General features: G+C 37.0%; 8 protein-coding genes, 1 long non-coding RNA gene and 1 pseudogene across 24 annotated transcripts in view; 5 read left to right on the top strand and 5 right to left on the bottom strand.

The window, feature by feature from the left end:
• Positions 1-9,624: 9,624 nt before the first annotated feature.
• LOC147518374 (uncharacterized) lies at positions 9,625-10,962 on the top strand. Its single transcript, XM_086590233.1, has 2 exons — positions 9,625-9,886; positions 10,726-10,962. The coding sequence occupies exons 1-2, from the start codon at positions 9,650-9,652 to the stop codon at positions 10,960-10,962; spliced, it is 474 nt and encodes a 157-aa protein (XP_086446359.1). The 5' UTR covers positions 9,625-9,649.
• A 144-nt stretch (positions 10,963-11,106) lies between these two features.
• LOC147518373 (ABC transporter G family member 39-like) lies at positions 11,107-15,757 on the top strand (annotated as a pseudogene).
• A 60,361-nt stretch (positions 15,758-76,118) lies between these two features.
• LOC147518372 (uncharacterized) lies at positions 76,119-78,269 on the bottom strand. The gene is made up of 4 exons (XR_015214050.1): positions 77,913-78,269; positions 77,588-77,638; positions 76,241-76,383; positions 76,119-76,147 (listed from the first exon to the last, which is right to left on the bottom strand). It is a non-coding gene; the product is annotated as an uncharacterized LOC147518372 (long non-coding RNA).
• Positions 78,270-83,344: 5,075 nt separating this feature from the next.
• On the bottom strand, positions 83,345-89,140 carry LOC147518371 (uncharacterized). Its single transcript, XM_086593898.1, has 10 exons — positions 88,958-89,140; positions 86,849-87,344; positions 86,199-86,599; positions 85,992-86,060; positions 85,470-85,710; positions 84,948-85,158; positions 84,308-84,683; positions 84,064-84,135; positions 83,687-83,911; positions 83,345-83,593 (listed from the first exon to the last, which is right to left on the bottom strand). The coding sequence occupies exons 1-10, from the start codon at positions 89,138-89,140 to the stop codon at positions 83,345-83,347; spliced, it is 2,523 nt and encodes an 840-aa protein (XP_086450024.1).
• Positions 89,141-102,613: 13,473 nt separating this feature from the next.
• LOC147518370 (DUF4228 domain protein) lies at positions 102,614-103,596 on the top strand. Its single transcript, XM_086590232.1, has one exon. The coding sequence runs from the start codon at positions 103,025-103,027 to the stop codon at positions 103,511-103,513; it is 489 nt and encodes a 162-aa protein (XP_086446358.1). The 5' UTR covers positions 102,614-103,024; the 3' UTR covers positions 103,514-103,596.
• Positions 103,597-103,808: 212 nt separating this feature from the next.
• On the top strand, positions 103,809-112,761 carry LOC147518369 (2-oxoglutarate (2OG) and Fe(II)-dependent oxygenase superfamily protein). 6 transcript variants are annotated; one of them, XR_015211779.1, is made up of 17 exons: positions 103,809-103,967; positions 104,062-104,139; positions 104,222-104,305; positions 104,391-104,516; positions 104,782-104,850; positions 105,015-105,141; positions 106,393-106,465; positions 106,646-106,762; positions 108,083-108,202; positions 108,359-108,377; positions 108,611-108,692; positions 108,924-109,252; positions 110,002-110,117; positions 110,206-110,299; positions 111,075-111,187; positions 111,354-111,415; positions 112,473-112,761. XR_015211779.1 is itself a non-coding variant. In XM_086590228.1 (15 exons), the coding sequence occupies exons 1-15, from the start codon at positions 103,875-103,877 to the stop codon at positions 111,132-111,134; spliced, it is 1,587 nt and encodes a 528-aa protein (XP_086446354.1). In that variant the 5' UTR covers positions 103,809-103,874; the 3' UTR covers positions 111,135-111,575. The 6 variants fall into 6 exon arrangements, 1 of the variants encoding a protein (XP_086446354.1); XR_015211777.1 differs by lacking the exon at positions 111,354-111,415; XR_015211778.1 differs by lacking the exon at positions 112,473-112,761 and having other exon boundaries at positions 111,354-111,575.
• Positions 112,762-114,662: 1,901 nt separating this feature from the next.
• On the top strand, positions 114,663-121,265 carry LOC147518368 (protein indeterminate-domain 12-like). 2 transcript variants are annotated; one of them, XM_086590230.1, is made up of 4 exons: positions 114,663-114,696; positions 119,326-119,491; positions 119,619-120,018; positions 120,176-121,265. In XM_086590230.1, the coding sequence occupies exons 2-4, from the start codon at positions 119,335-119,337 to the stop codon at positions 120,762-120,764; spliced, it is 1,146 nt and encodes a 381-aa protein (XP_086446356.1). In that variant the 5' UTR covers positions 114,663-114,696; positions 119,326-119,334; the 3' UTR covers positions 120,765-121,265. The 2 variants fall into 2 exon arrangements, with proteins under 2 accessions (XP_086446356.1, XP_086446355.1); XM_086590229.1 differs by lacking the exon at positions 114,663-114,696 and adding an exon at positions 117,867-118,773 and having other exon boundaries at positions 119,321-119,491.
• Positions 121,266-122,125: 860 nt separating this feature from the next.
• Positions 122,126-129,971, bottom strand: LOC147518367 (dyggve-melchior-clausen syndrome protein). Of its 3 annotated transcripts, none has more exons than XM_086590226.1 (18): positions 129,618-129,962; positions 129,299-129,538; positions 128,965-129,028; positions 128,745-128,874; positions 128,520-128,664; positions 127,711-127,959; positions 127,536-127,620; positions 127,250-127,352; positions 126,124-126,249; positions 125,897-126,010; positions 125,231-125,349; positions 124,975-125,056; positions 124,775-124,867; positions 124,605-124,694; positions 124,244-124,363; positions 124,003-124,094; positions 123,128-123,185; positions 122,126-122,370 (listed from the first exon to the last, which is right to left on the bottom strand). In XM_086590226.1, the coding sequence occupies exons 1-18, from the start codon at positions 129,787-129,789 to the stop codon at positions 122,326-122,328; spliced, it is 2,127 nt and encodes a 708-aa protein (XP_086446352.1). In that variant the 5' UTR covers positions 129,790-129,962; the 3' UTR covers positions 122,126-122,325. The 3 variants fall into 3 exon arrangements, with proteins under 3 accessions (XP_086446352.1, XP_086446353.1, XP_086446351.1); XM_086590227.1 differs by lacking the exon at positions 122,126-122,370 and adding an exon at positions 122,380-122,778 and having other exon boundaries at positions 128,745-128,810; positions 129,618-129,971; XM_086590225.1 differs by lacking the exon at positions 122,126-122,370 and adding an exon at positions 122,381-122,778 and having other exon boundaries at positions 129,618-129,963.
• Positions 129,972-138,659: 8,688 nt separating this feature from the next.
• LOC147518366 (heat stress transcription factor A-7a-like) lies at positions 138,660-141,540 on the bottom strand. Of its 2 annotated transcripts, none has more exons than XM_086590223.1 (4): positions 140,705-141,540; positions 139,672-140,531; positions 139,392-139,581; positions 138,660-139,300 (listed from the first exon to the last, which is right to left on the bottom strand). In XM_086590223.1, the coding sequence occupies exons 1-2, from the start codon at positions 140,987-140,989 to the stop codon at positions 139,782-139,784; spliced, it is 1,035 nt and encodes a 344-aa protein (XP_086446349.1). In that variant the 5' UTR covers positions 140,990-141,540; the 3' UTR covers positions 138,660-139,300; positions 139,392-139,581; positions 139,672-139,781. The 2 variants fall into 2 exon arrangements, with proteins under 2 accessions (XP_086446349.1, XP_086446348.1); XM_086590222.1 differs by having other exon boundaries at positions 139,672-140,582; positions 140,705-141,462.
• A 693-nt stretch (positions 141,541-142,233) lies between these two features.
• LOC147518365 (uncharacterized) overlaps positions 142,234-144,179 on the bottom strand; it is a 14,864-nt gene continuing 12,918 nt past the window's right edge. For 2 of the 7 annotated variants that reach the window (XM_086590215.1, XM_086590217.1), the window contains 4 exons: positions 143,827-143,909; positions 143,638-143,692; positions 143,308-143,425; positions 142,234-143,114 (listed from right to left, as the gene is read on the bottom strand). In XM_086590215.1, the coding sequence (XP_086446341.1) occupies positions 143,360-143,425; positions 143,638-143,692; positions 143,827-143,909 (204 nt within the window). In that variant the 3' untranslated portion in view covers positions 142,234-143,114; positions 143,308-143,359. The remainder of the gene's footprint in view (positions 143,115-143,307; positions 143,426-143,637; positions 143,693-143,826; positions 143,910-144,179) is intronic. The other 5 variants (XM_086590216.1, XM_086590221.1, XM_086590219.1 and 2 more) reach the window with 5 other exon arrangements.

The raw sequence follows: 144,179 nt of genomic DNA, 5'->3' as shown, positions 1-144,179 counted from the left end.
AATAAACGTGCGTGTTTGCATATTATGGAATAAACTTTCAAATATAAGGCATGAAAATACCAACAGCATCTTTAGCAGAGCAACCAAAAAAATACTAAAATTTTGAACAAAAAAAAAAACCAAACTAAAAAAACACCAAGCAATTTTAGGAACAACATCAAAAAAACACCAAGTAATTATGCGGTTTCGCCAAAACCGTGCCATATAGCTCACGTGGTTTTGTCAAAACTGCTCCATAGAAGCCCATCTTACAGGTCCAAGCCCACGCGGTTTTGCCAAAACCACGCGGTTTTCCAGAAACCGCATGCTATAACCATTTAACTCTCGTTTTTGCGATGTTCTCTTCATTTTTCATGTTCCCTCTCATCTAAACTCATCTCCTTGAGCCAAAAAAAAAACTACCAAAACTCTTGAAGGTTTTTTCAATGGATCATTCATCTTCCTCTGATTCTTCATCGAGCTCGAGTTCGAGCTTGAGCTCTTCAAATGTTAACACTGCAGTTAAAACTCGTAAATTAGTGGCTATTGCTCTACCTTTGGTTCGACATCGTCTGAGTTTATTGCGTCAGCAAGAAGCGGAGTCTTCTTATAGACCACATGGTGGTTCGAAGAAAGGAAGAAAATATAAACCTCGTCAGTACGAGGCAACACTGGCTCGTGTAAACGCTAACTACTTCGGCGCAAATCCTATATTTCGTGACCACGACTTTCGACGCCAATTTCGTATGGGTCAGTCATTATTTACTTATATTTTCAATCATCTTAATCATAATGTACCATATTTTCAACAAAAAGTTAATTGTGCGGATAAGTTTGAGATTAACCCAAAAATAAAAGTAATTGCTGCTATACGAATGTTTGCTTATGGGACTACCGCTGATCTAGTAGATGATATGTTACATGTTGTTGAGCCAACTGTTCATGAATGCATGCGCTATTTCTGTGATGGAATTATTAGAATTTTTGGAGGTGAATACTTGCGCAAACCAAATGCTGCAGATATTCAACGTTTGCTTAAAGAGTCTGAGGAACGCGGATGGCCTGGAATGCTAGGAAGCATTGATTGCATGCACTGGCAATGGAAGAATTGCCCATCCGCGTGGCAAGGGTCTCACACCGCCATAAGCATAAACCAACAAAGATTTTGGAGGCAAATGCCCGATCGTGGACGCATGGATTTGGCATGCTTTTTTTGGAATGGCGGGTTCTCACAATGATCTTAATGTGCTTGACCGCTCACCAATATTTGATGATATAGTCAATGATGAAGCTATTCCTCGTAACTACACTGTGAATGACCATCATTATGATATGGGCTATTACTTGGCTGACGGTATTTATCCTAATTATGCCACCTTGATTTTAACGATTGCTAAACCGACTATTACACAAGACAAACATTTTGCAAAGAAGCAAGAAGCTGCTAGAAAAGACATAGAGCGGGCGTTTGGTATATTACAGTCGCGTTGGGCTATTTTAGCGAATTCGTGCAGGTTATGGTATTTGAAGAACATGGATACTGTTATGAGGGCTTGCATTATTTTACAAATATGATTGTGGAAGATGAACGCGAAACGGATATCCCGCAGTATATTCCTGATTTGGAAATACCAAGTAGAGAAGGTGCTCCTGAAGATGAACGCCACTTTGTTCTATCTCGTTAAGATCCTGGGCGTCGAGAGGGTTCGTTCAAAAGTTGTTCATGATAGATTGAAGAATGACTTGGTCGAGCATTTGTGGAGTAGGCGTGGGCGGACTTGATTTCTATTTTTATTTGCACTTCATTTAGACTTTGTGTTTATTTATCATTTCAATTTCTATGTATTTGTGTTCCAAGTTTATTTCTATGTATTTGTGGTTTTATGAAAGGATTTCTGTATATGAGAATTTTGAAAATACAAATTTTTTTTAGAATGATAAAAAGTATCAACTTTAAATTAAAAGAAAATATTCAATTAAAGTACATTCTAATTAAAATTAAAATACAAACTTAAATTAAAGTACGTCATTAATTAAAAGACATAAATTAAAAGACAAATTAAAATACTCAAATTAAAAAACATACAAACTCAAATTAAAAGATATATAAACTCAAATTTATACTATGTACTACTTTGACTACTACCAGTGATATTGCCAAGTCGATTCTTCATTTTTTGTAAAAATTTTGCCCTTTTGAGTTGCCAAATTTCACGCTCGTCTTCGGGTAATCCTTCTAATTTCATTCCTCATATTTTCGCATCATTTTCATCTTCTCGAACTCGGAGCACATCTTTCTTCAATTAAAGTTTTTCTTTTTGGATTTGAAGCTTCCAATCCATCGAACTTTTCTTCAATTGAAGTTTTTCGAATTCCATCTCATCTTTCTTCAACTGTCTTTGAACTTCCAATTCATAGCCTTCTTTGGTGGTTTTAGAAAATTCCATCAGAAAAGCATCAAGTTTCTTAGCGGATTCCTCCACTTTAGAATCACCTTCTTCTTTCTCTTTTTGCCTTCTTTTTTTGTCTTCTTTCTTTCCAAGAGGTCTATCCTCAAGCCCATGAACTTGGTGTGGATCATAATCCATTGATTCAGTTGTCGCAGTTGATATTGGAATTAATGAACCTCCTTCCCCACTGTTTGACTTCGACTTTTTGGTGGGATGCAAATCATTTCTCAACTGTAGCCTCTTCCATTTGGGTGAGTCTTTCACCATATTATAGCATTGCATCCACTTCCAAACCCCATTATGCATCGCATATGCACTTATTGCTTTCTCAACCTACCAATTAAGCAAAAACTAAATTAGAATTGAAAAATGTATTTGTTAATCAAAATAACAAATAAAAAGTAAATACATACCATCATATTGTCATTATAGCCACTTGGAGGAGATCCTTGAATTTTAGAAAGAATAACATGAAACTTGTTGATATTAGCTTGAATAGTAGACCAACGGTGTTTCATACCCGTCAAGTTGCGTTCGGTCATTCTTCCTAAATTTGCATGAAATGCATTTAGAATTCTAGCCCAAAAATCGTTCGACTTTTGCTCATTTCCTACTACACCATCTTGACTAACTTGTAGCCAACTAATGGTGAGAGCAACATCTTCTTCTTGTATCCATGAAGTCCCTCTTGATTTTGATTTTGGTTCTTGACTCATTGTTGTTTTAAGAATAGAGAGTAAAGAGTAGAGAATAAAGAGTAGAGAGTAGAGAAAAGAAGTGAGTGTAAAAATATGGGGTGAGTGTTTCAATTTATAGGGTTAGAAAGATATAGCCGTTTTTGGCCATTTTTTGCCCGTTGTTGTAATTGAGAGCACACTGTAACGCCCATATTTAAAATACGTATTTTTCTATTTATTAATTAATTAAATTATTTATTTAAAAATTGGTTGGATTGGATTTGGGATACGCGGGCCTAGTTTCTGAGCCCGAGTCTGTGTTGGGCTTGGGTTTCAAACCCAAGTATATATTCGTATTGTTCTGGAGAATAGGGTTCTAAGAAAAATAAAATAATAAAAATGGAGGCAGAGCTAGAAACTCGTTTGCTGAAGGGTGGAGCGCGACAATTCGGACGAGGAGGGATTCGTCGAGTTGAGTTTTAATACAGGTGAGTAGATATTTTATGGATTTTTATTTTATAAAATCCTTGTTACTGTCGATTTCTTTTCTGTTGAAATATGTCGTGTTGTTAAAACTTAAAACTCTGAAATTTGATATTTAACTGTCGAACTGTGTTACTTGCTGAAAACTAACTCTGTAATGTGGTGTGAGCTCAAGATTTAAGGTTTTCACTTACAAATTGATTTAGGAATCAATGCTTACTCAAGTCAGGCCTTGGTAAAACCGAATGTAAGCATGTAACCCTGAAGTCTGCATTTAAAGGGAACTTGAATGATTTAGTCCATGAAAGCTATTGAAAATTCGTTTTTCTTGATATATATCCAAAACAAAGATAAGGACGAATGCTTTCAGTGGTGGCTGGTGGCCGGACTTGAGCAGCGGGAGGTAGCTGTGGAGGAAGGGTCGATACAATTTCAATTGGAAGTTGTCTCGATGTTGGTTGAGAATTGATTGTTGGTGATGGGGCGCGACTGTTGGTTTATTGGGCTGTTGGAAGCTCCCAATACTTGTTAATGGCGGCCAGAGAATCGCCAGTAAAAGTATGGGAACTGGGATTGTTGTGTTTTTTGTATTGATTGAAGATTGGGGTAGAAAGGGGTTGAGGTTTGGGTATTGATGGTTGAATGGGTGCTGGAAAGAGGTATGATTGAAGCTTGAAGAAGCTTTAATGGCGGCGAAAATTTATAGATCTAGTTTTGAAGAAGTATAGGGATTGAATGATTTGGGTTTTTTGTTTTCATTAATGTTGTTTGGTTTTTTATGGGGATTGAAACCGATATGATGAAGAGGAGAGTGGGTGGCCGGCGCGATTTGGTGGCTAGTGGTGGAGGAGAGAACTGATGGAGAAGATGACCGATTTGGGCTTTGGGCCTTGGGCCAAAGCCTTTAGGTTTGTTAGTTGGACCGGAATTAAGTTAGTTGAGTTTGGGCCGATTCTATTTATTAGTGTTGGGCCAGTTTCTCTGTTGGGTTTAGTCTGTGGGCCAATATTCTTTTATTTCTTTGGGCCGACCCAAATTTAAAGTTTTGGGCCAGTTCTAGATTAAGTTCTATGAGCCAGTTTCATTTGTTTTGATTGGGCCCGATTTTGTTTTAAGTTGTTTGGGCTAAAACTAATTGCTTTTCTTTGGACCAGTTTCAAGTTTGTTTTGGAGCCGGTCCATATAACTTAAAATATATCTAATTGGGTCTTTAAATGTTTAAACTTTTGGGGCCGGGTTTTTAGGTTTGGGCTTGGCCAGTTGGGTCTGAACCATTACCTTGGTCATGAGCCCATGAGCCATGCACCTTGACCTTAGCCATGAACCATGGCTATGACCACGCACCTGTTGAACATATGACGACAGTTTGACTTCGACCATGATGCGTTGACTTTGACCATTGACTTTGACCGTTGACTTTGACCGTTGACCATTGACTGTGGAATGTTGACTTTTTCCATTTTTCACATATTTAAGAATATGGACAAATATAGTAATAAAATTTTGTCGAAAATTATATAACATTGTTTGTCATTATCTAATTAAGATTTGACGTGAGTAGTGTGTAAAACATATATATATTGGGCTTTGGGATTTGTGGATTTTTTAATTGTGCTACATTTTATGTTGTAAATTGTATGGACAAATCAAATGCTAAAATGCTGTGGAAGCTTGTATAAATTTGGTGGTCATTATCTAATTAAGATTTGATGTTGATATTGTGACATTATATAATATGTTGGGATATATATATTAAATGCAATAGTCTTGGAGGAATAAATATATAAACACTCCATTATTTTATCTGTGAGATGCTACTAGAAGGTAGTAGAGTATTTGTGGATATTTTCCACGGGAGTGTGGCGTAGTGCAATAATATATTGGCACGTGAAAGAATGAAAGTGGTTATGAGATATAATTGAGATATTTCTAAATATTGTGGCTTAGTGCAATAAGGTAATTGACCTGCACGTGATATAGTGGAATGATTATGAGTAATAAATGTATGACACCTGAATAAATTACGTAACGAAAATCCTAGAACCTGACTACCACAACTCATGTGATTTGCCATGTGTGGGCGTATTTGATATGATTGGCCCTTGTGTAGGGTGTATATATAAGATGTTGATTGACCCATGTGTTGGGCAATCGTAGCCAAATGGTGGCTTGATTATTCCGTTTGCAAAATAGAACGAAACGCGCGATATTTTATGCCGAATAGTGGCAGTACTTACATAATGGCTTCCGTGTGAGGGTTACGGTGTCTTGACATCCCGCCGAGGTAGTTACGCACGGAGTGGTTCATTATGTAAGGGGAGGCATGTGGATATACATGTTCGGCGTTGGGAAGCGATTGTGGTAGCCAGGGAAACTAGATAAGACATAGATACGACGTGAATTTTAGGGACACACAAAGAAAGCCTTAATTAATATAATTATGGTAATATGTTGGTTAATGACATATCTTTAGATAGATGATTGTATATGTTTGGCTGGTTAGTAGTTTAGTTAGAACCTAAGGCGCCTCGTGGATCGACGAACTAAATGCCTTTTTATTATGCGTATGGTATGTTGTATTAGTTGTTGGAAGTTAAGGCGCCTCAATGGAGAAACTACCTGCCTTACCTATTGTAGTTAAGAATGTCGTACTATTTGTTGGGAGTTAAGGCGCCTCGGGGAAGGAACTAACGGCCTTATGGATTGTGTATATATATGTATAATTATATGTTGTATTTTAGGGCTACTCACACCAGCATTTTTATAATGCTGACCCGATTTGCATGTTTGCTTATCGGATGTGTTCATTAAATGAACATAGTTGATAAGTCTTGACAGGTTTAGTGTTTAAGAAGAATGGTTGCTGCTGGTAGTTTGCGTTAGCGTCGCATTTCAAGATAGGCTTTGTTTTCCTTTGAGGTGATATAGATTTTCAGTTGAGATAAGGTTATTTGTATTTTCATTTGTTAATTTTTGTAATGAAGAGGACTTTTGTTTAAGTTAAAATTTTTATGGGTTTTTAATTATCCGCATATTTAAACTGTTTATGGATTTTTGGAAGTGGAGAGTGCGTCACAACTCGGAGATCGAAGAGTCGGGAACAAATAATGTTTTTCCGAATTCTGTCGAAATTCGGGGTGTGACAACGCGGTTTTGGCAAAACCGCGTCATAGAAGCCCATTTAGCAGCCTAAGCCCACGCGGTTTTGCCAAAACCGCGCAGTGTTCCTACAACCGCGTTAGTGATTTGATACAGCATCAAACCTGGAACCAAATATTGGTCAATTTGGTGTTTGGTTTGGTATTTTTTTGGTGTTTTCATCAACATGTAGCTCTCCTGAAGTTGAAAAAACACCAAATTCTTAAGAATTCTTAAGAATTCTTAAGAATTTGGTGTTTGATGCTAGGTTGATATCACTGCTAAAGATGCTCTAAGACATGCAAATCGTCTCATGTGCCATTTAATACCTATAGTTATCTACTTATCTCTACCATTTAATACCTATACCATGTCCTAGAATATATGATCCAGTTTGTACCTACTGTATTCGATATTTTTCACTTAATTTGTAATCCCATATCTTTTGCAAAACAACGAATCTTCTTAAATCGAATCATAGGTAGATTTTCCTCTGGGAGATATTTTGCTCCAGTAACCAGCCAAATTCTTTAGCAAATTGGGCCACAATCCATAAGCCACAGAGTACAAAAAGTAAACCCACAGCGGTGGAACAATTGTGGCCCATTGGTTTCATGTGTTGCATTAAGTAAACCTATGTCTTGAATCTACATCCCCTGTGGCACGCGCACGCGTATTAACGTGGACCATTAAGCATCCCAAGCAAACTCACTTCACCCAAAGCCTGAAACTAGATCGAAAGGGTCTATATACAAGGTGGCAATGGGTCGTGTTGGGTTAGATTCGTGTCGTGTTATATTCAGGTCACGTGTTAGGAGAGCAAACCCAAACTCGACCCAATTACTAATTGTGTCGAGTTTGTCAAATCTAAACTCAACCGATTTATATAACGGGTGATCAGCTAAGCCAGCGGGTCAATTTCGGATTGGATTCACAAATAACATGTATGCAAAATATTTAATATTTAATAATAAAAAAATTAGGTTTGAATTTATTTTTTAGGTGAAGTTTTACTTATATATTTTAAGTTAACTTAAGTAGCTATTTTTTTAGAGAATGACTATATATACTCAGCATATCATATCCACAAAAAATTATGATTTAATTCATTTTGTATGTGAAATTGTGGGTTGTTTTAGATTTGGTATTTAGTATGATACTTATTTTAAGCTTCTTTTAGGAGCCAGGCACACACACACATATGTGTGTGTATTAATTCTCAAAAACCATACATTATTCAATTACATATCAATGAAAGTTAAAAAATGAAACATATATTTATCAAATGAATCAATATGACGACTAATCATTATCCTTTTAGTTGTTTATTTTAGGTAGTAGGTAAAAGTGTAGAACTTTTGGGTGATGATACCATAGGTATGGGAGCTTGAATCTCGTCAGCATCAAAGAGTTACTGATCCCATTTAAAACATGTTTGCCAATATATATACATTTTCTAGGTGAAGTAATATATGTATAGTGAGTATATCATATCCACAAAACATTGGGGTTAAATTCATTTTCTAAGTGAAGTTTTACCTACGTACTTTTTTTTAAGTTAACTTAAGTAGCTACTTTTTAAAGAATTACCACTATACCATAATAGGATATTTGCAACACGCACTTTTTTTGCTTTGCAACGGTTATTTACCGTTAGCAAGTTACCAACGCTACATAAGCGTTGGTAATATTGTAAAGCGTTGGTTTATTTAAGTGAATTTCAGGAATTAATTGTTAACGCTTAAAAAGCATTTGTGAAGTGTTACAAATTAAAAAGTTGAAATATAAAACACAACTTTATTTTCTCTCCTCTATCTCTCTCTCTCACCGCCTCTACACTCTCCAGCCTCCTCCCCTTGTCTCTCTCACAACCGCTACACTCTTCTGTCGCTCTCCCTCTCTCTATTCAATTCAAGAAGCACCTTCTCGTACGCATTTCAAAATCCCTAAAATTGAAATTCTTTTTCCTCAAAATCATCATCTCGATCCAGATCCAGTTTATATCATCATCTCGTACGCCTTTTCTTTCTATCTCTCCCCCATTAAGTGTAGCCAACAATCTAGCAAACACAAAATATGCTACCTTTCCAAGAGTTTGTGGGAGGCTAGATGAAATTCAGCAATTTTTTATTGACTATCAGTTCACGGAGGTAAGTTTCTTTTGCATCCTATAATCCTATATGTTTGTCTTCATACAATTTAGTTCCCGACTTTAGTGACTTTTGTTTTCTCTGTTGGTTTCCAGCTTTCCCCAATTAATCTTGCAAGAGAGGGATTACAAGGAACTTATAGTCACCTCAAATCCGTCACATTGTGTGTCAACTTCGAAGACTCCAAACAAATTCTTGCTGTTCTTTGCCTATGTAGAAGCGCACCATATCTAAAGGAATTAGATATTTTTGTGAGTATTTTGTAGTATGTTCTTTTGTGTAATAACTTAAAGTTTGACTAGCAGTAGGTGCAAAGTTTAGTTATTTGTTCACATACTTTCACTTGCGTTTTCAGGCTGCTCATAATAGAAAGAATGCTCTTTTGTACAAAGAAGACTTTTGGAAAGAGCGCTCATAGGAAGCAAAAAATATCTTTACTCACCTAAAATTTGTGAGCTAGATTTAAGGGAGCTAGATTTTGCAGTTTATTTTACGACTTGTGTTTGTACTTTCAGTTTAGGTACTTATAATACCATTTATTACATTTTGGATTTGGAGGTTGTCATTTGTCAGGAGTTTTAGTGAGGCACATAGATTGTTTTTGAGTCATGTATCTTACTTTCTGCTAGTATTGTTTTTATATTTCTTGGAGCTACTTCTTTGAGGGATTATTTTAGACATTTAAGGGAGATTGGTGGTGGTGGTCGGGATGTTGTTGAGAGATGACGGTGCTTTCGTCTTTGCTAGAAGACCACCTGTTGTGGCAAATAGAATGGATGATGTTGAGAATGTTGGTGGTGGTCAAGGTATTGTTGGGGCTGGTGAAATGATTAGAAGAAATGCAGAGAATGTCACTGCCAGGTTGGAAATGCAAGCAGCACGTCTTGAGGCACAAGTTGAACAGATGTTTGATGGTTTGGATGATGTTGATGGTGCTGAAGATGTGCCCTTTGATGAGCTTGTTGGTATGCAAGGGCCTGTATTTCATTTGGTGGAAAATGCATTCACTGTGAGTCTCTCTTTCCTTCTTTTTTTTTTGGTTTGGTTTAGTGAAATATCTGATTGTCTTTTTTGTTTTTTGTTAATTTTGTTTAGGCTTCTCTCATTAACTTGTGCCCTTATCCAGTTTTTTGTTGTAGATTTTCACTGAATATTTGGAAATATATATATATATTCTTAAAATGCAGTTCTAGAATAAGTCTAATCATGCAAGTTTTGGAATGATCCCATTGGAAGACACTAAATTTTGTTATGCTGTCGAGTGTTGGTGCATGTGTTTGAGCAGTGAAATATTTTTGTTTTTGTATGTTCTTGGATAAGCTTTAAGCTTTCCTTCTTCCTTGAAATGAGATGGTATCGCCTAGCTTCAAACAAGACCCACATAAGAACTTTCTCACATGCCTTGCTAGATTGTTGGCTACACTTAATGGAGTTTCCAAATGAAACACTCACCACTTCGTCCCCGTCTCCCTCACTTTCCTTTTGCCCTAGCCACCCTTATCTCTCTCTGACCACACACACTCTCACTGGGAGAAATCACGGCGGAATTGTAGCACTTTTCACCATAATTTTCCATGACAGTTGTAGACTTTTACCAGGTAGCACACAACACATATATTGAATATAATTCTGTAGTGCACATTTTTTAACTCTCTCACTTTCACTCATTATATTCTATTTATTTTGTTCATTAACTATTGTTTCGTGCTGAACTAATAAGTAGTTGAAACTAGAAAGGAGTTGACTCCTCGCAACTGGCTAAAGTATGATAATCAGTTTTCCAAACCATACTACTGGAGTTTTATTGATGTGCTTACTAAAAGGAATTGTGCTTGATTATGTGTTCAGGTATCTCTAAGATTTGTTTATTTGGGTATTGGATCTGCAGCCACAACATTCTATACCTACTCTATCTATGTAAAGAGTTTGCCCTTAAATGCTTCAGTCTCAGAAGTCGAGGAAGAGTTCAAAACTTTTGGGAAAATCAGACCAAATGGTATACAAGTCAAAAGTACTAATATATACTCTCCTCATTCCTTAATTAACATTTGTCAAACATATCATAGGTTGCAATTTTTTTTTTAATGTGGTTTTTGGTTCTCTGTTGGTTGTTACTCAGTAAGGAGGGGGATTCTGTTTTGGATTTGTTGAGTTTGAGTCATTGGAGTCCGTGAAAAGTGCACTAAAGGTAACTTTCTACGTTTAATTTTATTGCCACAATTTGCAAATATGTTGGCAGAATTGTCCAGAAGGGAGGTAGCGGAAAACATCAAACCAGACCTAGATATTGATGTGTACATGAAGGTAACTTCCTTATTTTCCATTTAGGGGATTGAAGCTCTGCATAGCTGCGACTAAATCATTAATGGAGACCCAATTAGTAGTTACAAGATAGAAGATGTAGTCTTATCTTTCCTTTCAATGAAGAATATGAATATAAGACTCTGTTCGGTCCTTGCATCAAATTTCATTGTAACTTTGTTAGTTTGAATCTTCTAAGTGAAAGTACTCTGTTTCTGCATGGGCGGGCATCAAAGACTAGAAGGTCAAAAGGAAAATGTTGTTCTTGAATACATTCTCAAGGTATATCTTTGAAGCAATTTCCTTATCCAATGATTATAGATATTTAGAGTTGGTTGTTTAAAACCAGTAAGAGTTCTGAATAAACTGAAAATCTCAATTTAAATATTCAGATTTTGGGACTAGATATATGTGTTGATACCATGGTGGGGGACTAAATGACAAGGGGTATCTTAGGTGGACAAAGGAAGCGTGTTACAACTGGTAAAATAAAAAAAAAAACAAACTATTTGAATTGACCTATAAGCTTGAGAAAATCCTGGATTTAGTTTAATGTTCTATGTTATAGTTGTCACTTGTAAGTTTAAATGCTTGTTGGACCAAAAAAGGCATTGTTCATGGATGAGATATCTACGGACCGGACCGACACTCAACTACTTTCCGTTATTGTGAACTTAGACAAATCACCCATTCTTGGTGGGACTGCGTTAATTGCTCTTCTTTAGCCAGCACCAGAAACATATGATCACCTCTTTGATGATATATTGCTACTCTCTGATGGACATATCGTGTATCAAGGTCCTCGTGAGAATGTTCTGGAGTTCTTTGAATCAACGGGTTTCAAATGTCCCGAGAGGAAGGGGGTTGCAGATTTCTTGCAGGAAGTAAGACTCGAAAAAATCATATATTTTCTCCTTTTTTTTCAACGGTCTTAAATATCTGTTTCAATGTTTTTCAGTTGGGATTGATGTTACTGGTAAACTTATCGGAAGTTCTTCTTGTACTAGGTTACATCAAGAAAACCACTAGCAGCAGTACTGGTCCCGTAAAGATGAAGCATATTACTACATTTCTGTCCAGGAATTTGCAGATGCATTTCAATCGTTCCATGTTGGCCGCAAGGTAGGGGAAGAGCTCAGCACCCCATTTGACAAGAAAAAGAGCCATCCTGCTCTTTTATCCTTCTTGGGCCTATTCATTTCCTACATGGCTCCTCAAGATACCCATTTCATTGAGTGAAGTTCTCTTCTGGGTGGGCATGACTTACTATGTTATTGGTTATGATCCTAATGTCGAAAGGTGAGATTGATGATGCTTCTTTTCTGTTTTTCTATGATTCTTAAAAGAAATTGTTGTATTCTAGCCATTTTGTATTTGTATGTCTTCAATTTCAACTTTATTGATTTCGATAACTTTGATTTAGAAACCTATCCATCTTGTTCAAGTTATGAAATTTTTATATGGTCTCATTTTCGAGTTCTGTGACATAAGTTTTAGCAGAGGTTAGAGTTCTCTTCTTTCTTAGCTTTCAATGACGTGCTGGATTGCCTTGTTGCAGGTTGTTGAGACATTACTTTCTACTACTGTTAATTGATCAAATGGCTGCGGGCCTATTCCGGGTAGTTGCAGGAGTGTCTAGAGAGATGGTTATAGCTAATACACTTGGATCTTTTGTGTTGCTTGTAGTATTGTCGCTTGGTGGATATATTATGTCGAGAGGTAAATTTTAAAGTCAACTTTCAAGTGATTAAAAATAACTGTGCGGCAACACTTCGTCGATAAGACACCATAGTGTTGTCCGCCATATAACCACTCTGCTTTAAAAGGTCGACGTAAGTTCTTGTACATAATAAATGCCTATATGTTATATTTGCCTCTGCTACATGAACATGTTATCTGTGTTACTACTTACTAGCTATGGCCAATGCACTTCATTATTACCCGCCCTTACTCCTTAGAGTTCTCAACATGCACCGTGGTGCCGTAATATTTGTGTTGTATGTTTCCGTGTGATCTTGATAGACAATGTCTACCAAATAATATGTCCGACATAAATATTCTTTCGCCTAACATTGGATATAAAGAAATGGTGGATTTGGGGCTCTTGGAGCTCACCTTTGACGCACGGGTCGAAATGCAATTGCCGTGAATGAGTTTCTCGGGCATAGTTGGAGTCATGTAAGAATCTCGGGACTAAAATGAATTAAATGTAAGCTACTTTCTAACCGTAACTAAGTCGGGTTTTCTTGATTTTGATAGATTCTTCCCGGTCAAAATAAAACTTTGGGAGTCCCGGTTCGAGTCTCGTGGAGTCTTTACAAGTTCAAACCGGTAATCGGATTGGTGCTAGAGCATTGGTTGGATCGTTGTACTCTTTAACATCATCTTCACTCGTCCTTGCATATCTTAACAATGAGTAGTCTTCTAGTATTGTGAAAGTACTCCACGAAACCTTACTTCCTTGACAATGAACGATCTTCGATTTCTTACCTCGATTAATTGTCAATAGTTGGGACATCACAAGCGATTACGTATGAGGAGGCTGAAAAAGAGAAGCATGTGAATATAACCGTGAAATTGAAGGTGTTGAACTATCATCCAAAGGAAAGAGATCTTTGAAGCAATCAAACAATTACGTAAGTTGAATCTGTTTTGGTATTTACATTGCTATTTCCACTACGTAATTTTCATCTAACCTCTTGGATTGCCATCGGTAATGAAATTACACCAAGCGGTGTTCATTCAGTAGTCCGCTATAACCCATACACAAGTGGTGAAGGTAGTCGAGCAAAGAAAGGAATGGTTCTCCCATTTACACCTCATTCCATCACATTTGAAGATATTAAATATTCTGTAGACATGCCGTTGGTAAGTGAAGTACCAATTATGGTTTAGTAACCTAACCTTCATTCAAGATTCTCTCGTGGTTTGTAAAGTAAAAATTTAATAAAAGTAAGCCTACATGAGATGAAAGTCCAAGGTATAGAAGAAGATCGACTTATGCTTCGGCGGGCATAAGTGGTGCGTTCGAGCCGAGAGTCCTTACAAAGACTAATGGGTGTCGATGGGAGCGTAAGACCATATTGATGGACGTGTTGGTGGAAGGAAAACCGGTGGATATATAGATGGAACAATCACCATATCCGGTTATCGAACCCGGGAAACCTTTTGCTCGTTTTCGTGCATCGCGAAAGCGGACAAATATCCACTCTCGAATGTAACGGTTTACGAGTCCTTAGTATATTCGGCATGGCTTCGCTACCTCACGAAGTTGATTCAAAGAAACTAGAAAGGTTTGTTGCTTTCGAGTTCATTGTGTCTTTTCTTATGCTCTTCGGTATACATGGTATTATCTAACTTCGTAAAATCTAATGTCGCAGATGTTTATTGAGGAAGTCATGGAACTTGTTGAACTGAAATCACTTTCGGGGGGACTAGTAGTAGGGTTGCCCTGGAGTGAATGGGCTCTCAACGAATCAGTAAGCCGCTCACTACTATTGCGGTTGAGCTGGTTGCCAATCCCTCCATAATTTTCATGGATGAACCAACCTCTGGACTTGATGCCGAGAGCAGCGCTATTGTGATGAGGACCGTGAGGAACACATTGGACACGGGAAGAACTGTGGTGTGCACCATTCACCAACCTAGCATTGACATTTTGAGGCGTTTGATGAGGTATGAGATTGTCAATGACAGCAGTGTCGATTACATTTTGACGATAGGGTGGGGTTCCAAGGACTCAAAAAGATTGACATACATATACTAGTTATTATTGACAAATTTGACACACCAAGACAATTGTCCCGGAGTTCCCGGATCCCGACCATACGACACAGTGGTTGAGTCACGCACATATATATCCGTACAACTAAAGGTGGGTAAGTATTAAGTCTTTCTGCATGCTTGCAGCTCTTCCTAATGAAACGAGGAGGAGAAGAAATATATGTTGGACCATTGGGGCGCAATTCTTGCCATCTAATTAAGTACTTTGAGGTGAGGACACATGGAACTTGACTGTTGAGTACTTGATTTTATCACTTGTCACTTCTGTACTGTACTGAACAACTTTATTTTATTTTTCAAGAGTGTTAATGGAGTCCCAAAGATACGAGATGGATACAATCCGGCAACATGGATGTTGGAGGTGACAACTGCTGCACAGGAGGAGACTATCCTGCACAGGAGGAGACTATTGGAGCAAAGATATTGGTGTTAGCTGGAAAGGCATAGCATGAGGAAATTGGTGATGGAGCTAATCTAACGATATCATTTTCTGGGGAACTTTTATAAAATGCTGAGGAGCTTATCAGGTCGGGATTGCACCCGAGTGAAATTATTAGTGGATACACTAAAGCTATTGCTAAGGTTTGTATTTATATTTGGAAAGAACTCATCTTGATAAAGTGTATGAATTGAGACTTTTTTGTATATTTATTTTTCAGGCAATTGAACTTTTAGATGAGTTGGTAGAGGAAGGTTCAGAGATTATGGATGTAAGGAACAAGGATGAAGTTGTTCTCCGCGATGAAAGCTTGTTGTTGCTAGTAAACAATATGGCCAAGAAGATATTTTGTGCCCTCTAATTGCTGATGTAAGTATGGTCATTATTTGTTGACCATCGATGCTGGTATCATAATTGTTATTATTATAACTAATTACTATTTTTAAGGTTTTGTTCCAATTCGGAAGTTTACTTTGCAGACTTGTAAAGTTGTAATTTTGGCCTTGATTAAGCTTGCACATAAAGCAATGTGGCTACAAAATATGAGAAATTAATTTTTTTTTTATTAGCAACCCATCAGCAACGGTTTATAACTGTTACAAATGATTTTTAAATTATTTTTTTTTAAATTAACAAACAACTTTGCAACGGTTAAGAACCGTTGGTAATATTTTTAACATATTACTAACGCTTATTGACCGTTGGAAATTTCTGTTTGCAACGCTTATTAACCGTTGCAAATATTCTCAACGCTTTACCCACGCCATATTTGCAACGCTTAAAAAGCGTTGCGAAAATTATTCGCAACGGTTTTTTGCCGTTGCAAATAGCTTGTTATGGTGTAGTGTACTATATATATATATATCAAAGACCATGAATACTAAGTAGTTGAGAATGCTCCCAGGCACCCACGTCAGCCCCTCTTTTTTCTCTGAGATTGACACATCAGATTTTGCAATAATTCGGCTGAAAAAAGGGAATTCTACGCCCTTTTTTCCCAAAAAATTTCCCCAGTTTCAATTGTTCGTATCCAAACAAACAAAAAGATAAAAAAGAAGAAGAGAGAGAACAATATACGATCATGAAAAAAAAAACATAATCTAAAATGGTCTCCGCACAGATATCTGAGAGGAATCAGGTAAAATCTTAACTTTTCCATTCTCAACAAAACCCTTCCTTAAAACTCCAAATCGCTTCTTTCATCAGAAATAGTATCTATTTGTCATCATCGTTGGTCTCCGAGGCAATTTAATGGATCTAGATCTATGGATTTCAAATGTTGAAGAGGGTCAGCGTCTAATGAAGTCTTTCAAGTAAAATTCCCACAAAAGCATTCAAGGAATACCAAAATCACAACTGAAGTTGGGAATAGAGACTAGAGTTCAGGTTCGTTTTATTACTATGCCTTAGAAATATAATATTTATTGAGTTTTATTATTATATATTGTTTGTTGATAGGGAGTTCATGGTGTTCCTGAGGACTTTGTTTACGAGCAATTGAAGTCGGTGATGTCTGATATGCATGTTGATGTGGTAAGTTTAGATATGCAGCAGTACACATTATACTTTCTAGAAATGGTAATCCATACTTCTGCATTTTGCGTAATGTGTTAGGTAAAAATAGGCATGCTTCCTTCTATTGGTGTGGTGAAGTTGTTATGTAACTGGAGTTCCCAGTTCAAGGTTTGTGCTGTTAACAAGTTGGTTGGTTGTATTGGTTTTTATCTGTTCTGATATGGTCGTGATTTAAAGGCAGCTTTGGTGGATAATCATGTAATGGTATCTACAAGTGGAGATATATTGGCTGATCCATCTATTCTAATTGCGTTTCGGTATGTTATTTAATTATGTGAGTACGCTTTAGTTAGGCTCCTAAGTGTACCGGCTCATTAAGACGACAAACATAAACAACAGAATTTGGCTCCTTTGAATCAAGCCATTTTGAAAGTTCACGGTCATCAATTGACATCCTGTTACCTCTCTCAGCCTTATCTATGTCTTCCTTATTGCATAAACACACTGGACCTATGCACCAAGCTTTATTGCCTTTAATCTTTTGATAGGCCTCAGGCAGCTTTGGTGGTTGATCCTGTAATGGTATCTACAAGTGGAGATATATTGGCTGATCCATCTATTCTAATTGCGTTTCGGTACGTTATTTAATTATGTGAGTACATTTTAGTTTGGCTCCTAAGTGTACCGGCTCATTAAGATGACAAACATAAACAACAGAATTTGGCTCCTTTGAATCAAGCCATTTTGAAAGTTCACGGTCATCAATTGACATCCTGTTACCTCTCTCAGCCTTATCTATGTCTTCCTTATTGCATAAAGACACTGGACCTATGCACCAAGCTTTATTGCCTTTAATCTTTTGATAGGCCTCAACATATTTGGGATCCAAACTGTTGAAACTATTTACAACAACATCATATGCTGTTTCTTCAGCCTCTCTGATTTGGTTGTGGATATCTTGCAAGTCCGACGAGGGATCACTCAACCTTGCTGGTAGATAAGCTTTAGTTAACTCAACTCGATCAGGCAAGCCTGGCACAACAAAAGGCTCAGACTCGGCTTTGGTGGTTGATTCTGTAATGGTATCTATAAGTGGAGATATATTGGCTGATCCATCTATTCTAATTGCGTTTCGGTATGTTATTTAATTATATGAGTACGCTTTAGTTTGGCTCCTAAGTGTACCGGCTCATTTTGCTAATTTTGTTGCACTTACATGACTCTAATTTTTTAGACCTGTATTGCAGGGAGGAGCTTCTCCCAATGGATGATTTTGTTACACTTACACGACTCTAATTTTTTAGACCTGTACTGCAGGGAGGAGCTTCTCCCAATTGAATTTGGAATTCAAGTGTTTTATTACTGGCGTAGTAGTATATTGTATAGTGGACTCAAATTGAAATTTTTGTTTGAACTATTATTTTCTTCAAAAATATGGAGGTGGCAATGGCGAATGTTAGTATAGGTTATGATTGTTAGTAGAATGATATATTTGATTTAAGTTCACAACCATCTTCATTCTCTATTACCGATCACTTCCAAGTTTGTTCATAAAAAATAAGAATAATACTATGTATATGTTGTTGAATCACTTTTTGTGACAGGATTTTAGATATGGCGATGGTGAGCCGATAGATAATGCTGCAAGATTTCATAAGTGGTTTACTCAGGTAAATATTGAACATACTAGATAAAGTTTGTCGTATCTCATGGAATTCTCATAAGTCGTACCTTCTTAAGCACTCTGACAATTTGTGGTAATACTGCATCTAGGAATATGAAAGAGGAGCCTGGCTTTAACAACTCACATTTGGTGTATTTGGTTTGGGTAATCGCCAGTATGAGCATTTCAATAAGGTACATCTCTATCCTGGTAAGGTTCATCAGTTTCATGTATTTTGGGAATTATTGACAAGTACCACTCTGAAACAGATTGCCAAAGATTTGGATTAACAACTTATTGAACAAGGTATTAACCCAATTCACTTGCATATTCTAAATTGCATTCCCTGCATTTGCTTATTTCTCCCTAATCTATTCTTAATTTTCTATGGCCTCCTCAAAATAAAAAAATAATAATAACAAATAAACCTTATTATATTTTTTAATTTTTTAATCTTCTATTCTTAATTTTTCTACACGTGTTTGTCCCTTCATCGACATTTCTAAATAAAATAAAATAAAATAAACCAATTGCCGTCATTGAATGTTGCATCTCCACCACGTCTCGAACTGTTTGTGGCAGTTATCAGGATATCTAACTCCTTCAAAGTTTTGCTGCAGTACAAACATAATAGCAGTAATAAACTTTTAATAACAAAAATTGGTATATTGAAGTAGGTTTAGCTTTGGTTTCTGTTTGTTTGGTTGAAATTGGTGTTTTTTGGTTCGATTTGAGTATTAGAGATTCTATTTTTTACGTGCTGGAATTCCTAACGTTTGCTCAATCTCTTGCACCAATATCGGATGCAGTGACTTGCTGCTACTTCTCTCCTTCGATCTTCAATCGCTCTATTGCAAGGTATGCTTTTCTTGCAATAGTTTTTCTTCAATCGCTCAATTGTTTTTATATGATTTTTCATGAAAGTATTACCACACTGTTGTTCCTATGTTCAAAGAACAAACCGACGTGAAAGTCGCGCCGCTGTCGACCAGATGTTTCGTTGTCGAAAGCACCAACCTGTGGAGTGGTTATTTTGGATGCAGATACAATATTCTGGTCAATCTGTCGTAGAGCATTCACCAGGATGTCATATTCCTCATTATCAACATCTACAACAGTTACACATACTTGCAGGTATGATTTTAATCATCATGAATTATGGACAAATAGTAAGCGTAAAGCCCTAAACAGTTAATATTTTAACATATTCATCCAACCATATGAAAGTTATCCTGAAACAAGGAAAGTGTGAACTATCTCACTCTCTTATGGGTAAAATAGCTTTAATACGCGGGATACTTGCATCTGCACAAGGTCAAACCTTATTAGCACCTCAGTTTGGTAGTCAGTTGCAAGAGTAGTAGCATTGAGTGGTGAATATATATATATATATATTTGGTTATGATTTTCTCTCGGATATGCTTTTTGAATTTAAAGTTGACCTTCTAGAAAACGCTTTTGAACTCAGGGTGCGAATTTGTACTATAGTCAGCTAGAACTCTACAAACACTTATGTTTTCTTATTTTCTTATGAATTTCAGCACTTAAATGCACTCTTGCAGATAAGGATATGAATACAAACAGATCCAATTTATGGTGCCTACGTTTCTCAAAGTTTATTTTCCTATATTAAACGGTACTGGTATTTCCGGTTTCCAAAATCATTGTAATGTATGTTTGTTTTTGCTAAATATATTTTGTTTCAATGAAAGGTGTACTTGATGTCATGGAGGAATGGTTGTGTGCACATCTCACTTTGTAGTGAAGTTTTTTCCCCATGTAGAAGGTATAAATATACTTTTCCACCTTCAAGAGGGAGAAATTTCATAGTGCAAGTGAGCAAACAAAGAGAGTTATCTGTTTCATGGGAATTCTCTTCTACAAAGTAAGCCTACCAATAAATATCCCCCATATGCCTGTACAAAAATGTACAATCAAACACAACGGCCGACGTTGTTTTTTCTCTAAACGCTCTCACATTTACATTGATTTCTGGGTTTTTTTTTGTCTCTGATGTTTTTTTTTCTTTTACTTTATTTATACATAGATTTATATATATTATATTCCCTACACTCATTGACTTATTTACTTGAATATATATATCCTCAATTCTGATGCAAACCTATTGGTTCTTAGAGAGAGAGAGTGAGTTTCTATTGTAACCGAATAAAGAAAACAATAAGAGACAAGGACAGAAGTAACAGGTAATAACCAAGGCACGGATTAGGCTGTCTTTAAGGAAAGATTTTGCCCCTTCCAATGGTGCAGAAAGGCAGCAGTGGCGTCTTCCTCACAGGATTCAATGGTTAACAGCAGTTTGACTTTGCACTAGAACAAACTACCCTCTAGAACGGCAGTATAACTCTCTCTGGCGGCTGACAGTAAGAAGAGAAAAAGAATAGGATGGGGTCGAGTTCTGTTTCTCTGAAGGTGTGAGTTCTGTTTTCTAAGGATTCTCTATATGAACGCAAGGTCCTGTATTTATAGAGGTAAGGTGGTCGGTTCCAGATAGGATAAGGACTCACACTTCCACTTTAAGTCGGTTTCAAACTCTAAGCCAGTTACAAACTCTAAAGAGATAAAGACTCATCCTCAAAAGATAAGTAAGAAGAAACCAACTAGACACCAAAACTAGTATTTAGAAATATTCCTCGAGATTCCAACAGTTTCCTTCGTTGGCTTTATTAGAGTTTTTCTGTTTGACCAAACTCATGACTTGAATTACATGATAACTTTCCACTTTTTTCTCTTGGTCCGTATAAGTACTTTGTTTGAGAGTCCGGCCAGATATATCTATTTGATTGTGTGGTTTTTAATATCCTTATTTCCCCTATACTTCATATTTTTACTGATTTATCTATTTATCCCGGATTATTTGGTTTATGGCTTGTCATTATTAATTTCCTATTCTTTTATCCTTTTCCTCTATTTATTCACGATTTTTTTGGTTTCAAACTCTCTCATACATGGTAGCGACTCACATTTTCCAGGAAATGGAGAAGAAATGTGTCTGATGCAAAGCTTGAGAGGAAGCTTGCAGTGAGAGAGAGGAGCCAGTTGTCTTGCGGTAACTTGCCTTTAGCGGTTGGTGGTATACTATTCACTTTTTCATGCATATCTGTTCACTTTTTCAGTTTACTGGTATCATCTCTTTACTTACATTTATATAAGTTGACCTTTTTAAGGAGGTAGCACGGAGCTACTACCCTAAAAACACCATTTCTGGATGCCCATGCTTTCAAATTTAACAGTGGCATCTATCTTGGAATCTGCAAAAAATCTAATATTTTAAATGGTTGCTCCGAGTCCCTCCCTTAGTTAGTATTCCTCATTTAACATATATGGACCCCCAGACTGTAAAATCTTTAACTTCCATGAATATCCAGTGATCTTTTTATAATATAACATTTAGTAGTGGCTTCTTAAAAATTTAACAGTGGTCCCATGTCGTGTTTATTTAGAAGTAATGTCTCCATTGTATGAACTGAGATTCTATTTACTTATATGAAGTAGGTTAATGAATTCTATAACGTTTACCCTTGGTGAAATCTATGCTTTGCTTTATTTGAAATTTGCAATTCCTCGAAACCTATGAGTGTGTGATACTCGACACTAAGAAAATTGTAACGACTTTGCTTAAGGATTTTGGATGAGCAAACGCCTCCGAAAGTACTTGAGGAGTTTGTATAGCACACACTTGATCAGATTCAGATAAATTCTAGCTCTCATACTCATGGTCCTTGCTTATGTTATCCTATTTTCAATTGTTGTTCTTGACAACCTGCCTGGCTTTCTCGGACCCTTTATACTAAGTAACACAGACAATGTATAAGAGATGTCAAACAAAAGCTTAGTTGTTCTTTTGACGGTTCCAAACATCTGAGGCAGTCTGATGTCCCCAGATATGCCACTGGATTGCTAATACTAAGGTATCATGTTGAAATCAATTAATTTGTTCCATCTCACTACCATAGAGGTATATATGCATGTCTTATTCTCCTTATAAAATAATGAAGTAGATTACTAATGTTTTTATATGTTAATCTCAATTTATTGTTTTCATTGGAAAACTATATAATTTGATCTAGAATAGATCAAACTGCAATTGCCCAACTCATTACAGCTCAACATTGCACGAAAAGAGAACTGCCATGCCCTCTCCTCTTAGCAATTGAGTTTTTCTAATCTAATTTAGGTGAATTATGGGATGGTGGTTTTCTAACTTGAATTTTTCTCTGTCCAAATTATATATATTCCACGTGTTGTCTTCTTAATTAGCCTATTCAGTTGAACTTTTTTTTTTTTTTTTTTTTTTTACTAATTGAGATACACTCCTAATCTTTACCCAATATCATTTATCAGGAAGTGAGACGCTTTCTCAACGGACTAAACTCTAGAAAACAGCTTGAATCAGTTGGTCTCTATGATTCTGCAATCGATCTAATTTCAAATTATGACTGACATGCAGGTAAACTGTGACTCTAAAATACTTCCATTTGTAGCTTAAAGTAGCTTTTGGACCGCATATGATAAAGTAGATGGTAAGACACACATGGTCCAGTTATAGCTTAACCACATTAACGATATAAGAAAGTATCATGTTAGCTAGGGATCAGATTTTTATGAAACTCTGGTAAAAAGAGGTGTCTCACGGGTAAGAAAGTTGGAATTTTTCTGTCTAATAAAAGAGGCTAATATTGGGTCCATACTCCAGTATAAGAAAGTATCCTGTTGTAAGCGCAGATTAAGCGTTTAATCAACCTCCATTAGGTATAATTCAACAACTTTTTTATACTACCTTTAATAAAAAGTAAGGAATAACATGCCCGAAAGAAGTACGTAAAGTTGTAAGCTATGGGGTCTAGCAGTGGGCACTTCATGTGGTTTGTAGCTATTCCGTTATTGTTAAGGTCGTCTACCATATTTTTAAGGGTATAATAACTGTTAGGTAAGGTTTCTTCTATTTTCCTCCACTTCTCATAGAACTTTGTACATTGCCATTTTTAAGTAGGCACATATAACTTTTGTAGTGGGTTGACAGTGGGCATGGATTAACTCTAGAGCCATCGGTGCTACGTGCTTAAACACGGGGATCTATAGTAGGTAAAACTTGATGCATTTTAAGTTGAGCTTAACTTTAAATTGGAATTGGATGGGAATTAAAATATGAAATGGATCCCATTTAGATAGGTATACATAACTCCATGTCTTCTCCCAAATGTCTTTGGCCAAATATCAAGTGTGAGCATGACCAACTATTGCTCATAAAACCAGGTCCCACTCTATTAGCCTACCAAGATGCAAGTTGAATTTCTCCTTTGAATGGTGTACCATGCTAGGAAGGATTTTCTTCACCATCTACTAATAAAAGAACTTGACCATATTAGAACTTTTGGCTTCAAATAATAAAGAGGACCATTAAATCCTACTACTACTAATTTTAGATTTAAATATTGTTGTAGTTGGTTTTTTGTAATCATGACAGTAGTATGTTGACTCATAGTCTATAATACAAAATCTTTAAAGAAAAAATTATTATAAGTACTTGCATACATGACGAGAACTCTTAAATGTAATTTGAGCATTGATAGCGATCTGTCTTTATTGTATATTGTTATGTTTTTTATTATGAAGGGTAATGAAAGAAACAATGGGTTTTACTATTCCTACATGTTCCGCTAAACTCTATAATTAGACCTGAATGGAAATGGAAAAATTGAGAGTCTCAAGACACCATTAATAAGAGTTAGCTAGAATCGAGTCAGAAGAACAACTATTATAGAATTGAGCGGAATTCACTGGCTAAAATTGTTCCATTCTATTAATGTTGGCTATGCCCATGTTCTGTGGATGTATCTTGCTTTTATTGTTACCGTTAATTAGTAATATGAAACTTACATTTAACAAATATGGATTATTTTGCTCAGTATCGTTTTCTTTTGGGATATAGTTGTATGTGGCAGAGACAATATATCATGGATAAAAAAGTGATTATTTGATGCTTTCATTTGCAATATGTTGTTGCAATGGTTCTTAGTTTATTCAATGTGACTACCCAAACTGTTTTTATGGAGTTCTTGGTTTAGTGAGTTTTCTTCTGATTGGACAATCTTTCTTCGGGATTGGTATAACATTTGTGTTGTGTGCCCCATATCAATGCTCGTGCTTTCAACCTAAGAATTATGTTTTGTTCCTCATCGTGGATGACAAATGGATTGGCCTCTTGGAAACATGGACCAGCTCATTGCTCACTTGCTTGCCTGCAACCCATTCCCATATCATCTACATCAAACCTACTAACCATGCCCATCTACCCAGCCATAGTACCAGTAGTCAGTTCATTACTAAGAGCCATTGATTAAAGTAGGATCTCCATTGAGGCGCATGTCTGAACATGGGTTTATGTTCTTCACAAGTACATGCAAGTGATTTTTTTTGGGAATTTATGTTCTTCACAAGAAGTGCTTTGAATATTCATGTGCTTTGTTAAAACCTTAAATTTGTGCTTGCATTATGCCTTCAGTTTTCTCTGTTACTTCATTCTTCTTTAATCTATTATATATTTCATAGCACATGCTCAAATTTGCATTTTTTTGCTCATACCAATGGTTAGTGATATAAACTGAACAAATTAGGCCCGTAGAAATCAAGTATACACCATGGTTTTTGGATGATGATCTACGTGATTTTCCCTAAATGATGTTGAGAGAAGAATTTATTATGAATAAAAATTCAGAAAGGTATTAGCATGACGGCTTTCACACAATGTTTTAGGTGGACAGTCATGAATGTCATCCAACATTGGCGTGCCGAAGGACATAATTTGTTGAAAAATATCCATGAGAAGTGCAATGAAAATCACATAGATCATCATCCAAACAAGTAAGTAAATAGTTACGCTACTCGAAGAGGTTTGTAGTTCCATGTTACATGTATATTCTTTTAGAAATTTCATTTATTTTCTACCAAATTTGTAGTTTCAATGCAGTATGTCTATATTGCTATGGAATTTGAGGCATAATATCTATAGATATCAATATTCTATTGAGTACATCTTTGGATGCGGTGCGGCCGGTGCCCAAGCATTGTGTGTAGTGATTTGTTAATGGTAATCCATGTTTTTGCAGAGTTTTCATATCCCTCAAGGGGTGTCATGAAGATGGACTTGGCCGAACCCAAAAATAAATGAATGTGATTAAATATGAGCATTGGAGCAGTTTATTTGCTGGAACTGTCATTTTTCAATATGTGGTCCAAAGAAATTAAATGGCCTATTTCTTCTATTGTATGAGTAATTCGAAAGAATTCTCTCAAGAAGATTCAAGTTCAAGGTTTTCAAGCTCTGTTGTGGACTCGAATAGTTGAGATTCTTCACTCTTTGATTTGAAGCTGGGGAGGTTGGGTGATAATCAGGACACAGGTTGGTAATTCCTCTAAAGAGATGTCGAGTCCATCATTAATATCTTTGTCTGTGCCAGAAAAGTGAGCTCGCATGACGAGTTTGACCTTTCAGAGAGCCATTTGTCAAGTTCATGGTTGTAGCAAAGACCTCAGCAGCTCAAAGGATTACCACAAAAGACATAAAGTTTGTGAGGTTCGCTCGAAAACTGCCAAAGTAATCGTTAATGGCATCGAGCAAAGGTTATGTCAACAGTGTAGCAGGTTCTTTTTTAGTTTGTAATCTTCGTTCTTGAGAGTGCAACTGACCTCTTAACAAATCCACTACATAGTACAAGAATTCAATTTTAATATAGAGTGATGCAATGATTCATGTGTTAATTCTGCTCTTTCTTATGTTTTACTTTACTTTAATTTTGTGATGGAGTTCTAACCGATAGATTTCATAGATTTTTTTCGTGGAACAAAATTGAAATTTTGACAATAGTTTTTGCTCTAAAATTTTCACTTTTTTTAGGAGTGAAAACAAAGATGAAATCGCACAATTAGTAAAAATAAGTATTTATTTGCCTTCTTTCAGGGACCACATTCTATATTTGTCTTTGATGGTCTTCAAATATTAAACCATGAAGAGGAGTTCTACCATAAAGAGGAGTTCTGAAGTTCTTTGGCAAATGGGTCGTTAGAACAATCTTGATGGATTAAGGTATTGTACAGTATATATATATCATTGCTCATGTTCTTTATGTGCTTAAGATGAATTTGCTATAGAATATACCTGCATCATCATAGTTAAAGTCACTAACACAAAGAATAACTAACAGGAAATCGAAAATTGAATACAAATGTATTGAAATAATCTCAAAGAAAAATTAAAGGGGAAATAGGAAATTGGATGCAAATGTATTGAACTAACCTCAAAGAATAATTAACGGGAAATCGGCAACTAGATACAAAAGTATTGAACTAACCTCAAAGAATAATTAACTGGAAATCGGAAACTAAATACAAGTGCATTGAACTAATCTCAAAGAAAAATTAAATAAGAAATAGGAAATTAGATGCAAATGCATTGAACTAACATCAAAGAATAATTAAGGGAAAATTGAAAACTCGGTGCAAATGCATTGAACTAACCTCAAAGAATAATTAATAGGAAATCAGAAACTCAATTAAAATGCATCGAACTAACCTCAAATCAAATATGTTATTATCGGAAACTGGATCTAACTACATTGAACTAATTTCAAATAATAATTAATGGAAAATTGGAAACTTTGTGCAAATGCATTGAACTAACCTCAAATAATAATTAATAGGAAATTATGGATGCAAATGCATCGAACTAACACCAAAGAATAATTAACAAGGAATCGGAAACTGGATACAAATGTATCGAACTAACCTCAAATAATAATTAATGGAAATCGGAAACTGGATGCAATTGCATAGAACTAACCTCAAATAATAATTAACGCGAAATCAAGAACTAGATGCAATTGCATTGAACTAACCTCAAAGAATAATTAACTAGAAATCGGATAACTATTCTCAAAGAATAACTAACGGAAAATCGGAAACTGGATGCAATTGCATTAAACTAATCTCAAAGAATAATTAACAGTAAATCAGAAACTGGATGCCAATGAACTAACCACAATGAATAAGTAACGGGGAATCATAAACAAATTAACAAAAAATCGGAAACTTGATGCAATTGCATGGAATTAACCTCAATGAATAATTAACGGGAAATTAGAAATTGGATGCAAATGCATCAAACTAACCTCAAAGATTAATTAACGAGAAATCGAAAACTATATGCAACTGCTTTGAATTTACCTCAAAACATAGTTATAGTATATGTAGTGGGAATGTCTTGACAAATATATTTTTGCATTTAAAATGGTGTTTATCTCATCCCTTTTTGTATGATTGGAAATGCCTTGCTATTGACTTTGCAAGAAATTTGGATGAGTGATCAATATAATATTTATATTTTATAGCTCTGTATTGCATAATTGAAAATATTTATTATAATAATTAAATATAATACCACAATATTTTTAAAAAAAATCAAAACTTAAATCATTAAAATATTTTGGAGTTAAATTTTTTTATACATAATAATTTTAAAAAATAGAAATAATAATAATAATAATAATATGAAAACGGTCCCGTTAATATTGGACACATTGAATATTTCTATAAATTTGTGTTTTCAACAAAATTTTTTTTGAATCATTACAATATTCTATAGTTAAAACTTTTTGGTACATAATAATTCAAAAATTAAATTTTAAAAATGTTAAAAAAAAAATCAAATCAATAATACGACACTGGAGGTGGAGGTAAACTCATGATGATAAATTTCTTCTTTCTTTAATATTTATACGAAATCTAGCCTACCTCTTCTCACTTGGTGTCGTACATATTCTAATAACTTGATTCAAAAATCAAAATCCAACAGCACCATACTAAGATTTTTATCGATGAGGATGCCATACTACCATAGGATTAGAGTTTGTAGAATCAATTTATTGAAACCACCAAAAGGGGCTTTGTGGTATGACCTTAACTAAACAAACTATGGTATTTTGCAAAAAGGCTTCACTCAATTGACCCCTAACCTTTGTAACTATAGATTTACCTTGATCTTAAAGTCAAATTTTGCTTCACTCTACAGTGCATCCTTTCTTCCCAAGATTACAAAGTGAAAGTATGATGACTAGAAAGGTACAATATGGTCTCGAAAGTTGTATCTAATTGATTATTTAGGTTTGTATTCCAATTTTCTGACACTTTATTCATTTGAATATCATGGATTATTATTTTTTTAAACAACTTTCATATGTCCATAACCTTGCTACATCAATTAACAAGAAATCGTCAAGATTGGAGAAGAATGCCCTATACATATGCAAACAATCAAACTAATATGGTAAGCAATTTGCGAGGACATCTACTCTATCAAGTTAATTATGTTGTTTTTTTGACATGCTATTTATGAAGTATTAATAGTAGTTTGTTTTTCTTCCCACACATGAGAATCTAGGATTAATAGCGTAATAATATTTTTTGTCCCTTGGTTAATTAAGCGTTATTCTTTTACTTACCATTTTAAAAACTGCATAACCAACAAAGTATTTTACTTGCCATTTTATGTGAAATTTAATATTTTACATAACCAACCAAGTATTTTACATAGATTGGTAACCAATGAGAGGGGAGCTATTTTCCTTGGATTTGAATAGGTTCACAATTCTGTGGGAAACAGTATATATATTATGTCCTCTCTGCGACACAATTTTTTTAGTATTGAGTTTAATGAAATTTAATGCTTAAAATATCCGTTTTCTGGAAAACGGAAAAGAAATTATTTTGGAAAAAAATGTTTGTAGTGTTGAGTTCTTGGTTTGATATATTATGATGGGGGTTTTATGTTAACGTTTGCTTCTAGAGTTCTTCCCACATTAATTAAGTTAAGCTTTCTTTTGTTGAGTCACTATTTTTTTGGTTATAAGATTGCTCTAACATTATGGCTGGATATACTATACTAATTTAATATGGTCATTGCAGAAAAATGTTTAACTATTTTTCATGCTTCTACTCAGTTGCAAGGCAGATTCGGTGCGCACAATTGCACAATAAGTATACTACACCACCAACATATGTCTTGGTGTATTTTGCCATGGAGGGAATCTTAACTACATATGGAAGGCTAAAGGCTAAAAAATTTCCGTAATATTACGTTTTCTGAAATGCTGCATAGGTTGGTTTGTCCATCTTCATGAAATCAAATATGAGCATACGACATAAGACCTATGTTATTAAGTATTAATTTGCACAATTGTTTACTTCATATGTATTTTGTGCATCTTCTACAATCTTATAATATGCAGATTGCATCCTTTTAATAATTGTGAAATTTTATAACACACATGCTTCATTTATGGAAGTTCAATATTTAGTGTTATAGTTGTTCCTTATCAGTTCAGACCACACACGTGAAGATGTATACCTACTGTTGTATGTACTAAAAAATACCTGACCTTGAACAGGGGTGTCTTAGTATTAATTAAAGCCACCAGATAAAGTTGTGATTGTTCAACTTGAAAAACAAACACACAAAGACACAAGTCACTAACTATAACTCGATGAAAAAAAAGGAAAGGAAAGGAAAAAGCAAAAATCATTATATCTTGATCTACACTTTTTACATACCTTCATAGACTTCAATGAAAATGCATAAATATGTCCACGATAATGCTTATCTATCTAACCAATCATAGACATTGTCAAAGATATATCTATTATTTTTCTTCTTTTTTCCCCTTAAATCTGTTATTTCAATGCATTTGTTTTCATGTTGCATTTTGAAAAAGTTAGATCAAACAAAAGTATATCAACTGAGTGTCTGAACTAAAAGAGGGTTTTAGTTAAACATCATGCAGAGCTATTAACTCGGACTCGGCCTTCTGTTCCTTGATACTCTGATTTTCTGCGCAACAACACCTCAATATATTTGCTGAGATTCCCATAAATTATCATTATAGAAATTCTCTTAAAATGATAAATTAAGTCAGTAAGGGAATACAAGTATTTGCTTAAATTAATGATAATGATAATGATAATGATAATGGGGATAGCCTTAATGAGATGGAAACCCCCAAAACTTATCCATGGGAAAAACCAACGAAAAATCATTTTTTCACTTTCATTCTATACAACTATCTTTTGATGATATTGAATATCTCTGTCTTTATTCTTCTCATATGCTGGCTTTGAACACTCTATACATACACAATAGTTTTCTTTTTCTCTCTCTTTTTTTTTTAAATAAGGGAAAAATGAACACTTCTATTACTCAGCCTAGATTAAAACTGATTGCAGCTTCTTATTTGTGAAAATATAATTTTAATGTCGGGTCCAAGTATAAGTGGAAGCAAAAAAGTGGTATAATTAATTGCTTTCTTTATCGGGTTTTCTTTCCATATATTTGTTTAATCAATTTAGATGCATAAGCTCTACTATCTACATATAAGATTTCAACAAAATTTTGTTTTGTGCTTAATTTTATTTGACAATATGAGTATATAGAGGTTAAATACTAAAAAATTAGTATTATAAGGTTGGTTCTCTTTTGTAGTTTTTCGGAATAAGGGAAAAACAAACTTAGATTGAACCCTTAGATTAAAACTAATTGTGACTTTTCATATATGAAAATCTCATTTTAATATGTCATTTACATGTATAAGTGGAAGCAAAGAGGTATAATTAGTTGTTTTCTTTAGTGGGTTCAAATGTTACAGTTATTGGGGCTAGAAGCAACAAGTGCTATAAGGAACCAACCTTCATGCCAATCTTCCCCACACTGATGACCAACAACGCAAGTTTTTACACATGAACTAAAAGTTCTTAATGGCTTTCATAAAATACATACATATTTAGAAAATTTATTCAACCATATATTGGACTATCAAGATAGTAGGCCCGACCATAGGTCGGGCTTAATGGCTAGTGTATATATATATATCAGTTATACATATTACAAGTTGATGCGACCTATTAGATCCGAGAACTAATCAGGTCTATTAACGGGTTACTCCGGTTAACGTATGTGACCCTAACCCAACCTATTTATTTGACGAGTTCGGCAGGTCAACCCTTAAATGACCAAAAAAACCTTTTTTCTCAACCCGAACCCGCTAATTTCGTGTCGGGTTAGCGAGTCGTGTACAAAACTGCCACCTATATTAACACTACGACCCATGTTTCTTTTCATGCACAAACTCACCACCAGAGGCGACTCTAAAGACAATCCACACAGGCGGGGGTCTAGGTCCCCAAATTTTGACCCAAAAATGGCCCCAAACTATAAGTTCATTTGACACACATTTATAATTTTTACACACCATTACCATGTTCAACAGCTCAAGCTTCTTTAATAGCAGCATTACCAGTCGTCCAGCCACAGTAATCCACCTACAAATCTAATTTTTTTTAAGTTTTAATTTATCCAGTATAAAATTAGGCCTATGTTTAGGAATTTGACTATGGCCCCCGTCAACTCAGGGCCGTCCTTGCTCACCACAATGCTTACATATGCTTTACTTGAACTCATTGAACATAAATGCCTGTCTATGTCTAAGGGTGGAGGATAGGAAAAAACTTAATAATATATAGATAGACACAAAGACTAAGGACGAAGCCAAGAATCTGAGTTTGGAGTGGGCAACTCTTGTAAGTAGCAGTAGTTCAGACTTACAAAAAAAATGTGAAGGGGCAGACCCTTGTAAATAAAACATTCCTTATAATATTTTAATTGAATCTAGCGTATAATTATTGTTTTTCCACGATTTCGAGGTGGCGACCGCTTCCCCTTTCCACCCCCTAATCCATCACTGCATACTACTAGCTTGCCCTACCAATATCAATCCAACTTCTTGATAATTTTATCAATCAAATGACTTCAATAACATAAGTGCAATCCATACTATCAAGACCTTTGACACGTGTTGGACAATCAAGCAGGACAATTGTGCTTGTACCTTCAGTGCGTTTCCCACATCGGCAAAGGAATGGTAGCATGCATGTAAAATGCATGGCTAAGGCAAGATCTAGTACTCATTACATTGCACATTAGTACGACATTACAAAATTTGCTACATCACTCTTGAATAAAATTGGGGATTTTTCTTTTGTAGGATATATATACCACACTAACGATTATTTGTTTACCACAAAATTAAGAATCAGGAGAAGCCAACGACTGCACCAAAAACGGTAAAATTATTCTATCATATTGGAATATACATTCACTATTAATTGTAAATGATTAAATATGAATGATTATAGTTTACTAACCAATACACTAACTCTTGTTATTTACTAGATTTCACCCGTGCCGTACGACACTAAAAAGCCCCAGCAGGAGCCTGACGAAAAAAACCCAACTGCCCACCCAAAAAGTCCAGCAGCATTTGTTGACTTCAAACAATGATCTAGTACTCCTATTGTCACTTATTATACTGTCCACGCCCCCATAAACCCTAAAATCCGCCACGTCATAAACATTATTGAGTAGATCCAAAGGTTATGGTTGGTTCTTAGGGCCCCACACCAACCTAATTTGTTATATAGATTTGCGTGCAGGTTAGTGCAAAGCTTACTGACTTATTGGCATTTAGTGGCCCTACACCGGAGAGAATCAAGGGTAGACTAGCAATAATAGGCTTTGTATCAGCAATTGCAGCTGAGGTGGCATTGGGTGATGATGTGGCAGTTCAGTTGCCCAATGGAGGGTGTGAAGGAGTAATATACACTTACAGTAAATATTAAGCACATGGCAAGCACACCAGGACGATCACACTCAGCTACACGTCCAGGTCGTTGAATATCATTTCATACAGGTTAAACGACCTCATCAGCACCCTAAACGCTCTTCTCCCAAGACGTCCGCGTCCAGAACATCAAGCATCTAGAACGCTAACTCTATCCATCACCTCAACAGCTAGTAACGTATGTTACAGCTGGCATCATCAAGACCGGAGCTTCAGCTGCGCATACCATTACTCCACCACAGGATGCCTTCATGGCTCATTGAATGTTATCAAATCTAGAACTTGACCTGACGCGAGAAAGGAGGAGGTGCGGGCACCATTGCCTATATAAAGAAGAGGAAGAACTATGTCTAACCTGATTCAAGTTCCCCCCCCAGAGAGAGAGAGCTTGATACGTAGGCAATTCGTCCATATGAACTCAGTCAATTCAACCCACAAACACCATCTTCCCTCAAACTGCCTACATTTGTAAGGTTTACCAAAAACAACATTTACATTGGCGTCATCTGTGGATCGAATTACTTAAAAATTCATCTACGCAAATTTCAATTTCTTCCAAGCATCTTCTGAAAATCGTCAATTTTCAAGCCCACAAAGTATGGAAAGCCTACAAGAACAAATGAAGGTTATGGTCACTTGATATCCACACTTTGCGGTATAAAGATTTGGATTTTCTACTCCGTTCGGTGTATACTCAAGTCCTTACACACGGTTTTTCGTGCGTTTAGCTCGAGTAGGAATTCGAACCAACCTAAAGTCTAGGACCGCTTACAACTTTATTATGCTCCTTAGGAAACTAGTGAGTAAGTTTTTATTATGGATTTTCTATCTAAGATGTGCTTTGTTTAAATCCTAACGGATGGTTAAAATGCGAAATACCAAAAAAAAATTGGAAAAACTAAGATTTTTAACTTGTAATTTAAAGAGAAAGAAAGAGTAGAGGATCATGATTTTCATGCAAGGACTCGTTATTCTCCCTAAAATTCATATTACTACCATCTTTAAGCCGTTTTGGGTTCATTATCAAACCCGAAACGGATATAACGTCGATCCTTAGTGAGATGAACTCATCTCTAAGTCCATTTCCCTAACATAAGGAGTTGAACTGGGATTTCATCTCTAAAATTCCATCTCAACTCCTGGACTCATACAACATATTCCTATCAACTATGAAAATAAGAGGTTAAAGAAGACCCGCGCGGATGGCTAGCCCAGGCATAAAAAAGGAGGCGTACGTGAGCTTCTTAATTTCTAGGCCTCAAGTTTTGCCGGACACTACCATTTTGGGGTAGTGTGCTATATGTGTCCTTAAGTCCAGGCAGTGAATCCTACTTCTAAGAAATTTATACGAATCTTCACATGAGCATCATTAACCCTCCACCTTGGAGGGTTTTAGCTCATGATCCTTGGATTGTTTGAAAGCTACAAAATATATTTGTTAATGAGAAAGAGAAAAAAGAAAGGAATGCATAAAAAAACTGATTACTTAAATAAAATGTTGAACTTTTATTTATGAACTACTAATGTTCTCCATTAACACTATTACAAGCTTTTTCATAAAAACTAAAACTAAAAACTAAAACAAGACAAGGAATGGAAAAAGGGAATCTAACCAAGAGAAGTTAATGCTCCAAAATCAGCCCCCCTAATACATAAGAGAGCTTTCTCACTTCTCCCACGTGAAACACCCCCCTTCATTCACTCTAATCTTATCCAAAACTAAGCCCCCTTTTGACACCTTGCATTATTTTTCATAATTATCACCTAAATCCAACCAACTTCATTAATTATATGCAAGGTGTCAACTTTGTGCCAATTATTTGCACCTTTGTCTTGACTTGTGATAAAGATAAAATTTGAATAGTCTACCTACGAAATGAACGTTGAACTCAAAACGTAAGTAAACTAAAACTAATCTTAAGTGTCTAATTTATCAAAGATTTCTCTACTCTCAATCCCTTGAGATATAGTGGAGTAAGAGATTCGTTCCACTCCTAGTGATCTAACATGGAATGTTTTCTAGTCTAATTGATCAATCTTAAAGTCAATGAGAGCTTTACGAAGGTGTTAAACTACGATGCAATGTGAAAAACAATATGTTGAATTTAACTACGAATGCTATGGCAATATGATTGTTTTGAATCTAGATAAAAGATTAGAGGGGAATTGAATCCACCTCGAATCCAACTTCATAGCCTAGCATAGATTCTTGTATCTCGATTCTTACGTTCTTACGGCAAGAAATTCGAGTTCTAATCCCTAGTGTTCATGGCATTTCTACCGAGTACTAACTAGCATATGAGGTCGTCCACCCATTCTCATGGCGAATCACGACCTTCTAGATTGGAATAGACTCTACAATGCTTCTACACTATACCACTAAGTTTTCATCAAGGCTTCATCAACCCTTCTAATGGAGGTTTTAGCCTTGAATCATTCTGCAATCATTCCCATATGAATCTAAACTAAACATATTATCAAGATTTGAAATTTACTAATCTAATTAAACAATGATTAAATTCTAATTAACAACTAATAAATCGTAACCAACAATAATTAAAACTAGATCTAATAGATTGAAATAACACAATTTGAAATTGATAAAATAACTATTTTATTTATCTAATTAATCAAGAACAATGATTCAAAGACTTAATCTAAAACAAGAATTGAAAATGGAACTAAACTTAATTTTATTAATTAAACTAGATCTAGAATTATCTATATTGTTTTAGGTCTAACTAGCTACCATTAACAAAGAGCTAAGCTTTTATTTTTATATGTCCAGATCCAAAAATCGTGCATGGGCTTGGAGCCATGTTTTGGGCCAGAGAATCAGGCCCAAAACCCAATATTTTCAGTCCAAAAAGGCCTCTTCAGCTGCAGTTGGCATCAACAGACTTTTCGTCCACTTCTATTCCTCTGATTGGGTCAAGGCTTAGACCATTGGAAATCTCTTTCCGAGCCGGTCTTTTTGACATAAGGTAGGCCCAATTCCGAGGTATGAGTCCAAAGATATGGCTTTTGGAAGTTCTGCTGACTTGTGTGCTGTTTCAGCCCGCGTTGACTTTTCAGCTTTTGACTGGGCTTTAGAAAGGCTTTGTCTTCTTGAATCTTGGCCTTAAATCACGGAACTCCTTAGTAACCGATGTTAGCTCCTTTATCTCGCTAAAGTGGCACATTTCTGCACATAATGGACTTTGAAACCTGAAATGCATAAAAACACGTAATCAGTGTTAACTCTTAATTATTACTCACATAATCGGGTCTAAATGTATGATCAATAGGGTTAAAACTACAGTTTTGGGCTCTTATCAAACCACCCCCTTAAACAGCATTTTGCTTGTCCTCAAGCAAAGATGAAAAATTAGAATAAGTGACCAAAAATGGAGTTCTATCTACTCGCTTTTGTGAGAGTCGATTGCATTGACCATATGCAACAAGGCCTTAAACCACTAGGAATTCTCTAGTGGACGGGTTATAGCCTCGTGAGAGTTTTCCAGTGAAGGTACTCACAAACTTCAACTATACTACAACGACTAAGAAATAAAACTATTGTTTCCTCATTCATGTCTCAATTATCTATACATCTCACTAGCAATGAATACAAAATAATCATGTCGAAACCTAAGCTAATATATGCAAAATAATCAATCATCTACGAATAAACATATTTACAATGAGTAATACTATGAAATGTCTAGCAGGTGCATTTCTGAAACTCGGAATAGCGTCCTTAAGTAGGTCCTCACATAAATGTCAAGACAAAACCACTCGATTTTTCCGCTCAAGTTTTCATTATCTCCGCCAAGCGATGGGCACACTTTTTACCTTACAATCTCAATGACAACAAGGAAGCCGAGTCGATCAAACACATCTGCCACTTACTATCACACTAACCTATTCCTAATTGAGCTAGAGGTCTTTATTAGGTGTTCGGGGGATTAGGAGATGGTTTAAGAAGGAAGGAAATAGATATTCAAAAGGACAAGTCTGAGATAGTAGAGTCTTCATATTATGTAACTTAGAGAAAACCTTATTATTTACTTTTGCTTCTATACTTTGTTTCCATCCTTAGCCATATTTTTTTTCTTTTTCTTTGGCTTTTGACTCCTTTTATTCTATTTTTTTGGAGTTGTTATTTTATTTCTATTTTTATTTTTCTTTTCTTTGGATGGGAACTTCTTTTCTTTATTTTCTGAAGCAATTAACTAACTTTTGTTTACACCGGTTTTTCTCTTCTTCTTTCTTCCTCATTCTATTCTCAGACTTATTCTTGATTGGGTAGGTTGATTTTTTTATTTTGTTTTGTTTTTGTAATAGGGTAAAGGATTTGTGGTTTATGAAAGGCTAAAGAAAGGCTCAGAGGGGCGACTAGCGGAAAATAATTCATAGGTTTGAATTTCTGGCTATATCGATCCAAAGAGGGCATAAATTCTCGCTTAGGATATGGTTTAGTGATCAAGCAAGTGGACGTGTGATTTCTCTATCCGGATTTTAGTTCTCCCTTGTGTCATTTCTCAAATGTTTTGCTCATATAAGGCTTTTAGGCTATATTCTCACAGATTTGTAGAATAAGTACTCTAGCCTAGATTTCGTAAACTTGTCGCTAACAATTATAGATACTCATGTAATATATTTATAGATAGATGCAAAGATTATTACCTACATATTAACCTAAGTTTCTAACAATTATTCTCGATGCAAAACTACGGAGACTTCTAGATTATTAAGAGCATAGAGAAAGAAAACAATACCAATATTCCTAAGTGTATAAAGATAACTTATTTATTTATATTTTTGAAAATTTTTGACATTTTTTTTTTTGAAACTTTAACTAGAAAACAAATGCATATTATACATATCTATATCCTAACAGATGCCTTAATTACACGTTTTCTATACCCCCTCAAACAAGAATCATGCTTTGTCCTCAAAGTATTGTAAATAAAGAGGGTAGGAAAAAATACCATTGAAACGCGTGGAAATTCGTGAACATCCGCAAAACAAAAAGTTATAACGCACTAATATAGAAAATAAAATCCGACGCAACTCTATAAGAGTTCCACCCATTATGGGGTTAACCAAATTAAATTGCTTGGGACATAAGCAGACACTAACAAAACTAAAAACTTACCTTATCTCCCGCTTAAACATCCTCTTCCTCGTCAGTGAGACGAGGTTCCTTCGCATCCCCGCCACCCATTGTAATTTGCCAAGCTTGCCGCCCGCTTATCATCTACTAATGCTAACCTCGTTAAGTTTATCATGTCCGATGGGATGTACGGGCAACCAAATGAGGGTCGCACCGCCATCCCGCCAAGTCATTATTCAGAATCTAGCGAATCACTTTCGATTGGTGGGTCTCATGACTTCAACCCTTTTCCAATCTGTGAATTGTGCACAAAATACGGGTAAACAACTACGCATGATGCGGCTTACTAAAACAGGCATAAGAAGATACTTACGCCTCATGGTTTGGGCTCTCTTAAGACTAGCGACTAATACTCGGGGAATGTCATATCTGCGACGTCCCTCAGCTAGAGCGAGAAAAATGTCACCAGCAGTATTGTTTGCAGAAATGAACTGCCATTCCCCCAAAATATTCATCAGGATGAATAACATGGTGGTGCCTACATTTAGGGAAAGGCTACCAAGGGCAATGCTATATCGCCTCGGTCCATTACTCGAAATACCCCTCCCCATAATACTCATGGAAATATGTATAATCATAAAGATATGCATTATCGGTCATATATATCGCCCATGTGTGAACAGGGATCGGTATTGGTAATCCCAAACTATAGCGACCGCGATTTTTATCGAATTGATGTGTCGCGGTCTCTTACTCTGACGAGAACTCTTTGTTCTCCATTCCGATTACTATAGAATTTAACATGATCGTAGAAATAAGCAAGAAGTCGTGGTGAATATGAATCGCCATCACTTACCGAGATGACGCCATCCTAATTGCGGGGATTCTTTGTCCGGAACCAATGTCCATAGGTCTCGCCCCAACACATCTTTGAAAGACTGCTCGTATGACTATAGGAGATGTCATCACAATAACTCTTTGAATAGCTCCACAAAAATCCCGAAATGAATGACCGTCTGAAAATTGGAATTTCTCGCTAAGCGTAATCGTATATGGAATGGGTGCGCACATAATAAAGCGGTCGCTACGTGTGTTAATGCTTTTACAAGTGTTTTGTGTGCGGTCGCGGCCGACGACAATTTTTTTGAAAATGTAAAGGCAGGCGCAGCGCTTCGTAAGTGCCGAACCGTGAGTTTAGAGCAAAAGAAAGAAAAACTTGGAGTGGAAGGTCCGGATGATGGTGGGGTGTAGTGTGGTTTGTTAGTGTAGAAAGAAGGGAGTTTAAATAGGTTCTCGAAGCTTTCAAAACGAATCGGCAAGTTACCAATTTGTTTGAAGGCAATTTCCGGAAATAGGAAAATTCTAAAACCGAAAACGGAAACAAACCATTTCCATGATTTTCTAAAAATCCTGGTATCTTTCACACTTGATTTAGAATAGTAACTTCTAAACTCTCCTAGATTTCATGCTAGCACCAAACAAATCATAGATATGCCAATATCGGCCAAATTATCAAACTTTCCTCCAAGACAACTTAACAGCAGATGATCATATAACGACTTATGCTCGATATAAATATTACCAACCCCAAACAAGTCGGGAAGGTGGGATTAATGATGAAAACAAGCAGTACTCGAAAATAACCAGTTATATTAAAAAAAAATAAACTTTAAATGCAAACAACGTAAAATAAACACATTACTATTTAAATTTAACTACTGAATTAAAATCCAACTAATAAAATGAAATTAGGAAATAACAGCAAACTCCAACTGGGGGTGAGCACCTAGTTTTGTGATGATGATGGGCCCCGGATGGAGATTGGCTTGAACCATCTGTCTTTTGGCGACGACGACGCCATGCCGGGACTCGGGTGAAGCAGTAGTCTTCCACGAGTGGCATGCGTCGTAGCATCTCTATTCGGAACAAGCGCTGGGCTTCCATCTCAGTACCGAGTACTGCATACTGGGTTTGTTGATTCTGGTGGATAGTCTCCATGTTAGACAAGATATCGCCCGTAACCCCTTCGAAAGCATTTCAAATCTCCTCCTCGGTTCCCTTGCTTCTTTTGAACTACACTCTGTCTATCTCGGATATTTTCACAAATATCATAAACGCACCGCAATGCAGTTTGCAACACTTGCATGCGTTCTAAATTAGAATTACAATTATCTAGAGCATCTTCATCCAGACATGTCATATCCTCCCTTTCATCCTCCGACTCAACCATTTTTTCTTCAGACAACGGCCAAGTCTCTTGGATGCAATCCTTATAGATACTTGCATTAGAATGCAATTTGATCTTAATAGGAGTAGATCTTGCGACAGCTCTAAAGGAGAGCATGATCTTAGTGATCAATACGGGAAGAGGCGCCAAGCTCTTCCCCACTCCTCGAATCACATTAAACATTAAATCAATGATGCAGAAATTATACTTTTTGTTTGCAAAATCCAGAGAACGTCGCGCATATTGCGGCAGGGGCGATATCATCGACTTTGTCTTTCCCGAGGATCGTTCCTACCAATCCACCGAGCTACCCGGTTGATTGGTTCTCGTGGTGGTTTCATGGACGAATGGGATGTCGGATTGTATTCACCCTCCACGACAAGATTCTTCATCAAAGCAGAACTCCAAATCTAATCGATTCCCTGAATTGTCGCTACTAGGTTGCTTTCAAGCCGCAATTCCTAACAGCTCAAATTTAACAACCGCCTCTGTTATTTCTCTCCTCGCTCCTCCTAACTTTATGAAAATCCTATCCCCTTCCAATTCTCGCTTCTTATAAAATTGTTCTACCAAATCATGGTGATAGAACTCCTCACCGAAAGTACCAAAGTCCGCTCCAATGCCTCTTTATCATCTCCGCCAGAAATGGCGCTAAAACCGGCCGTAAACAAATGTGTTCCGCAAAAAAATCTACGTCGTAGCGCCATTGAAATTTTGTTAGACAACTAATGGTTTTGTAGACCGTGGGGAGGCGAAGTTTGAAGAAAACAACTAAAACAACGTGGGTGGCGGTGGTGGAGACTTTTAATTGGTGGCTGTTTTTCGGAGTTGGGTTGGTTGTGGTGATGTTTTAGAGAAGATTTTAGGTGGATTCGATTTTCTTGGTGTAGGTTTAGTTAGGTTTCCTTCTCTCTCTTTTTTTTATTTTGGTTTTCCGTGTTTGATTTAAAATAGGTAACCGGGCGGATTCAAGATGGAAACACTGTAAACCGCGGCGTATTTTTGGAAAGGAAGGAGACGCGACGGGTCGCAGGTCCGGTTTGGGCCAAAGCCCAATGTGAATTCGAATTTTTCGATTTTTTTTCGAAACTTCAAATTCAATTTGCCGCCTTTCATCGGCCCGATTTTTGGCGAATGAGTTATGGAAATGATCAGTAGAGAATTTCCAATCCAATGATCCATAAAATATTCAATTCCAACCATGGGTGACGTATAAGAGGGTGGAAGAATGCCTCGGCGCGTGTGACGTAAGTTATGCTTAACGGAAGGAAATCTAAGTTTAGATTACGCCAACCCAATTTAACTACAAGTAATGGGCCTAAGCAACACAAATGGATAGTTCGAGCAATCCAGATGGAAAGATCGACGCTTCACCCCCAAACAAATTTTTAACAAAAATTTGTTTAAAACGTGGGTCGCTTAAAGTCGATTCCCAAGACTTGTTGGATTGCTATTTCTATGATTTTAGAATTTTTATTTTATTTTTATTTTTATTTTTTTATTTTTATTAGTTTATTATAAGAAACACGAAAAACAATAAATACATAATTCACCCCATAGAGGAACATGACTCAAAACCGGTGAAAACATGCAAAAGTGGAAAACGGAATTATGTTAATCGTGGACTTAGGATCCGGTACTTACATACCACACACTCCATAGGGAGGGCCCGTTACCTGAATGGTGCACTTACCACTATATGGGAGTGAAAGGAAGTACACCAAATGACAAGGTCACCTCATAGACATGTGGTCCTCGAAAAAGGACTTCTTCTACATCGTGACGTAAGTTCGTGAAAAATATTTTAACCGCTGACCATTAACTTGAAAGGTACCATTGTCATTTGGATTTACCAAGGTGATTGCCCCGTAAGGGGTGACTTCAAGAACTGTAAGGGGCCGCACCAACGGGTTTTTAGTTTGCCCGGGAAAACATGTAGACGGAGTTGTAAAGCAAAACCTTTTGACCGACCACAAACTCTTTGGCGCAAGATATGCTTATCATGAACACGCTTCATGTTAGCTTTATAATCCTTCTCATGAGATCGCATTTAATCGCTACGGATTTCTTCAAGCTCATTCAATTGCAACTTGGCGCTTGACACCGCCTCATCAATATTGAAGTTAAGGCTTTTATAGCCCACACAAAGACGGTGCTCTAATTCAACGGGCAAATGACATGGTTTCCCAAATACAAGTCTAAAGGGAGACATACCTATAGGAGTTTTGAAAGCAGTTATATACCATAAGGCATCCGATAGACGCTTTGACCAGTCTTTCCTATCGTGGTTTACAGCTTGTTCTAAAATCTTTTGATTTCCTATTAGAAACTTCTACTTGTCCGCTAGTTTGTGGATGATAAGGAGTTGCTACTTTGTGTGTAACTCCATACTTTTTCACTAGGGATGCAACAACTCTGTTGCAAAAATGTGTTCCACCATCACTAATGATGGCTTTCGAATGCCAAACCGGCATTTAAAATATATTCTTTAATAAAAATACAACGGTCTTATGGTCATTGCTACGCAAGCTAGGGCCTCTATCCATTTAGACACGAGTCCACTTAACTATAATATAAATGAAACCGTGGAAACCGGGAAGGACCCATGAAATCAATGCCCCAAACGCCAAAAATTTCTACTATCAAGATTGGATTTAATGGCATCATATTACGCTGTGGATTCGGATTCAAGTTGTTGGCAACGAATACACATCTTGCAATGCACTTGGGCATCCTTAAAAAGGGTAGGCCAATAAAATCCACATTGAAGAACTTTAGCAGCTGTTTTCATCCGACTAAAATGGCCACCACACTCTCTGTCATGGCAGAACGATAGAACTTCATTGTATTCCCACCGGGAATACAACGATTTAATAATCTGATCCGCACAATACTTAAAAAGATAGGGCTCATCCCAATAGTATAACTTAACTCTGGCCAAGAACTTCTTACGTTCATTTCTTGACCAATTATAAGGCATAACGTCAACCGCTAAATAATTTACAATGTCAGCATACAATGGTGCTGAAAAAATGGCATACGATGCTCATCATGAAAAAAGAGTCCCAGATGACTCGATCTAATCACCTTAATCGCCGCTTATGAAGTCTAGATAGGTGGTCGGCAACTACGCTTTCGACCCTCTTTGTCCTTTTTTCTAATGTGAACTCTTGCGGGAGAAGGATCCATCGGATTAATCTCTCGCTTAGCATCCTTCTTCGCAAGAAGGTACTTAAGCGGTCGCATGGTCCGTGTAAACTAAGGTTTTAGAACCAACCAAATAAGGACTAAACTTATCTAAAGCATAAATGACGGCTAAGAATTCTTTTTTCGGTAGTTGAATAATTCCGTTGAGCATCGTTTCATGTTTTACTAGCATAATAAATAACAAAGGACTTATTATCTAGTTTTTGTCCCAAGATCGCACTAACCGTGATAGTCACTAGCATCACACATGAGTTCGAAAGGTTTAGACCAATCGAGGTCAGATAATTGGTGCAGAGGTTAGGGCGCTTTTAAAGTTTCAAAAGCTTGCTTACGCTTAAAATTAAAATCAAAGATTGCATCTTTCAAAAGCAGATTAGTTAAAGGCCTAGCTATTTTCGAGAAGTCTTTAATAAATCGCCTATAAAACCCTCGCATGGCCTAGAAAGGTTCTAATATCACTGGACAACCCGTGGTTTAGGTAGAGTCGCTATCTTATCTAGTTTGGCCTTATCCACTTCGATGCCATCACTAGATACAATGTGACCTAGTACTATGCCCTTTTTCACCATGAAATGACACTTTTCCCAGCTTTAAAATGAGGCTCTTTTCTTCACACCGTGTCAAAACCTTAGACAAAGTTAGACAAACAAATTGCTGGAAGGAGTCTCCATAGATAGAAAAATCATCCATGAAAACTTCCATAAAGCTTCTACCATGTCACTAAATATATGAAGCATACAATCACCGGAAGGTTCCAGGAGCATTACAAAGGCCAAAAGGCATTTCGCTTATAGGCATACGCTCCAAACGCATATGTGAAGGTAGTCTTTTCTTGGTCATCAATATCAATAATAATCTGAAAATAGCCTAAGTAGCCATCCGTAAAAACAATAAAAAGCATGACCAGCCTAGGCGCTCGAAAGCATTTGATCTATAAAAGGTAAGGGAAAGTGATCCTTTCGTGTCATAGCATTTAACCGTCCCCAGAATCAATACGCATCCTCCATTTCATAGGACCTTGTGTGACAACATAGTCACCTTTCCCATTTCGCACCATGGTAACTCCCGATTTCTTAGGAACTACATGAATGGGGCTTACCCATTCGCTATCGAGATAGGGTATATGATACCCGCGATCGAAAGTAATCGTAAGACTTCTTCCCTAACCACCTCTTTCATGGTCGGGTTCAAGCGACGCCGAGGTTCATGAAAGTCTTCGCTATCCTCCAAATGGATAATGATGAGTGCAAATATTAGGGTCAATTCCCTTTAATGTCGGCTAGGGACCAACCAATCGCAGACCCGATGTTCCTTAATCACCCGGATTAAACTTGTCTCTTCATTCTTAGATAACAGAGAAGATATAATTACCGGATGACTACCATCCGGATCGAGTTGAATATATTTTAACTCGGGGGAAGGGGGTTTAAGCATCGGGTGGGAGGAAAATCAATAGATGTTTCGTCGGGTCCTCATTTTGCATAATGAATACTTGCTTAGGTAGCAAGTCTTCATACTCAATATGTGGAGCAACCGGGTGTCTACAATTGGGGTGGACTCAAGGATGGTGTTGACTTCCTCTAAGTAGGAGTCATTTACAAAATCTGACTTTCCAAAAGAAAGGAATTTGTACATATTGTTTTCAGGAAACGTGTTGTTAAAATAATCTTGAGCTAAGCTCTCGATCATGCTAACCTCCCCATCTATAGACGGATCTGGTAATTGTTTCATCATTTTAAAAACATTTACCTCAACTGTAAGATGGCCAAACGATAAGGACATTTTACCATCGCGGCAATTTATAAGGGCGTTGGCAGTTGCTAAGAAGGGGCGCCCTAAGAAGATCGGTACAGAGTCATTGGCGACTTCCGTATCGAGGATAACAAAATCAGCAGGATAGTAAAAATCCTGAACCTTAACAAGCATGTTTTCCACTACACCCTTAGGATACTTAATTGACCTGTCCGCTAATTGCAATGTTATTTTTGTAGGTTGCATTTCCTGTAGACCTATTTGTTTATACAAATAATATGGGAGTAAGTTAACACTCGCCCCCAGGTCTAATAATGCGGTCGTCGTGGGGGAATCTCCTAGGGTGCATTTTACAAAGAGGGATCGACTAGGGTCCTTGTACTTAACAATTCCATTATTTTCGGATAAAGTTGGAATTGTTCAGCTTAGAAAGGCGCCTTTTAGGTATGTTGGTCTTACGCCTAGTAGTGCACAACTCTTTAAGAAACTTAGCTGATTAGGTAGCTTTTAATAGCTTCGGTGAAAAGGAAGGTTTATCGTTAGATTCTTGAAAACATTCCTAATCTCCTCAAAGTTTGTATCCCCGGTTAGCATGGCTAACTTCTCGAGGAATGGTGGTTTTGCTCTATATTTAGCGTATGGCTCGACTTGATTTGTTACCTTGGCTTTCTGTTTTTAGTTGTGGTTTAACCGGTACCTCTACTATGGTAGGCTCTTCAGTTTCTATTTCGTATCTACTTCGATATCCGTGTAGGAGTATCGACGGGGTAACTATAGGCATAGTTACTTTGTTATCAACCACTCTTCCGTAACGGAGAGTGGTGATGGCATTCAGTCACCTACTATTGTCGCTTCCGCACTAGTATTACCGCTTACCTCAAAGGCCGTGGTTTATTGTTTTAGGGTTTGGTATAGCTTGTCCCGAAACACGCCTTTTGTTGGGCTTTCTCTTGGGCTAATTGTTGTATGCCCCGATTTATGGATTGTAAGATCTGTTGATTTGATTGAGTCATTGATTGAAAAGTTGTTGGGTAACCTCAGATAAAGGCATCGATACGGTCCGGTTGTGTAGGTGTAGTAGTCACGTGGTGCGACCGAACTATCTCACGCTGATTATTTATGGGTGGGTTTGATAGTTACTATTGTTAACCGAACGATACCTCTATTGGTATTATAACTATTATAATTACTCGACCTTGTGCTACACCTTGTCGTGGTTGCACTTGGTTGTTATAATTATTATAATTTCCTTGACCTTGTCCCTGTCCTTGCCTAGTTGGAGCTTGATTATAGTTGTTTGCTTGCCTAACATTTTGGTTATTAAACCCTGGAGGTGTAACTTGTTGATTGTTTCGCCAACTAAAGTTGGGATGTTGTCTCCATGGGGCATTAGGAATAGGATAGTTATTAATGGAGCAAACATTATCTTGCTCTAATTGTTGTTGTTCATAGGCGAGAGGACAATAGGAGTCAGGGTGCTCAGGACTCAAACAGAAATTACATGGAGTTGACATTCATGACGGGAATAGGATTGTGTTGAATAGAAATAGCCTCTACCTTTTAGTTAGAGATTCGATTAAATTTTTAAGTTCGGATCGGTTTCATCTCAAACATACCGGCGCCTTTTAACTGAAGAAGAAGAACTAGCAGAGCGGGGATATCATCACTCCCAATTGTTATTGGCGTTTAGTTTGTTCTTCTAAAAATTTGTAAGCCTCCGAGGCTCCTTTACTTAAGAAACTACCCCATTCATTATGTCAAGGACTTCTTTATAGTGATGTTGAAGTCCTTTGAAAAGGTACCTAACTAACGGTCTTTTGCTAGATTATGGTGTGAACACTCTATAAGCAGATCGGTGAAACGATTCCAAGCCTCGTAAAACGATTCATGAGGATTTTGTCGAAAAAATGAATCTTGGAAAGCATCTCATCCGTTTTAGGGGTGGGTAAAATGTTCCATAAATAGCTGAACAAGTTTAGCCCACGAAGTCCATTGAGTTCGGGCGCCAAGCAGCTTAACCAAGACGCTTTATCGGGCTAAGGTGAAGGGAAATACCCTCGCTTTAATTTGTTCCGCACCAACCGTAGGATGATGAAATGTTGTAAGAACTTGTTCATTCCTACGCGATGTGTTGGTAAGGTTTTTCATGGCCTAAACCATGGAAAACGGGTAACAAATTAAATATGTTTGGGGATTCAAAATCCCCACCGGCTCTGCTAGAACGATGCAAGATTTAGGGCTATCGCCAAAGCTTTGTAGAAGTCGGAGAGAGGAGTCTCTTTTTTCACCCATTTTGTCGTATGGTTGGTGGGATAGTAGTTAGAGGTGTAGTGATTGGTATACTTTCGATATGTTTGTTTGTTGACGGTTAATTACGCTCGGTGTTTTTCTCCCACTGCACCTTAATCTCATGCAAGTCTAAGTCTAAACACGAAAACAATCCAAACAATCTTGATATATTAGTATGAGCCTCTAACCGAGATGCGAGATATGGAAGAAAGGAATACCTGATAGCGTCCTTTGCTTCGCTTATGAATAGCGTCTTGTTTACGAGTGTTCAAAATAAATAATAAGTTAGAACACCAAAAACTTAAAAATCGGGTTTGAAACAAACCCTCGTTGAAATCCGGATTTTTGGCTTAGGCGCAGCGCTTCGGATAGAAGCGTGGTCGCTCCTTGTTCAATGACTTAAGCGCGTCACGCCGGTGAGGGTGGTCGGGTCGCTCGGGGTCCAGTAAAAATAGGGCGGTCGCTTCGGTCTGAGGGGCTGGTCGCTGTTCCGTGACTATAGAGCGCAGTGCGCCTCTTTACAGCGCCGGCGCTCGCTGTAAATTTGTCGAAACTTTTTCAACGCTGAAACGGATAACCACAGTATGAATCAAACAAGGGTGGGTGGGTTTAATGGGACTTTAGAAATGACTAATTCTACTATGAAAACAATGCTAAAGTGCAACTAAGATGGCAGCGGCGCCATTTGATAATAATAAAAATTGGATAGTCTACCTACGAAATGAACGTTGAACTCAAAACGTAAGTAAACTAAAACTAATCTTAAGTGTCTAATTTATCAAAGATTTCTCTACTCTCAATCCCTTGAGATATAGTGGAGTAAGAGGTTCGTTCCACTCCTAGTGATCTAACATGGAATGTTTTCTAGTCTAATTGATCAATCTTAAAGTCAATGATAGTTTTACGAAGGTGTTAAACTACGATGCAATGTGAAAAACAATATGTTGAATTTAACTACGAATGCTATGGCAATATGATTGTTTTGAATCTAGATAAAAGATTAGAGGGGAATTGAATCCACCTCGAATCCAACTTCATAGCCTAGCATAGATTCTTGTATCTCGATTCTTACGTTCTTACGGCAAGAAATTCGAGTTCTAATCCCTAGTGTTCATGGCATTTCTACCGAGTTCACGTCCACCCATTCTCATGGCGAATCACGACCTTCTAGATTAGAATAGACTCTACAATGCTTCTACACTATACCACTAAGTTTTCATCAAGGCTTCATCAACCCCTCTAATGGAGGTTTTAGCCTTGAATCATTCCGCAATCATTCCCATATGAATCTAAACTAAACATATTATCAAGATTCGAAATTTACTAATCTAATTAAACAATGATTAAATTCTAATTAACAACTAATAAATCGTAACCAACAATAATTAAAACTAGATCTAATAGATTGAAATAACACAATTCGAAATTGATAAAATAACTATTTTATTTATCTAATTAATCAAGAACAATGATTCAAAGACTTAATCTAAAACAAGAATTGAAAATAGAACTAAACTTAATTTTATTAATTAAACTAGATCTAGAATTATCTATATTGTTTTAGGTCTAACTAGCTACCATTAACAAAGAGCTAAGCTTTTGTTTTTATATGTCCAGATCCAAAAATCGTGCATGGGCTTGGAGCCATGTTTTGGGCCAGAGAATCAGGCCCAAAACCCAATATTTTTAGTCCAAAAAGGCCTCTTCAGCTGCAGTTGGCTTCAATAGACTTTTCGTCCACTTTTGTTCCTCTGATTGGGTCAAGGCTTAGACCATTGGAAAGCTCTTTCCGAGCCAGTCGTTTTGACATAAGGTAGGCCCAATTCCGAGGTCTGAGTCCAAAGATACGGCTTTTGGAAGTTCTGCTGACTTGTGTGGTTGCTTCAGCAGCGTCGACTTTTCAGCTTTTGACCGGGCTTTAGAAAGGCTTTGTCTTCTTGAATCTTGGCCTTAAATCACGGAACTCCTTAGTAACCGACCTTAGCTCATTTATCTCGCTAAAGTGGCACATTTCTGCACATAATGGACTTTGAAACCTGAAATGCATAAAAACACGTAATCAGTGTTAACTCTTAATTATTACTCACATAATTGGTCTAAAGGTATGACTGTTATAGGGTTAAAACTACATTTTTGGGCTCTTATCAACTTGTATGATGACTTATCAAATTTTTCGAGCCCGCATAGTGGGTCCATGTGTAGTGTCCAGTGGCAGTCCGGTCTTTTGGCATTTTTACAACTTCCCGCCTATGCGTAGAGTTTGTCGCACTGATCGTCTGAGCAGCTCACTTGTCACATTCAGAGTCCTAGTTCAAGAGATATGAGATTCGGAAGTTTGATGCTTCTGTGCACGTAATCCTGTTTCTGACTAGATTATGTATTGTTTAAGTCTTTGGGCTTTAGTCCGGATTTGTTGGGCTTCATATGGGCTTAATTGGAAAGCTTCCCTATTCCATGCTTAAATGCTGGCTTTATCATCATTTTTTTGTTAGTTGCTCCAACCTGCAAAAGCACGAGAATACGATTATTTCATGATTATTAAGCACAAAATTAACTTAAATATTACGTGTCTACAGGGTTTTATAATACAGTTTTGGGTGCTTATCACACCACCCCCAAATAGAATTTTGTTTGTCATCAAGCAAAGAAGAGACATTAAAACAGATAAGTGGCCAAAACTGTGCAGTCCTAAGCTAATTCTCGTTTTGCAGAGTGCCATTGCATTGACCATATGTAACAAGGCCTTAAACCACTAGGAATTCCTTAGTGGACGAGTTATAGCCTCGTGAGAGTTTTCCAGAGAAGATACTCACAAACTTTATTTATACTACAATGACTCAGTAACAAAAACTTGTTTCTTAAATTAATCTCAGATATCTATACATCTCCTTAGCGGGGAACGAGGATTAATTCCTTTGAAACTCAAGTTAATATGCATACAATAATTAAAACATCTACATATGAACATGCATACATTAAACTTTACATTGAAATGCACAAACAGGGCAGTTTCTGGATCCTTTGGAGAGCTTACCTAAATGGGTTCTCATAGGTATGTGTCGAAACACAAATTCGCTCATAATTTTTCCACTCAGGTTTTGCTAACTCCAGTGTGTAGTGGGCACATGTTTCCTCACATACTCGATGACAGTCAGAGGAGCCGAGGTCGATCAATCACATCTACTACTTATTATCACACCATCCTACTCCTAATTGAGCTAGAGGCTTTTATTAGGTATTATGGGGCTTAGGTGATGGTGTAGAAGAAAATGGAAGTGGAATATAAAAAATGACAAGTATGAGATAATAAGGTCTTCAAGATATTTACACTAGAGAAATCCTTGTTTTATTTTCCTTCTTCTACCTGAGTTTTCCTACTTTGCTTTTAAGCCGTATTTCATAATAATAATTTTTTTTTTCAAGGCTAAGAAACATGATTCTATTTTTCTTTCCTGAAGCAGGTAACTAACTTTTATTTGGGACAAATGTTTCTCTTTATTTTTCTACATTTCATCCTATTTCTCATACTCATCATTTAGGTAGGTTCTTTTATTTGGGGTTAATAGATGGATAAGGAATTTTTGGTGAAAGTGAAAGGTTTGATGAAAGGTTTAGCGGAGTGACTAGCGGTGGAATTTGTAATAGGTAAGAATTTTAGCTATGTCGATCCAAAGAAGGCCTAAATTCTCGCCTAGGGTTCGGATGGTAATCAAGTAAGTAGATGTGTGATTTTCTCTATTCGGAAAAACTACTCCTTTGTGTCATTACTCACAAATCACTCATATCGATGCTTTTTTGTTAGATTCTCACAGGATTGATAGTTTAAGTAGACTAACCGTGTGTTTCAGAAACTTACTGCTATGTACAATCGATGATACTCAGTGCATGAATAGTCATAAAAAGATGTAAAAACTATTGTGTACGTATTATCTTAAGTTTCTTAAAAACGAATCCTAATTCGAATGCTAATGTGAGACTTCTAGACAATTTTCATCATTGAAGAGGAAACAAGACTTTGTCACTAAGTACATTTACTAACAACAAAATAGAAACTATATACAGCCTACAAGTTGCCTAATTTTTGCTACTGGTTTAAAACACCCCCAAACTGAATGATGCTTAGCCCTTGAAGTATCAATAGATAAATAAAGAAATTACTTGAGATCCGTGAGTAAAATTAGGGCTGGATTGCTGGAACAAAAAGTTCTATAACATAATATATTATACAGAAATAAACAAAGAAAAACAATAGCACCCGAAACACAATTATTTACAGTTAGATATATGTATAATACCCTACTCAAGTTTACGATCCAGGATGTGGTGATGGTCTGGTGTCTTCTTGAGTGAAATGCATTTCCTTAGCATCGCGCCAAAAGATAATGTCTTGCCAAATGGTGGCCCATTCTTGTTCCCCGGATTCGTTCAAATGTTTCAACATTTTTTCGTCTTTCGGATGACAACGAACATGGGTCAAGTACCGTGCAGGACATCTCCATTGCCTAAACATTAATGAACGAATGATTTTATTTTCTGGGCACATAGAATCTACCTTGACCCAGTCATGAAAAGTAGCTGAAAACTGTGGGAAATGTGTCTTCATAATTCGGCAAGCGGTTACAGGTAAAAGTATATACTGATCCCGAACAGTGCGAGTTCATTTTATATTGGAGATAACACAGTTTAAGATATCAAAGAATGTATGACCTTGAGCAAGTGCATTGAAGACTACACAGGGAACATCATTGGCGGTCGAAAAATGCCAATCTCCCATGATGTTCAGAATGACAAATAACATCGCATTCCTCACGTTCATGGTCATGCTGGCTAAGGGAATGGTGATGTCTGGCCATCTGCTAAGTTCAGCTTCTTCTTCTTTAATTTCAAGACCATCACCGTATGCCGCGTGAAAAGCAGGCCATGAAAAGGAATGAGTAGAGTTATGAAAGATGTATGACCATGTTGCTGCCGGCTCGTGATATGGAAGATCCAAAGTTAGGATAAGCGTTGGCTCAGAAAAGATATGGTGTGTGCCACCAACTTGGATTGTGAACCCGTCTAAGAAGAAGCCGTGAGCAGTGTTGAATGTTGGTGTTTCTCCTATATTGGCATAAAAGTAGGCAACCAAACTTGGAGAATAAGTTTGGTCAGGGTGAAGAACTCCCGATGTTAGTGATGTAATCACGAAAATGAAGGCCATAAACATTGGAATCCATCATAGCCCGGAAGAATTGCTCAGGAATGACTTTCAGAGCTACCATGCTTGATGAAGATGCTACGTGTGATGAAGAAGCCATGTGTGATGGAGTAGAGCGATGGGTAATGTAAAGATTCCTGACAGACTATCAATCAGTGTACGTGAGGAAACATCCAAAATGAAGTAGTCACGTTGTGTATAGCAACATGAGAGTCCTATCAGAAGGAAATCAAGTATGTCGCCCACGCTTAATGGATAAGGATATGTATGAAGAAAAGTGTTCAATAAAGTTTGACTGGATGGGTGACAGAGTATGGAAGAAGATAGACCCCTCTTGTAATCAAATTTAAAATAACATGTTAAAATTTGATTATTGGATATAACAACGTGAATTAATCCTAGTAGGTCTAGCTTACAAAAGAAGACACAAAGATAACAACAATATTCATTAAAGTAGCACATGATGAAAAACTTAATTAATAATAATAATTTTAACTTATTTTATTTTTGGGAAAGTTGAGTTTTGTAAAACAGAAAGCAACCTTTTTTTACTAGGAAGAAAATCATGGATCACGATGATGATGAGGATGGTGATAGGGATGCAGATCGTGGATAACATTGTTCAATTCATCAAATTGATGGCTGAGCTGAAGTTGAATGGCCCTTTAGTTGGCAGAGAGCGTAGTTTGATTCTCTATTAGGAGAGTATGATTTTCAAAGGACTAAGAGTGAGATTCCAAGATTGCCTCCTATTCAACATCGTGCATTGCTTGATGTTCTTGGAAATCCATAAGACTTTTAATGATGATTTCCTGACGTGCGTGTAGTTCCCGCATGCCTTGATGAAGAAACTGAATGCCTTCCATGGGATTAAAAATGTTCTGTATGGCATTTTCATTAAAGAAATGTTCAGAGTTTGAGCTTTGGCCGTCCTGTTCATCTGTCAGAGTGTCTGGAGTCCAAAAACCAGGGGTGCAGTCTGTGTGAAGTACAATAACGACTGCTCTATGAAGAGGTATTTATGGAGTAATTGGTGGATAACCCTAACGCATCATAATTTTCATAACTAAAGCAAGCAAAGGTGCTAACCTTTTTTTAGGTCTGGTGATCACGTTCCAGAGGTGTTAGATTATGCAAAAATCATCCCTTTGATTCTGCATAATCTAGAGTAGGTGGAGTTGAGGTTTTGTCACTTCAGATTGTTGTGATATACCTACCACATTGTTTCCCAACCAGTGGAGCACAGCTCGTTGATTCTATTTCAAAGAGCGTTGAAGAACAACGTGATGTCTATTTCCAACTTTGCCACGAGATACGGTGGCCCGTAGTAAATTTTTGACGGAATCAAATGTTAACTCTAGAAGATGGAACTCCGGGTTAATCATTGGAATTTGAAGTATGTCGGAGTAATATCCTTAGTAAATTCAAATCTTTGTCCATAGGCATGGAAATAGAATTTTCCATTTTCAGGTCCGCTAAATTGGTAGAACATCAAAACCAATTCTCTAGAATAAATATCTTTTGAATGATATAGAAGAGGTATCCATCCTCGACGTACAATTTATGTGTCAAAATAAAAAGAAAATCGGCCGTCATCAAAAAAAATCAAATAGTTTTTTTCTGGCACTATCTTTCTTGATTGATCTATTTGAAAGTGTAAGTGAGGGAAGGATAGTGAAGAATCCGTGAAATGAAAATGGTTGAAAGAAGAGATTTATAGCCAATATATGAGTCTGTACGAATCAGGATGCCAAGTGCCCAAGTGTAGTTAGATCCAGAATTAATATGTGAAAACCCAAGTGAACCATGCAGTGTTGGTACACATAATTATGTAACAACAACTATGGGTATCCATAGTATGTCTTTTCATGTCAGATTTCCAGAAACAATTAATGAGGTATTAAAATGATAGAAAATACAGAAAAAGGTTTCACAGGGTAGTTAGACCTACACATAATTTTAGAATTAATGATCATACCTCAGTAATGGAAGATGGATAGAATAATCGAGTTGCGTGCGCGACAATTGTTTAGGTGTACCGTATAGCGTGCACGATCTTTTATGAACACAATAAGTTGAGATTGAATTATTTTCGTGAGTTATTGATTTTGCTTCTTTGTTATGGGTTTGATAATTTTTTTTATGTTTATGATAAAGTAAAAATACAATTAATACACACAAATATTAAATAGAGGTCTTCTTCATTTAATACGTAACCCGTACAAATGTTTTGAGAATTATTTAACACACCATAGTAATATACAAAGCGACAGAGGAAAAAAGAGATGTAGGTTATGCATGATTAACAGTATCACCATGATAAATACTGTTATCAGGAGGACTATGAATGCCCCATCATGTTGCTCCTTTTCCAATTTCTCGATCGGATCCATTACGTTGAAGAAGATAAAAATATATGAAGATTAAGTTGTGGAGAGTGAGAGAAATAGATGAGTGAAGTTGGATGAGGAGTGTCGGATTTTATAGGCGAAAATTTGACCGTTTGTGGATATCTGACTGTTTGGATTTCTGACCGTTGTGATTAGTGAATCAATGTGATGGAGTTACTATTTGAATCAGTCCATTTGGCCTAAAGAGTAGGCCCAATGCATAAAGGAACAAACTAATATGTTAGGAAGGTAATATCATAACATAAATAATTTCTCATTTAATTCGTCTGGAGATATAAAATTATGAGAAATTAATTGATAAACCGGTTTACATTACTCAAAAAAATAAAATGTAATACATAAGGGAAAGAAATGACATAGTCATTTTCAAACGTAAAGAAAAAAGCTGCTAGTGTGAATCTTCAGGGTTAGTTGAAGATGAACTAGGGTTCTGACGACGACGGGCACTGCGAACTCCTGAGTAAGATAACCGGTCCTGAATGGTGGCTGAGGACTGAACCATTTGGTCTTGAAATTGTTGCAGATTAGCCATCACAATGCGCTGGAACTGGCCCTGACGATTACGCATCTCTTGCTGAAATTCACCCATGGAAGTACGCGTCTCTTCTTGGCGAATAAACATGCTGCACATGCCAGTGTTCATTTGTCTCAAAGCTTCCATTGGAGTGCTGATTCGACGCATGGTATCCTCATTAAAACAATTGGGAGGTGAAGGAGGAGGAGGAGGCACATTATCATGCTCAACATTATCTCTTGCTATAAGTTCCCAGTAATCCATGACACAAGTCTCGAAAATTCTAAATTTTTTGAAGGACCTTGTTTAAATTAATGGAGTGGCAGACTCGAAACCTAAATTAATCATAATTTGTGTAACAAGTACAGCAAGAGGGGCTGACCTGTCAGAAGCAGTCGTAAGGACATGGCCAAGGAAATGGACCGTACAGAATGTATCCTTATTCTCCTGGAGGATCCACAGCAAATGCAAGAAAGTCTTGTTGATGTCGGATGTCTTCGATGTACCAATCACATTGTAGGCCAACCATTAAGTGACCGCTAGTTGGTTCCGTCTGAGGGAGTGTTAGTATATGCATCTCGAGCCATCGTTGTATTCTCCCTTGAGTATCGTGTTGAACATCAATTCCATAGTGTTCGGATACTTGGACATCAGTAGGGTTGCACTATCGGAGTTGATCGGAATATTCGTGATAATAGACAACAACTCCAACGTGAATTCACATTCCATCCCATCCGCCGTAACCCAAAACTCATTCCCCCGGAAACCACCATTGTTATAAAATTTTAACACTAAATCTTCGGAGTAATGAGCCGGAACTTGGTGCAAAAGATACTCCCATTCCCTACTTGCAATTTCCTCATAGAAAAATGGATGAAACATGCCTAAATCATAGAGATTTTTGAAATTTCTCTCGACCGTGATTCGTCGATTTCCGACCATCGAGAGATTGAATTGGTTTTCTGAGAGTGTATAAAGGGTGAACGAAGGGAGGAGACAGTGTTGTACGAATAGATTTGGAGTCGGTGAAGTTTATATCGCGTGCGCGGGTCGAATTTAGCTTATGGGTGCCGCGGTCGCGAGGATTTGTAAAGGGGACAAGATCCAGATTTTAGGGGGGAAGAAAATGAAGGGGCTGACACGTGGAGTGGGACGCGTGAAGGTTTTAGTGTCCGGACACTTGATTTGGATCGGGTTCGAATTTTTGGCCCAAGCCCATATGAAATCCATAAATTTCCATTAAATCCCGAAATGTTCGAAATTTCGAAATTGAAATCTCGATTCGTTTCAACTCCAAATGGAACGAATGAGATGCCAAAATCGGCATTAAAAATGACATCCAATGGAATATGGAAAAGGCACATTCAAACCTTTTATTTTATTTTATTTTGATGAGTTTGAGTTTTGTAAAACAGAACGCAACCAACTATATATATATATATGTGTGTGTGTGTGTGTGTGTGTGTGTGTGTGTGTGTGTGTGTGTGTGTGTGTGTGTGTGTGTGTGGGGTGTGGGTGTACAAATGTACAAGAGGAGATGAACGTGTCAATAACACCGGAAGTCCAGAAGAATCACCACAAACAGTAAAATCAAGCAACTATCATGTCGGCTCTAAAGCGAACCCAATCTAGCCAGACTGTGGCATAACCTTTATGTTTTGGGGGCCTAGGGTTCAGGACGGTACCATCCCTGACCAATGTGCAATGGTATAATAATAATATTACCCTTATTACATATGGTATAGCCTCAAACTGCCCCGCACTGCAATCAAATAGAAAACTGCTAGGGGTTGGCCTGGTGAAATCCATTGCCCGTCCGAATAAGGGAACATCCGATGTTGCACATCATGACTTTCTTTGTGAACAATGCTTAGTGCAAAAGGAAAAATAAAAGACACGAGTATATACATGTTGAGTCTTTTAACGTCCGATCCTCAAGAAAAATGTGAGTCTTTTAACGTCAGATCCTCAAGACGAATGTGAGTCTTTTAACGTCAGATCCTCAAGACGAATGTGAGTCTTTTAACGTCAAATCCTCAAGACGAATCCCAACCTGTGGGAGCAACGGGGCAACGACAAAGTTTATCCTGCTGAGCTGGTGTCAGACAAAAATATACCTTATACCGGCTCATATCGGATAGTAATTCAAAACTTGGACAGAAAGGTGTTTGACAATTCATACACCACCTCATCCTTCGCGCACGTCGCTTTCGAGCGAAAGTACTACGACCATTACCTATTCAAGATGGGTGAGATTTACACCAAATGATGAGTTGGAGTTCGCAAGGAAGAGAATAGAAAAGGGAAGAGAAGGAAGGAGGTGAAATTTTTGGTACCCAGTGTTTACCATAAGGCACGTTTGCTCGATTATCAGAAGACATTTATACTCAGTTCTAAAATAGAGTTTTTGTGGACTAAGGTTTCGGCACTTGCAACCACACACTCTAGGAGATTTGAGAGAAGAAAATAGAAGAGGGCCCGGCTACCCTAATGGCGTACTTCCCCTATTTTAAACACATGGAAGGAAGTACACCAGCGAATCTTTTAGTCTCTGTAGACTGGATCTTTGAGAAGAGTCTTTTTGACATCTGGTGAGCGCAACTCATAAAAATGTTTAAGGCGTTGGCCATTTACTTGAAATTTGCTGTTATCATTTAAATTTTTCAAAGAGATAGCCACATAAGGGGTGACAACAGAGATAGTGAAAGGACTAGACCATCGTGTTTTTAATCTTCCTGGAAAAATGTATAATCTCGAGTTGTACAACAAAACTTTTTGACCAATCTTGAATTTTTTTCTCAATATGTGCTTGTCATGTACTCTTTTCATGTTGGCTTTATAGGATTTCGAGAGATCATAGGCATCACTCCGAATCTCCTCAAGCTCATTTAACTGCAATTTTTGCTTCTCGCCTGCCGCATTGGTATTATACTTTAGGCTTTTGATAGCCCATAGAGCACGATGCTCAAGTTCAACCGACAGATTACAAGGTTTTCCAAAAACGAGGCGGTAAGGGGATATGCCTATAGGTGTCTTAAAAGCCGTTCTATATGCCCACAAGGCATCAGATAATCGAAAGGACCAGTCTTTCCTAAATGGATTAACTGTTTTCTCTAAAATGGACTTAATTTCTCTATTTGATACTTCTACTTAGCCACTGGTATGAGGATGATACAGAGTCGCCACCTTGTGAGTGACTCCATATTTCTTTACTAACAATTCCAAATTTTTATTACAAAAATATTTTTCCCCATCACTAATGATAGCTTTGGGAACACCAAATCGAGAGAAAATATATTCCTTTACGAACAAAACGACAGTTTTGTGATCATTAGCACAACATGCCATTGTCTCAATCCATTTTGACATGTAGTTAACAGTTACCAGTATGTAGAGAAAACCATGAGAATTTAGAAAGGGACCCATGAAGTCGATGCCCCACACAACAAAAATTGGATTTAAGGGCATCATATTGCATTGAGTAATGCATCCTAGCTGCTGGCAACGGGTGCATGCTTTGCAATACTCATGTGCATCTTTAAACAACGTTGGCCAATAAAATCCACATTATAGAACCTTAGCCGCAGATTTCTTACCACTGAAATGACCACCACAAGATTGTTTATGGCAAAAGGATAACACGTCATTGTGTTCCCAATTGGGAATGCAACGGCGTATCAGTTGGTCGGAACAATACTTGAAGAGGTAGGGATCATCCCAGAAATAAAATTTCACAGTGGATAAGAACTTTTTCCAGTCCGTACGAGTCCAAGATGAAGGGACCTCCTCGGTAACTAGGTAGTTTACTATATCAGCGTACCAAGGAGATGAAAAAATGGAATACAAGTGTTCATCTGGAAATGAATCACAGATAGGTTCGACATCATTATCGACATCATTGACGAGTCGTGCTAAATGGTCTATAACCACATTCTCACAACCTTTTTTTATCTCTAATTTCTAGATTAAACTGTTACAAGAGGAGGATCCAACGGATCAACCTCTGTTTTGCATCTTTTTTCGCTAATAGGTAACGAAGCGCCGCATGGTCAGTGTAGACTATTATGGAAGAACCAATTAGGTAAGGACGAAACTTATCCAGGGCATATACAATTGCGAGAAATTCTTTCTCGGTGGTCGTATAGTTAGGTTGAGCTTCATTAAGAGTTTTACTAGCATAGTAAATGACAATTGGCTTGTTCTCTTGACATTGCCCTAAGACGGCTCCAATAGCGTAGTCACTCGCGTCACACATTAATTCAAAAGGTTTAGACCAATCAGGTGGTTGATGAATTATAGGAGCTGTAGTCAGGGCGGATTTTAATGTCTCAAAAGCTTGTTTGCAATTGAAAGTGAAGTCAAATACGGCATCTTTAAGCAGGAGATTTGTTAAAGGTCGAGCAACCTTTGAGAAATCTTGAATAAATCTCCTATAGAACCCTGCGTGTCCTAAAAATGCATGTATATCGTGAACTGTTTTTGGTATAGGAAGGGAAGCAATTTTTTCAATTTTAGCTTTATCGACTTCGATTCCGTCCTTTGAAACGATATGACCTAGAACTATTCCTTTTGTAACAATAAAATAGCATTTTTCCCAATTGAGAATGAGATTTTTCTCTTCACAACGTACTAAAACCTTTTCAAGATTTGATAGACAGCTATCGAAAGAATTACCATATATTGAGAAATTGTCTATGAAGACTTCCATAAAACGTTCAACCATATCACTGAAAATGTGAAGCATACAGTGTTGGAATCTACCAGGTGCATTGCAAAGGCCAAAAGGCATTCATTTATATGCAAATGTACCAAAAGGACAGGTGAATGTTATTTTTTCTTGATCAGTAGGATCTATGACTATTTGAAAATATCCTGAATAACCATCAAGAAAATAGTAATATGCACGACCCGCTAACCATTCAAGCATCTGGTCGATAAAGGGAAGTGGGAAATGATCCTTACGAGTGACCGCATTAAGTTTGTTATAGTCAATGCATATTCGCCACTTCACTGGAATACGAGTGGAGATGCATTCATCTTTCTCATTTCGCACAACTATAATGACAGACTTCTTGGGAACAACGTGTACTGAACTCACCCAAACTGTCACACCCCGAATTTCGACAGAATTCGGAAAAACATTATTTGTTCCCGACTCTTCGATTTCCGAGGTGTGACGCACTCTCCACTTCCAAAAACCCATAAACAGTTTAAATATGCGGATAATTAAAACCAATAAAAATTTTAACTTAAACAAAAGTCCTCTTCATTACAAAAATTTACAAATGAAAATACAAAAAACATTGTCTAGACTAAAAATCTATATCACCTCATGGGAAAACAAAACATATTCTGAGATGCAACGCTAACGCAAACCACAAGCAGCAACCAATCTTCTTCAACACTAAACCTGTCAAGACTTATCAACTATGTTCATTTAATGAACACACCCGATAAGCAAACATGCAAATCTGGTCAGCATTATAAAAATGCTGGTGTGAGTAGCTCACATATTCTTATACAAATATATACACAATCCATAAGGCAGTTAGTTCCTCCACCGAGGTGCCTTAACTTTCAACGACTAATACAACATCTTTAAGTACAATAATTTAGGCAGGTAGTTCCTCCACTGAGGCGCCTTAACTTCCCACTAACCACACAACAAACTATACGCATAATAAATAAGGCATGTAGTTCCTCCATTGAGCCGCCATAGGTTCTAACTAAACAAATAACCAACATATTACCATAATTATATTATTTAAGGCTTTCTTTGCGTGTCCCTAAAATCACGTCGTATCTATGTCTTACCTAGTTTCCCTGGCTACCACAATCGCTTCCCAACGCCGAACATGTACATCCACATGCCTCTCCTTACATAATGAACCACTCCGTGCGTAACTACCCTGAGCGGGATGCCGCACACCAGGTTACCCTCACACGAAAGTCATTATGTAAGTACTGCCACTATTCGGCATAAAATATCGTGCGTCTCGTTCTATTTTGCGAATGGAATAATCAAGCCACTATTCGGCTACGCCAGAAGGGCCATTCAGATTCACTGAAATGCCAGAAGGGCCAATCACATTACTTATGCGGTTACGCCCGAAGGCCATTCAGATTCACTGAAATGCCAGAAGGGCCAATCACATTACTTACGCCCGAAGGCCATTCAGATTCACTGAAACGCCAGAAGGGCCAATCACATTACTTACGCCCGAAGGCCATTCAGATTCACTGAAACGCCAGAAGGGCCAAATCACATGAGTTGTGGTAGCTAGGTTCTATCACGTGCTGGTCAATTGTCATCCATTTATGACTCATAATAATTCCACTCTATCACGTGCTGGTCAAATACCTTATTGCACTATGCCACAATATTTAGAAATATCTTAATTATATCTCATAACCACTTTCATTCTTTCACGTGCCAATATATTATTGCACTAAGCCACAATCCCGTGGGAAATATTCACAAATACTATACTACCTCATAGTAGCATCTCACATATATAATAATGGAGTGTTTATACATTTATTCCTCCAAGACTATTGCATTTAATATATATATATCCCAACATAATATATAATGTCACCATATCAACGTCAAATCTTAATTAGATAATGACCACCAAATTTATACAAGCTTCCCCAGCATTTTAGCATTTGATTTGTCCATACAATTTACAACATAAAATGCAGCACAATTAAACAATCCACAGTCCACAATCAAAGCCCAATATATATATATATATATTTTACACACTACTCACGTCAAATCTTAATTAGATAATGACAAACAACGTTATATAATTTTTGACAATATTTTATTACTATATTTGTCCATATTCTTAAATATGAGAAAAACTGGAAAAAGTCAACATTCCACAGTCAACGGTCAACAGTCAAAGTCAACACGTTATGGTCAAAGTCAAACTGTCATTGTCAAAGTCAAACTGTCGTTTCCATGTTCGACAGGTTCAGGGTCAAAGTCATGGGCTCATGACTAAGGTCATGGCTCGGACCCAACTGGCCAAGCCCAAACCTTAGAACCCGAAAGTCTAAATGTTGAAAGACCCCTTTGGATCTCTATTAAGTCCTATGGACTGGCCCCAAACAATATTATAAACTGGCCTAAACAATTGGATTCGGCCCAAAAAATTGAACTGAAACCGGCCCAACCAACTTAAACTAAACTGGCCCAAACTAAACCAAATAAAATCGGGCCCAACAACTAAAATAGAATCGGGCCTAACCAAAACCGACCCACTTGGTCCTGACCCAAGCCCAAGCCCAAGTCGTCATCTCCCTCAGCTGCTCCAGCACCAGCAGCCACCACCGGGTTCTCCTCCTCCTCCACTCATTCCCCATCGATTTTGATCCTTGGAAAACCCCCCACGACTTTAACTCCTACCAACACCGATTTTGGCAATGGTCGAGATCACTCTCCAACAGATCTCGACCGCCATTGCCGGTTGTTCGAGCTCCCCACAGCCCTCATCCCCTCCATCAAACCTCAACCACCAAACATCATCCCCAATCTCCAATTAAACCCAAAAACAGCCCAACCACCGGCGCCATTAACGCCTCCAAGCTTTGGCAGCACCTTACCACCCATCGAAAACACCACTAACCAATCCCACAATCAAAAAGCAAAACCCAACATACAACATCAAGATCCAACTAATACATTTCCAAATCATAGACTGGCGATTTTATTTGGGCCGCCATTAATGACCTTTTTAGAGCTCCAACAGTTCAATAAATTTTAGTAATTAAGAACAAACAATCTATAACAGACAGGTTTTAACAATACTCTAAGTTTTCTTTACCATACGACAGACAATATGTAGAATAACAACAGTGGAATGAGCAGAAAACAGACGGCAACACTGTAATACAGTAAAGTTAAAGTTATTCCCGGGTATCGACTAAAAATGAAAACTAAACTACTCACTATAACAGTTTATATGGACAGTAAATTCGTAAATTCTAAACAGACGAAAATCATAGTTCTAGTAGTGGTGAGAGTTAACTCTACTCACCTGTCTTAACAGCTCCACGAATCCTCCTAGTCCAAATCGTCGCGCTCCACCCTCCAACAAACGAGTTTCTAGCTCTGCCTCCATTTTTATTATTTTTTTATTCTCCCAGAACCCTATTCTCTAGAACAATGTGAATATATACTTGGGTTTGAAACCCAAGCCCAATACAGACTCGGGCCCAAAAACCAGGCCCACGTATCTCAAATCCAATCCAACGAATTTTAAATAAATTAATTAAATAAATAAATAAATAAATATGTATTTTAAATACGAGCGTTACACAAACACTATCCTAGATAGGGTAAATAATACAGGCATCGAGTAACCTTAAAAATTTTCCCGTACCACATCTTTCATGTTGGGATTTAGACGACGTTGCGGTTCACGTGATGTCTTGGCATTTTCTTCAAGATGTATGCGATGGGTGCACACATTAGGGTCAATGCCTTTAATGTCATCGAGAGACCATCCAATAGTAGAACGGTGTTCTTGAATGACATTAATTAAACGTGATTCCTGATCGACAGTCAATTGTGATGATATGATAATTGGGTGACTACCATCTGGATCAAGATGCACGTATTTTAAGTCCGGAGGAATATGCTTTAAATCAGGGGTGGGAGGAGTGGGTATTAAAGATTCTTGAGGAAAGTCGTTTTCCATAGAGAAAATAGATTGATGTTTGTCCAAGTCGCTTGATAGGACGGTAGTAGGGTCAACTAGTGGTATTGACTCTAATAACTCGTTTACATCCTGTGAATAATCATCTACATCAAATTCATAATCACCAAAGGAAAGAAATTAGTGTACTTCATCGGTAGCAAAAGAGTGTGTGAAATATTCTTGTACAAGGGTGTCAACCAAGTTAACCTCACCATTATTGTCATTCTCTGGAATTTGTTTCATCAACTTGAACACATTAACCTCGACTGAAAAATTTCCGAAGGACATGGTCATGGAACCATCCCTACAGTTTATGAGAGCATTAGCAGTTGCTAGGAACGGACGCCCTAGTATGATCGGAATGGAGTCACAGGCAACTTCTGTATCCAAAATGACAAAATCGACGGGATAGAAAAAGTCTTGGACTTTTACAAGGACGTTTTTCACAATGCCTTTTGGATACTTAATGGAACGATCGGCTAACTGTAGAGTCATCGTGGTAAGTTTAAGCTCAAGTAGACCTAGTTGTTTAAATAAGTAATAAGGAAGTAAGTTCACACCAGCTCCTAGGTCTAGTAGTGCAGTAGTCGTATGTTTGTCACCTAATGTGCATGAAACTGTTGGTCTACCAGGGTCCTTGTATTTGACTATACTATTGTATTCGGTGATGGACGAAAACTGTTCAGTAAGGAATGCTTGTTGAGGAACATTTGTTCTCCTTTTTGTGGTGCACATATCTTTCAGAAATTTTGCATGTTTTGGCAATTGTCTTAGGGCATCGAGAAAAGATAAGTTGATTGTCAAATTCTTAAAAGTTTCTCGAATTTCATCAAAAGTTTTGTCAAGTTTATTCTTTGCCAAATGGGCAAGAAATGATGCCTTAGGGCGGAATTTGGCATAAGGATCCGTTTGCTCGTTTCCCAATTTTTTAGATGGTGACTTTGTTGAACGTGGTGTTTCCATCGTAGGTTCATTATCGAAAACAGATTCATTAGAACCTCCTGTTACTTTTGTTTGATCATCTGGTATACGGATTTGATTGTCAATAGTTTTGCCAGATTGAAGAGTAGTTATTGCATTCACCTCACCTTAGTTTGGAGCATTTGTACCAGGTGCATTAGTAAGTTCAAAGGTAGTGTTCGCTGGCTTAGAATTCATAACTGCTTGGCCAGGAAACACATCTTTCTGACTATTTTCTTGCGCTAATTGTTGAAGTGATTGTTGGATAGACATTAGGATTTGGGATTGTTGGTTCATGTAAGCGAAGAAAGTCTCGCTTGTCCTATCAGTAGCGAGTGGCATAGGTTGTGAAACAGGGACTAGTTCACGATTATTGCTGAGAAGTTGTTGATTATAGCCAGAACTTGGATTGGCTGGAACAAGGCTGAGGTTGTTTTGATAGTTAGCATTGGAATTACTTTGAAACTGATTTTGACTTTGTTGATTATTTCCTTGGCGGTATGGAATAAAATTGTTGGGTGGTCGAATAGGTGGATTGGAAAAACCTAGAGGAGCCATCTATTGGTTATTCGGGAACCAAGTGAAATTCGGATCTTGTCTCCAAGGTGCATTAGGAATGTTGAATGCACATGCCTCCTCCGATGGTTGAGTAGGGGAGGCATATAACAAGGGATAATAAGCATCAGGATGGTCTGGACTGAGACAAAGAACACATGGGGAGGTGTTAACATTCATGACTTGTTGTGGGGGTTTATCGTTTACTTGAACTGCAAGAGCATCCTCTATTTTAGTGAGGGATTCTATCAGATTTTTTAATTCTGGGTCGGGTTTTACCTCAAAAATAAATGTATGTAGCTTTTGTAACAGTATCCTTAGATGACCTAAAAGAATCAGTGTTACCCCAATGTGTACCTCTTGTTGCTTGTTTTTCAAGAAAAGCATATGTTTCAGTAGCTCCTTTGTCCATGAAGCAACCACCGTTCATTATATCAAGAGTTTCTTTTTGATAATCAGAAAGTCAATTAAAAATTGAACGAACAAGGACAACAGTGTCGAGCTGATGATGAGGACATTCTAAAAGAAGATAAGTAAATCGACTCCATGCTTTCGTAAAGGATTCATGAGGATTTTGATGAAAGAATTGGATTTTCTAAAGCATTTCAGTAGTTTTCTTCTAAGTATAAAATTGTAGCATGAAAGCTTGCACAAGTTTATTCCATGTGTCTATGGATTGTGGTTGTTGTCCTGTTAGCCAAATTTATGCTTTATCAGCTAAAGTGAAAGGAAACAACCGAAGCAAAATTTGTTCGGTAGAGACGGCTGGATGGTGAAATGTTGTGGCTACTTCCTGAATCCTACGGAGGTGATTGTACGGTTTCCCATGGTCTAGACCATGATAAACAGGTAACAAACCAAAAATGTTAGGCGGGATTCGAAAATCACCGGCAATATCCTCGAGTTTGATGCAGGAAGAAGGTCCTTCCTGTAATGCTGTATAGAAGTAGTCCGAGAGGGGCTTCTCAGCTGATGGAGTTTCGTCAGCCATAACGAATGAATGTAATGGCGGCAAGGGATCTTGATGATTTTTATTAATAGAATAAGAACTATGATGCGGTGAAACTTACGCAATTGCTTATCGTATTTTCTCCTACGATAAGTATGTTCAAATTCTTTATTATTACCAGACCTTAATCTCATGCAAGCATAAAATTAAATCTTATGCACACAAGGAATTTATTAGTACTATAATTATATTATTTTCTAAGGCATTCAAAGTGAACAACGTAGGCCTAAGCTGCTACTAACATAGCAATAAAGCTAGGAATACGTGTGCATAAACCAATATCCAGGTTACAAAAAAGATGAAGACGGGAGGATTTCCATACAAGCACGGTTCTAATTAAGTAACCTTAATCTTTCAAATTTCCTAGACACCGTTAGAATATGTTTAAGATTTATGGAATTTTTTTTTTTTTTTATTTTTTTAGTTAATTAAATTAAATTTGGATTAAATACATAAATATGTAACGTACTTAGGTCCTATTAACACTTGTATCAACATAGAATTTTTTTTCACAAACGTATCAATGTATTATTCCCGATTTCACAAAAATAGCAATCTATTAGCATCCGTCAGTTAAGTGATGATGTGTCCATTTTTTTTCAATTTCGTTTTTTTGCATTTTCCACTCGGCATACCACCTTACCCCATTTCTACCACCTCAGCAGGGCCTTAAACTAACCCATATAACCCGACCCGACCCATTTATCCTTCTTTTTCACCTATTAAACCTGACAATGATATCATGGCTCGAAATACTCTTGTGCTTCTAGAACTGTAGTTGTTCTTAACAAAATAATAATAATTCAAGTGATCCCAAACAAAGTGGAAGACAATTAAAGTTCCTGATTTATTATCACCCCCTTCACATCTACCAACTCATGTGCAACCGATCATCAATTGTTTAATTCACTTCAGTACATCTTCTTCAAACAATACCAAAAGTTTATTCACTCCTTCAACCTCCAATAGCAAACACACTAAGCTAATTATATATATGTTACCATTTCCACCAAAAAACTAAATAAGAGCAAGAGAACCAATGAGCCTTGCCACCGATTACCAGCACCCACATGAACCAATGAACCAATGAGGTGTATTTCTTCACCCATTTCTGATTGTTGTTGTTTTTAGATCTAGTCGTGTTCATTGTTAAAGAAGACGATGACATCATCCTGTTTTAATTGTTGGGCCTTATAATAAGTAATTGCTAAAGCCCAAAAATGTTATTGCTTTTGGGCCTTAAGAGTTATCAATCTAGCCTATTATATTAGGTGTATTATTTTCGCCACATCACGGACTAATATTATGCCGGGTGGAAAATGCAAAAAAACGAAATTGAAAAAAAAAATGGACACATCATCACTTAACTGACGGATCCTAACAGATTGCTATTTTTGTGAAATCGGGAATAGTACAGTGATACGTTTGTGGAAAAAAATTCTATGTTGATACAAGTGTTAATAGGACCTATATACGTTGTATATTTCTGTATTTAAACCTTAAAATTTATGCAAGGGATTAAAGTACAATTTTTTTTTTTTTTAAAGATTTATGCAAGGGGTAAAGTAAAATCATGCAATCATGGAAATACAACTCTTACGTATATAATTTAAATCTAATCATGCAAAGATAATTTACTCATACATTACTAGATACATTAGCATGTGAAGATAATATACTCATACGTATAGAAATACGAATAGGCAATGTTGTATCATCAATAAATACTTTGATACAGATAGGCAAATATACATCAGTAATACATATATGTAGGTTAATAGGTAGATAGATATTACGTATATGTATATCTATATTAACAGGCAAATTGTAATTACTCATACGCATCTAGATACGGTAGCATGTGAAGATATTATACGTACACGTATATCTATACTAATAGGCTAAAACGGAACAGATACATAAAACTAAACATGCAATGTATTATATATAGAGTAATATACTATTCGTGTGTTGCATAATAATTTAATTTCGTCAAAACTCATTGAGATTGTGAATGTCATATGGAGAGCAGCTTCACCCCACAGGGTTTAGAAACAACTTACCCAACTCAGATTTTAACTCTCGTTGGAATGTTCTCTTTTATTAAGTTCTCCTCTTTTTTTAAGTTTTAATTTATCAAGTATAAAATTAGGCCTCTGTTTAGGAATTTGACTATGACCCCCGTCAACTCAAGGCCGTCCTTGCTCACCACAATGCTTACATATGCTTTACTTGAACTCATTGAACATAAATTCATGTCTAAGTCTAAGAGGGTGGAGGATAGGAACAAACTTAATAATAGATAGATAGATAGATAGATAGATAGGTAGACACAAAGACCAGGGACGGAGCCAAGAATCTGAGTTTGGAGGGGCAACTCTTATAAGCAGCAGTAGTTCAGACTTACAAAAAAAATGTGAGGGGGCAGACCCTTGTAAATAAAACATTCTGATCCTTATAATATTTTAACTGAATCTAGCGTATAATTATTGTTTTTCCAAGATTTCGAGGTGCCGACCGCCTCCCCTTGCCACCCCCTAATCCATCACTGCATACTACTAGCTTGCCCTACCAATATCCATTGTCACCAAGTACGGTACGGGTTTAAAACGGTATACTTGAAAAAAACTTAGTTCGTGTTTTAAACGGAACGTCTCGGGAAAAAAACGGAAAAAAAAAAGCGTAAAAAAACGTGGGGCATAAAAAACGGGTTTAAAACGGTAAAACGGGTTTAAAACGTATAATACGTATAATACGTAAAAGAAACGGTAAAAACCGATGATAAATAATATAATAGATAAGGAGTTTGATTTTTTATAAAAGTGGGAAAAAAAATAGACACATAAAATAAAAATAATAATAATACAAATGAAAGAAAATTCAAATACATGAAAGTATCAAATTATCATTACTCATCCAAATACTAGAAGTTTTAGATTCAGTGCCAAAACACTATTCAAAATAAGATACTACTAATTACCAACCATAATGGCATAATTAAGTACTACAAATAAGTTAATAACTTTAAAATTTTTAATTAATTATTAATAGTCTAAAGCAAAATAGAATGGTCTCAATAAGTCAATCTAACGCCCACTCTTCAAAAAGGTAAACTCCAAAACCCTTTTCTTTTCTAGCATTTTCTTTTAAAAAAAAAAAAAAAAAAAAATTTTAAACGGGAGATTTTCAAAATCTCGGTTTTAAACGCTTAAAACGTTTAAAAACGCTTAAAAAACGGGTTTAAATCGCTTAAAACGGGTTTAAAACGCTTTTAAACGCATTTTGTTGAAAAACCCGGGTTTTAAACTGGAACCAGACGCCTTGGCAATATCTCGGGTTTTAAACGCGTTTTAAACCCGTATTTGGTGACAATGCCAATATCAATCAAACTTCTTGATAATTTTATCAATCAAATGACTTCAATAACATAAGTGCAATCCATACTATCAAGACCTTTGACACGTGTTGGACAATCAAGCAGGACAATTGTGCTTGTACCTTTAGTGCGTTTCCCACATCGGCAAAGGAATGGCAGCATGCATGTAAAATGCATGGCTAAGGCAAGATCTAGTACTCATTACATTGCACATTAGTACATTACAAAATTTGCTACATCACTTTTGAATAAAATTGGGGATTTTTCTTTTGTAGGATATACCACACTAACGATTATTTGTTTACCACAAAATCAGGAATCGGGAGAAGCCAATGACTGCACCGAAAACGGTAAAATTATTCTATCATATTGGAATATACATTCACTATTAATTGTAAACGATTAAATATGAATGATTATAGTTTACTAGCCAATCCACTAACTCTTGTTATTTACTAGATTTGGCCCGTGCCGTACGATACTAAAAAGCCCCAGCAGGAGCCTGACGAAAAAAGCCTAACTGCCCACCCAAAAAGTCCAGCGGCATTTTTTGACTTCAAACAATGATCTAGTACTCCTATTGCCACTTATTATACTGTCCACGCCCCATAAACCCTAAAATCCGCCACGTCATAAACATTATTGAGTAGATCCAAAGGTTATGGTTGGTTCCTGGGGCCCCACACCACCCTAATTTGTTATATAGATTTGCATGCAGGTTACTGCAAAGCTTACTGACTTATTGGCATTCAGTGGCCCTACACCGGAGAGAATCAAGGGTAGACTAGCAATGATAGGCTTTGTATCAGCAATTGCAGCTGAGGTGGCAATGGGTGATGATGTGGCAGTTCAATTGCCCAATGGAGGGTGTGAGGGAGTAATATACACTTATAGTAAATATTAAACAAGTGGCAAGCACACCAGGACGATCACACTCAGCTACACGTCCAGGTCGCTGAAGATCAATTCATACAGATTAAGCGACCTCATCAGCATCCTAAACACTTTTCTCCCAGGACGTCCATGTCCAGAACATCAAGCATCTAGAACGCTAACTCTATCCAGCACCTCAACGGCTAGTAACGTATGCTACAGCTGGCATCATCAAGACCGGAGCTTCAGCTGCGCATACCATTACTCCACCACAGGACGCCTTCATAGCTCATTGAATGTCATCAAATCCAGAACTTGACCTGGCACGAGAAAGGAGGAGGTGTGGGCACCATTGCCTATATAAAGAAGAGGAAGAACTACGTCTGACCTAATTCAAGTTCCCCCCCAGAGAGAGAGTTTGATACGTTGGCAGTTCGTCCATACGAACTCGGTCAATTAAACCCACAAACACCATTTTCCCCCAAACTGCATACATTTGTAAGGTTTACTAAAAACAATATTTATATTGGCGCTGTCTGTGGATCGAATTACTTGAAAATTCATCTACGCAAATTTCAATTTCTTCCAAGCATCTTTATAAAATCGTCAATTTTAAAGCCCACTAAGCATGGAAAGCCTACAAGAACAAATGAAGGTTATGGTCACCTGATATCCACACTTTGCGATATAAAGATTTGGATTCTCTACTCTGTTCGGTGTAGACTCAAGTCCTTACTCACAGTTCTTCGTGCGTTTAGCTCGAGTAGGAATTCGAATCAACCTAAAGTCTAGGACCGCTTACAACTTTATTATGCTCCTTAGGAAATGTTTCGACCAAATATGATCAAAACACTAAGTGGTGACGAAAGAGATGAAGAACGTAGAAAAGTAGTTAGAAAAGTGATGTTGATCGGGAGAATGATGAGGTTGTACCTTGCGGTTGTCTACGTACCCAAATTATCGATGGGATCAAGTCTCAAGAACGTAGTTCTGTATGAAAAATAGTTTGGTATTTATATAAGTAGAGTAGAGAGTCCTTGTAGCTCAAGTATTCTTGTATATTAAGTAATTGTGATTGAATATAACTCTCAACTGATAATTATCTCTTTGATAAGAAACGAATCTGGACATAAATTAACGTACATTATTGGCAAGCCATGTGGCTAAGGTTCAGCCTTAGACACATGAGTTAATGGGCCCGTACATTAATCCATGGTATTACAAATTGGGTTTTAGCCCTGTCGATTAAACGAATAAAATAGAGACCCCTACTAATGGACGTTTGCCACGTAGGAGGGGGTTGAAAAACCACCCCCACTTTGGCATGCGAACAAAGTTTATATGGCAAAGAAGAGAAGAAAAATCAAGAAAAAAAATGGAATAAGAAAAGAGTGAGCGGACTGTATAACAAAATGTCGTGTGAACATAAACGATAGAAAAATGGACATTCGGGAAATATTCGTGAATTATCGGGAACGAAATAATGTCAAACTAAGGTATATGGGATGCAATGTAATTAAATAAAAGATGGGTGAAAATGCACAGAAAAAATTGCAAAAGAAATTGATTGTCGAAAACTATACCGAACGCATCACGTAACAATACGAAAGTTGATTTCGACGACGCACGCTAGCGGAATAGCGATATTAGTATTAGACCGTTGAAATTAAATATAGGGACAGTTTAGTAATAATATAAAAAAAAAGGAATTTAACTACGAATTGGATTTAAAGGTTTCGGATTAGATAAGAATGTGGAGTAGATAAGAATTAAGATTAGAGACCAATTTGGATTAGAAAAGAATCCCACCAGCAATGGAACACCAGGTCGAAAAAACCTTATATAAGTGCTGGCGCAGTACCATAAAACCCAATCCAAGAAAAGACATCGACGCTCCTTAAACAGACGTGGTCAAGACTCCCTGAAGTCGTATAAAGCTTTTTCTCTTCCGCAGTATCTGACCTCGCCTCTTTTTTGTGTTATGTAGATGGTATATGGATGATGTAAATGGATGATGGTCATTGAACAAAACAGAAGCGTATCAAAACCTAATTATTCCTCAATAAGTAAAGGATGAGTAGGGTATCGTTCCACTTTTAAAACCTAATTATTCCTCAATAAGTAAAGGATGAGTAGGGTATCGTTCCACTTTTAAGTGTATATTTCTATGAAGGACAGGACTGGAAAGGGGGTTTGAGGGATTAAAAACTATTATTATAGATATTGTAGATTCTAATGCTAAACTAAACTAAAGTAAACTATTGAGAATTTATAAGAGAGGGAATTCAAGAGATTAGAATCTACCAATACTTTTGATTTAATGACCTTTTGGTTCATGGTTGTTCTCACAAGTAGACTACAATTAGGCAATCGAGCAAGTGTCGATGCCCTCTTAAACGAAACATCGTTAACAAATTAACTCTACTTAAGGTTGTTCCTATGTTCATGTTACTAGTATCTTCTTTCCTTTTATGTGAGCTTGGATAGCTATTCAATTAATCACCATCTAAGGCAAACATAAGGAATACTTCCCTTACTCTAAAACAATACACAACTAGAAGAAAAGTAGAGAATAATAGTATAATATTCAATTATAATAAATAAAACCCTATTCTAGCATTGTATTCAATTGTAATAAATAAAAGCATGTTACGAACAAATATTCAATTGCAATAAATACAACTCTAAACTAGCATGATATTCGATTGCAATAAATAAAAACCTTAATCTATACTTTCATCCCCTGGTCTGGGTAATGGAACTAATAACTAAAAACATAAAGAACTAACCTGATTGAAGAACACCATGAACCAAAAGAATCATTAGACCTTAAGCACCGGCTTCATCTCCTCTCTTGAAGGAGAAGATTAGCCTTCCATAAAGAAGGAAGAACACGAAGAACGAAAAGAAGAAGAGTCGAAGAACATAAGACTAGAAAGACTAATTTATTAAGACTCAGCTAGTTAAAACCGATATTTTATTATTAACAAGAAAATAGGTTATTAGCCATGGCCCAAAACCGTGGCAAAATACTTTTACCCACGGTCAAAATCCATCACACGACTGTGGGCTTTTTGTGCGTCGGTAATAGTGTGCCCACAGTCATGACTGTGGCAAAAGCCAACCAATAGCCACAGTCATTACGTCGGTCTAAGTCCGTGGAAGTCATATCGAGACTAGTCCGTGGGAAATGCTGGATTTTGCCTACGGTCGCACAATATTAGCCACTGCTTTGGACCGTGGGAAAAGACTTTTTTTTATTAAAAAAAATTAGGGCCAATGTCACATTTCAACCTGTTTCTACACATTTTTTCTAATTAAACAACCACCAATTGTCCACAAAACTTTCTACAGCCTCTTCATTACTCATTACACAATTATTAAAAGATAGTTAATAATAAGGAGAAATACAAGTTGTTCAATTGAAAAAAAAGAAATTATAAGTTACATTTTACTCTAAAATAAGAAGATGGACTTGAACACACCCATCTTCATCATCTGGCCTTCACGATACCGTTAAGGCTAGTCTAACCCTTTATGTTCTTCAGGCACTTCATGCTTCCCATCATCATCACTTCCATATGGGAAACTAACCTTCACAACATACAAAAAATTCTTATTTAATTGAATAAATTCCAAAATAGTTGTTGCAAAGATTGACCAGGAAAAGAAAAAAATGAATCGTCAATGTACATTAATCAAAACCCTCCAGTAAGTCTTTATTATGATATCAATCCAAATAATGAAAAGAGGAGATATCATGCATCTCTTGTAACTACAGTGCATCTTACATAGTTACATGTAAACATTTTATTGAACGTCATAGCATACGAAGAAGAAACCAGATAAAAAAATTAAGGAATTTACCCTGAGTAAAAGCTGGAAGCACTTATTTCCTTGTCTATTCAAGAAAACCAGCACAATCCCCTAGTGCAAACACATCTTCCACAGAAGGTACCCGCAACCACTCATCCGCACCAATCCTATATTATATCAAGATAAGAAAGCGCAGGTGGACACAATTTAAAGATGATTAGATAAAGAAGATTTCAAATGACAATCTCACATATTAGATCGCCTACCTTCCACTCGGTGCCTTTGGATGATCTGGATTCTAGAATGTTCCACATTAATCACGTGTCTCAGTTATAGACTTAGAGAATTATAGTTACTAATATTACTTCTTTATGTAAATTCTAACAATACTTAATCAAAATCGTTAGAGTTCAAAATAGTAATGTCTGTGGGTAACCGCAAGGTATCATTCAACACAAGAAACATTTTACTTGTTCAATTCCATAAAATTAAGAAAACACTTAGATCAAATAAGCATTGCTCACCTGGATTTTCAGAGAGCATCGATTCAATGTAAGCTTTCCACCTCCAGGTTGGAATCGAAACAAGTAGGATTACCTCAAACCATCTCTACAACATCACACCCAAGTGCCCAAATATCCGAAGGCACTTCTTAATCAATTATGGTTACATATAAAGTGGAGTACCGGCCCAAATTCTTCTTCTCATCGGTTTTTTTGCCAATCCAAAATCCACATAATGCAAGAATACATTGTGGCATAATCACACCGCCAACAACCCCTACCTACAACTTTTTGCCGAATCGCTTCTCGAGCTTAGCTTTGGCACTAAAACACCTACATAGAGAACACAACATTCTGACTACAACTTCGAACAAAAAAACAAACAAACTGAAATGATTGAACAATAAATAACACTCCTTTCGATACCTATTAGTACTTCCTTCCCACTGGGCTTAGTTTCTCCAAACATCCAAGCAAACAATACAGCCATCGCAATCAGAACCGCGAAAACAACTTCCAATTTCCACACTCCATAGTTCTCAAGAAGCAGAAATATAAAACTGTACAAACTTAAGCCAACATAGTTCTCAACATTTGATTACACTCAAAACACAAATTTAAGCCAAAAACTAAAACTGTTCACTCAAAAAGCAGATGCGATTTTTTCTGCTTACCAATCAGTAGCAGTGATGAGAACACCAGCCCAAAGTGGCAAGTAGCACATAATAACTTAATTTAAACACTTAATAATTTAAGAGAGCTCACTTTCAGTGCTTGAGAGACAGAGAGGAAGAGAAGCAAGGTTTATATATCCATGTGGGGGGCTAAAAATAGTGAGAAGATATCCATGTGGTATAGATGTATAGTACTATAGATTTATAAATCATAACAATGGGTTCTTGTAGCAATGTCTAAATACAAAACAAAAAATCTTCATGTAACTATGTAATATAGCATGGAAAAAGACCTAAATTTCCATAATCACTATCAAGAGTTCTGCAAGCAAGTACCTAAACAGTACAACTATTCATTCTAGGATTCCCACAATGCAGTACATTAACACGTTCATGAAAAGTTAAAACTCAAAACCATGTAACCAACCCCACAATTCAAATGAACCTGCAGGTGCAAGGTGCAGTCCCATGTAATTGTTTATCAATTTATCACTTTACATCAGAGATATCCATATCATATGTGAACCAATTAAATAAGGGAATTAAATAACTCATGTACTATACTGTTATTGTCAATTTGTCATTGGACTTATTAGGTCCCCCACATACTCACAAAGAACCTCAGGGAAATAGAAAAGATAGACAGACAAAAAGATAGACAGAGAACCCAAAGTAACAACACAACTACTTACCTGCAAACAATATCCATCATAAATTCTCAGATCATTCAAAAAATAACCAAAACAAATAGCAAACTTAATTCTCATAAACTTGATTACATGCACTGAAGTGAGTGTTATAAAACAATAGATCAAACAAATCAAAAACTCGTTTACATTCAAATTCCAAAATCAGTACCAAAGAACATGACTAAGAACAATCATTCCACATTATAACATACAAACAAACAAACAATCAACAGCAAATAACCCATGCATAGATCAAGCTCTTAAGCAGTATATTATATAACATGCTAACATCAACATCAAGTATGCTCTTCTTAAACCAACACACACTAACAGTAGATTCTTTGTCTATTAAAATTCCCAAACTTAACTAATAGAAAATTAATAGAGTGAGCACCGAATAAGGAGCTTACCGGATTTTGAAGTTCCACTTTTGATCAGTCCACTCCGTTACAAACCTTCCACTGGAATTCAACAAAGAAATGAAACCAAGAGAATGAGAGAGAGAGAAAAAAAAATTGATTTTTCAATCGGTAAAAAAAAATCAACCTTTTTTAATCGGTATAAAAATTGGTTCGAAATCGAGATTATTTTGTGTCAATTACTAGCGTATCTACAAGTTTATTAATGCACTGCGTATTTTCAATATTCATGCTTATCAACAAAAAAGTTCAAGAAACCCATCTTCAGTTACAACTTAATCAAGACATTGAAATTGAAGAAGTTCACCTTACTAACCTGCTGGGGTTTTAGAAAATGAGAGAAGATGAGAAGAGAACCAAAATCAAGATGTTCTAAGAAGTTCGGATTCTTGAGAGAGTTTTTTTTTTTTTTTGTTGTTGAAAAAGAAGCTAATTAAGTGTTAGCCGAAAAGAATAAGGGGATGAAAGTTCATCTCGTTGTGTTGAAGAAGAACAGTTTCGCTCTAGGGCTTTTTCTCAAAGTTCATTTTTTTTTTTTTTTAGAATACGTATGTTATTAGGTAGACCTTTGCCTACGGTTCTTGACTTCACAGTATCCAACGGTTTAAACCGTAGCAGTAGCCACAGCTAAGTAGTGTCGCTTAACAGGGCTAAAGGATGCAAAATTGGTCCACGTTCCTTTTAGGAGTAGCGACGATCACAAACTGTTGGGTATCCAGCGAGGGTAATTGACCTTGGGTAAAAAATCAGGGCATCTGTGGCTAAAAACTTATTTTCTTGTAATGTAATCTCTCTCTGCCTCAAGTTCTGGAGACAAGAATATAAGTGAATTGGCAAATTACATGAGACACTTAGGCCCTCTATTTATAGAGGTTACAATGAGCTCTAGAAGCATTCCAAACCGTCATTTATTTCCTAATACAAATAGACTTCTTTCAGAATCCAACTTCGTCTCCAAAATTAAGAAGAAATCGGCTACAGTGTCGATCCATGCGTCTGGACGCACTATTCATGCGTCTCAGACGCGATCAATGCGTCTGGACACTCGATCCATGCGTCCCAGACGTGTAAGCCTATTTTGTCTCTTCTGCTCTATCATTCTATCCTCTTTTGCGAGCTTTGGTCCAAGCAACGAATCCTTTGGCCTTGGGATTCCAAATAGGCTTTAAAATATGTCCAAGTCGCATCTTTAATAGCTTCAATTCCTTGGCCTTCTCCATGATTGTCCACGAGCTTCCCATGTGATCTTTAATGCTCTGAATCCGTTTTACCCCTTTTTCTCTAATATTCTACAAAACTCTCTTTTTCACCTATAGAATCATAAAACATAACTTACAAACATTATTAGTCCACTAAGATGGATAAACAAGAGGTATAATCGAGGGTTAAATTGCACCTTTTGAGCACTTATCAGTATCGCCAACACTGCCCTCTAGAACGTTGTGTTTCGTCTTCACGTTGTCTAGCATGTACGTTCTCTCTCCATCAAACTCTGTTTAGACATAACTTGTGTCAGTTTCCGGTTAGGCTCAGGGGACAAGGCTGGCCAGCAAAGCAACAAGGCCTTTGGTGGCAGAACGCTGTCCTTGACCTATATCGACGTGCTCTCGCCATGAAGATTTTTGCACGACCAAAGACGATCAAATATTGCATGTCGGTGTTGATTATCTTGTTTATGATCTCAAGTCTTTGAAATCTGGTGAGTTTGGTTGCAAAGTGGTGTCCTTCGTTAGATCATCACTCCATATAAACAAAAAAAAATCAGCCACTTCCATCAAGCAGTCACTGTTCAACTCATCTTGGATTTCGATGTTTGTGGTAAGTAAAACTTTACTTGTTATACTCGTTGTTTTTTTTATTGCCTTTGAACGTTGGAACTCTTTCCTCAGGATGTCCTCTGCGTGGAACATATGGTTTTTGGAGTGAACTTCTTCATGATCTGCTGTGGAAGACACGCTGAGATGGCGATACTGATGGCGCCTCTATTCAAAAACTGGTTTTAACAAAACATGATACGGTGGAGCGTCAGCAAAAGAAGGGCACCGTACCTGTGTCGCACTGATTTGGCCCAGTGCACCCCATTTGGATAAAGTGAACCCGGTTTTCGAGCTATCTGACCAGATCTTCTTTTTTTTTTTTTTTTTTTTTTGGTAGAAACGACCGTATTATACGGGCGAAAGATAATCGAGAAGAAGAAGACTCGATGACGATCATAGATTTGGTGAGGTGGAAAGAAGGTGACAGATATAGCGAATACACGAAGCAGCGGCGATGGTCACTTAAGGAACTACAAAAAATATTAGTACTCGAGAGATTTGAGATGGATGAAGTGTATGAATTTGAAATGAAAGTCGAAGAAGATGAAGTAGTAATGGCTTACTCACAATTGAGTTGCGGGAATGCAATTCCGTTGAGCAAAGAAATTGCACAATTATTGGAGTGGTGGCAAATTGCACCGGGACAACTGCCAATTTCATTTTGGTTAATCTTTACGAGAGCGCACCGTTTACAAAATGAATTTAACAGAAGGTTCGGGGATCAAGAATTCTTCGCGTTGATACAACCGAAAGTCATACTAACGAAAGGGTATATAAAATTTGAAGTTGAATTCAAGAATCCAAACAAATATTTAGAAGGTTCCCAAAAATATATACCGGATGGGATAGATTTTTGTATCGCTTGCGAGGGAACTGGAATCCAACAGAGTTTAAAGTGTCGAACAAATTTCGAGGTAAGCCAAAACATAAGTATTGAAAATTGTACTACGAGTAAATTGTAGACCAATATGAGTTATTTTGTGTCTAACAGACAACGCGAGTATACTACCATAAATTAAATTGGACAAGGAAGTGGAGAATAACCTTCATTTTTTCTTCAATGAATGTTCCGACGAAAGATTGGTAGATCTGAGCTACTTTGATGATATTGTTGATTTTAGAAACTATGGGGGTATCGAACGACGACCTGACAGGTCCATGGAGACACATAGTGAAATGGAGAACATGAGTAAGAGACTCAAAAATGTAATATTTGGCAGTGATAGCGATAGTAAAAAAGAATATGGAACAGAATTAACAAAGTGAGAATAGTGCTGAGCTTGCCAAGCACAAATAGCGAATTGTACAAAAGAAAATGTTTCACCAGAAACAGGGCAAATGAAGACCAAGAGAGACAAACGACACGACCATGTATGATGCCCCGAGGGACGAGACTACAATGCACAAAACAGCCCATACGAAATATAAGACGTTCTCAACACAAAGAAGAAAAGGTATGTACCGTAGAAAAACATAGATACGTAAAACGACAGGGGAGATGTAATATATCGTTCTGTTTTGGTATATGCAGGAAAAGAATAGCTGTGAAGAGAACGAAACAGTGATACTTGCAAAAGATAGTGTAGTGAAGAACACAAAGTTGGTGAGAGAAAACAAACGGCAGAGCAAAATGCAGGAGCAAAGAATCCCACGACCACTGACAAGTACTGTCAGGGGTAATACTACTCACGGAGGAAAACCACAGAATCTGTTAACAGTAAGTTGACCGTTGAATTTTATTATTGCAGTTGGATGGTAAAGAAATTTGTGTCCAACACTAATCTGATGAAATTGGTAGATGAAGCAGAGATGCTCAAGTCTGGAAGACTGAGCGAAGGTATCGCCAGGGACCATGCCAATGGAGGTGTTCGAAAAATATCGAAAATGTGACCAAAATACGGAGAATATCAAAGAATATGACATAGCAGTGTCAATGATTTTTGACAATATGAACCAGGTATGTCAGTATTTTTTATCAGTTATCGTGAACTTGTGATCAAGTCTGAAAGATTTATGAAAAACTAGACATTTTCCTACAACAGGTTAAAACGGCGGTAGTACGGGCGAAAGAAATTCACGAAAAGGCCGCAAAGAAAAGTTTCGTTCCGAATGAAGTCAATGCCCTAGAAGAAATAAAGAAAGTGAAGATACTCAACCAAAAATTGGAAGAAGCAAACAAAGCGTTAAGCGGAACCAACAGAGAGTTAGAAGACGAAAACAAAGAGTTAACCGAGCGGACGGAAGAAGCAGAGCAGAGATCATATGAAGAATTCGGAAAAGCCTATGAGATAATAGAAGAACACAAACGCTTAAAAGCAGAGGTGATAGAATTGAAGTCACTCATGGCGACCAAAGATCAGAAACTTAAGCATGCGCAAAAAGAAGTGGAGAAAATTAACAAGCGGATGATAGATGTAAACGAGCGACTCGACCAAGATCACGTACAAATGGCACATTGTGAATCGACCATAAGATAATTGACAGGGAACCTAACAGAAACGGGAGATGAACTAGAACATGAAAAGATGAATTACAAAAATTTGTATAAGTTGTATAAGCGAAGAACTAGTAAGGAACCATTGGATTTTTCCAAACCAATTATGATGTGATTGTTGGAATGTAATACCAAAGAGCTAAAATTCTGTTGATGAAAATAAAAATAAAGTATGTGTTGGCAATTGAATATCGTTGCGATGTCAGATAACATACCAGTGGAAAACTGACAATGTTGTTGAGTTATGTAGATGAAACGAAATAGAATGAAACGTCCACAATGCTAACTTTAACTTGGTAAAATGAGACTAAGCGAGCGTAAAAATGTCCAAACTCAAAAATGACGAAACGAAATGGGGTAACGTCGTCAGATGTTATCATAGCAAGAGTAACGAACTAAGCGAGCATAAAAATATTCAAACTTAGACTGACGAAATTAAACGTGGTAACTTCGTCAGATTTTGTCGTAATAATAATAACGGACTAAGCGAGCGTAAAATCGTTCAAACTTAAACTGACGAAGCTAAACGTGGTAACTTCGTCAGATTTTGTCGTAACAATAGTAACGGACTAAGCAAGCATAAAAGCATTTAAACTTAGACTGACGAAGCTAAACGTGGTAACTTTGTCAGATTTTGTCGTAGCGATAGTAACGAACTAAGCGAGCGTAAAAGCGTTCAAACTTAGACTAACGAAATTAAACGTGGTAATTTCGTCAGATTTTGTCGTAACGATAGTAACGGACTAAGCGAGCGTAAAAATGTTCAAACTTAGACTGACGAAATTAAACGTGGTAACTTCGCCAGATTTTGTCGTAACAATAGTAACGAACTAACTAAAAGCGGCGAAAAGCGTTCAAACTTAGACTGACGAAGCTAAACGTGGTAACTTTGTCAGATTTTGTCGTAGCGATAATAAGGTTCGCTATAACCAAAATAATCCCATTGGAACTGAAGTGAAAGAAGTACTTCTTTATTGATTACCGAGTCTTGAAAAATGCAAAGATAATAACGAAAAATAAATGACTGAACTGGAAACAAACTAAAGATTATATTACTTTTTTTTTCCAGGATAACGAAAAAACAACAACTAAAATCTACTTATAGAACTTACGCAGATGAAACGCATTCCACAGCTTATCGAGAACATTCCCATCTAAATCTTTGAGAAAATAAGATCCTTTGGTGGCGGGGAGATCAATGATGTATGGACCTGTCCAGTTTTCTCCAAATTTACCGGAATCTATCAACCTCGTCTTTCGACAAAGTACCCAGTCATTTTTCTCAAACACTTTAAGTTGAACTTTCTTATCATATTTTCATTTCATATCAGCTTGATAACAAATTAACTGTTGAAGACCAACATCTCTCGTCTCATCTATCAAGGCTTTAGCTTGAGCAAGTGCTTGATCATTCGACTCCAATTCCACGGAAGAAGTTCATATGGTTAAAGTCATCAACTCTATAGGCAAGACTGCTTCCGTACCGTAAGTAAGATTAAACGGAGAAAATCTCGTTGAATGCTTAGGTGTGGTTCGATAAGCCCGCATAACCGCAGGAAGTTCCTTAACCCAATTTCCTTTGGCCTGTTGAAGTCGTCGCTTGAGCATTGCAAGAATGAATTTGTTAGTAGCTTCAGCTTGTCCATTAGCTTGAGGATGGTACGGTGCCGAGAAATTATGACTAATCTTCAAGTCAGAACAAAATTGTCGAATTTCTTCAGCATCAAATTGTTTGCCATTGTCGGAAGTAAATGATGTTGGAATACCGAAACGACAAACAATGTCATGCCATAAGAACTTTTTAACATCTGAAGCATGGATCTGGGCTAAGGGCATAACTTCAGCCCACTTGGTAAAATAATCAGTTGCAACGAGTAAGAAACGAACACTACCAGGAGCTTTCGGAAGAGGACCGACAATGTCAAGACCCCACTTCGCAAACGGCCAAGGGCTCAAGATTGGATAAAGTTCCGACGCTGGAAGAGTTCCCATATTAGCATATTTCTGACAAGGAACACACTTCTCAGACAAACGTTTAACATTTTTTTGCATGTATGGCCACCAGTACCCTTGTGTCATTGCTCTATGAGCGAGACTTCGCCCCTGGGAGTGGTTCCCATATAGGCCTGAATGAATTTCTGCGAGGACGAGTAAACCTTCAGCTCTGCTGAGACAACGAAACATAGGGTTAAGACTTGTGCCTTTGCGATAAAGTTGTAAAAGACCGTCTGAAGTCAAGATGAGACAATATTTCCAAGCATCACGTTTGACGCAATCACCCACTTAATGATCGAGAGGCAAGATGTGATCATGTAAATATGTGATATAAGGAAGACGCCAATCATCCTTGTCACAAGGCGTAAGCAGAAAACTTAGCTCTATATCAGAAACTTCTAGAACATTGTCAGCTTCATGATCATCGTCGATATGGATCGAGACAATATCATTGATAGGATCATTGGGGTCATCTGATAGCATAAGTTGTTGATCAAGTGTTTTCTCTGCAATGACAACTTGATTATCAAAATCACGCTTGCGCTTTCGAGTCAGCACAGGAGATATCAAATTGGCATGACGTGATTCGTCAGAAAATGTCTGGATGAAAAAATAACTCTGAGTGTTGTACATATCACGCAAATCCTCGATGGACAAATCGATACTCGGCTCCTTTTGAAATTCACTGGTAATCTGGCAAGGCTCATCTGACTTAACTGTCGTGGATAAATATGCGAGAGAATCAGCATGTCGCACATCATGACGCGGATTTTGCACAATACTGATAGATTCAAAATTTCGAGCAATCCGATGAATTAAGTCCAAATAAGCCGTCATTCTCTCATTTCAAGTGGCATACGATCCTCCAAATTGGCTAGCGACTAACTTAGAATCTATGAATAATTGTAACTTAGTCGCCCCCAGGTGAAGAGCAGTGCACAAGCCGCAAATGACAGCTTCGTACTCGGCCTCATTATTTGAAGAGTCAAAACCCAAACGCACTAACTTCTCAATTTTTTCTCCATTCGGCTGCAAGATTACACACCCAATACCGGAGCTAGACTTATTCTGCAAACCATCAGTATAAACAATCCAACAATCAGCAGATACATCTAATAAGTGTGGCAAGTTATCGCCCCCAAGAGGTAGTGGCATGTTGTCGACAACATTTTCTTCGTCCAATAATGCGTCAGACATAGGAATATCATCAATTGAAAAATTAACCATTAGCGAAGCCAAAGCTTGTCTTTTCTCAGCTGTGCGAGTTTCAAAAATAATGTTATAAGCGCTAAGGTAACTTTCTCATTCTGCGAGGTGACTTGATTCCTGGGCATTGCAAAAAAGCTTTCACAGTGGATATTCGGTATAAATTTTGACAACTCAACCCTGGAAATAAGGCTTAAGACGTCGGCCAGCATGAACTAAGGCTAATGCAATTTTTCCACTCAAGAATACCTTGTTTCAGCCATTGTAAGAGTCTTGCTAACAAAGAATATATGACGACCATCATCACCATTGACAAATAAGATGGCGCTTACGGCTTGATTAGTAGGGGCTAAATATAGACCTATAGGCTGCCCCATTGATGGACTGGCAAGAACTGGAGGTTGGACTAAGTATGCTTTCAAGTGACGAAATGCAAGTTCATAGTCCTCTGTCCAAATTGATGCGTCTTTCAATGTTTGGAAAAAAGGATGACATCGATCAGAATACCGAGAGATAAAGCGATTTAAGGCAGCCAAGCGTCTGGTAAGTCGTTGAATCTCTTTCTTTGACGTCGGAGAAGGCATTTCAAGGATAGCCCGAATCTGATCCAGATTTGCTTCAATTCCGCATCTAGTCATCATGTATCCTAAGAATTTACCAGACGATAAACCAAAAGAACACTTAGCCGGATTCAAACGCATATTGACATTGGAGAGTCTGTCAAAAATAGTTTGCAAATCAATAGATGATCAGGTGCTTCTGTAGATTTGACAACCATGTCGTTGATGTATGCTTCGACTGTCTTTCCAAGTAGATCAGTAAAAATGGTGTTGACTAGCTTTTGATATGTGGCTTCAGCATTTTTCAGACCGAAAGGCATTACCTGGTAACAGTAAATTCCTTGGTATGTAATGAATACAGTAAACTCTTGGTCTTCAATGAATAACGGAATCTGATGATAACCAGAATAAACATCCAAAAAAGACAAACACTGAAAACCAGATGTGGCATCGACCGTTTTAGATATGCGAGGCAACGGATACGGATGAATCGGACATACTTTATTGAGATTTGTGAAATCGATACAAACATGTAATCTGCCGTTCTTTTTAGGCACTGCAACTACATTTGACAGCCATGTTGGATAAGTCACAGGCCTTATAAAATTAAGAGACAAGAGACGGTCGATTTCTTCTTTCACTTTCATTTTTCTATCGGGGGCCATCCTTCGAGGCTTTTGTCTAACCGGCTTTGCATTGGGATCAATGTCAAGTTTATGACAAGCCACAGAAAGATCTATACCAGGCATTTGTTCTATTCGCCAAGCAAAAACATGACTATTCTTCCTTAATAACATAATAAGCTTTTGTCTCTCCACTTCTGGAAGTTCGACTGAAATAAAAGTTGTTTCTTCAGGGAGTTGGCTAATTTGAACTTCTAAAAGTGGATCGATGGTCGGGGGTCCTTCAATATTTCTATTGGCAGAGTAAACTGAAAGTCCCGAATGCTGTAATTGCTATTTGACGGCGTTGGAACTTAGAATAGTTCGTCCAACAACTTCAGACTTCTTATAATCATCGAGAATATTGTTATGGAAAATTAGAGATGCAAGTTGATCGATACACACTTTATAGACTTTTTTATTGAATGGGAACTTGATGGCTTGATGATATGTTGAGACGACAACTTCTATATAATGAATCCAATCGCGACCAAGGATGACATTGTAAGGGGATTTACAATCCATCAATAGGAAATCAATGTTAACTCCCTTCTGCATAAGAGTGACCGGGAAAGAAACATTTCCATCGCAATGAGTAGCGGTACCATCAAAACCAACTATAGGCGCATTTTCAGGAGTGACCAAGTTATCAATAAAAGGAATACTGCGATAACACCCAGAAAATATGATGCTAGTTGAACTACCAGTGTCGATCATTATACATTGTACGCGCATACAGCTGATATACGCAGTTATCACGACAGCATCATAATGAAGAACATGCACTCCCATTAGATCTTGGTCAATGAAACACAATGGTTCGTCTTCAATAGTCTCCGTGCGAAAACCTTCCACGAAATTGATCCCATTAACTTTGTAAAAATTAGCAAGATATTTGACTTTAGAACGATGAGCATTTTTCCCCTGAGTATTGGACAATGAATCAATGACTGCATGTCCAACCTTAATGACATTGTGATCGGTTACAGTTAAAGCTTGAATTATCACTTTTTTCTGCACATATTGATCAAGTTTCCCATTCTGCACAAGCTTTTCAATTCTTCTCCGCAAAGACCGACAATTCTCAGTCTCATGACCATAATCATTATAAAATTTGCACCATAACGATTTATCGTGAGTTGTTTTAGTGTCGTCGCGCAGGGGAAACGGCGGAGTGAGCAGACTGATTTTGTCGTAAACTACCGCATATTTAGTATTAAGCGGAGTTAATTCAAAATCAGTAAAAGGCTTTCCGGTCCTGCTTATGGAGTATTCTTTCTTATACAGAGGCTTCTGACTTGGTTGTTGTTGATCAAAAGTCGGATTCTTCTGTTTGTTTCATTGATCGTTAAAATCCTTTCCTTTCTTATCGTTGTCACAAGAAGTTCGAGCAGCCGTGTCGTCCTCAACATTGATAAATTGTTGAACTCGCTGGTATAACACACATTGGAAAGACAGAATGTCCCGAACAAGAGAGTTGTACAACCCGTCTTTATCAAATAAGATAGCTTCTTTAAAAGTGTAGACCACCATTAGATCGGACTACTCGGAAATCTCAGTTGCAGCTTGGCGGAAACGAGTGACAAAACTACGGAGAGTTCATCACATTGTTGCTTGATGTTGAAAAGAACCCAGACACCATTTGGACATTTCAGATTATGATAAAAATGCTTCGCAAACTTTTCAGTTAAGTCCTTGAACCGATGAATAGATCGCTGGGGTAATTCACTAAACCATACCAATGCTTCCCCCTTTAATGTTGAAGGGGAAAGTTTACATTTCAAAGCATCGTCACCACCCGATAAAACCAGTTTGTTGGTGAAATTAATCACATGAAGCATAGGACATCCCTCTACATCATCATATTGATCAAACTCAGGTTGTTTGAAATATTTGCTGTGAGTAGTACGTTAGACGGCGAGAGAAAATTTGTCCAAAATACCATCTTCAACTGCAAGATTCTCTAATGTCGATTCAAAAGGATCACTATCAAGAAGAGCTTTTTTAATCATTTCTCGGACACGTTGAGGAGTCATCAGATCCATATCGGCTGGATCATAATCATGATCGCGATGACGCCTATGGGAATGAACATAACGAGAAGAAAATGATGAAGATTCATCGTGACTGTGTCGAGAGGAATGTGGTTGGTACGTTGGACCTTCAGTACGATAATGTTCGAAATGATAAGAACCGTGTCGCTGAAGTGTTTCGCCATACTGATGGTTTCGATCATGAGTGCGACCATTATTTTGTTCGCTACCCGAATTCCTCGGGACTTGTCGATAATCTGTAGGACCGTGGGGTGCAGTCGGATGGTTATTAGCAGTTCCTTGCCTACCGAGAATGTGGCCAAGTGGTTGGAAGTTTCTCGGCGGAGGTCAGGGAATTCGTCGCCCATTACTTGGAACTCGTTGATGGCTGTTACGAATATCATGAATCTCATCCTCACCACTTAAATGATCTCACACACTATTATGTTGTTGGCGTGTGTTACGTTGTGGTGTGACAGATACAAAATCATCTGAGAGTGGAGTGGGTCGTTTAAGACGACGCCTGTAGTAGTTGTTCTGTTTGCGGACAGTCTTTAACTTTTGAAGAAGTGCTTCGCGAGACATATGACTTACATTATCTGCATCAGATACTGTAGAATCGTCAGAGGCAATAACCTCATGCTGAATAATTTGGTGCGTTGGTGGAACGACAGTATTAGGAGATATTATTCCGTCATCACCAAGTTGACCTTTACCATCATGTTCGTGATGATTGTCAGTAATTACATTGGGACCTTGAGCTCTTAGAGTATGCATCATAACTTTCACAGAACCTAATCGAGGGTGTTAAATAAGAACCGCAGACGGCGCCAATTATGTTTTAACCAAATATGATCAAAACACTAAGTGGTGACGAAAGAGACGAAGAACGTAGAAAAATAGTTAGAAAAGTGATGGTGATCAGGAGAATGATGAGACTGTACATTGCGATTGCCTACGTACCCAAATTATCGATGGGATCAAGTCTCAAGAACGTAGTTCTGTATGAAAAATAGTTTGGTATTTATATAGTTAGAGTAGAGAGTCCTTGTAGCTCAAGTATTCTTGTATCTTAAGTAATTGTGATTGAATAAAACTCTCGACTGATAATTATCTCTTTGATAATAAACGAATCTGGACATAAATTAACGTACATTAGTGGCAAGCCATGTGGCTAAGGTCAGCCTTAGACACATGAGTTAATGGCCCTGTACATTGATCCATGGTATTGCAAATTGGGTTTTAGCCCTGTTGATTAAACGAATAAAATAGAGACGCCTACTAATGGACGTTTGCCACGTAGGTGGGGGTCGAAATAGGAAACTAATGAGTAAGTTGTTATTGTAGATTTGCTAGCTAAGATGTGCTTTGTTTAAATCCTAACGGATGCTTAAAATGCGAAATACAAAAAAAAACGGAAAAACTAAGATTTTTAACTTGTAATTTAAAGAGAAAATAAGAGTAGAGGATCATGATTTTCATGCAAAGACTCTTATACTCCCTAAAATTCATATTACAACCATCTCTAAGCCGTTTTAGGTTCATTATCAAACCCAAAATGGATAGAACGTAGATCCCTAGCGAGATGAACTCATCTCTAAGTCCATTTTCCTAGCATAAGGAGTTGAACTGGGATTTCATCTCTGAAATCCCATCTCAACTCCTGGACTCATACAACATATTCCTGTCAACTATGAAAATAAGAGGTTAAAGAAGACTCGCGCACGCGGCTAGCCCAGGCATAAAAAGGGAGGCACACGCGAGTCCTTCTTAATTTCTAGGCCTCATGTTTGGCCGGACACTACCATTTTAGGGTAGTGTGTTATATGTGTCCTTAAGTCCAGGCAGTGAATCCTAATTCTAAGAAATTTATACGAATTCTCACATGAGCATCATTAACCCTCCACCTTGGAGGGTTTTAGCTCATGATCCTTGGATTGTTTGAAAGCTACAAAGTATATTTGTTAATGAGAAAGAGAAAGAAGAAAGGAATGCATAAAAAAACTGATTACCTAAATAAAATGTTGAACTTTTATTTATGAACTACTAATGTTCTCCATTAACACTATTACAAGTTTTTTCATAAAAACTAAAACTAAAAACTAAAACAAGACAAGGAATGGAAAAGGGAATCTAACCAAGAGAAGTTAATGCTCCAAAATCAGCCCACCTAATACATAAGAGAGGTTTCTCACTTCTCCCACGTGAAACACCCCCCTCATTCACTCCATTCTTATCCAAAACTAATCCCCCTTTTGACACCTTGCATTCTTTTTCATAATTATCACCTAAATCCAACCAACTTCATTAATTACATGCAAGGTGTCAATTTTATGCCAATTATTTGCACCTTTGTCTTGACTTGCATGATGACTCATCAAACCTTGCGGCCCGCATAGTGGGTCCATGTGCAGTGTCCAGTGGCGGCCCGGTCTTTTGGCATTTTTACAACTTCCCGCCTATGCGTAGAGTTCGTCGCACTAATCATCTGAGTAGCTCACTTGTCGCATTCGGAGTCCTGGTTCAAGAGATATGAGCTTCGGAAGTTTGATGCTTTTGTGCACGTAATCCTGTTTCTGACTTGATTCTGTACTGTTTTAGTCTTTGGGCTTTAGTCCAAATTTGTTGAGCTTCACATGGGCTTAATCGGAAAGCTTCCCTATTCCATGCTTAAATGATGGCTTTCTAATCATTTTAACGTTAGTTGCTCCAACCTGCAAAAGCACGATAATACGATTATTTCATGATTATTAAGCACAAAATTAACCGAAAGGTTATGTGTCTACGGGGTTTTATAATACAGTTTTGGATGCTTATCATCACCCAAATGGGAGTCATGAACGATAGCATCAACATCTTGCGACAGGGAAACACGACACTAAAAAAGTAGGTCGTTGCACAAAACCCAAATGGAGTCACCGCTAAAGACGGCATAAACGAGGTGAACCAACAAATCAACGAGCTATCCCAGCATATCGAGCAGAGTACTGTGAAGAAGAACACCACTCAGATCGTCCAGAAGATGTTGAAGACATACAGAGTGTCCCTATTCATAGCAGAGGTACTCAGTAAACCCTCTCCTCAAGACTCCATCCAGACGCGCTTTGCGATGTATGATGGAAATACGTGTCCTGGTCAACACGTAGCTCACTACATCCAGAGCCTTGCACTCTATAGTGCACAGGAGTTCGACCACCTGCAATGCCGCTTGTTTCATGCAAGCCTGAAAGATGGAGCTCTCGACTGGTTCTATTTACTGGAACCAAACTCTATTGATAGCTTTGAGAAGCTAACCGATCAAGTTGCTAGCCATTACGTCCACAACAGACATAAAAAAGCCAACCTTAACTCACTCTTCCTACTGTCTCAGAAAAGCGATGAGTCAATCCGCTCCTTCTTAGGATGCTTCAAGACCGAGTTGCTGTCAACGGATACCGACCTCAAGGAGTCCTTCGCCACCTTGACATTCACCAAGGCTATATAGAAACACACATGGCTATACAAGTCGCTAATGAAGGAGCGTCCTGAAAAATTGGAAGACATGTACGTACACTCGCGTGTACAAGTATATCAAGTTACAGGAAGTGCTAGACAATGAAGGCGAACAAGGGGAAGTCGCAGCAATCTCAGACGTTGCCCCATCCTCAAAGAAGTGACCCAGACTATAAGGATAGAAGTATGGTGCCAGGACGCACACGAAACGTGAGTTCCCTATGCTGACAAGATCTTCAAGCTATATATTGGAGAAAATAAAAACAGTGTCCTATTAACTTGAGATAAAATGGCCAGAAGACACACCAGGAAAGCCATACTGTGCTTTCCACAAAGCAAAGTGCCATGAGACTAACGAATGTCAGGGGCTCAAGCACTACCTCCAAGACCTCATTGAGGCAAGGCGGCATATCAAACACTATATTGATATTGCCGATGGCGACCTGCGCCACAAGCTCATGGCTCGCAGAGAGCGAAGCCAAACTCCACCATGCCACCACAATAGAGATGGCTCTCAGGCTCGAAGACGCTTAGTGGACCGATCTCGCCATGAGCGCTGCCAACATTCATCTGACAGAGATAATAAAAGGATGATCAATATGATCACCTTCTAGGACGACTTTATGACGTCCACAAGGGAGAAAAGGAGAAGAGTTGGCGCTCTCCAAGAAGTATATCAATTCTCCTCCCATGCGGCCACCGTTCCACGACCAGCTAGCCACAGCTCAGGAGACATAACTTTCACAGAACGACCTCAATAAGGTTTGCCTCCCACACAATGATGCCCTAGTTGTCCATGTCAAAATTAGCTACTGGACAGTCAAGCGCGTCCTGATCGACCCAGGTAGTTCGTGTGACATTCTGTTCTATCAAAGCCTCAAAGAGATGAACTTTCCTAGGTCGGTTATAATTGATCCAATACCCCCCCATGGCTTCAATGACTCTCAAGCTGACCCAATTGGAGACATAATTCTACCTGTCTCAATCGGGTCATGCGAAGATAAAGTCAGCATCAACACGCGCTTCAGCGTTCTGGATGTCAAGTCATCCTATACTACTATTCTAGAACGCCGTTGGATCCACAAGATGCAAGCAGTGTCATCAACGCTCCATCAGGTTTTACGCTTCCCTGGCCCCAGAGGCATGATGGAGCTCAAAAGCAACCAGCTCGATGCTCACAATTGCAACCAGATCCTCTCAGTTAACAAGCCTGTTGGGGCTTCACTAAAAAACGAGGGAGAGATCGCCAAAACTAAGTTGGCAGAAGACTTCATCTCTGAGGTCAAGACCCTGACCAAGACCCCTCGAAATGAACTGACAAAGGAGAACACTGGGGGCTCGGTCAAAAACATCCCTCCATAAGCCAAGACCCCAGAGGTCGCACTGCAAGTGACCAAGACCCTATAGGTTGCTCAGCCCCTTGAGGCGGCTGCTCAGCCCGAATTGAAAGAAAATGTCAACCTAAGAACCGAGGAGGACCCCAAGTTCGTTTATATAGGAGCTAACCTTGATCCTACTCTCAAGGCATAACTTATAAGCTTTTTATCATTGAATAAAGATGTTTTTGCTTAGTCCTAGATCGATGTGCCTATAATTGATCCCAATGTTGCATGCTATAAGTTAAATGTTAACCCAAATGCTAAACCAGTTTGCCAACGATCTCGAAAATTATTCCTTATATTTCAAAAAACAATCAATGAAGAGGTCGAAAATCTCAAAAAAGCTGGCTTCATTAAGAAGGTCGATTACCCTGAATAGGTCGCTAACATAGTAGCAGTCCCAAAAAAGAATGGCATTGTTCCCCTTTGCGTGAACTTTACCAACCTAAATCAAGAAACTCCTAAGGATAGTTTATCCTTAATTACCAAGAATCGACCGACTCGTAGACCAAACCTGTGGACACGAACTCTTGTCATTCATGAATGCCTACAGTGGCTACAACCAAATCCCACTGGCAGATGAAGACCAAAAGAAAACCTCATTCGTAACAGAGCAAGGAGTTTACTATTACAACGTCCTCCTGTTCGGCCTCAAGAACGCTGGAGTGACCTACTAATGACTTGTCACGGATATATTCTAAGACATGTTAGGTGACACCATGGAAGTCTACATAGACGACATGGTCGTCAAAAGCAAGAAAGTTAGAGATCACTTAGATCATCTCACACAAGCGTTCTCCAAACTGCGGCGAACTTAAATGAAACTTAACCCTAAGAAATGCCTCTTTAGAGCATCCTCTGAGAAATTTCTGGGGTATCAAGTCTCACAACATGGGATAGAAGCTAACCCATATCAGATTCGAGCATTCTTGGACATGCCCAACCCACAAACAAAGAAGCAAATACAAAAACTGATAGGAATGGTGGCAACTCTAAACTGATTCATATCGAGAGCCTCAGACAAATATCGACCTTTCCTGCAAATTCTTAAGAAGGGTGAACAATTTTCATGGAACGAACAATGCTACCAAGCATTCTCTACTCTCAAGGACTACTTGTCAACACCACCTATGCTGGCAAAACTAATTGATGGTGAAACACTGGGTCTGTACTTAGCTGTGCCTGACTGCGCTATCAATTCAGTTCTCTTCAAAGAAGAACAGAATGGAGAGAAACCGATCTACTTCACAAGGAAGACATTGTTGCCAGCTAAGAAGAATTACTCCCACATTGAAAAGGCAGTATTGGCATTACTTTACTAAGCAAGAAAGTTTAGGCCATACTTCCAAGCACATCCAATCAAAGTGCTCACCGACCTCCCGCTAAAGAAGATCTTTCTTAAAGCCAATAAAACAACTCGCATGGCAATATGGGCAGAAGAACTCGGTGAACACCATATTGAGTTCACCTCAAGAACCTCTCAGAAGGGCTAGGTCGTTGCAAATTTAATTTCTTAGCAGATTTCCCAGTTGACGACCTGAACTGGGAACCAGAGATCGACACCCCAACCTCTAAACAACATGATACGTTAGTATGGTCACTCTTCGTAGATGGAGCTAGCAATCCAAGTGGCAGCGGAGTCGGAGTAGTCCTAGTGTCACTAGATGGCGGTATGGTGGAAAAATCATTTCATCTAGATTTTGCGACCTCCAACAATGAAGCTAAGTACGAAGCCCTGGTCATGGGGCTTCGCATGGCATTAGAACTCAAAGTTCAGAAGCTCAAGGTCTTCCGCGATTCACAACTGGTCGTTCGCCAGGTCACAAACAAGTATACAACCAATGAAGGTAACCTTTCGAAGTACCTTCAAGTTGTAAATCAATTACTGCCTTCTTTTAAGAAAGTCACCATACACCATTTCCTACGGGAAGAGAATCGCCACGCTGACAGCTTTGCGTACCTCGCGACCCAAACACCAAACTGTGACCCTAGGAAACTTCTCATCAAAGTAATTGATAGACTTGCTTACCAAAATGAACACGTCCTAGCAATTAGTGACCTATACCCACTCTCTGACACTCAGATGAGTCAAACATAGATGCAACCTATCATAGATTATATCCAGCTAGGCAAAGCACCAGCAGATCACACCAAGGCCAAACAGGTTCAATACCAGTCAGGTCACTACAGTCTAATAAACGACAAACTTTTCAGAAAGTCTGCCGGAGGACCCCATCTGAGGTGCATAAGCCCAGAACAGGGTCAAATGATTTTCGCAGAGATCCATGAGGGAGAATGAGGAAACCACGCAGGAGGTCGCTATATATTTGGCTCACAAAGCAATCTCACAAGGATACTTATGGCCAAGAATGCAGATCGATGCCAAGAAGTATGTACTCAACTACATTAAGTACCAAACATTTAGCCACAATATCATCCAGTCAGCTCGAGAACTCATCAACATAGCCAGCCCTTGGCCATTCCACATGTGGGGATTAGACATCATGGGTCTCTTCATCCCACAGAAAAGCACAGGCTTCCGGTTTGTCCTAGCAGCAACTGATTACTTCACCAAATGGGTGGAAGTGATCCCCTTAGCTCATGTCAAAAAATCTCATGTCAGAAGCTTTATTTGGACCAACATCATTACCAAATTTGGCCTCCCCCACACACTGGTGATGGACAATGGCTCCTAGTTTAAGAAAAAAATAGTTAAGGAGTTCTTGACTAAATGGAAGATCATTCACGAGTTCTCCACTCCCCAATACGCTCAAAGTAATGGTTAAGTAGAAGCTAGTAACAAAGCAATTCTAGAGAACTTGAAAATAACAAAAGTCAGTGGCCAATGCAGCTAGAAAACATTCTATGGGCCCATAGAACGACAGCTCATTCTAGTACAAGCAATTCACCATTCACACTATGCTACGGTACTGAGGTCGTCATTCCTACCAAGCTGACAATTACAACGACTTGATCTGAGATCATCAAATCTGATTAGAACGATTCCATTCTCGCTTGAGAGGTTGACTTACTTGAAAAACATCGCGACCTAGCAGGCATTCAAGTTGCATCCTACTGCCAAACTCTAAAAAAGACATACAACAAGTGAGTAGGCCCTCAAAATTTCCAACCTGATGACCTAGTCTTGAAAAAGACTAAGGATGACTCGAAACTGGCACTAACATGGGAAGGTCCTTACATAGTAGAACGAGTCATTGGCAATGGAGCATATTGGATCAAAACCTAAGACGAACAGACATTACCACGTCCTTGGAATACTTTCTTGAATTGTTAAAGAAATTTTATCAATAAAAGATTCCATTTGCATGAGTTCTTACTCTTAACACTATACACATAGTTTTTGTTTGCATCAATGCACAGTAGTCTCTCAATGTTAACAAAAAGGCACAAAGCTCGCCTTCTAAGAGCAAAATGCTTATTTGAACTAAAACGCTATCCAGAGCTCAAACGTTCTCTATGACAACACGATTGCTCAAGTTAAAAACGATCACTCGAGCTCAAGGGCTTCATAGCTCCAACACTACTCACTAGTTAAGGACCTACAACTCTAGGATCAACTTAGTGCAAAATGCTCTCTAAGAGCCAAAGGATTATTTGAACTTAAACACTTTCTGGAGCTTAAACGTTTTACACAATTAAACACTCACTCGAGCTCAGGGCTACATAGCTCACACGCTTATCACTAGTTAAAGACCTACACTTCTAGGATTAGCCTAGTGCAGAACGCTTTCGAAGACTAAGTGTGCTCACTTGATCCCAAAACGTTCTCTAGATTCAAACATTTTTCATAGCAGTACGTCCAATTGAGCTCAAATGCTTCAAAGCATCCTAAGTCTTCCTAGACGACAGGACATACATCTCCAGGTTAAATTCCTACTGAGATGTCAAAACAACATGCAACAAGCATTCAAACAAACATGCATTTCACAAGTGCAAAATACGAACTGCCTAAACATACTCAGGAAACTAGTTCTTTAAAGTCTACCGAACTGCCACTTATGTGGAAACCAGTTCATTAAGATCTCAAAAATAAAGCGGTAAATAAAGCGAACTGCCCATGTTACCCCAGGTCATCAGCTCTTAATGTATCTGGCCAATGCCACCACAAACATAAAAGGCGAACTGCCCAGGCAAGCCCAGGAAACTAGCACTAATGTATCAGGCTCACGGCCAATCAAATGACTATTACTCATACAAATTTCCTAAACAATATGTTCAAAAGTGTCAACTTGAAGCGGGTCCAGTTCGGTAGAGGATAGAGGATCGGTCGAGGTCACAACAGGAGGGACTACAGGGTTCATTCCCAGTTCGTCATCAACAGGATGGTCAACAACAGACACAGCAACAATAGGCACCATGGCAAGAGCGGCATCAACATCTACGGTTGAGGAGACCTCCCTCCCACATAAAACCATATGAGCATGCTCATCCTTTTGCTCCAGCTCTTCTAAGTTGGCGAACATCGAATCGTACGTCTCCTTCGCCTATAGTGTGACTGCCTTACACTTCATAGCAAAGTCGTTAACTGTGGCCAGCTTCCCCTTCATGTCGCTTAACTCATTAACCGCGACCGTTCTCTCCAAAGTTACAGGGACGAGTTGAGCTTTCAGATCATTCAGCTCTTTCTGCTTAGTGCCTCAGCCTGCTGCACATCTCGAACGTTTGCCAGCTCGTCTTTCAACCTTTCGAGCTCGCCTTTCTCCATCTCAGCAATCTGGGCCGCCGTCTTCAGTTTTTGGTAGCCCGTTATAAGCTGCACCCATTTACAAAATATCACGCACCTAAATACAACATATACAGATGAACAGAATCAATCAAGTTGTACAAATTTGGCACTTACCAAATAGTGAGCCAGGTCCGTCGCTCTCAGATTCTCTGTCAGGTCCTTAGAATCCAAGTCTTTCCTGTCTCCATCCAGCATCATCCCTTCCAGCAAGTAGGACGCTATAGGTGCGGATTTATAGCTACAATCCGACCTCTTCATAGTCGTCCTCCTCCCAGTTTTCTCATTCATATAGACAAGGGTGCACTCCAGATCATCCTTACCCGCACTAGGACGATCCTTCCCAACCTCTTTCCCTACAGCCTTCTCATTCCCTTTACCACCAATAGTGCACCCCTACACCAGTGGTCGACCCAATTTCAGTGTCCCCAAGACCTAGAACACTGAAATCGACCTGGGCCCTCGATCTGGAGACACGAGCTGTCTTCCCACCACTGCAGTCACCACTAGCAGCCCCAGAACTCCTGCCAAGAACATGTTCAGCCGCTTTAGCGACCTTCGTAGCTCTCGTGTCAGGCTCATCAGCCTTCCTCTTTAGTGAACTCTTCTGTTCACGAGGAGTGAAGGAAATGTTCTCCAGATCGAATGAGGAATTCTCCTGTCCTTTTCTCCTTGGGATGGCCCCAGTTCTTTCCACTTCAGGTCGCTTCACCGACCCACTACCACTAGCACCACTGCCAAGTCGCACCTGCCCAGACCGGCTCCTGTTCCTAGCCTCCCTACTGACAATACCACTATCTTCACACTCCATGCTCGAGTCACTCGATGATCTAATTACGTCCTAACCTCTGGACCTCTTCTTCTATTGCTTCCTCTTCGCTCTGATCCCTCGTCCTCCCCTTTCAACAAAGTAGCTCGCTACTTCAGGCAGCTTCTTCCGCTTCTTAGCACGAGTAAGACAAGCAAACTTCTCGACCACACCACGTTCTTTCCTTCTGGTAATAGCAACCTCTGCAACATAAACAATTCAAAGGTCAATTCATTATAGCACATACTTCTCAGTATACAACACAAAAGCATGATACAACAAACAACCTAGTACGTACCAGAAAAATTACAAACCCTAGTCTGGACACTAAATCCATAAACACAATAATTCCCAAGTATCAACAACAGCCTCTTCTCCCAAGGTTCGTTACTAACCCCATCCAAAACGCTTGACTTTCCAGTCAAAGTTTGTAATATAAAGTTGTTAGCTCTAGATTGCTTCACAACAAAATGTTGAGCAATATCAGCGACCTCAATGTGGTACTCACCACATTCATTCAAAAGGTCGAAGACTCTAAACAAACACCATGTGTTTCCAACGAGCTGGCACGGCACTTTCTCACAGAAATTTAAAAACTCACATGTCAGCCTAGACAACGGTAATCTCAGCCCCGTTCTCAGTTGCCTCTCACATATAACTACCCCATAGTCTTGGGGAACAAACACATTACTAAAGACGTCAGCATCCTCTCCCAGTTCGTGAATTTCCAGGTTGCTCACACGAATATCGTACGCATGCCTCAAATCACCAAAGCTTCTCAAAGCTCACTTATCTACTACCTTAGGAGGCAAACCACTATAGGATGATGTCACCCTATCACCAGAACTGCTCTCCACAGCGACCACAGAATCAGAACCAACCTCCTCTACCTCCTCACTCAATGAAACATCTCTAATCTCCTCAGATTGAATATCATCTGAATCAGACATACTTCCTCTTCTTATACAACTCACCAACAACAAATAACGACAACTAAAGTCTAGCGAACCCAACAAAAACAAGCAGCAAAGAAAAGAAAAATGGCAAAAATTAACCTGTGCCTTTCGAACTCAAGGGGTGCAAATGAGGAACGCTTCAGTTTTCCAGGCGTATATCACAAGCCACTGGTTCGTTTTCCAAAGCAGCGCAACCATTTTATTTAACCCTAACGTGCCACGTCTCCCCACAAAACAAGGCGGTTAAGTTGCGACCTTTCAGATCATCCGTACCATGTGCCTTCCACATTCCAACTTAATTAAATCTCTCACTAGATCGCTATCCAATACTTAACGACTTGCTGAGAAGGGGCTGTGTGAAGGAGTAATATACACTTACAGTAAATATTAAGCACGTGTCAAGCACACCAGGAGGATTACACTCGGCCTACACGCCCAAGTTGTCAAGATCGGTTCATACGTGTTAAAGCGACCTCATCAACACAAACACTCTTCTCCCGGCGACGCCCGCGATCCGTCAATCATCCAGAAAGTTGATTCTAGCCAGCACCTCAATGACTAGTAACGCATGTTACAGCTGGCATCATCAAGACCGGAGCTTCAGCTGCGCAGACCATTACTCCAACACAGGATGCCTTCATGGCTCATTGAATGTCATCAAATCCATAACTTGATCTGACGCGAGAAAGGAGGAGGCGTGGGAACCATTACCTATATAAAGAAGATGAGGAACTACGTCTGACCTAATTCAAGTTCCCAAAGAGAACTTGATACGTAGGCAGTTTGTCCATACGAACTCGGTCAATTCAACCCACAAACACCATCTTCCCCCAAACAGCCTACATTTGTAAGGTTCACCAAAAACAACCTTTACAATCTTAGTATGCTGTCCCTTGCATCATTGATTAAGGGTGTTAGTAGTGTAGAATCAAAATCCAAAGGTGACATCTGATGCAGAGATGTGGAATGGTAGATTTGCTATGTTGGGATTGGTTGCTCTGGTCTTAACTGAGTTTGTCAAGGGTGGAACCCTTGTGTAGATTATTAGTTCTTAGTTATTACTGTCTTAGTATGCTGTTTACTTGTTTACTAGTAGCATATATGTCATGGAAAAATACCAAATAATGTATCTGTTTGGTGTGAATGATCAGTAAGACTTGCCTCTGTATCCGAACAAGCTCGATCTTTCATTTCATTTTTTATGAACGCAAAATTATGCCACTAGTCTTGATTGTTAATAATTCTTCAAAAGTTTAGGCCCCAAGTTTTGTGCGGGTTGAAGCATTGGGTGATATTAGAGCTCTTGAGCAGGAATATTGTAATTGGGACGGAAGTTTTGTTACCAATTGAGGACTCCTTTATGTTCGAAACTACTCTCTAAAAATAAATACAATTTGAAAATATTGAAATAAAATGAAAAATTGTAAACCAGACAATATGTCTCCGTAACTTGCTTGTGCTAGCATAATATGCCAGAATATTAACAGAAAAAACTCCCAGAATTATGGCGAGTGATGCACAGAATGTTAGTGAAGTATGACTTGTTACCAACAAGTCAACAACCATTGTTTGTTAGCCTCATATTAAACTTGATCCTCCAAACTTTCAAGAGCATATATAAGCATTAACATAACAAGAAATGTGTTGTTATGCAATTGAAATTGGATTGCTAAGATTCTTCATAAACAAGTCTTACCAACAGAACAATGACCGCACAACCACCCCTTGGATTATTTCTTCTCTCATTTTTTCTTTTCATAATTAACACCCACCCTGTCTTATATAATGTTGAATATTCATTATTCTACTGCGAGGATTCCCATATACTCTGGGCACAGCTGAGCACTATCTCCATCCGATAGTTGCAGGTAGGGCTGTCAATATATCGGTTTGGGTCTGGTTTTGGAAAATCCAAACCCGAACCGATAAGAAATTTTGGAACCCGAAACCGAACCGAACCGATAAGAAATATTGGAAACCCGAAACCAAACCAAATCGATAAAAAATATTGCAAACCAAACCCAAACCGAAAACTATAAAATCAATTAAATCTTAAATTAAATCAATTAATTTCAACTACACAATTATAACATATACAAAATTAATCATAAATATTACTAAAATATCATTTTATCGGTTCGGATTCATATCGGTTCGGTGGAGGGCAAACTCGAAACCAAACCAATATTTTATCGGTTCGGTTCAGTTCGATTTCAGGTCAATAGAAAATAAATCAAATTACCAAAACCCAAACTGTTTTTTATCGGTTTGGTTCGGGTCGGTTATCAAGTTATCGAAACCCATTGACAACCCTACCTGCAGGCCTGCAGCAGCCACTTGTGATATTAATGTACAAATCTATTGAACTGGTCGAGCTAAAGTTTTCAGTAGTCTTCAGTTAGTTGAACAATTTGCGCATAAGTGTAAAATACTAAAAACAGAGTATATGCTAACATATATAATACAATACTTGTACTAAACGAAACTTCAAATTGGACACCCGTTGTGCAGTATATTAGTGTTTATTTTTCTTGGTCATTTTGAACAAATCATTATTGATTTTGAATCTAAGATCCAGAAGAAAAAAATTATTGAAACACATAAATTCGCTGCTTTAGACCTTTAAACTCAACCGCGTATATATATACGATAGTTAGAGATACAAAATATTCTTCATTCTCCCAAGTACACCTACTACGTTATAATTCATACGCAGGTTATAGATTTCCCATGTGTTTCAACTATGAGATAATGTATTATAGCAATTACTTAACAATAACTTAAATGATATATCTTGCAAGCTAAAGTTTGATACGATTGAGACTAAATACCTTGCAGTGCAGTGATACGTTTTTGCAATACAAGATGCTACAAACATAGAAAATCTTTTCTCAACTTCGGCTGATCTCTTATTTTATCATATCATCATGCAGCTCGATTCGAGTATGGTAGTGTTATGTTATTTCACCAAAAATAAAAGAGTATAGTAATGTTAGGCACTCGATCCTTAAAAAGTTAATAGTTGCTTTTAGAATTAATCGGTCCTTCCATGTCTTATCATTTGGTTGGTGTTGTCCATAAGTGAACTCTACCATCTCGGTCTTGTCTTTTGCTCCATGCTCACCATGTGCTTTTTCTTATTATAGTGTACTGCCTACATCAAGAAAACAACCCTTTTATTCTCTCTCACATATCAATCTTTAAAAGCCCAGATCATCTTCCAGTTCTCTAACTCTGCTCACTCTGTTTAGTTTGTAGTTTCTCTCTTTCTGTTAGTCTCATATGGGTAATACTGCATCTTGTGCACCGTCACTTTTGAATGGAGGGGTAGTGAAGGTTTTGTTGAATGATGGAAGGGTACAAGTGTTCACAAAGCCAATTAAAGCAGTTGAAATTATGTTAGAGCACCCAAGGCATTTTGTATGTGACTTCAGTGATCTTAAGGTTGGTCACAGAATTCCTGGCTTAGCTGCTGATGAAGAACTTGAGCGACGACATTTGTATTTTATTCTTCCAATTGAGATGCTCTATTCAGTGCTTGTGAATGATGAGATGGATGCTCTTTCTTGCAAAGCGTCCAGAGTGATAAAAAATGGAGGAGCTAATAACATTGGGAAGATATTTCCAATTTTTAGTGAATTTTGCATTTTCCCTTCCGACAGTAAAGCATTGGATTCAGTCAGGGATTCCAATCATGTCGAGAGATACTCAAAGCAGAGATCATGGAAACCAGCCTTGGATACGATTCTTGAAACTCCATGTAGAATGTAAAGAAAACAGTATGTTTTTTTCTTCTTTAATTTGAAATGTAACTTGTGTTAGTTTGAATACATTCATTGAAAGTTAACCATCTATATGTAATTATGTATTCACTTTTTTGTATCTCCATGTGAGGAAAGCAAAATACTCCTCTGTCGCTGTTAAAACTTAAAAGTCTAATGTAAAACCAAAAGAGGACATAAATAAATACCACACCCACAGTTGTACAGTACCAGTGCATGCACTACACCAACATATGTCAAATCAAGGGCCAAAGCTAGATATATTGCAGATTTAGTTGCGGTGTTTTGGGCCCATGTACTAACTATTTATCTATTTCCCAAACACGGAGGGGGAAAAAAGAAGAGGGAAAATGAGCGAAGCTGAACAACGACTCCTGACGTTGGATGAACTGCCTTCACTTCAACACTTCGAATCTCAAATCGAATCTCGAAACATCCCCGCGGTAATCCAAAGCCCCTTTTAGTCTTTTTCCTTTGTTTTATTATTATTATTATCAATCCTTCGTCTCACTATATATAAAAAAAAAAAAAAAAAAGGTGTTCCGTGGATGTATAAAAGAATGGAAAGCTTTCTCCGCGTGGAATCCATCTAACGGTGGCCTCGACTATTTACAGGTTTCTCCTCAATTAATTAAATAGTTAATAAAATAATTTTTTATTATGACGTGGATTATTTTTATTTCTATGACAAAATCAGGAGCGAGTTGGGAACACTGTTGTTGAGGCTATGCTATCTAGAACTGCACCGGTTTTTTACGGTGACATTAGAAGTCGTGAAATGGTAACACGGGGGCACCACTTGTTCTATGAATTTTTACTGTGGACTTAACTGTAACTTATTGTTTTTGTATCTTTTTTTTTTGTAGGTACCTTTTCCATTTTCAAGTTTCATTACTTCATGCAAACAAAATCTTGGTGGTACTGCTGATTGTGTTGAGCCAATTGATACGCCGTCTTCCGTAGATTCTTCTTATCAAGTTTACCTAGCACAGGTTATGATATTTATATTGTAACTTTTACTAGAGTATATTCATCTACCATATGGAAATGTAAGAAGCACTATTTTCGGAGATAATGCTCAATTTGAAGCTAAGTTACATTGACATGGATACATGTGTCTGTTATCTGCCACTGTGGAATATAAAAAAGTGAGGTATATTACATACAACATGTGCCTGTGTCGTGTCCATGTAACGTAGCTTTGAAGTGGTATATGCATTATCATTTTGAATTGATAAGAAGTTTTTTTTTATGCAGGTCCCTATTTTGAATTTGGAGAATGAAGAGAGATCTCAGTTAGAGAATTTGAGAGAAGATATCAAAATGGTACATATTTCTTTTTATGTTTTTATATGTTTGAGTTACTACTTATTTCTCGGGTATTGATCGATAAAATATATGGACTTAGATCATTAGAAGCTTCTTTGAGGTTCTTTAGCTATTATATAAAGATTGTTTGGAACAATGTTACCTTTGTTTGATTGGTGCAGCCTAGAATTTTGGAGACAAGAACATTAGCTTCCATCAATCTGTGGATGAATAATACGAAATCTAGATCCAGTACTCACTATGATCCACATCATAATCTTTTATGCGTCGTTTCTGGATGCAAACAAGGTGACTAAATGTTTCTAATGGTGCATTCTTCGTTTAACTTTACCTTAGGTTTATTATTACTGCAAGTGCTTGTCAATGTTCTTTTCTTGATGATCTGCGTAGAACATGACTCAGAGAGTGAACTTTCCATTCTTCCTCTCTTTTGGTCAAAAGTGAGCCTTGGCACTAGTGGAGAACCTACCTCTGGGCCCCTCTCGTGTGTTCTAGGCTCACCTAGGCACAGGCAAAGGGCCTTGGTGCTCAACTTGTTTCAGTTTGATTAAATGAGGTGACCCCTGCAGATTTTCAGTTTGATTAAATTGGTGACCCCTGAATGAGGTCACCCATTTATGTCTTACTAGATGGCTCTTTTAGCCTTTCGAATTGCCTCCATTCCTTTCCAATCATTTCTCCCAAGTCATATGAGCAGGAGTTGAACCTGCATGATTTCCTTGAGAGGAACTCTTTGATCTTCCATGATCTTGTGATATCATTAATTGTAAAACAAAAAGTAATAATAATAACATAACTTGCAATAAAAGTTAATAACTTCGGGCACATACTCATATTTTTAAGCCTCAAAACCGATGACAATAAACAAACAAAATATTTCTTACTATTTTCTCACGAGGTCGAGCAACTGCAAAATGTTAACAAAAGTTAAGTTGTGGTTATGCTTTTGTGATGGAAGTTATGGTTCTGCATGATCAAAATACTCTCATTCTCTTAGATTGCAGGTTGTGCAGTTAAATCGCTACTCGCTCGAGTAGCGAGTAGGTGTAATTGGTCGGGGATTAATCGGACGATTTTTCATAACACTATATTTCTTTACAAATAATTATTAAATATATTTAACTTTGAAATACCAACATAATGAAGCCAATTAAGAACCCAATCAATCAATAAACAATTAAAACACTCAATCAACTAAAATAAATATGATTAAAATATAAAACTTTACAGAATCGAGGGTTGGTCGAATCAGCGAAATGTCGAGTTCAATGTTTAACATTGAAATAGTGAACACAATTACTCGGCTAATCGGGCCTAATCGGCCGAGTACTCGGGGAGTTTTTGAGCCCCGATTGTAATCGGGGATTAAATTGTTAGTCGGGTCGGCTAAGCAGTGAGTAGCGAGTACTCACCGATTACTCGGGGAGTACTCAACAATTTAATAGCCCAGATTGCAGGTCTCTTATTCTAGATATTACAATTTACTTTGTGCTGAACTAATTATTATTGATTGATAATTTATTTATTTATGCATTTCAGTTGTTTTATGGCCCCCAACTGCGATCCCATCGTTATACCCAATGCCTATTTATGGCGAGGCTTCAAATCACAGGTATGTTCTGTATTAGGAATTTCTTAAAGCATAACGACTTATAGTCCTGTGATGTCAAATTCTCCATTTTGGAAAGGAATAGTTTAAAACAAAAATTATGGTCACCACCATAAGTCCATAGTTGGAATAGTATATTTCTTACTTTGAATATTCTGTTATATTGACCAGTTGCTTTTGTAGTTCTGTTGACTTGGTAAACCCTGATTATTCAACTCATTCAAGAGCAAAATTCTCATCGGATTACTCACAAAAAGTGACTCTGCATGCTGGTGATGCACTGTTTATCCCTGAAGGCTGGTAAGGTTTTTTTTGCACCTAAGAATTTGTGGATATGTCGGACAATCCTGCACTTTTTCCTTTATTTTTGTCATATACAAACTTTGAGCTTTTTGAATCACTATAAACATGAAAGCTTTGTAAAATTGTGATTGCATCATTTATTCATTTTATTGATATTCGTGATCATGCTTAAAGGTGTGGTACTAATATCTAAGTAACTAACAAGTACTTTTGTCAGCTCCCTTGATTTATTTGTAAGTGATGTTAATCAGCTCTTTAAACCTACTTTCTGTCTACAATATTGACTAGTCACACTTGAAAGTAGCATCCTTGTCATATAGTTCTCATTATTTGACTTTCTTCTCTATGTTGTTTCACCTTTTCTTTTCAAATTACGGTTGGCGCACTGGGGGGGGGGGAGGGGAATAGATTATTTAAGTTATATAGAGCTGCCTACTAACTTAACTTGTCAAAAAAAGCATCGCAACACATCTGCTTATCTTTTTGTTTTTTCTATGGCATAATATGTTATTTTGGTGTGGTTATATCTATACCTTAATATTAAAGCTTGCACCCAATTTATTTTTCAAGCTCTATTAAAAATCCACATCATCACTTATTAAAACGGGAATTCCTTCCTCTATTGAAAATGAAAATTCTAACAATTCTAAATTAAAACGGAAATCATTCTCATACTAAAACAAGAATCACACTTCTAAATTAAATCAACTTTTAAAACGGGGTTTTAAAGCACACTTAAAAAACAGGATATTTTCCCAATTAAAACGTACGCTTTGTCCCGAAATTTGTAAATGTTTTTGAGCAAGTTTTCGAAAGAGCCATTGCGTATCCAATGTATTTTTCAAGCTCCATTAAAAATCCACAACTTCTCCTCCTAAAACAGGAATTCCTCCCCTTATTGAAAAGGGAAATTCTAGCACTTTTAATTACATCTAGAGTCCTACTACTAAAATGAGAATCACATTTCTCCTACTAAACACTTCTTATTTAAATCACACTTCTAAATCATCTATTAAAACGGGAATTCCTCCCTTATTCAAGCAGGAATCACTCTTTTAAATTAACATATTTAAACGGGAATTCTTCACCTATTAAAACGGATATCACACTTCTAAATTAAGTAAACAGGGTCCCTACCCCTACTAACAAGTCCCTACCCTATTAAAGGGTTATTAATGCTTCCAATTAATGAGTTTTAATCAAGATAAATTTCAAAATAGCCGGGGCATATGCACGGGCATACAAACTACTAGTATAAGTTAATTTGTTTTAAATCACAATTTTTAGTACCCATGGCCATAATATTCTTTATCACAGGTTCCATCAAGTGGATAGTGATGATTTAACCATCGCTGTTAACTACTGGTGGCAGTCCAGCATTATGTCTAGCATGTCAGAGCACATGGATGCATATTATTTGCGGAGAGTAATGAGAAGGTATATTTTTGAACTTTTTCTAATTCAATTGTCACATCTATAAGCAATTTATCTTAGAGTCTATTCGTTTTGTCGAACAGAACCCTGATATTATTTGATAGCTGACTTGTTCTGTTTCGTTACATGTTGCTCATCAAACATTGATGTACAAGAAAGATTGGTAAACGGTGAAATGGTATGCATCTTCTCACTCGGTATTTTTTTACTAAGACTCCAAGGAAGATAAATGTCATAATTGAAAGTGAGACTTTGCTTAATCTTAAGAATATGTAAATGGAGCTGTCTTTGAAATATTTCCAAAATGCATGATTTTGCTCAAAACTTTGTTTCATGGTTGCAGAATTGTATGTATAAACCCTTTGCGTATATAGTACTGTAAGTCATGTTCCCTCTTTGGAAATAGGACAGGATCGTATGCTGCATGGGGCTTCCATTTGTAATGAAAAATCTGAAAAACACGTTGGTAAGAAGCTTGCTGTTGGAGAAATAGGTATCTTTTCTTTCCATTGTTATTACTTTGCTGTAGATTCTTCTGTTTTTGTATAGTGGAGATGCTGTCATATCCATTCTAGACTAACAATTGGTTTATGCATGTCATAATATGCTAATACTTTCTAGCAATAAATTAGAAGCAGTTGTCCATTTCAAAGCTGCAGTCATCTGTTGGCTGATCAGTTATTGGTCAGAGAAATTACGTCCTTGGCGTTGTTCTTTTTGTCAGGCTACCAAGAGTTTGATTCGGTTGATCAAAATGGTACCAAGGTAACAAAAGCGGCTAATCAAAAGGAAAAGATAATGCTGGACCAGCTTAAGCCCTCTGCCCTCCAAGCTCTTCATGAACTTGTTTCTTTAGTTCATGATAGTGTAAATGTTAATGTCAAAATCCAACCAGTGCCTTCCACTTCAACTGGCAGTCCAAGTGAAAGTAGGAGTGGTGAAAGCAAGAAGATTGCATCAGTCAATTTATTTCTCTTGGAAGATGATCCAGTTGCTGATATAGTTTGGACCCTCAAACCACTTGAACTTCAGAATGTCTTGCTTGCTATGGTGGTAGGTAAAAAAATTCCGTATGCTCTTTTATCAGCTGATGGTCCCATTTGGAAAATGTGTAGAACATATTATCATTAAATCTTACTCTATAATAAATAAATATGGGTGTTAAATATATATTCGCATTACTCAGAATCAAAAGAAGACCTGATCTATGTTATGCGCCTAGAATGATTGGGATCAGGCAAAGATGGCAGTCGCTACGCGCTATAGCCGTAAAAGTATGAGTGTATTTAAAAGTTCAAATTCCTACAGAAAAAGACATCTGTTGGTCAAACTTCTGTGAGAAGATCATTATAAGATTGTACTTAAATTATATGTATCACTCATTTCGGCCAAATTGCTTAGAGAAGATCAATAAGTTGGTATATTGATGCAGAATATTCTTCTTATTTTTTATTTTTATTTTTTTAGTGCACGTGTCTAACGGTTGTGGTTTTCTTTGGTGTATGTGTGTGGTGGGGGGACTTTACAATTTATTTTTCTGTTGCAAATGTTCGTATTAAATACTTGATAGAGCTGATAAACTCTGGTCCTGATTTACAATTACACTGTCTAACAAAAGGTTTGTTCATCATAATCATGAAGGATGGAAGGTTATTTGGTGTTTTATTCTTGTTGATTATGCCAACTCACATCATGTTACTCTAAAAAACTGTAATGATATGACATGGACTACTTTGATACTTCACTCTTTTTTCTTTTTCGTGGTGGATATTCATTGATGTTAGATTAATTGGTCTTTTCAGTATAATTTCCCGAGAACATTGGAAACCCTAATCCTGCACGTGCTCTCACCTGTGGGAGCAGAAGTTCTTACTCGAAAATTTGAGGAGATTGATCAACAGATAATTATAGAAGAACGGTACTAGAAATCTACCTGCAGCTTTTGGGTTCATCATGGGGGATCATGCTGATGAGTGAATCCTGTTACTGTTTTTTTTTTCTTGCAGAAATGAGTTCTACCAGATATTTTATGGTGTATTTGATGACCAATTTGCTGCGATGGATTCAATTTTAAATGGAAAAGAGTCATTTGCACTTCAGGTGACACCATGCTCGTATATTAAACCACAAGTTTCTGGTCAATGTTCGCTTCCACCTTTTGCTTTTCCCAAATAAGTTGGACTAGGTACTTAAACAAATTGAATAAGTTGGTTAGACAATATGGACAGAGTTCCCAAACTCCACTGTCTGGAATAATAGGAGTGACACCCTATTGGCTTTGTTACTAGTCAGTGGATTGCAGAGAAGTGATGGAGAATCTCATTAGCGACGGCCTATTGGAAACAATCACGAGGTTCTTAGCTTTTAGTCCCCTAAGACCCTAAATGATGTATATTTAGGTTTTAGTCCCAAATTGATGTGTAACTATGTTTTAGTCCCACATTTGAGTGTTGACTGTGTTGACTATGAGTTGACCATGGTCAACGTGGCCTAATTTCATATATTGCCTGTTCTATCCTTGCATATGCTCATCAGTCCATCACAAGACTGCAATTAAACCTTTGAACTAGTTGTTGGGGCTTGCATACACCTGTAAGTATCTCTAAAATGATCCAACAACCACAAAAAAATGTTGTGATCCGCGGGTTGTTGCTATATTTCATCGTGATACTTTTAATTCAAGATGAATAAATTTCGAACGTGGATTTCTAAGGCCAGAGTGAATGTACGTTATCTGCTCGTGGAAAGGTACTATTCACATAATAGAAAATGCCAGTCAACTTGTAGTGTCATATAATAACTAAATAAACTTTCCAAGTTGCAATATATCGGGAGTATGAGCTGTACTAAATTGTCTGGGTTGCTTGTGTTGCAGGCCTTCAGGAATGTATTGGATAAGTACTTGGGAGTGAACTTTGATGGACCCAAACAGTGAAGTGAATGAGATACTCGTGGAGCATAATATTGGTTCACCAGTCATCTGGAGAGGTAAATATATGCATCCGCATAATCTGATCCATATGTGCAATTTTTTCAAGAGGATAACTTGTGTTCTAAAGTTATGTATTTACTCTTTGTTATTAATTAGGCATGTAGTTTACGAAGCTATAACCAAGGCACATGTTAGCGTCTGTATTGGGTATGTATGGTGCAGATAAATAGTACACAAAATGGGGGTATATGGATCTCTTTCCCTTTAATACCGTATTACAAGAGGTATTGCTTCAACCATAAATGTTTCGAACTTTAATTTATCTTGTATGTTTGAAGTCAATGCCTTGTGTAACACTGACAATTAGGTGATTTGCACAACTTTTCGTTGTCTATTATGAAGTTATATAGTGAAAAATGAAAACACAACAGAAGCTGTTCCTTAGCTTGGTGTCATTTGAATTGGTAAAAGGTTTGAACATAACCTAGCTCGACAGAAAGCTAACAACCATAATCATGCCTTGGATAAATATTTTTCTTATGTTATATAACGAAGTGGGGGGAGTTAGGGGAGAAACTCATGTTGTTGGTTTGGCAGTGTGGTATTAAAATTTCAGGGTAACCATTGCTGACATAAGAATTAGTTGTTTTTTCTCCGTTCACGTGGTTTTTTATTTTATATCTAGGTTCATATGCAGGGTCTTCTAAAAGCACATATGTTTGTAGCAGTTCTATATTTGTTTTGTGGGTGTCATCCCACCAACCCCTGTTGTTGGGAGTTAGTAGGCAAAACTGAGCAGGAGTTTGAATTGTAATATTGTTTTTCACATTCAAACGATATAGGATTTAAGTGGCAAAATATCTTCTAAAACAAAATTCCTAGTGAAACAACAGCTAACGTGTCCTCTTTGAACTTTTAGCGGATACATTCCTTTTTGGTGTTGAAACACAGTATCTCATGTGGGTTTTTCAATTTTCACCGCTGCTTAGAACAATAGGACTTCTAGCTGTTGGATCCATAACTCTCTCATTATGGACTTAATCACAAGTCACAAGTTTGTCTTCCGGAATCCCGTCCCATAGGAATTGGACAAGTTGATATGAAGCGACTGATCAGTCAGTTTCCTGAAAATAATGTGCCAGTAGACACATAAGGGGGCATAGGATTAGGGATCTGGCGTGCATTTTTCATGCATGTATTTCACACTGATTTCATAGACAGGAATGGAAAATACTGTGATTGCAACACATAAGAGGGTTGTGGTTATGCATAGATGTATAGTTTTGGTATGGGAATTTTGAGCAAAGGATAACAGGAACAGTAAAGTTTTGGTAATTACAGGTTTTGGAATCTTTGGTAGTAAGAAGTGGTGAGAAGAAGAAAGCGTAAAGGAAGTTAGCAAGATGCGATTCCATGACGATACAAGGTGTGAAGGTGTCATCTTAGGCTTTTGTAACTTGAAGAGCCCTATAAGGGAAACAAAAGGGGAGAAAAGAGGGAGAGAGTAGCTTCTAGTTTGTCATTTGTGCATGACCCTTTTAGGAGGCAGAGAGCATGTATAGCACCTTAATCCTGCTACTGTAAATACTTTCTTTTGGATATCTTATAATACCCACCTCACTTTCTCTAATCCATAGCTTCACTCTTTCATACACCCATCAGCTTTGGATATTCCTGTTTGATTTTCTTTTAGTAATTTTGAGTTTGCAACGATTTTATAGCCTCACACCTGTTTGGTACTTTTTAAAAGTTCTTCTATTTTTTTCTAATAATTTGGTTGTGGAATATTGAAAATTCATATCGATTTCTCATGACTTTTATTGATTCAAATGCATATTTGGATATGTAAATCCTATCTAATTAACGTTGATTTTTACAACTGATTGTCAATTTTCTTTAGACTCAGTAGAAGTAGAAAGATGGTGCATTTGGATCACGATAACTTTTCAGTTGCTAACCACCACCCCCAACACACACATTCGCGTAACAGACAGTAAAATATCTCTTTCCCCACACACATTCGCGCAACAGACAGTAAAATATCTCTTTTCAATTCTCCCAATTTTGCAGTCTGAGAATTGAAGAGATGTTCTTAGTGAGTAATCGCTGTATTCCTTTGGTTGATTACTGGCTGCGTCCAGAGTTTTTTGTTGATTTTACTTGTTCATCCGTAGGAAAAAAATGGTGACATATTGAAAGGTTTAGGTTATCCACATAGTTCACATGATACCTTATCTATGGCTGAAGGAGTATATTTATGCAGAGTAGTTTAACAAGCACATTGGTGTAAAGCTTTCTTTTCATCAAGGCCAAAAATTTCGATGTCGGTGATATATGAGACCTCTAAAAACCAATATATTTCGGATATATTGGTGGATATATATCTTTTTGTTGACCGGTCAAAATTTTATTTTGTATGTCGATATATTAAAAAATATCATAAATATTGCTGATTATATTGTTGATATATTAATAAAAAAGTTAATGATATATATTGGATATATTGTATATACAAGAAATTGGGTTAGGGAGTCTGTTTTAGAAAAATTTATACTTAACATATTGAAGAATATTATTTTATAGATTTACTATTATTTGTCTTTTTAAATAGTGAAAACTACTTGTAAATGGCAAAATTTATATTTTTAGGCTTTGACTATAACTATCCATGTTTTGTAGAAGTGGACAATTTAGTTATTGAATTTTGTAACCGTTTTATTCTCTTTTTTACCCTTATATAAGTACCAAATATTTTCACTAAAAGTAAAGTAATAGAATTCACTCAGGCTAAGTCCAATGGTGCAGCAAAACACTAAATATTACGGAAATTCTTATCCAATGGTGCGTCAAAATGCTAACCTGCTAACGCTATCGGTATAAGTTTATTTATCTATAATGTCAATTTTAACGAGATAGCGTCAAGTCTACATGTCAGTATGAGTGGCGGGTAGAAGAAATCTAAGCCACACGTCACACTATGTGGCGGCTAGAAATTTTTTTTAAAATATTTTTTCCCACACCTTTGAGAATGGCGGGGAGAGTGGAGAGTCTAAAAATAAAAAATTCTTTTTTATACGCCATTGGTACTGGTGGCTGTCAAAAGAACTATTGGTTTTGGAAACGCTAACCCGCTAACACTATCCACTATACTATTGTGGTTTGGTGGGATAACGCACCAAACCATTGGACTTAGCCTTATAGACATATATCTGCATTTTAATATGTATATATATAGTATATGAGTGTATCACAAACAAAAACAACACGTTATAAACTTACACATTTTAAAATACATATGCACGACACATTTTAAAATGCAGATGTACTACATTATAAATTTATATTTTTTTTTAAAATGCAGACACGCTACGCATTTTAAAATGTAAATGATTATTTATTGTGTGAGTTTGATTAACTACTATTAAATTTAACCGGTTAGTTTAGGTGGTTGATGATTAGCTGAATGTGGAAGTGATCTTGTTATTCTCTCTTATGATTATGACTGCTCTTATATGCAGTAAAGACTGCGTGTGGGGCAAATTAGGATGCACGGAATTTAATAAAGGTAAAAAAATATTCTGATGAGAATGTGATATTCAAAGTTTTTGTTCATCATCTGTTTCTTAGCCGTTGACATTTGTATCTTCTCTTTTTACCCTTTTCTTTTAGCACTTAGTCCCGGACCACTGAAAACTTAATCACAGGTAAACTAACAGCCACATTGATACACTTCCCGACTTTCCTTTTATTCACGCTTAAAAAGGTTTAAAGGTCACTTATCCCTCAGCAAAAAGTTTACTTCCTATATATCGAGGTTAAAGAGACCTACTCAAGGCTATCACAAGATGTGCTATTTCTATCTGTTTCGCAATCACCAATCAGTTACCCTTTAGGAAATAAAATAAAATAGAAAAACTCTAACATCATTACAGCATTGGATTTTTTGTTAATACTTTAAAACCAATTAATATGAAGCAATACGGAATGCAGCAAAAAATTTGCAACGCTTCTTTTTTACTGTTGCTTAGCTAAAGTAGTTTTAAAAGGAAAACGAAAAATTGCACAAGGCATCTGCCCTTTAGTGAAATTTGGCAAAGTAGTACGTGCATTTACGGCCCTCATCGAAATTGACCCTTAACATATAGGATCTCTAAAAGATCGTAACATCCTAATTGAGAGTATCCTATGTATTTTGTAGGAGCAATTATTGGTTAATTACAATCTTATGCACTATAATAAGCTTAAAAGCAGTGGTACTTGGCAAGAAATTCTGATGAGTCACGTTGCAATTTATATATTTAATAAAGCAGACTTAAATAAATTAAGATGATTGGATTATGGAAAAACTTGGCTTTATTTAAAATTTAGATAAGCATTGGATATATACGAAGGCGCATAAATAGTTCACAACAGTACTGTATAACAATTCGTGATCACTTATTTCCACAAGGAAGAATGAGAAAACTTAGTATTATCTTCTTCTCAATTTAAGTTCGATTATATATATAGCACATTAACTAAAATAGTTTTGTGGCATATACTTTTCGTTATAAAGAGGGATAAGGAGCCTCTAAAACCTTTATTAGCGTGACTGCGTGAGTAGAAAGGTGACTATGTTCATGTGGGTGTTAGTTAGTCTATGTGTTTAGTGGTCCGGGACTTAGTGGTAAAAAAAGATAAAGAAAAAAGAAGATGAAAATGTAAGTTATTTTTCGGCTTTCTTAAATTCCGTGCTCCCATCCGGAAGTCTTTCTAAATCAAAACCGTTAGTCGTAGGCCCATTATGCAGTGCTTCATGATGAATCATATTGGGCCCTTACCCTGTTCGGAAATGCAGGCCCAATGTTTACTTTCATATCATATGTTGATTGTTGATTCTGACACAACAACCTTTGCTCACTCTTTTTCATACCAGCATTTTGATATTAAAACTTAGTTAGAGATAATAATAAAAGGTTAGAGGGAGGTTTTCTGTTTTGTTTTGTTTGGTTTGCTTCCCCTGAATTTTTATCATACTTACAATGAGGGAGAAACTATTTTGAGGAGAGGGAGTGGCAGTTGGAGCTGTTAAAGACTACTTTTTTAGGTGCCCTGAAACGATTTTGAGAGAGGGTATGGCAGTGGCAACTGTTAGAGACTATTTTCTAACATGGCCCTGCTAAAATTGTACTTCGTATCAACTCTAACCATCAATGAACATTATTGTGTCTGAAAAGTGACCGAAAGGAAGGAAAATGAAACATCCCAGAATCCAACTAGTACATGCAGCTAGTTCCACCGTAGCTTTTATTCCTAGAAACAGATTGTTAGTTCTACATAGACTATTCACAAGAATGTTTAGGTAGTGACATCAATCGTCTGTTGATTGTTCCATACAGATTGACATGCAAAGGCACTAGTCAGACCAAACAAAGAGTTATTACTGAGCTTTTCTCTTTGAATATTCATTCTTCAACTTTGAAATGAGCACAAGATAGAAAGCGAGAGAGAACAATTCTTTGTTAAAAGCAACCATCGAATGTAAGAACCTTGTTTTGTCATAAACTCAAAATTACAAGAAGAAACCAATAGGAATATCCAATATTATTCAAAGCTAATGTGTGTGGGAGTGAGTGAAACATAGGGATTAGAGAAAAGTAAGCTGGTATTATGGGATTCAAGCTTTTAGAAAGTATTTACAGTTGTCGGATTAAGGTACTATACATACCATTTGCCTTGTAAAAAGACTGCCGATCTTTATTCTTATCTCTCAATGAGCACAGCAAACAAACAAACTAAAAGCTCCACTTTCTCTTTTTTGTTCTTCTTTGAACCTTCAAATTCCGTGAGTTTTAGATGCCATCTTGCACTTCATCATGGGAATCTCATCTTGCATTCTTACTAGTAATCTTCCCTCCTTTCACCATTTCTTTCTTCTAAAGGTTCCAAACTATAATTATCAAAACTTTGCTTTTCTAGTATGTTACTTTTTGCTTTTACCCTTCGCTGAAAATCTCCACATCAAGTACATTCAAAACTCTGCCTCTAAACCACAACCACAACCTTCCCGAAGAATTACCATTGCAGTCAATAGTACAGTAAGTGTAGCTCAGAAAACTAATACCATCCTCCCATGTCACAGTTATCAATAAATTATTACACATCTATATATATATGCAACACTCATTTAAGTCTCAAGAGCATAATTATTGGTTATTTTTTTTGCAAGATTTAAGCAATATTTACGGCTGAGAAATGCTGACAGGAACTCTAGGCGCTTGTCAGTTCCATTGAGGTGCCTGCTAGTATTCTTCATTAGTGGACACTGGCCAGAGCTCTTGTAAAATTGTAAAAGTTAACTTGGATAAGAAAGGATGGTAGTCCAAAGATAAAGTCATCCATAATTCATTTAGGGTGTGTTTTCCTTTCTTTTCCATAGTGTTTCCATCATAACAAACACACCCTTAGTATTCAATGTGGGATTGGGCAAATGCGCTCTAAAATTTGTGTTTTAAATGAGATCAGTCACTCTTTTAGAGGGTTAAGATAGACCCACACCGGTTACATTGAAGGACCCTAGCCCAAAAGGCTTACATTGCCCGAAGGCTCATCAATCCTGAAGAGGACCTAGCCCGAAGGCTCTCACATTCTCTAGCCCGATGGCTCACTTGGCCCAAAAGCCCATCACATAATTACACAAGAAATAAATCCCAAACAACATTGGATGAGATTCGAACTTACAGAGGGGTACACAACCAATTGAGCTAAAAGCTCTTGTGTACTTGTGTTACATTGATTTACTCTAAAAAAAAGTGAATGTGAACGACGTGACTGTTGTGAAATATATACATGCAGATTTCTCTGAGTTTTACTATGCAAGTATGGTGGATAGTGGTTATGGACAAACAAGACAGTGCTCCTAAGAGGCTAGCACAAGAGGGACTTTCAACTCAAAAGGACAGACTCTAATTGTACTGCCTTGGCTGTGCGAGTAACTGAAATAAGTAACTACATGCCTTTCAAAAAAAAAAAGTAACTACATCCATATATTTGTGAGGTTTTAATTAACTTTGATCTGATGCTATAACTATTAAGTAAGTAATAACATCCGAACCATCCATCAGTGTGGTTTTTACTTTAAGCTGATGCTCTCTTTCTCTCTCTCTCTGCTGATGACCTTTATATAACCACCCCAAGTTTGGCTAACCTTTCTCTAAGCAATTGTCTTTCCTCCTTATAAGCATGTCTCTTCCTTTCTTCTTATCATTTCGATCAGATAAAATATCATTTAAGTATGGTTGTATATAAGAAGCCCATAGGAAAATACGAAAAGTTTCGCGCAACATGCATTCTGTTAACAATGAGAGAGAGAAAGAGAGATTCTTGGTCTTTGCTTTGGTCTAACTTTCTCTTTCTCTCATCATCACTTCTACGATAAAAACATTATTCATCCAATACCCATTGACTGAGATCAGCTCCATTGTTTGTCTCCATCTATATAAGACGTGAGCAGTATAGTCCATTTATTGTGAAAAGCTTCAGCTTGCAGTTTATTGGTAGAGGAGTGGAAGAAACAAAACATATATATAATATAGTGGTCCCTTTGCTCTAGAGTATCAAAGGACAATATTATTGGTGATACACTGATACACATTCATATTAGGTCAGTTTTAACTTGGGTTGCTGCTCTTAGAAATAGAGAAGAGATCTACAGCGCTTATATGTATTTATGTATGATTTGCTTAAGCTCGATCAAGGTCTAAAATTAAGCATACTTGATTGCATGATGCTTGGAGAGAAAAACTTTTCCTTTTTTTGTCTGGTTCCTCACTTGTTTGATTGCTTAATGCGCTTGGATATTTGTTTCTACATACAGAGAAGGAAAAGTAGCATTTTATTTTTGTTGCATCCCACAAGCAATCCATATGCAGATAATGAGTCCATAGGCAAGATCCATCATTTTAATTCTTCACAGAACACTTTTGCCATCTATGACTAATTATCATTACTACCTGCCATGATTAGGTAGCTTGTGTTGTATTTAGTTTTATTTATGCAAGCTAGTATCTCAATTATATATCTTCACAGTTTGTAGCATGGTCTTTTGAGATGGAAAACAAAACTTAAGTTTTGGAGAAAAAAAATAAAAAGATAAGAAAAAACAAGGAAATCTAAGATTGATTTTGTTTCTTTGGTTTTCTTTTTTGAAGTGAAGTATTCAGATATGTTGCCAACAACCTTATCAAACTCATGTCTATCTGAGGAAGCAAGTGGTTCTTCAGGCACAACAAAGGTTCATGGTTTCATTAGCTTGGATCCCACCGGCCATGCTTCTCTCAAGCTTCAGCCCAAGAAGAAACGGAATTTGCCTGGAAATCCAGGTAATATATGATACCATTTTAGTTATATGTGAGATATACACTTAGTATCATCTGTAAAAGATCTTGTGGTTGATCTCTCTAATCCTACATTTTGTTAAATCATTATGTATTTTGATTGATGATTCAGGACCAAATGTTGAAGTAATAGCCTTATCTCCAAAGTCCCTATTGACAAGCAATAGGTTTGTTTGTGAAGTCTGCAACAAGGGATTCCAAAGAGATCAAAACCTTCAATTACATAGAAGGGGCCATAACTTGCCATGGAAACTCAATAAGAGAAACATCAGTGGAGAGTGTATGAAGAAGGTCTATGTCTGCCCAGAGCTTTCATGTGTGCATCACAACCCTGCAAGGGCCTTAGGTGATTTGACTGGTATCAAAAAGCACTTTTCTAGGAAGCATAGGGAGAAGAGGTTAAGATGTGAAAAGTGCTCAAAAATGTATGCGGTTGAGTCCGATTACAAGGCTCATTTAAAGGTCTGTGGAACAAGGGAGACTAGATGTGAATGTGGAAGAGTTTTCACAAGGTAAACGTACTTGTTCCTTGAACACTGCTATCGATTCAAACACAATTGATTACCAAATAAATAGCGCTTTTGTTGCAAGTTTTTATTTGTACATGCAGTTACTTATTATTCTGATTATCTTATATATATATATATATACGTATGTTGCAATGTACAGGAAGGACAAGTATGAGACGCACAGACCATTTTGCGATGCTCTAGCTAGAGAGGCTGGAAGGGTCCAGACCAGCCCAATAATTCCTCCAAGATATCATTTCTCCCAGCAAACTCAACAAAACCCATCCCTTATATTCCCCTCCTCAAACCAAAACCATCCATTAACTATCAACTCATGGGACACACTGTCACCACCAATACAACAACAGCAAGTTAACTTTTTTCAGAAACCAAATATGACTCAATTCTCCAACAGCACAGCTCATATGTCAGCAACAGCAATTCTTCAACAAGCTGCTAATGTAAGTGCTGGATCCATTTCAAGTGGTGCAGCAAGAACTCAGTTAGTAGGTCACATGACTTCTTCTTCTTCTATGGGCCAATTTAATACGAATGATCTTGATCAAGTGAGTGAAGTTGATGTAGAAAATGGAATCTCAAACTACTATATGGGATTTTCACTAAAGAAACTAGCTACTTGGCACAATAATGAATGTTTAACTAGAGACTTCTTGGGTCTTCATGAAGAACGTGGCAGTAACCGTGGTTGGAATGGTACTGATAGTGAGTTGCTTTCTTTCACGTACTAGAAATCTTTGCTTCTAGAAATGTTTGCTTTATAATCGGGACCATTCGATGCTGAAATCCCCTCGGTCTTGTTAAAAGGATGCATGAGGAGGGCATTGTTAAGCCTAAGAAGTGGTACCAAGCTGATCGAGTGGGAGAAAAAAAGGTTCAGCTTTCATTTTGGAGACAGACAGATGTGCCGAGTAAGATTAATGAGATTTCTGGCTTCTCTATGAAAAACAGCCACCACCATTGTTATTGTTGTTGTTGTGCCACGTTCGTCAACATGGCAAGAAAGAGTCAACTAGCGTACGTTCTTCTTCATTGTTAGCTTATGTCTTACATAGTTACCTAACAGTTTTCGTTCTATTGAGACTACAAAGTAAATTTCGGGTTCATGAAGCACAATGGACCTCTGAAATGTGTATTTTTAGTATGTAGCATGCAAGAGTTCATTTGTTCTTGCAATTGGATTATTTGATTATTTATTTGTATCTTGTGTGTAAAAACAGCATTTATTACGATTGATTATGCATTTAATAACTCTACAATAATACTATATCAAAAACAAAACAAAAAAACTCTACAATAATATCAAGGAAGATTATTATTATTTCGGTATTTCATCGATACAGCGATACCTATTTGATCATAACTTAGCTCTATGGGCTCGTATTCTGGGGCTCTGTACTCAAAAGTTGGATCTCACCATCGAATGATTCAATTCCATTAGCTTCGTCAAAATTTCCACAAATCAACAACAGAAAAATATATCTAGAGCAATGTTATAAACATACGTGCATAACTTAACAGAGCAATGGCAATTTTCTTTTTCTTTTTTTTTGGTAAAGAACAATGGCAATTTTCTTACGTTAAGCAATAAATAATGTACAATGAAAATGATATCTTGATATATTCCGGCACACGTTGGAGAAAACCTTAATCAAAACAATGGCAATTTTCCTTTTGATGCAAATGTCACATGAATTTTGTTTTGATTTTGGTTTAGTCTTCTTGCCAGATAATTATTGTCAATCAATCAATTACTATTATTGTAGGGTGTTAATATTCTCACCACCCAACTTTATAAGCTCGCAGCCCGCAGAATATAATGCCCAACTTGTTTGAACCGGACTCCAAATTTTCTGCAAACAAAACCCTTATTTAAGTGCTGATTTTGTCAACATAATGTGGAATTGTGGATTGGTTTGTTTATGCAGTTTAATACCAATTGGGTATCCAGTTATTTTCTGTCAACTGCAAAGATTGCATTTAACTGTTAGAGGAACTATGACGATTTGAGAACACACAGTAAAACGTGAAGTCGTGAACACGTATACGGCATATTCTACTAAAGAAGGTGATACTGTTGTACAAGCTTACATTTTATGCAACTATATCTTATTAAAACCACTGATGGCATCTCCACGTCTCGTAGAAATGCTTCAACAGTATCAAAGTCACAACATATAAACAGAAAAGAATTACAAGAATACTTTCTAAGCTTTGTGTATTTACAGATGTACCGAGGTAGAGACATAAACTAGGAGGGTAATTGGGACAGCACCTGCACCCGAATAAGATCTATACATCTGACTCATAGATTTGTTCCTCTTCAGTGCGAGCATCCTGTTGTCAACACACGTGAAAGCATGTCCTCTTACGTTAAGCAAATTACTTGCATGCTATATACAAGGATACTATAGCAGCTGCTGAGAATAGACGTTACTTTGTAAAAACAATAACATTACTAATACCACTTATAATTATCACAACGATAATACTACTAATAGTTTAATACTATGTATCCATATGATTGGGCTATTATATCATTTTATTACCGTAATTACTTATTCGTAATATTATTATCTTCACTATGACATTATCACTGTAATTACAGAACCCCTCTGAATCCCAAACCATGAGTGCATAGCATCTTCCAACTAGAAACCAGGGAACCATAATATGTGGACAAGTTAATTACGGTACAGAAGCTCCTTTTAAACAAAACTGCGCAAGATAAATCTTGCCATTTAACTGCACAAGATAAATCTAGCCATTAACAAAAAATAAAAACCACTTTTGATTTATTTGTTTATTTTGATAAACCGGTATCTTATTTATTAATATAGAAAAAGTCTTACTTAGTTACTCTTGCAACCAAGTTGAAGAAAATGTCTATGTTTAAAAGTTTCTTTGGTTAAGTCATTAGTGTAGCATAGTCTTTAAAACCTAGAGCAAAGCAAAAATTACTTTTAGCTGAAAAGTTACCTTTCGCTAATGAATACATAATGCTAAAATGACGGAAAAACAATATATGGCGCATAATTGTAAAGTATACAAACTGAACCCTTCTGATGATTCAAGAGAATAAAAAAATACTTACATCTACCGCAAGAGGAATTGGGAATAAATTTATTACTCCAATATCAAAACCAAAGCCACTGTACACAAACACATTAAATGAAAAGCACGTTAGCATAAGAATTAAGCTTGTCTAGAAATCAAGCAACCAAAATAAAATGGAGTTTTAGCGTTGATTAGAAACTCCCAAACAAACTCAACGTGCCGTGGTGACAAGCGTAATCTAAATCAAAATATAGTAATATAAAAGACAGAGTTTTGAATACAGTGGTTGGGTATGACATCGTATGGTGTCTAAAATATTTTGCCTGGGAATATGACCACTGGGGCTAAGAGCATCTTTAATGGTGAGACCTCTTGAGCACCAAACACCAAATTCTTGAAAATTTGGTGTTTTTCATCTTTAATAGTGAGACCTCTTGAATACCAAACCAAACACCAAATCGGCTGGAATTTGGTGTTTGCTTTGGTGTTAAACCAAATGTACGACGCGGTGTTTTGAACACTGCGCGGCTTTCCCAACACCACGTGGGCAAAAACACTTACTCATTTCTGGACAAAAACAAGCCTCTATTGTGGGCATTGTGGGCTTTTCTCTCGCGGTGTTCCGAAAGAAGCGGCTGTGTTGGCCTTTATTTGGTGCGGTTTTGGAAACACCGCGACGTGCATTTGGTGCTCACTCTTTGATGTTTCCACTGAAGTTATTTGGTGTTGGTTTGCTCAAAAAAATTTGGTGTTTTTCAGGTCTTACCATTAAAGATGCTCTAAAGTTAACAATATAAGTTGTGTATATAATTGTACCAAGATGGTAACCCATACAACAATAAACATACACACAGTGAAAAAAAACACAGAAAAGAAAGTAAGAAAGAACGAAAGAAAGAAGACAGAGTATACCTGTGAGACAGAACTAGTTGCCATACATATGGAATAAAAAACTCTTCTGGATGATTCTCTTGCTCATACGTGAATCGTAATTGAGTGAACATCTGTTAAGATTTAACATATCACAATTGTCCTTGAATGATACCCAACTTTTCTTTCATTCAATTTATTTTTTTCTCCTTCTGAGAAGGATATTTATTTTAATTCAGAGACAAAAAATGCATTTTAATATCAAAATGACATTGAACTCTACCTTCATCCCTTCCCCTCGCCAAGATCGGCAGTTGATAATTATAACTTGGAGGACTTTCTCTACGGACCATTCACCTTCTGTTCTCTGGGCATCCATGCGACTGTTGAAGAAATCTAAAACCTGAAATGTGAAGGGGGTATTAGGCACTGGAGAAAGAAAAAATGTAAAGTGTTGGACAAGAACTTAAAATGACCAAGTCATGACAACTAGGGAGACAAAATATTAATTCCACGAAAACTGTCACCTACAGTTACTTCATGCCAAAAAAAATTAGTAATCAAATGGTAAAGAATACTTTCGATTATAGACAAACACTATAAAAGAGAATAATACTGTGTAATTGAACACTCTTATTGCTTACAGAATAAATATTTTCGAGCAGCTCGTTAAATCGTGGATGATTTTTGAAAGGCTGAAAAACTTCTTGTCGGTGCATAATGGCATACACAACCTGCATATGAATTGGATATATTATCAAGAGAACACACTGAAAATTGTCTCGAGGTGCGTTGCAACAAAACCAGTAATTACCTCTGGATTTCGAGGGAGTGCATATGTGAGAATCGCATTTAAGATTTCCAGAACAATTCTTAAAAAGTCAGTATAAATGTGCAGCTCCGCAGACTGCAGAGATTTGAACCTTTCTTAGCTATGGAAGGATTAGACAAATGTTCCACAAAAGGGCTGATTTGGAAACAACATACTAGAAGACAAAAACTAAAGAGAGTTACCATATCTTCCATAATGGTGCCGCCTTCTATTGAATTGGCTTTAGTTTGAAACACATTTTTTTGCTCAGCGAGTTTGGTATATCTATGAAAGAAAGCAACTTAGGAAAGCAGCTTATACAAAGAACTCAAAAAAGGTTTCCATCTAAAATGAGGTGGGTCATATTGCATTCAGGGAAACAGATGCTAAATTCAAAGTAACAGCAGAAGAAACTCTTAGAGACCAGGAACAACTAATACTATACTACACGTAGCATACTTGCGCGAGAGCATATCGAAAAGGCTGACCAGCCTCTGTGATGCATATGCACTTAATCTGTGGACATGTGGAGCCATATTTGCCAAAGTTGCAAGACAGTTCGTATGAAGGTAAACATCCTGTTACAGACCAACAATGATAACATATTAGAGGATGTACAAGACATGAGAACAGATAAGTACAAAACTCTTATTTTGGGGTTTGCATCTTCTGTGAATTCTCATGACAATGTATTAAGCAACTTAATACATGGAAGTATAAAACCTCTTAAGTTTTTCCTTTCAATACTTTGTTTACCTTACCACATGCCAAGGCATCATGTAAGGACTATGAAACAAATCAAAACAAATCATTTTGATATTAAGTATCACAAAGGAGAAGCATTGCGGAACATCCTCAAGATTTTGAAGAAGCTATATACAATTGAATGCATTAGTAAAGAGATGCTTGTGAGCATCCTTTCTGGAAGATGCAATTGTTTTTTGCTTCAAAGGTGTCCTCTATCATCGTATATCCTTCTCCTTTTAAATAACATAACAGAGACACCTTCTGTAAGTTTGTTTAACGTGGTTTTTGCCTCATTTGGTTTCCATAAAACTTTCATTTCTATAATCTCTTCCTTTTCCAAAGCTTATTACATATTTCAAATTCTTGAATATGGCATACCCGTAACTTCGACAAGTTGTACTTCACAGTCCTTATTAGTATTATAACCATCAGAGAACCAAGCGATGTGTTATGAAGAAGCCGTTCTTGGTACCATGGGACGCTCGGAAGTATCTGAATTAGGCAAACGAAATAATTAGAATCTCTACCAAAACTGCTTTCCAAGTGCAAGAAGTGAATGAAATAAACTGAGATGTACAAGCCAAACTCATAAAAGTAAATCTTACCAGCTTGTGAATACTGGCGTTGAAAGAAGAATCTTGACTGAGTATGAGAAGGATAATTAGCAACATGTAAATTTGATTTGAAGTCCTCCTTGAAGCATTATACAGTGTTTCCAGTATGGGCATCAGCTATTGATTTCATTACCACATAAACACAAACATTATTAGTCTATGATGCCATAAACTTCCATCAGGTGTTGTACAGGTAGATTGCTTTAACAAAATCAATCACAAACAAATTAAGAATGAGCTGAGTACAAAGAAGAGCTACCAATGAAATTCATGAAGGCTTCATTAAAACCAACTCATGGGTGCCTTTGAGTAAAATATAGAAGTATGAACATGGATATGGCTTTGATATATCACTCATTGTAACAGAAATTTTCTTGGTAAAAGAAATGTATTAACCAAAGGAAAACAGAAATAGATTAAGGAAAGACAACAAGACTCTTTGTTTGCTTAGTGAATACCATTTATTTTTACTTTTTTTTATATATATTTAATATATGCAGTATAGGGTTGCGGCTTTACTTAAGATAAACGTCATTGTATCATTTGTGTATAGTTAATTTGTGAACACCTCATATTCCAAAAACATTAGTAAGATTTTGTACTGCTCTCTATTTTACATTGAATAATGAGTTAATTTGTGTAAACTTTAAACATCATTGAGAAGTATTTACAGGTTACAAGAAATAAGGAAATAAAAAGGCATAATTCGTAGTTGGGATATCCAGGACAGCATTAGTAATGTACTGTCTAGATACAGATACGGTGGGTATTTTACAGTAGTCAGGTGTCACCATAGCTACTTATACTAAACATATTATTCGTGGAGTAACCTATTTTCCAGAAAAATGTTCCAGAAGTAGAAAATACTGCATTTTATATTTCTTGGTTTAATACGAAATTTTTTCAGTAATTTATTGGCAAAGACTTTTTTGGTTTTTTTCTTATCTTTTTAAACAGTAACAGTTAGACTCCGGACTCCCACCATTTGATACAAGCAGTTTTATAGTTTATACAAATGCCAATCACCAGAGAAGCTGAAAAAGATATGAGCATGAGCACAAGTTTTCTAGGAGCACAACCTTATTAAGAAGGGAAACTCGAGGATCCAAATGCATACCAGAGTGTCCAAATCAGTTCGCACCAAGACATACTCCAAAAAGTTGGAGTTCCCATGAACCAAGGAGTACAGTAGTAGGACCGAAACTTCATCAGCCAAGTGCCTGCAGTCAACATCATAGAACGGACTTTGGTTTTAAATTTACAAATTTCATTTGAGACCTATGCATTGCAATGATGTAAGACCTTTCACGGAATTATGTCAAATCCGAAATCACAATGACCACTAACTGTACTGATGAAGAAAATTGTCATTTAATTCAGAAACAGGTGCAACAGAAACTCACTGTCCAAGTGTGTCAAACAGAGAAGCAAAAGATAATCTCACAAGCGGTCCACTATGTACATTTCCCTCAATATCTACGCGATCAACTGCATCCAGGAATTCAATTGCAAAACCTCGATTATTTTCTAATGTACCAAATTCTAATACCAGAGAGAAGAAAGAAAAGCCAATCTTACATTCAACATCCCTAGCATTTTCTAGGGCCTTGCAGTATGGGTTGTCGGAAAAATATAAATGTTCCTTCATCAGAGAATCTAAATTCACATCGTCTCCATGTTTGTCTGTAATGCACTCAGTCACCATAACACATTTTCGATAATGAGTAAGAACGAGCAAAAGAAGGAGACTGTTGTCTGCCAATGGGTTCCTTGATCCTTCACCATTCGAACTGACAAAATAATTGAATGGATAGAGCACAAAGTTGGCTGCAAGACATCATAAACCATGTTAAGGGATTACACAGGGAGCCTTAACTGGCTCTTTTTTTAAGGCTTGAAATCCTATCGACCACAAGTGTAATTAAATTCCTATGAATTAGATGAGTAAAAAAAAATCTATTTTTTTTTATCGGCACAGTGAAGACTTTCATTCACATAAAATGTAGGTTGAGGTAACCTACACAAACAAGGAAAAAGGGAAAACAAAAAAATACAAGAATATCATCAAATACTGAAACCCTAACATACCCCAAATCAAGGGTCTCTATACAAAATACCCCCCATCTCCCTAACACACCCAGAATTACATTGGTAAAACTCCCTAGGCCAGTGAGTTTTGACCCTCAACCTTGCACATGTGGGAAGTATGCACAATCACTGAGCCATAGTCCTGTGTGCTTCATACTTAATACAGAAGCTCATCAAGTTAAGTGTCAACTGGGATTATTTTTAAACGCTCTAATCAGAAAAGTCTACATATAATTATAACAGTACAAAAAGAAACTGAACAAATCCCTAGGATTAAAACATATCAACTAGTATCATACCAGCAGCAGAACCAACTTTGTGCAGAACACCAGGCTGACCACCATCAGAAAAAATTGAATGAGTAGCACCACTTGCGGGTATACGCGGTCGTGTAATGTAGTTAAGCAACAGTCTGCGAACACTCAATCCGACCACAGAACTATCCTGATAATGAAAACTTGTTTTATGAGAACACAACAGTACACTTGGAATATCTGAACACATAAAAAACAAGTCCTGCTCACCTGAACCATTGCTGCATCAATAAATGGGTGCACATCTCTTGGCCCAGGAGATGGTCCTGAGCGAAGCTGAGTTGACATAGCCACAAGCACAAAATTCAGCAATTCATGATGTAGAAGGTATGTTTGAGAACTAGCAACAAAAAGTAATAGAATATTAGGATCAGAATGTTAATAAGAATCTCATCAGGAATCCCAAGATTTCTTAAAAAGCAGAACACACCTTACATCTGATGTGCCAATAAAGCTAAGCACACCATGCATAACAAAACTTCCAATGTCTTGATCTGTTTCAAAAAAAGAAGGCGGCCCGTAAATATAACCCAAAGAGTAATAACATTCTTAATGAATGACTAAGAAGTAACAGAAGGGTATTTCCCGGTCCGGATACATATAGGCTCAATTGCACGAATTCACCTGCAATCTACTTGAGAGTTATTATCCGATTCGGGAAAATCTCATCCTACTCGTGAACAGTAGAAGAAGAGGCGCTTATCTACAAACCATCAAATGACCTTAACAATATTACACGTACAAGAGGGAAACTTGACACTTACCCTTGGGGAAGTTTTTTGATGTTGCTTCATCTTCAGTGAGAGATAAATATAACTCGTCAAACTTATCACTCTTGGCATTTTCAATAGTGTATTTTAAAAAAATAGATGATATGTATGCTGCATTTATAGCCTTCATATAAGCTGTTGTTGGCACTGTAGTTGTCGACATAGCTTCTTGCAGACTCAATACCAAATGAATCAGTATCTTTGCAAGATGCCTTGTGTTGTAGTTGTTTTTCACTACATAACATAAAATAAATCATTATACCGACACAAAAAAATAATAATAATAAAATAAAACAAGTTCAAATCAACCAACCGAAAGCTTGGCAAGCTTGACGAACACGATAGGTAGGCCATGGAAGAGTAAAAGGGAGCTCGAGTAATTTATACCAAAATTCAGAAGAAAGTGGGAATGATTTTTCACCAACAAATCTACTTATTAGATATTCTGCTGTGTCCTGCCCCGGTGTCGATGGCACGCCTCCCATTTTTTTTTTTTTTTTTTTTTAAAGTTAAATTTGACAAGTTTGGATCTTTGAGGATGGCATTGGTGGGGAATGAGATTTACAAGTGATATTGTTTGATTTGGAAGTATAATTTTGGTTTTTCTGGATGTGTTTTGGGAATAGGAGGAGGAAGCCTTTGAAATGAAGATTTAATAAGAAAACGACGACTTCGTTGATTAAGCCGTTTTTTCTTTTTATCTTACCAAATATACCCCTTGCGAGTCGACTCAGTCAAAGCCCAAACCGCGTTTGAAATCTTCGCATTGGGATTGATAAAAAGGGTAATTCCGTCTTAACGTGTGTTTCTAATTGTAGTAGTACTGAAAATGGGCAACACGTGGCCCCTTTGCTTATTAATCTCCTCTTGGAATCTTCATGAGTAAACTTCCACCACTGTAAGTCCAGGACGGCAAGACCTCTTGCAATCATTTACACGACCATTTAAGACATTTGGGAAAAACAAACATAAAAGTAAAAAGTAAATATCTGATAATTCTTTGAATCTAATTCTATGGGAAACCATGTATTGGCATAAATACATTTTAGTATCCCAACTTTAAAAAAAATAAAAAAAAATAATTTTAGATACATTTAGCTTCTTAAATTATTCTTCCTTTTATTAGGGCGTACCCAAAATATTTATTGACTAAAACAAGTCATTATTTATTGAATATAACTCGTAGGACCTATACTAAACTCTTATTTTAAATAAGTTTGTGATTTGGCTGAGAACTCAACCAACTTGACTTATTCTGCAAATTAATATTGATTTGGACAATGGGCATTTAGTTAGTATATAATTAACTCGGTTACTCGTTAGATCTAATATCGCGACGTATTCTACTTCATAATTTTCTATATGAACTTTTAGTTAAAATTTGAAGTACTTATTTTGTTGGTTGACAAATGTATTTTCTTGGGTTCAACTTGAAATAGCTTAATGGTTAATCTCATTTTCAATATGTTTGACTCTAATGATTTAAATCGTCTTGAACTATATTATTTCATACTCACCATGATTGAGTCTACGAATCCCTCAACATGTGAACTGGTCTAGTTAACCTTTGTCCAATAAACAAATTCGAATTTTCATTCTCCTAGCCTAACCACATCCAAAACAGAATACATGCACTTCCATAGACAATCTTCACAACCTTGCGGACACGAAATCAGCAACACGACTTTCCCCCTCAGTACTGCATTTCATCAAACAACTATGGTGTTGAAAGCCAAACAAACAACTAATTAAGGCTTAATATACCCAATTCCAAATTCATTACAAAATTGCTCCGAGTTGCTGCAAGACAAAAGTTAGAAACACTAAAGAAGATGACTTCGTAATTTAAAATCAAGTTCAAGTTTGACTTAAATGGGGTTCATTTTGTTATTCACTTTGTGTAGAAGGGGATGAAGAAAAATGTGAAAAAAAACTTTCACTAAAAAAAACGGTACCAAATAGACGTGTTTGCTTTTTTTTTTTTTAATCCTTTTGCCTCTGCCCTTATTAGAAATACCCCAAATTAATTTTGGGATATATTATTGGATTTAGGCAGTTATTGGGATATGACAAAAACTTATGTTAGTTATGAGGTATGAGAGTGTTTTTATGGGTGTGTCCAAGATCATCCTTGTAGATTATTCAATTATTCATTAGTTTGACCTGCTAATTACTACTACTTGTTTTAATTTGGACAAAGTAAACTTATACCAAACAATCAAATTAATGTGCATCGGAGTATTAGACTTCTAGTTTATTTAGAATTTAAGAGAGTGACTCTTTAAGGACGGATGGGGAAAATAGTAACTCTCAAAACCACAAGGACCGGGTAGATGAAAGTGATATATATATATATATATATATAAAAGGTCCTTTTAGGAGCTTATATATATACAGCCCGACTCCTAAAATGACCTTAAATAAGTACCAAATCTAAAATACCCACAACTTTACCTACAAAATGATTTAAAATCTAATCTTTTGTGCATATGATCTACTAACCATAACGAACATCTCTACAAAAATTCAACTCGTTTGATATCCTTTAACTTATATAAAATTGTTTTCCACTTTTGAAAATATATATAAAGGTCCAGAAATGTATAGTTTTTGCAATCATCTTTTGCTAATATTAAAAATTGTCAAACGAGTTGAATTTTTGTAGAGATGTTCGTTATGATTAGTAGATAATATGCACAAAATATTAGGTTTTAAATCATTTTGTAGGTGAAGTTGTGAGTGTTTTAGATTTAGTCCTTATTTAAGGTCATTGTAGGAGCCGAGCCGAGCTGATATATATGTGTGTGTGTGTGTGTGTGTGTGTGTGTGTGTGTGTGTGTGTGTGTGTGTGTATATATATATACCATTAACGTGAAATTAAAAATGGCTCGGGTAGATAAAAAGTCAAATATACCCCTAGCACGAAATAATAAATGACCCGACTCAACCGAAACGACCCGGTGTATATAGTATGAATAATGATTGTTCATACCTATTTGGGGTATGAACAACCACTGTTCATACTTCAATATAAACTATGAACAATCACTGTTCAAATAAATATTAAACAGTGATTGTTCATACCTATTTTGGGTATAAACAATCATTGTTCATACCTTAACATAATGTATGATCAATATGAACATTCATTGTTCATACCTATTTGGGTTGTTTATACCTTAACATGAGTTATGAACACTCATTGATCATACATCAACATAATGTATGATTAGTAAGAACACTTATTAGAGTATGAACAATCATTATTCATACTTCAATATAAGCTATGAATAATCATTGTTCATACCTCAACATAATGTATAATCAGTAAGAACACCTATTGGAGTATAAACAATAATTGTTCATAACTATTTGGGGTATGAACATTGTTCATACCTCAACGAACATAATGTATGCTAGTAAGAACACCTATTGGAGTACATATGAACAATCATTATTTATACCTCACTATGAGCTATGAGCAATCATTGCTCATACATTAATATATTGTATGAAATACATTCACCTATTTGGATATGAACAACAATCATTATTCATACATCAACATAAGGTATGAACACTCATTGCTCATAGCAAACCGACATAAAGAGATATTTATTTCAAATCCAGATTATTTGTTATTATAAGTTATTTTCATTCGAAAACTGGTTTTTAGGGTTATTTTCACCTGAAATTTGTCCTTGAGAATAATAAAAAAAAAAAAAACGCTGGTTATGAGAGTTATTTTCACTTGAAAATAAATGGGCCTTGGGACCAATTTATTGTTCGAATATATTAAACCATCACTAGTTAGTTATCTAATAATGCTTAGTCAATTCACCGAAATATTGGTGGAAAGATGTTATCTTAAAAGGTCAACTACCAGAATGATTGATCTACAGATTTTGTGGGTATGAAGCATTCATCATAAATATTATCTTTACAAAATTTCAATGCATTTGGAAACCTCTAACATAGATAAAAATTGTTGTTATATTTAAAAAGAAATCTAATGGTCTAGAAATTTCGAGTTTTTGCAATCATTTTTTGCCAATGTTAAAGGTTTCCAAATGAGCTGAAATTTTGTGGATATGATCTTAATGTTAAGTATATCATATTCACAAAAAATTAGGGTTGAATTCATTTTCTAGGTGAAGTTTTGCTTACGTACTTATTTTGAGTTAACTTAAGTAGTTACTTTTTTAGAGAATTACTATATATATATATATATATATATATATATATATATATATATATATATATATATATATATATATATATATATATATATCACTCACAATGACTGGGTAGATGAAAGGTCAAGTATATACCATTAACGCGAAATTAAAAACGACTCGGGTAGATAAAAAGTCAAATATACCCCTAGCACGAAATAATAATGACCTGGCTCAACCGAAATGACTCGGTGTATATAGTATGAACAATGATTGTTCATATCACAACATAATGTATGATCAATAAGAACACCTATTGGAGTATGAACACTCATTGTTCATACATATTTGGGTTGTTCATACCTTATTATGAGTTATAAACACTCATTGTTCATACCTCAACATAATGTATGATCAATAAGAACACCTATTAGAGTATGAACAATAATTATTCATACCTCAATATAAGTTATGAACAATCATTGTTCATACCTCAACATAATGTATAATCAGTAAGAACACCTATTAGAGCATGAACAATAATTGTTCATAGCTATTTGGGGTATGATCAATCAATGTTCATACTTCAACGAACATAATGTATGCTAGTAAGAATACTTATTGGAGTACGTATGAAGTATGAATAATCATTATTTATACCTCAATATGAGCTATGAGCAATCATTGCTCATACATTAATATATTGTATGAGATACTTCACCTATTTGGATATGAACAACAATCATTGTTCATACATCAACATAAGGTATGAGCACTCATTGTCCGACAGAAATGGTAAAATCATAAAATCTTTATTTCAAATCCGGATTATTTGCCCTTATAAGTTATTTTCACTCGAAAACTGGTTTTTAGGATTATTTTCACCCAAAATTTGTCAAAAAAAAAAAAACTAGTTGTAAAAGTTATTTTCACTTGAAAATGGACCTTGGGACCAATTTCTTATTTGAATATATTAAACCATCACTAGTTAGTTATCTAATAATAATGCTTAGTCAATTCACCAAAATATTGGTGGAAAGATGCTATCTTAGAAGGTCAACTACCAGAATTATTGATCTACATATTAGAGCCAACTCAGGACGTAAACCATTGGGGCTGGTAAGATAGTGTGTTGGGCCATTTCACATCAAGCAACTTAAAAGATTTCAGCTGAAAACATATTCTGCAATTTGCATCATGGTTCCAGTTCAAACTATTTTTAACATAAATTTAAGAAAGAAATCACTTGGAATGCAAAATCCATTTTTATTTAAATAGTAAACGAAGATAACCAAATTACTTCAAATTTTTACTGAAAAATTATCTATAGGTGGAACTTTCAAATTTCTATGACAAAAAACTAGTCGGTGATCTAACTTTTAGGACCAGTCAAATGGTAATCTATAATTTATATTACAAAAAACCAAACTAACTAGGGGGCCGGTTAAGACTAAATCAATGAGCATAAATTATTTATTTCTTCCGCAAATACCCTCCACGTATATTCTCTTCTTTCTCTCTTCACCATTCACCTTCTTCAGCTTATTTAGTCCATCATCTTCTTCACTTCACCATTCACCTTTTCTCATTTTCATCTTATTAAACCAATAATCATTCTAATTAAAGGTATTTCCTCTAATTAAAATGTCAATTTAAAATTTATACACAAACTCCAAATTTTATTTTTTGATTTTGAAGTTGTTGAGAAGGTAGAGAATCATACACCTTTTTAAATTTTGAAAAAAATGGTATTTTTGAAAAAAAAAAAAAAAAAAGTAATAAAACACTGCATTGTGTTAATATATTGGACCCATTAATTGGTTAACATGGTTTTTGATAACAAAAATTGTTGATTACTATTTGACTGGCCCTACAGATTATACTACCTTATTTTTGGTCATAGAAATTCGAAAGTTCAGCTCATAGGTAATTTTCCGAATTTTAACTGCAATCTAGACTTGGAAAATTTGAAGTTTGCAAGGCATAATCCATTATGAATTCACCATTTTGGGTACAACATGGATGTTTTTTTTGTAGGAAACTTATTCCAAAAAATATACTTATTGTTAAGTAAACATGAAAATCAAATTGATATGAACAAACCTTTAATATCAACAAACAAACAAACCTTTTAGTTCAACTAATGAACTTAATTTACCAATGATTAAATCCGAGCCTAGTGAAGATTCACTATGTCCTTAAGATAGATTTTCCCCCTCATGGTGCTTGAAGGTTGATGGGAAACTATCTCCTAAGATAGAACGGATTTCCTTCTATAGAAAGCTAGCACTTCAATTCTATAGACTCAGCGAACACAACATAGTATTTGACTAAGAACAGAGGGAGAAGAGAAAGATCAGAACTCTGTGTGATCTGGTGTTTTTTTTCTCTCCAAATTCATCCACTATTTATAGGTGAGTGGTGCCTTTTCGAAACAACACAGTGAGTCTTGGGAAAAAGTAAGCAACTCTTTGAAAAGTCACATGTTTCGAAAGGACACATCATTTCGGCATATAAAGCCTTTTTTGAACCGGTGCCTATTTCGAAAGGTTGCACCTTTTCGGCATGATGATGACCGTTTCAAACCAAACCAAAGGGTCGCATTTCGAAAGGTCGCACCTTTTCGCATAATGCAATCGCTTCAAACAAATGCATCATTTTGAAAAGGTTTTTCTCACATTACGCATCTTGTTTTCAGAAAAAACCCATTTCATCTTAAGTGGGGTAACTTGGGAGACAAACTACTCATTCATATTTAAATGGATTTGAGCAAATCATTTTTCTAACAATCCCCCACATGAATGAAAATTTGGCTTCTTCTATCATAAACATCGGATTTCTGTTCTTTTACAAATGAAAAGATACCGCATCAGGTCAAGTAGCATGGGAGGCCTTGAAGGAAAACCATTTAGATATATGTTTTTCAAGTGAGGCTTCTTGTTAAAGACTGTCACATATCATTCATATAGTGTCGAAAACACTTCTAAGACCTCAATTTTGCTTACAAGTATGCTTATAAAACAATATCTTAAGCAATCTTCTTTATTGACACTCTTTGGCGCAATAGTAAAATACATATATCTTACAAATAATACAATATTTTTAGAACCCTTTTAGCACCCTCCATTCCTAACATCTGGAATGAAGCAAGGATTCTTGGAATCTTGGATCATAATTCCCTCCAAGTGTGGTATTACCACCACCTTGTTTGCTTTCAAGAAGTCCATTCCAAGAATGACTTGAAAATGGTCTAAGCGAGCTACCATCAGGTCCACCTTTCCTCGCCAATTGTGCATCTTAATGTCAACTTCCAAAGCGAGTCCTTTCACCGGGTTCGGCTTCTTGGTTCAAGCCTCTCATAGAGCCCTCACCGACATTCTCATGAAGTTTCAATCCAATAGCCTCGTGATACATACTCGTGAGATTAACGTATGAGTTGAACCAAGATCTACCATTGCTAGTATACACCAGAAGTTATTGAGTTCCACTTCTACTAACATAAGGTCGCCATCGGGGACCAAAATGTTCATACCATTCAACGAAACTAGTAGGTCTAACAAATGAAATAGGAACAACATGAATAGGAGAACACGGTGGTGTTGTCATTTCTATTCTAAAATAGAAACACACCTTCGTTATTTCCTTAAACCAAAAAAAAAAAAAAACAAAACAAATTTCGTTCTTGTAAAGAAGAAGAAAAAAAAGAAAATCTGTCTTAAGTTGTTAGGAATATACAACTTAATTATACTTACTCTTTACCAATTACCAAACTATACAAACCTTTTGTCTTGTAAGTGTCTTGTACTTCTTAATTAAGTAACCTTTCGAAAAGGTGCATCATGCCGAAAAAGTGCAACCTTTCGAAAGTTTGTAGGAAACTTATTCCAAAAAAATATACTTATTGTTAAGTAAACATGAAAATCAAATTGATATGAACAAACCTTTAATATCAACAAACAAACAAACCTTTTAGTTCAACTAATGAACTTAATTTACCAATGATTAAATCCGAGCCTAGTGAAGATTCACTATGTCCTTAAGACAGATTTTTCCCACCGCGGTGCTTGAAGGTTGATGGAAACTATCTCCCAAGATAGAACGGATTTCCTTCTATGTAAAGCTAGCACTTCAATTCTATGTACTCAAATGAACACAACATAGTATTTGACTAAGAACGTAGGAGAAGAGAAAGATCGAACTCGTGTGATATGGTGTTTTTTCTCCAAAATTCATCCACTATTTATAGGTGAGTGGTGCCTTTTCAAACAACACGGTGACTCTTGGAAAAAAGTAAGCAACTCTTTGAAAAGTCACATGTTTCAAAAAGACACACCATTTTTCATATATAGCATTTGTTTGAACCAAAGGCCTATTTCGAAAGTTGCACCTTTTTCATGATGATGATTGCTTCAAACCAAAGTGCATTTCGAAAAGGTTGCCTTTTTTCGCATAATGCAATCGTTGTTTCAAACAAATGCATCATTTTGAAAAGGTTTTTCTCACATTACGTACTGTTTCAAGAAAAAACCCATTTCATCTTAAGTGGAGTAACTTGGGAGACAAACTACTCATTCATATTTAAATGGATTTGAGCAAATCATTTTTCTAACATTTTTCGTGTCAAATCGAATAGGCGATGGACTTTTAATCAACGGTGAGAATAAGATCATATGTCATATGTGATTCTGTACATTTCAGAATTAAGGAACGCTTGTCGGTGGCTAATGTCTGCATTTGGGCTTTTGGATAGGTGGTCATGGTCCTAATGCCCATGGACAGTTTGATCTACTAGACTACTACAGTAATACAGTACTACATCATCTCCAGCAAAACAGATTGATCTATGTTACTCCTCTCCAACTAGGTTGTTGGCGAAAGAGCAATTGAATACTTCATTACTTCATACCTGCCAAGAGAAGCAGACTCAATATATTACTTATGGAAATTGATTGTACTCCGTACGGTGGAGTGAACTGAAGTTTGCTCTCTATTTTTTGTCAAGAGCCCAAGTGAATCGCATGTGCACCATTTGAATGAATTGGACCGATGTTCTCTTATAATGGTTTCACAAGAGGATGGCACGATCTTCATTTTTCTATAGTCCCCTAATGGAGTAATGGCTTAATTTCGTTAAAATATATAATAATAATAAATAGCTTTTAACTATTGAAGCAAAGAGACACAGAGAACATAAAGATCTTTATTTGGTGAAAAGTATATTGACATGCATAAACTCATATATGAAGAATACCTTGCAACAATGAAAATGCCTAACAAATGTGTTGCTCCACGCCTCCACCACCTCGCCTAAAATAGAAATATCCGACAGACTAATGGCGCTTTAATCAATCTATCTTATCGCTGGTACCCTAACCTAATTACATTCCAACAGTCTTCACCTTTATGGGTACAACATCTAGCAAGGAATAAGAACAACTGACAATAAGACTGAACATTTATACCGAAAACCATACTCTTCCAGACCATCTAATACCACACCAAGTATGTACAAATAAGAAAATTTACATCTTTCAGTATTCAGTTTTCAATACTCTTTTGGATGGGAGGATGGGGAGGGAAGATTGGAAGAGGGAGAGAGACTAATTTATTTCATCCTCTAGTCTTCTCTAAGACATACAAGAATATGCACCACTATCTTGATGAAAGTGATAATCATATATCTCTCCTTCTCTCAAAAGAACCACTTTCCATGATGGAGAGAAAAACTAACCAACAAAGTTATTTGCCAACTGCTGCTTCTGATTTGACGGCTCCATCTAGATTACTTTTTTTTCTTAAGCCATCCTCTTCTCAACCAATTCTGTTGAGTAAAACATGCAAAGATACATAAAATAGTTAATGTAGCAATCAATAGTAACATGTTCATAGTTATGGAACATTTTAAAAACAACCTTTAAGACAAAATCAATAGAGAAACTTCCACAAATTTCGTCCAGGCTATAGCTGCAATCTGCTAAGATACAAAAATAGGGACAGAACAACATGAATTAGCGTGATGAAACATTTTCTGAATATACACTAGTAATCCAAGGATACACCGCAACATTTCTTTCCATCTTCGTCTTTGTATATCTACTGATCCTGTCAAGAGAGCAAGCTAACTTAATGAATAGAGAACTTTTTTGACAGCGTATGAATTGGTTAAGCAAACAGACGCAAAGAATCTCCTACCCAGATGAAAGAATTGAAGCCATGAAAATCATACTAGACGACCACTACTTTCATACTAGACTATCACTACTTTCCACTAGTTCGGGATAGAACCCTAGTCACCCAGCCCATCAGAATTCAGATAAGACATTCACATCTCCATCTTCCCCTCCTTCGGTGGTGTTTGGTGTGTCCTCTTCTCCAAACCCCTCACAAAGCAATTCTTCCCAGAAATTCTCCTCGAATGTTTTATCCCCACTCCCAAGTTCCTCTTCTTGTTCTGCATATGGTTCCTCGTGCTTCCCAGCTTGACTAAACCCTTGCATTTCCAGAGCAAGTGTGTCCAGTTCTGATACCTCAAACTGGTAAACATCTCCAAAGTTCTGAGATTCACTTCTGTTGAGATTCACTTCCTCAAGAGTTGGGATTAATTCATACTCCCCGAAATTCGCATGCCCCTGATCAATTGGTCTCCTTCTTTTTTTGTCGAGTTCCTTTCTTTTCTCCTTCTGCTGGACAAATTGTTGTATAAAGGCTGGGTTTTGCATTGCTCTTGCCAAGAAAGTCATCATCTGTTGCTGCTTCTGTTCTGTCCCTTGAAGCCTTAGTTCCATAGCTTGAAGCTGTGATTGTGTGTTCTGCTGTTGTTGCCTCAGCTTCCCAAGTTCAGTCATCAGAACTTGCTTCTCACGCCTCAATTGGTCAATATCTCCGTCCAATCCAAAACGTCCAACTTCCACACAAGGCCCAAAAGCATTTTGTTGAAGTGATGGATGAGAAGGTGCCTTCCTCCTCCTAATGTTCTTCAGAAGATGCTTCTGACCTCTAAGAAATCCCTCATTTGCAAACTCCCACCGATCTGGATCCACCTTTCTAAATCCCTGCAGAATATAAAATCCCACACCACTAAGTCCTAACTCGGAGAACTGAACCTATATGGAATCCACAAACTTAAACAGCTTTAACAAAAAAAAAATTAAAAATAAAACTCAACAAAATCAATTTAAAAAGTATAATCCTCAAACAAAATGAAGGAGGGAAAGAAGGCACTTACATAAGTGTTAAGCTGCCTAACAAAGCTGGAAAAATTGCTGTGCTTGAAATATCTTGGCAGAAGAGTCATCGAAAACGTATGAGGATCCCAAACAACAAAGCTGTTGCCTCCTCTACTCCAAGAAACTATATTATCTGTACTCGGGTCATCCACCATGTCGAAAGTTTTGTTTAGAAAAGGAGGAGGGCCTGAATCATGAAGACCCTCCATTGGTCGTGGAGCAGGAACTGAATAACACGACTTCTGTCCTGGAAACTCTTCTTTCACCTGTCCTACTGGATTCATTATTGGTTATGGGTATGTAATAATCAAAAGAATGATGCCAGTTGAACAACAAATCACTCTGTTTTCCCCTGTTAGTATAATAACTTATTATAAAAAAATATGAGCAAGCTTAGGAAACAGAGTGAACTACAAAAAAATTAATTAAGTATTGATCACAGTAGGTTGTAGTGATGCAAAGAGATGGAAGCATGTTTGTTGCTCTTTATGATGGTTTTAAATGATCATTTGGTAGCACTTTGACACTAATGCTTTTCTCTCAGTACACTAGGACCAGAACCTCAGGAGGAAGTAGGGTAAGACTTAAATAGAACTTGGATGTTTTGTAACAGAAGTTTCTAGAGATAATGGACACTCCTAAATTATTATTTTTTCTGTAATTGGCAAGGATAAGAAAGTTCTGGAAGTCACAAGGAAAGAATGGGTTTTTGCCTTTGCCTTTTGGATGCAATTTTAGCAGTGCTGTGGCTGGACCCAAAAAAGGAATCCGGACACATCCATGGTTTTGGATTGCAATCTATCAGCACTTTGGCAGCTATCAAATAGTCGCATGTGATTGGATGACAAAATATATATATATATATATATAATGAAAAAGACCATTTTGTTTTTAAAATGATATAAGGGAACCTACACCGCAATATAAAAAGTACTCCACTTGTTTGGGATGATTTACTTTTTGCTTCTTTCCACTTGTTTGGTTGGTGAGAAGAAAATATCTAAGTGAACAAATATATATTATTTAATGGAAACCAGTTGAAGAGTTGAAGTAAACTAGTAAAGTTTCTTCTTTTAGAGTTGTTGAGAAGGAACGCATTTTATTAGCTGATAGCACAAGTGTGTGCTGTGTGCAGCATATAAATGACACATTTGTACAAAAGTGCAACTTGCTGATTCACAAGCCATGGACGGTAAATCAAAGATATTTTAATAGCCAGGAAGAACGGAACTACTGATCAAGATATTTTCTCTCCTTCCGACAGCTGTAGGAAATCAATATTTAAATACATAAAAAAAATAGAGCCCATCACCCACTTCCCACGAATTCTACTTCTTTCAACTTCAGCCTGTAGATTGCTTCCAGGAACTAATGACTAACATAGTAACATGTACTGATGATGTACGTGTATAAGAATACAAGTAGTGTACTACTTAATCCCACGAGTTAAATAGTTAATGTGTTAGCTACTAGGAGCCCAGCATAAACACAGAATAATGTGAAGAAATTTATGAAATAAATCAGAATAGTCTCCTCAAGATCACAATTCTTCAATTAATACGAGTAAATTGTGGCTTTTCATGAATACATTTGTCGAGGGTCATGCTAAAGTCTAAATTTCAAGAATCAAGACTCAAAAAACATGTCACACTCCAGGGGATATCTCGAATTCCGAGTGATCTGGGGATCATTGACAGTATCATATTCCCATCCTGAAGTAAACTTGAGGTCCTTGAAAAACGGAACAGAAATGGAACAAACACTGATAAGGAGGAAGTGTTTCAACAGAGACTATCTTTTTCTTCAATGGTCGTGTAAAACTGTCACTGAGTTGGGTGGACAAATTTATACCCAGTTTGAAGGATCATTACAATGTGGAAACCAGCTACAGTGCCGCACAAGATAGATATGAGTGGATTTACAGGAAAATTTTACATTATGTACAATATCACAGCAAAACAATGAGGGAAATCCTGATATCTAAAAGATGGAAGCCATTTCTACATACACCTTCACATAGATAACGAAGAAGCTGACTAGCTTCAATATGCTGTATGGACCAACCAGCAGGAAGCCAGGAAATTAAAACTCAGAACAGGTTGTATAATCATAGTGTAGATAAAGATCATAGATCAACATACCTCGCATGCTCACAGAAATCACATTTAAGTAGCTCATATTCCCATATTCTTTTCTTCAATGATATAATGAGCACAATAGATTTGATGGAGAGCTGGCAAAGGATGAAACTCTAGCCCAAATACATCTGCTTATAAAGGTATGAAAGAAGGAGTTGCCATCTGACCTTCATTCTAACAAAAACCTCCAACAACACCATGTCAGAATCTTATGGACTGGTAGTTCTCTTTTTTAAGTAGGTTTCAGAATTCAGAACGTAAAGGAGATAGCCTGCAAGTGTTATTTAAAATGATTGTATTACTGAGACTGCAGATCTTTCATGTTCAATTAATTATATATCATATACACTATAATATATTTCTTTATATAAATCAACAACACAATGTCATAAGCTTATGGACTGGTAGTTCTCTTGTATTTTACCAAAAAGCTAAAAAAAAACTATAGAAGGATCGAAGATTACTGTTTTAAGCAACGATAGACCCAAGATGGAGGTCGAAGACATTAAGACATAATCATACTTGAGGAGGCGGTTGAAAATAAGGATGTTGTAAAGCATCGTCAATGCTTAATCGATCCTCCTGCAGTCAAGCAAAGGTATTAGGGTGAGTACTGTTACCTGTTCAGTACATTTCTCTCAAGTAAAATTGAAGGATCTTCTAACCACACCCACAGAGAGGAAATGTGGTCACTGCATTGCCTTTATTTAGGAAAAAAATGGCAGAGGTTTATTACGAGGGATTTGGAATCTTCCACAAGCTTACAAATGCGAAGTTCCAATCTAAAGACTTACTGGATCCCAAACTAACAGCTGGCGCACTAACCGGAGAGCCCATATAGTTGGAAACCTGGGAAGAATATAATCCATTCAGCTGTTACCATTGCAATATGGAGTAAAATTATATTTACGGGAGTCAATATTTACAGACTGTGTCCTAAGTTGAGAATTGAGATCGCAGATCACTGGCATTGATATACTAACCCTTGCTTGAGGGGATCTCTACTTTTTATTTGATCTGAAAAAAACTCTTCAGAACATTTCCATGAAGCTGGCGATATCCCACCCTTCATTCCAAGAGTAGCATCTATCAGTCTACAAACACAGTGATTGATAAAAGCATACATTGTGCCCTTCTTTAAATTAAAGTTGGCTTTTGGATGACATGCTGTGAGGAGTTAAAGTTCAAATAAGATGTATCTCTTTTTTCTTTTATCCATAAAAAGTTAAATAAATTGAAATAACTCTGAAAATTACATCAGTATCTAGAATTTAAATAGGATCTAATTTTATGATTAAGACTCAAACACCCCGGACACTCCCCGCCCTCTTAACAC

The sequence above is a fragment of the Coptis chinensis genome, chromosome 2 (genome assembly GCF_015680905.1).
Source record: "Coptis chinensis isolate HL-2020 chromosome 2, ASM1568090v1, whole genome shotgun sequence".
Classification (NCBI taxonomy): domain Eukaryota; kingdom Viridiplantae; phylum Streptophyta; class Magnoliopsida; order Ranunculales; family Ranunculaceae; genus Coptis; species Coptis chinensis.
This window is presented reverse-complemented; position numbering and strand designations above follow the sequence as displayed.

Excerpts from the sequence above, each read along its gene's own strand:
- LOC147518369 (XM_086590228.1), top strand. The coding sequence starts at position 103,875 with ATGAGCGAAGCTGAACAACGACTCCTGACGTTGGATGAACTGCCTTCA. Across the intron at positions 104,140-104,221 it reads GTGGCCTCGACTATTTACAG|GAGCGAGTTGGGAACACTGT; the intron begins GTTTCTCCTCAA and ends TGACAAAATCAG. Across the intron at positions 104,306-104,390 it reads ACATTAGAAGTCGTGAAATG|GTACCTTTTCCATTTTCAAG; the intron begins GTAACACGGGGG and ends TTTTTTTTGTAG.
- LOC147518371 (XM_086593898.1), bottom strand. The coding sequence starts at position 89,140 with ATGCATACTCTAAGAGCTCAAGGTCCCAATGTAATTACTGACAATCAT. Across the intron at positions 86,600-86,848 it reads TGATTTCCTATTGATGGATT|TTTACTCTGCCAATAGAAAT; the intron begins GTAAATCCCCTT and ends CGGGACTTTCAG. Across the intron at positions 85,159-85,469 it reads ATCAATGGGGCAGCCTATAG|CTGAGAAAAGACAAGCTTTG; the intron begins GTCTATATTTAG and ends AAACTCGCACAG.
- LOC147518367 (XM_086590225.1), bottom strand. The coding sequence starts at position 129,789 with ATGGGAGGCGTGCCATCGACACCGGGGCAGGACACAGCAGAATATCTA. Across the intron at positions 127,353-127,535 it reads CTGTTTGACACACTTGGACA|GCACTTGGCTGATGAAGTTT; the intron begins GTGAGTTTCTGT and ends TGTTGACTGCAG. Across the intron at positions 122,779-123,127 it reads CAATTCCTCTTGCGGTAGAT|TTAAATGGCAAGATTTATCT; the intron begins GTAAGTATTTTT and ends TATCTTGTGCAG.
- LOC147518366 (XM_086590222.1), bottom strand. The coding sequence starts at position 140,989 with ATGAATCCAGTAGGACAGGTGAAAGAAGAGTTTCCAGGACAGAAGTCG. Across the intron at positions 140,583-140,704 it reads TTAGGCAGCTTAACACTTAT|GTTCAGTTCTCCGAGTTAGG; the intron begins GTAAGTGCCTTC and ends GATTCCATATAG.
- LOC147518370 (XM_086590232.1), top strand. The coding sequence starts at position 103,025 with ATGGGTAATACTGCATCTTGTGCACCGTCACTTTTGAATGGAGGGGTA.
- LOC147518368 (XM_086590230.1), top strand. The coding sequence starts at position 119,335 with ATGTTGCCAACAACCTTATCAAACTCATGTCTATCTGAGGAAGCAAGT. Across the intron at positions 119,492-119,618 it reads GAATTTGCCTGGAAATCCAG|GACCAAATGTTGAAGTAATA; the intron begins GTAATATATGAT and ends TTGATGATTCAG. Across the intron at positions 120,019-120,175 it reads TGTGGAAGAGTTTTCACAAG|GAAGGACAAGTATGAGACGC; the intron begins GTAAACGTACTT and ends TGCAATGTACAG.
- LOC147518374 (XM_086590233.1), top strand. The coding sequence starts at position 9,650 with ATGGATGATGTTGAGAATGTTGGTGGTGGTCAAGGTATTGTTGGGGCT. Across the intron at positions 9,887-10,725 it reads TGGTGGAAAATGCATTCACT|GTATCTCTAAGATTTGTTTA; the intron begins GTGAGTCTCTCT and ends TTATGTGTTCAG.